Source organism: Rosa chinensis, chromosome 6 (assembly GCF_002994745.2).
Source record: "Rosa chinensis cultivar Old Blush chromosome 6, RchiOBHm-V2, whole genome shotgun sequence".
Lineage (NCBI taxonomy): Eukaryota > Viridiplantae > Streptophyta > Magnoliopsida > Rosales > Rosaceae > Rosa > Rosa chinensis.
The window spans coordinates 60,833,378-60,972,862 of NC_037093.1; the positions used below are offsets into that span (position 1 = coordinate 60,833,378).

The following is a 139,485-nucleotide window of genomic DNA, read 5'->3' on the forward strand; positions in this document are numbered from 1 at the left end:
AGTAAGGTCTTGCAATAGGCCCAAACAGCTGGGCTGGGCCTTTGAACCACCTTAGCATTTCAGTCGGTTTTGGGCTGCAGCACCCTTACCTATATTAAAGGGCCAAACCTTCTCCAAGAGCTAGTTGTTATTAGGGTTTCTGGCTTTCTGCCGTTCTCTCTCCTCTCAACCGTCGCCGCGGAGCAGCCAAGCCAAGGAAGAAGAAGATCAAGATGGTCTGTTCCTCTCTTACTCTTCTCTGTTCTCTCTCTCTCTCTTATTCATATATTTTGCTTCAATCTTAGTATAGAGTTAATTTGAGTGTGAATCCGAAATGGGTTTTACCTTATACGCAGCCTTCACACAAGTCCTTAATCATCAAGAAGAAGCTTGGCAAGAAGATGAGGCAGAACAGGCCCATCCCTCACTGGATCCGTCTCAGGACTGACAACAAAATCAGGTCCCAAATGCTCCTTCTTCTTGTTTTCAAGTAATTATGTTGTCAGCTTCTCAGATGCTTAAAAGTTGTTGTCCATTTTGGTTTTGTGTTTCAGGTACAATGCTAAGCGCAGGCACTGGCGCCGCACCAAGCTCGGGTTCTGAGGTTCTTCGCCCCAATTCTCAATGGCATCTTTCAATTTTGATAGGGGTTTTAGATTTGATGTTTATTGCTTAGTATATGTAAGAACTCTTAAGAGTCTATCTTTCTGTCTCCGGACGTGTGTTTTTTCACGAATCCTTTATTAACTTCTGGTGATGTTCAGAATTTTTATGTTTTCTGATTTGGTTCTTAACACTTATGATACCATGTTTGATGCTTTAATCCACATGGGTTTTGTTAAAGCTTGATTCTAGAAGCCATTAGCCTGAATTTGATCAGGTTGAGATGTCAAGTTGATGCAAATGCTCTTCAATTTCTGTCTTTCTCTTCTCTGTGCTCAATGTTCATATATTTGTTGTGTTGATCTTTGTACAAGTATGGAAATCTGAGATGGGTTTGGTATTCAGCTTAGGGGTGTGAAAACACCTGCGCATAAATGTGTGAGCTTTCCTGGCTCAACTGATTATGCAGAGTTATACCGAGCTTAGACTATGAGATTGCAACTTACACATAAGATGCACAGGATCAGCATTTGTTGTGGAAATACCACAATGGTATTATTCTCTAATTTTCTTTCTGAACAACTGCATCCTCTATATGTGGAGGGGATACTTTCCGCATTTTGATTCAGTCTTCTATGGAAGAAGTTGGCGATTGTGGAACCTGAATTTGAATCATTGAACAACTTTCTGAAAGGATAGTGGACTTGCGTAGAATCAATTGGATATGACTCCTGAGTTTGCAATGATATTAAATATGCCTCGATAGTGAGGTCCAAATCTGCCAAATTTTGGAATTTGGTCTTTCCGGGTACTCTAGATCTCCACATATATTGTTGTACATCACTAGGCATCCATGCCAAAAACGTATGTGCCGATAATCCATTACCGAGTTTTGACAACTAATAAACTTCATGCAAGGGAGGCTAATGATGCGGCCATGTAATGCGTACGCTGATATAGGTGAGGCTAATGGTGGATGTGTCTAATGAGGTAAGAGCATCTCCCGCAGATGTGTTAAAAATTTTGGGAAGTTTGACAGATGAGGTGGCATTTGACAATTTTACTATATTTACCCTCCAATCCATTAGTTAAAATAAATATATTTTTTTATTAACTTTATGAATATTTTATTAATCACAAAATGCACCATCTCCATCTCCTCCTTCTATTTCTCTTCTTCTCATCCTCCTTTTTCTCCTCCTGATCTCTATCTTTCTCGTGCTTCATCATCTCTATCCAAACCCCATGACTCATTCTTCTGCTCAAATCCAGCTGCTCAATACAATCACATAAACATCCAAATCTATGAAATCTGGCCCTTGAATTCTAAGATAGTGCAACAACCCCTTTCATCTTCTTCATCAGATCGATCACAGAGAGACTATTACAGAAAACCCAGAAGCCAAAAACGAAGAATTATAGGGAGATCGATCACATAAACATCCAAATCTATGAAATCTGGCCCTTGAATTCTAAGATAGAGCAACAACCCCTTTCATCTTCTTCATCAGATCGATCACAGAGGGACTATTACAGAAAACCCAGAAGCCAAAAACGAAGAATTATAGGGAGAGGAATGGGTGTGAGACATTTCTTGCTTTCTTATTTTATCTGTGAAACTTGGGCTAAGACTATAAGTTTTGCTTCATTTTGGGTACTGGATATGATGAAAGAGAGGGATGAGAAAGAATCAGAGAGGAGTGAAAAATAATTTTAAAAGAAGATCTGGGATTAATCTAGGATTTTGATGTTGTAGAGGTTGTTCCTTTCTCTCTTTACCTGTTTTGATTAATTTGGGATTTTGATGTTTTGTGAGATGTGGGAATTAGGAAGAGAGAGACCAGAAGGAAAGAGGGAGAAGAAGAGAGAGTTTTGCTTTGGTCGATCTGGGTAGGAAGAAGAATAGAAGAGAGAGACGCGAAAGAAAGAGAGAGAAGGATAAAGAAACAATAAAAAAAGAAAAGACAGTTTGGTTTTAATCTGTCATCCACGGTGGAAATGGCATATGGGTTGGAGAGTAATTTCTTTAGTCATTTATAGCTGTTGGGCTGCCATGTGGATTTTAACATATCCACTGGAGATGGTCGATGTATATGTTTAGTGAGGCTAGTGATCAGCATGTCCACTGCGGCTAACAAGGCGCGTTAAACAAACACACAGAAATATGTTATGTTTTGCCAAAATCGTGTATTTATTTTCACCAAAATGTACTAGTAAATATTGAATTTTAAACAATTCTAAAACAATCTAAAATTGTAAACATATAGAAATGAGTGGTAGACACGTCTGGTATTTTTTCTTTTCTTTTCACAATTTCACATGTTGCACAAGAGAAAAATGGTTAGGGACTCATGGGTACGAGTCGTATGACATACTGGTAAGTGGTAAGGTAATGAGAAACAAGTTTTGTTAGTGCGCACCGGTAAGGCAAAAACAATGGGCCTCCATCCAGTCAGCCCAAACAGATCTGCTTGCAAAGTTGGCTACACGGATATCACAACCACCTCCTTACCCGTAAAATATAAAGATATAAAGACTAGACGCTGATAGTGATACTGATAGGCTCTGCCATTTCGCAACAAAACCACTCTAGTTGAAATTGAAAACCACTAGCAGTAGCACATTCATTCACTCACTACATAAAAAAAAAGAAAAAGAAAACAGGAAGATCGCCTGAGCGTCAGCGTTGTGTTCATCGCCTTGTTTATCTCTCTCGCTTTCCCGGTGAGTTTCACTAAACATTCGCATTTTAACTTGATCGTTATCTCATTCCATATCCTCTCTGTTAATTTGGATCGCATGATTTTTAAAAACTCTTGGCTAGCTAGATCACGTAATTAACAGTTTCCATTAAATCAATTTTCGAGCACACAGAATTGAGATGGCTTCAACCATGCTGTCCCTGGCTTCTGTCTCTCCGTCATCTTCCATATCTATCCATGACACTCACAAGGTTATCTCTCATCTCATTTTCAATTCATAATTGTGATTTTTTGATCCTGTTGTTTCCATCTTTTTCGTTGTTTGTTTGCTGAGAAAACGCTCAATTGAGGACTGGTAATCTTCTGACAGAATAATCCTTTCAACATTTTATTCCCTTTCTCCCAAATCTAATCAATGCGTGTTTGTTATACTTATACTTGAACAGGGGAAGATCAAGCTTGGCAGTTTGGAGAGAAGCAATCTATTTCTAAAGACCGAGGTATGTCTTTGTTTTCCGCAACTTAACAATGTAATCAAGTTCTGAGCACTTACTAGATATTTGATCTTGTTTTCTGTACTGCTTTCTATTTCGATCTTCTTTATACTAGGCAGACGATTGATTTACATTAATGTTTTGTTTTTAAACCCGAGTTCTCTCTGTTGTTCCTTGTCTGTAGCCTGTTGGTCGGGTATCTATGGTTGCTGCTGTGAATACTTCTCGATTTGACGGTGTGACCATGGCCCCACCTGATCCTATTCTTGGAGTTTCTGAAGCATTCAAAGCTAGCACAAATGAGAAGAAGCTCAACCTTGGAGTTGGGGCATACCGCACAGAAGAACTCCAGCCATATGTGCTTACTGTTGTTAAGAAGGTCAGATTCTTATCCCTAATGAAATAAAGGAAAAGCCAGTAGATCTGCTTCTTCTTGTTCAATTTCAGGCATCTCTTCACCCTCATATATTGACCTACATTGAAACACCATTTTATTTTGTAGGCAGAGAATCTTATGCTTCAAAGGGGGGAAAACAAAGAGGTAAATATCCTTGATACTCTATAACTGACCTCAAGTTTTCTTACGTTTTACTAACTGTAATTCAATTGCAATATTTAGTACCTCCCGATTGAAGGTTTGGCAGCATTCAACCAAGCAACTGCAGAGTTATTATTTGGAGCAGACAACCCAGTAATAAAGGAGCAAAGGGTCCGTGAGATATGAAAAAATTGTGCATCTTGTGAGATAAATTGTGTTGTATTTTTTTGATTTTTTGACCTTATCTTCGTCGTTTAATGTCTGGTTTTCTTGAAGGTCGCAACTGTTCAAGGTCTCTCAGGAACTGGTTCTCTTCGTCTTGCTGCAGCTTTTATAGAACGATATTTTCCTGGAGCCAAAGCTTTAATATCATCTCCGACCTGGGGTGTGTGTTATCACTCCTATATCCTTATTTGACTTGTCTCAAAAATACTAATTTCTCCTAGCTAACAAAATTTTGCTGCAGGTAATCACAAGAATATTTTTAATGACGCTGGAGTTCCCTGGTCTGAGTACCGATACTATGATCCAAAAACGGTTGGTTTGGACTTTGAGGGGATGATAGCGGACATAAAGGTAAAGATATTGCCCAGGAATTTGTGTATGCATGATCATTACAGTGTAGCTTTAGATCCTAGGAATTGTTGTGCTCATTGATCACCATCCTTATCTTGAGAAGACATGTTTGCAACTTTGCAAGAACTCTATCATTATAAACTTATTTCGCTCACTACTGAATTGCTAATATGGAAATACTATTTAATTTGTACCACATTCTATCTTCCAGGCAGCACCTGAAGGATCCTTTGTGTTGCTTCATGGCTGTGCTCACAATCCTACTGGCATAGATCCAACCCCTGACCAGTGGGAAAAAATTGCTGATGTCATTCAAGAGAAAAACCATATCCCCTTTTTTGATGTTGCATACCAGGTAAACACTACTGGTTGAAGGCAAGCTATAAAGTTTTTGTTTCATAAGTGGGTTGGGTTATAAATATTTAATGATTCATTGAATTGAAAATGATTGTTATATATTGGTTATGAATTTCTTTGGTGCTAAATTAGTCATCTTGTCATTGTACAGTTTCATTTAAAGAGGCGTAACTTATCAGTAGTTACTTTAGATTTTAATATTTGAACTTTGTAAATTTACTTTAGGGATTTGCTAGTGGAAGCTTGGATGCTGATGCTGCATCTGTCAGATTGTTTGCCGCACGTGGTATGGAGCTCCTGGTTGCTCAGTCGTACAGTAAAAACCTTGGTCTCTATGCTGAAAGAATTGGAGCAATTAATGTTGTCTTGACCTCATCTGATACAGCAGTAAGGTCCGTAGAAAGTATACTACAGATGTTAATATTATCATATACGATTACCATCAATGGCATAAGAATTACTGCATGGGCCTTGGCTAAAGGTGCAAGGCTGGAGTAGATTTAGGTTCAAGTCCTTTGTAAAACAAACAGAAGTTTGGCTATTTGAGTCTCATCTTACATGGCAGATGGAATACCATATTCAACTTGACTCATACCCAAAGTAATTTAGGGTTTGCTAATAATTTAGCTTTATGTATTCAGGGTAAAGAGTCAACTGAAGAGGCTTGCTCGACCTATGTACTCAAACCCGCCTATTCACGGGGCTAAGATCGTGGCCAATATTGTTGGGGATCCGACACTTTTCAGTGAGTGGAAAGCAGAGATGGAAATGATGGCTGGAAGAATAAAGAATGTGAGACAAAAACTATTCGATAGCCTGTGCGCAAAAGATAAGAGTGGAAAGGATTGGTCATTTATACTCAAGCAGATTGGCATGTTTTCATTCACAGGCTTGAACAAAACTCAGGTAATGGCTTAGTTCTAGACTAAAAATCTAAGCTTACAGGCCTTAGGTCTTAATTATCTTGATATGATTTTCTTGGTTCTTGTCATTATAGCTGTTCTGCGTAGTTTATATATGTAGTCTTTAGTATTATAGTCAATAATCAACAGGGGCTGTCCTATTGTAGGCGAAACTGATTGTCGTAAAATTTCTTCTAGACTAATGCACCAAAGCTCTTCCCTTTTTCAATTCGTCTTGAACTTGATTTCCATATGAGCATCCTCCATGGTATCATGCAAGTACCAGTGTACTACATGAACTCATGTGACTCTAGTCTGCAAAAGTGTGTAGAGTTTTGAAAGTTACACTACTGCATGCAACAATTTTCTGCAGTGTTCCAAGATTAATATCTGATTTCCTTCTCCCTTTTGTCTGGTCAGACTGAGAATATGACAAACAAGTGGCATGTATTCATGACAAAGGACGGAAGAATATCCCTGGCTGGATTGAATTTGGCGAAATGTGAATACCTTTCAGATGCCATCATTGATTCGTACCACAATGTGAGTTGAAGTATATTGGTTAGCTGCTACACAAGTTTGAAGCAGACGCTCAGAAATTTTTGGTCTCATATATTTAGACAGTTACTATAACTTTGTTGCGATCTTACCTGTTTGTAAGATCTTTCATGTTTGTAGAGACTAGAGAAGCATCTCCCGAGACAGGGATCGTGTAATAATATGTTCACATGGGATTCATACGGTAAACACAACAATTTCTGTAATAAAAGAACATATTTGTGTACAAGGAACTGAATTCCTGTAAATGAAGAACAAACACAAAACTCTTATATTGCGTAAGAGAACTATAAGAAAAGGACAATCTCCAGAGTCATTTAGTAATGCATAGCACAATTCGTAGGCAAAAATAAAACGACGGAATTTCTTTAGTAAAAGTTATTATCTAAAATTTATTTTTAATAAATTTAATCGATGAATTTTCTTCGGCAAAAGTTAAATCTAAGAGAAACTGAAACGGACCATATTTCATCGATTTTAAAATGGCCAAATTCAACCGATAGTGAAAGTGATAGCTTAAAATTAAACCAGCCCATGACAATTTGCTGAGCCCAATACAACCCAAAGTCCCAAACCAAGCAGATACACGACCAAAGTAAAAGAAGCACCTCCGACGCATCAAGGGTAGTACACCTTCTCTCTCTCTCTCTCTCTCTCTCTCTCTCGCGGCAACACTTTGAGAATGTTGTGTCGTTCGCAGCCAAGCCATTGAGGTACTTTGACTCATAAACTTTCACAGTTCTCTGTTAACTGATTTCCCCAAGTTCTTATTTTAGGGGTTTTGCTTTCTATCATCAGCTAGATTATTAGATAAAAGCACCAGAAAAATCTTATCTAGTTTTGATTTAACTCGGATTATGAAGCCGGAATTGCAAAAACACATGGAACAAACTTAAATGCTTAACCTTGATTTCAAGTATTTTTTTTCACGAGTAAAACTGAAATTCATCAAGGGGTAGCAAACTGACCTGTGTTCCTCATATGTTCTATTCCATCCTGAACTGTAGCCTGTAGGGTTTGAAATTGGAGTGAACAAAACAGTGTACTTGGGTGGTTGCCTAATTCAAGAAACTGAAATTTAGAGAGCAAAAATGAGCTCTATACCCAAACAGCCTTTGTTCTGCCTAAAATGGCCATGGGACATGAACCAGACTCCTCAGACTAATACTCCTAGTGTTTGCTCCTTTGAGGGCCCTTGGATATTCAAATCTATGCAAAGTCTTGGGTCTGTTGCGTTCAATTTTGTCCAGTCAGTTTCCAAGTCACGGTCTTCGTTAGTCAATCATTTTAAGCCCTTGCAGTTTGATGCAAGAACCAACCAAAGTAAGAGTCTGAGTCCTGAAGAGCAGGCGGAGGCAGAGCATAGAGCATTCGCCTCCGCATTGGCAAGCAATAAAGAGGCTACAATGCTTGAGTTTTACTCGCCCAAATGCAGGCTGTGCAGTTCTTTACTTAATTCTGTGGTGGAGGTTGAGCGTAGGAACTCAGACTGGCTTAACATTGTTATGGCAGATGCAGAGAATGACAAATGGCTACCCGAGGTACTGTACATCCTTAAAATTTTGTATATCCAATTATGTGCATTTGCTTTTTTGAGGTTCTGATTAATTGATGTAATAGTAGCCTGATCTGGTAGAATTTGCTCAGTGTATTCTGGTCTTCTGGGGGAGTATTGCAATGCCTGTAATATGTTGTTGCTTGGAAGCTAGTATGTCTTGCCAAGGAATTGCTCTGCAAATTACATTAATCATGCTAGATTTCAAACGAAATATCTTCAAAGCTCATCTTGGCGTGGTGGTTCTGATTTCTCTAATTTCTTTTCAAATTACTATTATTATTAAATTTCTGTTTTTTAAGGTGGCTGGTAGATCACTGTAGGTTTGGGTTGAAAGCAGTTATGCTGCGAGTTCGGGTATTATATATTACCTTTTGCTGTTTTGGGGCCTTTCATAGATATTCATAGTCGTGTTAGCGGTCTAAGGTGTTGAACTAGAGCGTGAGAGCTGCTGATATTGAATCATCTGTTTGTAGTTAGTATAAACCGTTTTATGTTCGTGGTGCTGCTTCCTTTTTATATGGTGTCTTCCATTTTGTTTCTAAATTCTTGGAGTGAGTTGTTCTCTTTAACTCCAACCCTCCAAGTTCAGTCTACTTGAAGTAAACATAGTATAATTTTCTGTCTGATTAGTTTTCTCTTGTTGTCATTGCAGCTCCTTCATTACGACATTAGATATGTACCTTGCTTTGTATTACTGGACAAGAAGGGGAGGGCACTGGCAAAGACTGGTATTCCAAATAGTCGACTACATGTATTAGCAGGTCTCTCTCATCTTCTGAAGATGAAGTGTCCTAGCAAAAGAACAACCTAATCGACATTTGAAGCATTTTCTTCCAGTCTAAACCAGTCCTCAGGAGTAGATTTTGTTTTTCTGATTTGATTCCGAACTTGCAAGATAGATTCCTTTTGTTCATACTTTATAAGATAAAAGACTCCACTTAATTCTTTCATCAATATGCAACTATGGATTTGCAAAAGTAGATCCCCATTTCTGTACAGATATACAGTTGAGTTGGAGGGTAAATGCTTGATTATTATGGTATAATATACATTGCTACTTCCCTCGAGTATATGTGCAGGACTAACAGAACTGTCAAGTTTTAGATTAGAATTTTTTTTATGCCCATCTTGTATGTTAATTTGACTGCATCCGAGTATACCATATGATACAACCATCTCAAAAGGGAAGCTGTTTACTTCAGACACTGTACTTCATGAACTATGAAAGGAACAAAGATTATCATACTGTCATCAGTCTGTTCTACCTAAAAAAGCTTTTCCCGGTCTAGAAGCAACATTTTCAGAGCTTGGGAGAGTCCTTAAGTTTCCAGTATCTGACATGTAAAAGTGGTTGTAGTTGATCCTAGTAACCAAATCTGCTAAATGAGGGAAGTGTCCTACATTGAGTTTGAAGGAGAGAACCTGCATAATCAGAGGATGCAGCAAAACCACGTTAGATGCAAATTTTAACAGTTGAATCTCAAACAGAATCCTTGGAAGAGAAACTTACTCTGAGCAGAAAAGCGATGCAATCATCGAACTGTTTCTCAATACGTTCGACTTCCATTTCACATTTGGCCTTGATTGCAGAAACTGCTCCACCACTAAGTGTCAGCTGTATAGAGTAAAAGTCCAATGCTAATCCCAAAATGTTGTTTATCCTGGTTGCAATGAGAGCCCACTGATACAAGAGAGTAAATTACCACAATCAGTTTTGTCGCCGCCTAAAAGGATCTTATTCCAAGGTTTTGTTTTTTTGAACAATATTAAAAGGGATCATAAGCTCTCAAAGTAAGACAACACCCACCAGCTTATCTGGAACTACAAAGCACTGTCGCTGAATTGACAACAAGTACGACTCATGTACTTCAATGACTTCATCCAGAGAACGAGCGGCTGCCATACCTTCACAAAGTTCACGCCATGCATTGTGATACACCTGCTTACAAAGCACTAGTTAGTGATCTAACAACTCCATACTCTTGTTATTAGCCAATACACACCACACAATATATAAAAAGATAATAGAAAGGTTGTAGATAATGTTAAAAGGAGTATGATGCTTGAGTTATAAAACAAATTTCACATTATATGGTGGCAGTAAAGAATACGAGTCACAGACACTGGTAGAATTGGACTGACAAAAAAAAAATTATGGTACAACCAATTCACTATGAAAACAATTTTATAATAAATACAGAAGAAAAGGAAAACAACAGGGAAAAAAGGGAAGAAAAAAAAAACTTACTCTGTCCATCACATACTGGTGAAACGCATCCACAAAATGGAGAAGTTTCTGCTCCACTAACCAGTGATGCTTAAAGCTGTTCGCTGCCCTGCCTCTACCCTGCATGTATCGAAGTCATTAAGACAAGGAGATGATCACTGTTAGCCTTCAAATCAGACATGTTTGGTGGTTCAGGAACAAAACTAAATTGTACTTGTATGCTAGAAAAGCTAACCTTCCACATCCATCTTCGAGCTTTATCCAGTACAAACTTTGCTCGCTTGACCTTCAGCAAGAATCCCATGACCTGCATCAAATTTAGAAGAATCAGAGATTAACTTTAGTGGACAAGGCAGGACCCAGTTGTAGCCACAATGAAGAAGAGATCTTTAGTAGAAATCAAATCATGAGATGGAAAGCTTGATGAAAACCATGATATGAAATTACTTGGTTATATTTCTTGATCGCTTCTGCATTTGCAATAAGTTCGAGTGGCCAAGAGACCTGACAATCAAAACATACAAACATTTAGAGTGGTTGCAATGGGCTATATGATGAAAAACGAATATCATAACCATGAGTGTACCTTGTATGTAAACTGTAGTAGATCAAGTCCATCCATTCCAAAGCTGTTAGCACGACTTTTTCGAGGAGTTGAGGGAAGGGACGCCATACTAGGCTGCTCATTGCTATTCAAATCTTGATTTTTGGTGAGGGATACAATCAATGAATCAGGAACACTTAGTAGCACACCATCAGCAGAGTTTCTTATAGATTCCTGCGTGAATAACAGAGATACTGTGTCATGAATAGGAAGAGAAGGGAAGTAGGCCGCCCATAGCATAATCTAAAACATGAAGAGAAAACAAAAGCTAAAAGTATTTGGTGGCACAAAGTTTAGATAAAACCCAACTGAATTAGAATACTTTTTATAAAACCAGATTAAGATATGACCATCCACTTGTGATCAGAGGCCCAAAAGGTATGCACAATGCTACAGTGAATAAAGTAAACCATACCTGCAATATAGTGTTTAACTCGAAATCATCATCCCATGTTTCTCCTTTATCCAGCTTATTGAAAATTATGGTCAAGAAGTGCTGTAGTAGATCACCTAAAGATAGTGAGGACTAGCAAACATGTCAAGTATTCTGAGAGGCCTGTTGATAGACCAGGATATTAGAGATTCAACATATAAGATTGATACCTGACCCTAACAAGTAAATAGCACGCAACACTGCCAGTTCATCCATCAACTTCCAATCATTCATCAATTTCGACAATACATGCCTGCCAATACAATCCACCTACAATAGAAAATAATTTTCAAACTATCACATCACAAGGACTAACCACAACTAAAATTTCAAGTTCTGTCAATGGGCTTGTGCTTTTCACCTGCTTCTGAATGTAGGCAGTAAGACATTCCTGCACTATAACCACGGGAAGTGGAGTACTTCTCGGTTCAAAATACTGAATCCAAGTAAGAACTCTAGATGGAAGGGTGCTATTTTTCTGGAAAGGTAAGAGCTCTGACATGCGGAGATCATCCTGTTGTGAAGGAATAACAATCAATTACACACCTAAACAATGTTATATAATCACATTTGCTCATAGACTATCCATCAGCAATACCTCAAAAGAAGGAAGAAGAGTGGGAAAAGGAAACAACATTTGTAACATTTTTGAGTCGTCTTGTGAACGAATATGTTCGGATTCACCAAACTGAAAACCAAATGTATAGTTGGTTCCTTTGGCCGAAGAAGTTGATCCACTACCATTGCCAAATATAGCCGCTCGTAGAACTTCATCATTTAAAGGGGGCAGGCTAAAATTTCTAGATAAGTTCAAGGTTTTCCATGCATCCCCATTCTTAGAAAGGATTTTTTGGCAGACTGTTGTAACTGGATTTTCTTGACAGAAGGATCTTGAAAGGGGACATTTGTCTACCAAATCTGAAAACATACTCTCTTCTTTCGCACCAGGGAATGCTTTTCCATCCGCATGTGGAGAGTTGGTTTCAATCAATCTTTTTTCCAACAGCGTATCAACCAAGAACTTACACCAAGGTTTTTCTGAGCTTCTTACTGACTCAATCACACCATCATCACTTTCCGGTTTTTGTTTACTTGCAATAGACTGAAAGATATGATCGCCATGTCCTACAAGACCTGCTAATGACACGCAAAAAACTTCTGACAAAGTTAAACCTGCAATGCTCTCCCCACGGTGAACACCTTTATTCGAACTGCCAAAACCATCAATCGCACAGTAATTTCCTTCACCTAAAGAAGTCATAGGAATATGCCGGATCAGCTGTAATGATTTTCCAGCAGAAACGATCGACTTAGCTATGTCCTTAATAAACAACGGACATGAGATGGATTCCCTCTGACCCACTCCCCTTTTGTCATTTATTACAGATGCACGGTCACTGGCAAGAGATGGAGCAGCGCGCCCAACGTCTAAGATTTGACCCCGCACTTGCCTCAATAGATAGCTCTTCTCCCAGAAGTCAGCCTTATCAACTGAAACTGCTCTATTGGGATAGAAGAACATCTGCAAGGGCAGGAACGACCAGGAAAGTGTTCAGCGAGAATACACACACACACACACACACAGAGTATGCAAATATACTGCCTTTACAAACTGTATGAGAAACTATAACCACAACAACTGATTTGCAACATAGATATATGAAATTTTACCCAGCACATACTTGCAGGATACAAAAAAATCATAAACAGAACTGACATCCAAGATCTCTTATACTGCTTAAAGAGCTAGTACCTAAATAAACTGCTGCAAACTTGTGGCACATAGAGATTACCTCCTCATAGGGATCATCAAGTGTTCCTTCAAAAAGCCAAGAATCAAGACCCTCAATGTATGGCAATATACTTCCAATAAATAAATGAAGTAACATCTGGTAATCTTCGTCCTGAAATAGACACGAATTCCAAATTTGGATTGCATTAGCAGGTGAAAGATGATTAATAAACTAGAAAACATAACACTGTACAAAAGATGCTGTCACAACCTCACCACCTCGGACGAGGCATACTTCATCTAGTTTCTTGTAAAGAGAGTCAAGGACATGAAGAGTCAACTCAGCAGCAGAAAGAGAAGGATCGGACTCAAAATACACTTGGGGAATGGTGCAATGCACTATTTGCAACAGAGACTCCGCACCTGAGCACAGACTAAAATCAATAAATTGTCATCAGTGATATCCATTGCATGAAGATATCGACAGAAGTGTGTATCAAGCAGTTGATGGCATGTATGGCCAAGACAGTGACCTAAAAATGAAGAAAAAAAGAGAGGAAGAAGACAAAGAAAAAAACAATGAAACATAAAACTTTCCTAATCCTGGTAAGTTTTCAAGAGGAAAAATGTTGCCACAGAACGAGGAGCAAAACTGCAACAACCACTGACATTGCTAATTCTAATAAGGCTTTGAAGCTAACATCTTACAAACCTGGATAGGGAGCTGGCCAATCCCAACAATGTAGGAGTCGTTCCATTGTCATCTTTGCTTACCCGCACTTCCTCCTTTAAAGCAATATCACGCCACCTCTATCCAAGCAGAAACGGGACTCGTAAATAAGTAATAATGACAACCAGAAGTATGAATGGCAATGGCAACAAATACCTTAAGCCATGCAGAAACAGAACACACAAAAGCCCTCAAAGTAGGAGGAGGAGGTAATCTCGCAGATTTCTCGACTTTGTTGACCACAATTTCTATGAGTTGCAAGCAAGTTGCAGCATACATAAACTGACTGACAATGGCGTGAAGACTTGTATGGGAGAGGTGATTAACATATATCCCAGTTTTGGCTTGAAAAGAGTTTCCATTATGATCCCAATAAAATAGTGAACTGGAATATCCTTGTAACATTTGTAACACACTCCGAACCTTGAAAGAAAATAAACAAATCCAAAAAAAAAAAAAAAAAGAAATTAAATCTTTCGAACATTCATCGAGCAGTGAACTGACTCACTCAATCTCGTTAGCCAAAACAGTAAAATTGGAAAGGGTAAAACAACAAAAGGATGAGATTAATTACCAAATCGAGTTCATTGGTTCTCAGGGAGGAGACTGGTGTTGCGAAATGGAGGCCGTGGGAGAAAACGCCGTAGATCTTGTTGATTAGAGCTTGAGAAACTTCTGCATTCCCTGCATCTGCAGAATAAAGGATGATGATATCTAAAAATCATCATGGAAATTAGAAACTGATTCAAAGAAAGATGGAGGAGTACCGTAGCAGAGAGGCTTCCCCATCTCGAACAATTTGACCCTTGTTAGCGTGCCAGTAATACCACTTCTTCGGCCTACTGACCAGAAAATGGAGATGATGGCCGTCCAATTTCATTCACCAAAACATGGGGCTAAATACGTAATAATGTCTTCCCACAAAGATAAAACCAATATATACCAATTTTCAATTCTTTTGAATCGGAGAAAATAAAATAAATAGACTAATTTGAAAGGGAAGCGCGCAAATTTAAAGGCAAACACTGTCGTTTTCATTTTCTGGATTTTTTTTTTTTTTTTTGAAATAAAATCATGTGGATGTCTATAGCTCAGGCGCTAGGAGGTGGTTAGCCGTCTTGATTAATTTAGGTGGAGTCTAAGTTCGTCAGGTTTTTTAATTTAATATATTTTTTTTGTCATCAAATGCTTAAAGCTGACTTTTTATTTATATGTACTCAATATATACGGTTTCAATCAATTATACACTAATTTATATGTTGTATTGTAAAATTAAATAAAATAAACATCTACCTAGGCACCCGCTTAAATTTCACTTAAAAGCTAGGTCCCTCCCCACTGCTCGCATACTGTTTGTGAATTTTTAAAACGTTGATCAAGTATACATTTATTAATTGCCTCTCTTCACAGTTCATACTAAGAGTGAGGAAATTATATTTTTGTTTCATGTGCATTCATGCATAACCCTAACCACTGAATTCCATCAAGCTTTTTCTTCCATAAGCAAATTGCTTATACCTCGTGTGAAGGACATCAATTCTAGGATGTGAGCAAGTAGGAGATTGTTGAAATAGCAAATGGCAAGGTCTCCTTGAATAGACACATTCATCCATTCACACGAGGACCATTCACACTGGGGAAGCAAGTCTAGTTGGCAAATAACTAGACTGCAACATTAGCAATATGACTAACAATTAAGTTCAGCAACATACATATAATCAGTGGGAATTTTTATCATAAAAAGCACATAATAGAACTAGCTGAGAAGAGCCAGAACAATGAGTTGAGGGGTTTCATTGGAAGCTCCATTTAACGCTGAAGCAGAGCTCTGAAAGAATCCCACATCGAAAAATATAAGCTAACTCGGTATGCTTATATTGAGCTGACTTGGCTGGGAAGATCACCCTGGGGTGTGGGGCGAGAAATGACACGTGGAATGATACCCTAAACCCGCCACTCTGTCCTTGTTAAAGGGCAGAGCACCAAACCATTGGGGTCGTTTCCCGATGTTTCCCTCGTGTGGTTAAACAAAGAAACGTTGATGCCGCGCGTGTCATTTCCCACGTGGAAAACCCCTCGAGAGGTTTGCAGGTGGTGCTGCTCGCCGGTTCAGGCGGTACGCGGTTACTGGTTTCCTCGCCTCTCCTGCACCCCCACAACATTTTTTTCTTTTTCTTTTCTGCAATGGAAGGTCAGCAAGTATAAGCCTATATAACCTCAACCGCAAGCAGCTTCAAAGTTCAAACTAATCTGAACAATCTAGTTTCTACAGAGGTAAATAGAAGCTATAAAGCAGGATAAGCGTTGATCACGAGTTCAATTTGAAATAATGATTGGTCTGTAATCGAGATTAACATTTGCCAAAAAAGTTAAGTTTCTTTTGAGAGAGCCGATACAAATCAATATTTACAGATTAATATGATGACTACATCCGTCTATGTGCACATTTATCCGCTTTCTTCCTACAGAATACAGATCCTACTCGTCAAATCAGTTATCTTCTTGAGGATGATCTATGAACCCTGCCGTGTTAGTTGAAAATTCTCAACTTGATCATAGTCATGTAACCACCTGCTTCCAAATCTAAATCCTACTGCATGCTGATAAAATAGGCAATGGAAATCTCAAATCAGCTGCCCGATGCATTTCATCCAGAACCATCAACCATGATTGCTCTATAGCAAAGAGCAAAAGGATGGTGATTCAAAACACGCAGACGAGCAATGCAGGATGCTTTAATTTGAAGAAGGGCTGCAGTTATGGATATGGATGCATGATCTTCAAGGATCAGGTTCTTTGACCTCTCAATTAGAAGTGCGTGGATAGACCAGCATTCGACCAAGTTTTTGCTTAATATGGTCCGTCGGGCTATTCAATTTATCCTACAATAGTGCACCCAAGCAGCATATCAAAACCAGTATTGTAAATACTTTGTCACCACTTTCATGCTTTCCTTTTAAAATTTACTGTATAGACCATTAGGAAAATGTGTCAATTAATGTAGTTCAGTACTTATCATATTGTTTGCATTTATTGTAAATTGAAACAAAAGATAAATTAGTCCTTACCATTACCATAGAAAAAGCCCGAGTATAAGATGAGACATTTTGATCATTTGAATTTCGTACAAAAGGATGATCAAGTAGCTTCTTAGCTGATGGCCTCTCTGCGGGGTTCCTTTTGAAGCACAAACTGAGGAATTCCTTTCCTTCTGCAGATAATTTTTCTGGTATATCCGGGGTTCTGTGCAGAACCTTGAACATAGCTTGTGGCTGACACAAAGAACACAAGATGATGTTAATAAAACCACAAAGATAGTTGCTCAAAAACAGTAAGTTGTGCTACAAATTTGAAACTTACCCCTTCAAATTCACTCCAAGGCGGTTTTCCATTGAACATCTCGATGATGGTACAACCCAAGCTCCATATATCAACAGCCAAAGCAAGATTAGGATCACCATCATTCTGTATCACAGCCTTTATGACCTGCACAACAAACAAATAAGGCTTCTACTATGTACAGTGTGAACAGACCAAATACAGAAACGTAGAAGATAACAGTGATGAAATTACCTCAGGAGCCATCCAGTATGGGCTGCCCTTCAAAGAAAGATTGTATGAATGCGCACCAAGCTGAAACAAAAAGGTAAATTATATAAAAACACAGAAAAGTAATGCAAAAAAGGGAATGTAAATAGGAATAAAACAGAAAAGGACCTCAATATAACGTCACATTACAGGGAACCACACAAACATCAACTAAAATTATTCAACGATGAATTTCTCAAGATACTATGCCTCTCAGAAAATGCAACACAAGTTTAGTGGTAAAAAATATGCTTTATGGAATTAAGTACTCACATGTTTTGCCATCCCAAAATCGGCAAGTTTGACAACACCTGATGCATCAACGAGCAAATTTGCACCTTTAATATCCCTGGCACAGTCATCAGAACTTCAATCAATAAAGAAACAAGTTTAACAAAGAATGCAATATGATTCTGCAAACTTCCTGACTTCCCATTTTGACCACACACACAACTGAGAAGATATCAGAATTCTCTACATTTCACCTAGCATAACACTTTCCCAAAGGTTAAACTTATGTCATTATTTGTCATTTATTAACATGACTCTTTTTAGATTAGTGATATTAGAACATTGCTGGTATCCAAGCACTACCACTCAACCATTATTGTCACCTGTGAATTGTCTTCGTGTCATGCAAAAAAGCCAACCCACGGAGGATATGGCGGGTAAAATTGCGGATTACGGATTCAGTCATAGCTCCAATATGGTCTCGGACATATTTATTTATTGATCCGGGGTGAACATATTCTAAATATATGTAGAAATGATCATCAATCTGCAGAGCAGAAACGTTATTTCCAAACTCAGTCAACTTGTACAGATTAGTCTTCAATAATATGTAGAACATATAAGTATATAACTTGATACTCACCACTTCACTACCATAGTACTGCACAATATTTGGATGCTTTAGTGTACGGAGGACTTTAATTTCCTGCAAGAGATCACTCGTAAGCACAGTTTCATGTAGACTTGTAGAGCATATTAAAGACCAATGGAAGAGCTACGATCAATATGGAATTCCCAATGGGTTAGTTGAGCATAGCTGAAGTAAAGATTCAGCACATATCTCAATCTGTGTGCAATGATTAGTAGTGGCAAGATGGACTCAGGTTCCTACACAGTAATGCTGATCACGGTGCAAGAATGGTATGTATGGAACTTGAAAAAGAACCACATAACTAGTATGCTGGTTTTGAAATTGCGCTCACACACACACACTAATCACCATTCCTTTCCTATGATTGATTGCCTAATTGAAGATTCCCTAATTGAAAGAGAAAAGTGACCCGATCTGTATACATGACTAAACATCCCTAATTCAAGCAATTTAGGTGGTTTATATAAACCTAAGGGTAGATAACAATAAATAAATGCAACTGCCATGTGAATTAAAGAAGCAATAAAGGGATGCAGAAAAGGACCTGCTCCAATTGCTTTATACTTTCTGCAGATTTAGGATCATCAGGAATGAGATCAACTTCCTTCATTGCACACAAGGCCCCAGTTCCTCTGCAATATATTTAGAGGAAGTAATCAGCAGAAGAAAATAACGGTCATTGCAGAACAAAGTCCAGAAAACCCAGTACAAAACTTGTAGGACCAGCATACCGGTTGGTTGCAAGATAAACACTACCAAAGGTACCCCGTCCGATAAGTTTCCCCTTCTGCCATTGACCTTTCATTGATGATACGGTTCCTAAATTATTTTGATGCATAGTGATAGAGGGCGGCTGTGCTGGCACTGCGGCTCCAGGAGGCAGAGGCAACGGGTGAGCATTGGCAAGACTACTCTCATAGTTTGAAGCATTGGGGCTGAAGCGTGGACTTCGAGGCGTAGGGCTATGGAGTGGAGAATGAGTGGGACTGAGTGTAGGCTTGTTTGGTGACAAAAACGAGGGAAAGGTAGCACCATCCTGAAATTGATCTTGATGAGTCATGAAAAAAGGAAAAGGATCCCCAGTGGTTGATCGGCGCGGGCTAACCGCAGGACTTGAGAGAACACTGGTTGGAGCACTCCTGCTCAAGTTGTAAGTTTCACGTTCAAAGTTAGCCTCCGGTGACACTGCCATTCCCATTCCCCTGTTATAATAGTTGCCAGCGACATGTGACTGACAAGGCAAAAAATCCACTGTGTTTGATCTTTGTGGGCTAACAGGATGATGACTTGAGCTAAAAACAGTCTGTGGAGCACTCCTAGTAGTCCTAGATTGAACATTCAAACCCAAATGGAAATTAAAACCCCCACTCCCAACCCCACCCCCGCAGGAATTTTTTACATCTCGGCATCGGTTCTTGGAAGATTTCGCCGGTGATGATGAGCTTGTGGCAGCTTGATCGACGCTCTTCCTGATAGTTGGTTCAGTTCAAATCAAGCTTCTCAGTGTAACATTTTAACAACCGCCACGAAAAAAAAAACAACACAAAAAAGGAATGATTTCTGAAAATGGAAATAACAATAGGAAGATAAAGGGAAATTAGTTACCTGCCGACCACAGGGCTGAAGAAGTTGTTATCTTTAGAGACGCAGTCGGGTCTCCGGTTGTTCTCCGGAAGCGGCAAGGGTTGTGGGCCTTGAGGCCCAGCAACGAAAGAAGAGGAGCATGACTTTCGGGCCGAGTCACCGACCGAAGACCGAGAACATGGGGCCGACTCGCCACCGGGAGAGCGTGAATTTGGGTTTGACTCGCCACACGGAGAGCGTGATCTACGGGTCGAATATTCAGGCGAGGTGGGCGATGAGCGAGACTTCTCCGGGACCCCGTAAGAGTCGAGATCCTCGGGGCTCGTGAGGTAACGCAGCCTCCTCTGGCGCGTGAGCCGCCGTGGGCTGTTAACATCACTGCCGCTTCTGTTGATCCCGGGTCTCACAGCTGAGACAGAGGAGGAGGAGGAGGAAGCAGGAGTAGAAGGTGACGATGTAAAAAAGGTTCGTTTTTGATGAGATTGAGATGGAGCAGAAGAAGAAGAAGGCATTAGGTGATTGGGAAAGGTTGAAGAAGAAGGTTGTGGAAGTGGTAGGCGGTGGCAACTGGTGGTGCTGGTGCTGCTGTGGGTGTTGTTGAAGCCGTCGGTTGAAAATGTCAGAATGCCCCCTTCAAATATATCAAAATGAGTCATTGATGGGGAAAGAGCTACGCTGTTTCTTGCTTATTTAAAATGGTTTACTTTACTCGTAGTTTAATCAATAATAATTCAAACATGTTGAATTGTTTGCGGTCAATACTCTGTTGGGGGTAAGACCTGGGAATTGAAACCTCAGCGCAATGCTCATCATCTTCTTCCTTCCTAAACCTAAGCCTTGAGAGACTGACCTGAGTGATAAAACTTGTTACCTGTTTGAGATCTTGATGATGAAAGGAGATTGGAGAGGTCGAAGTCAGCCAGTGAGGAATGGGCGCGTGTCTCTCGTCCTTGTTGCTGTGTGTTTACAATGTCAATGCATGAGACGACCTTCTGGTTCTTCGTATTATTTTCTTGAAACCAAACATTAAAGAAAAAAGAGATAGTTTAAAGGCAGAAAAAAAAAATTAGTGTTGACGAAATCTATGCTGCGCCGTGTGCGTACTGCAAGGCGTTCGTGGGCTGGAGTGGAGACTTTGTCAATGGAGGGAGGGAGGGAGAGAGAGAGAGAGAGAGAGAGAGAGAGCAGCAACACTACCAGTCTTATTGATACCGTGTTAACTGTTGTATATCTCCTAAATTCCTAACACAGTTTTGGGGGTATAACATGGTGGAGATTTGGGGGTTGGGACACAATGTGCTACTGCACCTTAATCGATCTCATCAAGGTCGTCGTCAATCTCAACGCCCACCCAGCGAGCGAGGCGTGAATATTCTCAGTCAATTTTTTCTCTTTTTTTCTTTTCTCCACTACCATCCTTGTTTAAGAATTCTTAAACACTTTTTAACAAGGAATAGTTCGCTTTTAAGAATTCTTTAACAATATTGGTTATATTTAAGTTGTTGAAGGATATCGACATTATGTGTGCCTCTACAAACTAGAATTTAAAGTTGTAATAGGAGAAGATTCTAGGTATTCAATGTATTCGGATTCTTTTTTTCTTTTCTCCACTACCATCCTTGTTTAAGAATTCTTAAACACTTTTTAACAAGGAATAGTTCGCTTTTAAGAATTCTTTAACAGTACTGGTTATATTTAAGTTGTTGAAGGATATCGACATTATGTGTGCCTCTACAAACTAGGGTTTAAAGTTGTAATAGGAGAAGATTCTAGGTATTCAATGTATTCGGATTCTATTACATTTTATGTACGTTGTAACTCCCTATATAAGGGCTCCTATTATCAATAATAAACACACAATTCCAATTCTCCTACAACACGTTATCTGCACGAGTTCTAATCCTAGCTCAAAAGAAAAAAAACCTAAAAACTCTCTCTCACAAAAATCTGCCGCAGCCCTCCTTACCCACAAAAACCCTAGCTCAGCCTACCTCCTACCGCAAGCCTCCTGCAGCCCCTGCTGCCCCAGCCCCCTGCAGCTCGCCCTGCACACCTACTCACCCGCCTGCAGCCCTATCCGACTGCACACCCGTGCGCGCCACTGCAGCCCACGCTGCCACTTGCCTGTGCCACTGCAACCCACTGCCTCCCTGCAGCCTACCTCCCTTGCGTGCGCTGCTGCCCGGCCCGCCTACCCAGCTCGCCTACTCCTCACAAATCTGCAGCCCACTGCCGCAGCCCCTGCTGCTCCTGCCTTCTGCCGCAAGTCCCCGCAGCCTCCCTGCCACACGCCTGCGCACCTGCCTGCAACCTGCATTGCTTCCTACCGCACCTTTCAGCCCAGCAGCTTTGCAGCCTTGCATCCCTGCAGCAGCAACTCCTGTTGTCAAAAGAAAAAAAAACCCAGAAAACAGAAGGAAGAAGAAGAAGAAGACACGTAGAAGGAGGGAGAAGGAGTGGGCCCAGAAGAAGAAAAGAAGAAAAAAAACAAACTGCAGATATCAAAGACTGGGCCGAGAGAAAAAAAAAAAAGGGAAGCAGGCCTGGACAGCGAAAAAAAAAAGGAATGGAGAAGGGCAGCCCACCAACTGGCAATCCTAATTTAGCTACACGCCTGCATCAACACCCGCGTGTATAAAGAATCATGAAGCAAAGCTTCAAATTACCAAGTAAGTTTTTACGATTAAAGTTCATGCTTTCTTGTCTTTTAAATTCCTTTATTTTAATGCAGGATTTGTATAATATGAACATGGTTTCAAGTATTTAATAAGCAAAATTATGGGGATTCACGCTTAACGAACTAAGAGCGTTCATAACCAATGAACTAAGAGTGTTCATAATAAACGAACTAAGAGTGTTCGTAATCAATGAACTAAGAGTGTCCGCAATATTCAGACTAAGAGTGTCCGCAAGCCTCAAATTGTGACCATATTTAACATCACTGTTTGGTCTAATCCAATTATTCTTGGAAATTGATTTCTTGGTAGCATAGCTCGGAAATCTTATTATTATTAGTTTTCGTGGAAGTTTAGCTCCGAAACTAATTCGTTCTTGTTTCACCCTTTTTTCAGGATGTCAAACTCGAACATACTCGATTTTGTTCCATTGGATTATGCAGGCAAAAGATACATATTGTGGGTTCAGAACGTTGATCCCCATCTTATTTCCCGTGATCTATTGCACAGAATCCAAGAGCTTTGTTCTAAAGGAACTGCTCCAGACCCTCAAACTGAGATTGACAATTCCAGGGCACTAGCCCTAATGATGCGTCATATGGATAGAGACCTCCAGTTTGAGTTCATGAATGAGGATAGCGCCATAAAGCTTTGGCAAGCGCTTCGTGAACGTCATGGCAATGTTCGTGACTTAATCCTTCCAAATTTAGAAGCAGAATGGAATGATCTTCGCTTCTCTGACTTTGTTACAGTCATACAATTTTATTCGGAAGCTCTCCGCATCAAAGGAATGATGCTCTTCTGTGGCAAGACGATCACAGAAGAACAATTGATTGAGAAAACCCTCAATACCTTTCCTGTCTATGCTATGAGGTCCTGTGATTTATTTCGAACTCAAATAAATGCAAGACAGATCACAAGCTTTCAAAAGCTTATTGAAGCTATGGAAATTGTTGAAAGGCAAGACAACGAGCTTGTGAGAAGAGAAATTGATAGGCTACGAGATAGCTATCCAGAGCATCGTCCCATGGCGAGAGAAAGTCGCCACAAATGTCATGATCCATTTGATCGAAATGCTCATGAAGGTAGTCGCCAAAGGCGACAATCACGCCACCGTAGGAGCCGTGATTTTGAGGGACTAAGGGTTGGAAACCATAGAGCCAACGTTGGCCATGGTCATACTCTTCCAACACCTCAGGTCCTAGGGACCATGCACATTGAGCCAATGCGCCTCAATCAAGGGAGAATCCTCTTCATGGTATCTATTTCTGATATAGAACGTCTAATCAATGGGCCTAAGTTTGCAATGTACCTAAGAAGGTAGCTGCCTCACATTGATCAAGACATCGAGTTAAAAAAAGACTTTAAATCTAGCGATGAAGACAAAATGCCGTAGATTTTTATTTTGAATAGTCTTTTATTTTTCCAATAATTATGTAATGGCAGTTATGCCTTAAATCAATAAATGACATTTTGTTTTAACTCTTTCTCACTTGGCTCACCTAATTAAGTATGATGTCTAGGAAAGTAACTGAGATTAGTGGTACTTAAGAGAGCCTCGCTCCACCGACATCTCTTCCTACTTTCCTGGTCATATTTGATTGGAGTCACCGAACGGATTGAGTGACTACAATCTGTCTAAGTTTGACTTTTATTTTTGGATTAGACTTTAGTTAAGAAACTTTGATGTAATCATTGGCTATTAATAAAGTGTCGATTCTTTTACTTAATGTCTTGGACATACCTTAATTCGAACTTTATTGGAAAAATGTAAGACCCAATGGTTTTCATGTGGAAACACATTGTGAGAATGGACAAGAGTTCATTTGCATCACCTCTAATGACTACGGACATAAACGAGTATTAGAGAAACTTATGTGTCGCTCCAGTGGGTTGTATGCAACCACTATTCGAGTCATTGAATCCAACCATGTCATGAGAGATGATTTATAGGATTCTGACACATATAGGCTTTGGCATGACTGTTTGGGACACTCAGGTCATGACATGATGATCCGTGTATTAAAAACTTCACACAGACATCCATTCTTCAGAACGAAAAGAAGTAAGGACCAAGAATTGGTTCGAGGAGTTGCACATGCGCCTCATGGAGCCATGATTGTGCAAGACTGGCCACACATGGCTAGCACCGCCTACCCCCTGCGGCCAATACATGGCATTGACACCATGTATGGAGACTTGGCTCCTCTCTCTACTTCTCGAAGTAAATTGTGACATTCTGGCTCAACCAAAACCTTCATTGGTTGATTATACGGCCAATCTTTCGTTTTGTAAAGCCTGTTTTTTAAAGATCACGACCATCCTATGCAAAGGACACTAAAAGAATAATTTCATTCTTACAAAGAATCAAAGGGGATTCTGTGAATCGACTCAACCAACTTGCGGACTACTTAGATGTTTTATGTTTTTGGTTGATATGTGGACACACTGGTCACGTGTCGCACTATCGTCCACTCGTAATGCTGCTTAAGATGCGCTCCTAACCCAAATCATATGGCTACGAGCTCACTACCCGGATCATCCCATTCAGTCAATTCGACTTGGAAATGCTAGAGAGTTTACATCAAAAAAAATTTAAATGACTATTGCATATTGTTTATACCTACACTAGCAAGCTAGTTCTCTACATCACCAAGCATAAGTAACACCCACTTTGGGACATCCACGAGACATGGCAAGGCCCAACCGCGACATCCATCGTGTAGCCCTATGTTCAAGCTACGCCACGGTATCCGGAAGAGGCAAATCCGTCGCCGGGAAGCCACGTTCCCTCCCTTGCCAAGATGCCTCCACAACATGGCTTTCTACATGCTTCTTGGACTAGCTAGAATTGTGTGGTTGCTTGTCCCACATCGAAAACCATGTAAAGGAAGAGCATTCCTTCACCTATAAAAGGAACTCTCCTCCCACTTAAACACCATTCATTCCATCTCAAAGCCCATATTATCTCATGTAATCCGCTTGGGCCGCAAGGCTCAACGCACTAGTACAACTTTCAAGTGGACGTAGTTTCCCGCTAAGGCGGGAAACGAACCACTATACATCTCATGTCAATCTCTCTATCTCTTTCTTTATGTTAATTAGATCCCCAACGGATCCAACCGTTAACATTGGCGCCGTCTGTGGGAAGCTAACACAAAGGCTTCATCACTTCCCATTGAGTTAAGTCATCTTAACTAAGCTCAAAATAATTTCTTTCTTTGAGTTATATAATTGAAATTCTTAGCGGTAACTTGTGCCATCGGGGCCGGTCAACGTTTGGTCAACGCCGAACAAGGCTCGGTCAATGCTAGTCAACGCCGACAAGCTTGGTCAACGTTGATGAAGGCTCAGTCAACGCCCATGGTCAGAAAAGTCAACGCTGGCAACAACAAAAAATAAAAAAATAAAAAAAAAATTTGCCGCTCACTACTCTTGGCACCCACAAGTTTCCTTTGGGCACCCTGCTATCTTCTTTCAATCGATCATCAGCACCAACGTCAAAGCTTTGTCCGCTGGGCACCACCGCCGGCTACGATCATCCGCCAGCAGCGCTCCTCCGCCCAACTGTAGCCAGCGATCGCAGCTCCTCCACTACCGTTAGCCCAAAACTCCACCACCGCTGGCCAAAGCTCCAGAGCCGCCATCCGCCACGCATGGCACCGCCGAGCTTCCTCCGCTCAGCGATTAGCTCCATCAGCGGCAATTTCTTCCGCTGAGTTCCAAATCTCCGCCACACTTTGAGCATCCGCCGAACTCTTCAGCCACCGCCGGACTCTTCGGTCTCCGCCGGACTCTTCACTCTCCGCCAGACTCTTGAGCACCAGCGGTAAAACCTCCGCCCACCAAGACAATCTCCGCTTGGCAACCTCCGACCAAGCTCCTCCGCCGAGCTTCTCCTTTGAGTTTCACCGCCAGGCCTGGTAGCTCTGCCAAGTCCGACAACAGCTTCCGCCAGGAAATCCTCCGCTAAGCACATCCAGCGGCATATTCTTCCACTCCGCCAATATCCGTCAACGGACCTCCTCCGCTGCACTCAAATCCCCGCCGAGCTCCAAGCTTCGCTCCGCCGGACAACCCGCTAGCCTTCACCGGTAGGAGACACCGCTGGACAATACTCCGCTCCGCCGATCAAACACCCTGCTCCGCTGGCCTAACCTTTCTCCGCTTACTGGAGCTTCCTCCACTAGGTCAATCCTCCGCTGAGCTCCAGGTTTGTCGAGCTTCCTCCACTAAATCCGCCGCACTTCGCTCCTCCACTGAGCTCGCACTCCACCAAGCTCCAGGTAAGTGCCAAGCTCGTCACTACCAACGCACAACACCGAAGCATGGTGTGCCCTGGACGCTGCCCCTTCTCCTTGGCTCAGTACTCTGCCAGGATCCTCCGCCGAACTGGAAATCTACAGCGGAGGACTTCACTTCGTAGCGGAGCTTCAATCAACCCACGCACTTCTTCTCGGCATCTAGCGAACAAACTCACTACTGGAAATCTGCAGTAACGTTTCTGGTTCTAACAGCACACCATCCATGCAGAGAGCTAAGTTTCTCTCACCTTACTGATACGAAACCTCAGCTCTTGCAATTTATAGATAACATGCCTCTTAGTTTAAACGACACCTACCAGTGGCATATACACTCGTCAATACTATGCTGTTTGCATGTGTAATTCATATCATGCATGATCATCTTCATCCATCCAATCATATATACTTCTTGGGTATTCATATGTTAATGCCTCTTCAAAACCACATGCTTGTCCAATTATACAATTGCTCCATGACTTATCATGTGTTGATTATATGCATACCTGCTACGCTAAGAATATAGTGCCACACTTGGGCGGCATGTGCACTCTCTTAGGCATGTTTGGCCATGCTTATTGCCTGCATGCATCGTCCCACTTCATCTACTGACACACAAGCATGAGAGCTCATGCCATCAATCCTATTTGCATTTTTAGCTCGTAGCTTATGGGGCATATATATCATTTGATTTTGTTGTCACCAGTATGGGGCGCCACGCTTTTCACTTGCATAATTGTGGTGGCATCTAAATATTGTATCTCAATCCATGCAAAATGTACCTCTAGTGGGCAATTAAACCATAATACCATATTGCCTATATGATTGCTTATATCAAGTACATACCAAAGCATGATTATTCAAACATAACCACTATGTACCATTTTGGCTTATTAAACACGGCTTATCACTTGGCAGCATGCTACTTCACCTAGAAATGCATCTGTAATTTCATTGCCATTTGTTGTCAACCACTACATTTGCTTGTACACTTTGCTTAAAATTTTATCTAAGGTACATATGCAAATTATTTATGTTGATTTTACAAATCTACATATTAATCATCTATTTTGTTTCAAGGAAATTCAACTATTTCTATTGAGCATTCAACCCAACTACGAGTTGACGTACATTATCAAGGTACTTTATCCGCCACAAGCAAATGAACCTCAAATCAGCATAAGATAAGTGTCTTCCTCTTATCTTTACGCTCTTGCAATTTGAGCTACCGCTGATGCCATGACTATACATGTCTCTATAACCCTTAAGCATGCCTACAACATGTTATTAGCAACTTTCCTACAAGTACACGCTACACACATACATGCTTAAATTCACTTTCATGTGACATTCATCTAGAACCTTGTGACACTTATAGCTCAATTAAACATGCTCGGATAAACGCTTGCGAAACGGTTACGACTCGCTTGGGTATCAAAGCATGGCTGCGACTCGCTTGGGCTACGCCCCGCACGCTCATACAACGCCTACACCCAACTTGCTCGAACACCTAACTCGCTCCACTTATCCAACATGCTTTAGTTACGCTCTCGGTTCACAATGCTTCATACATATGGTCTAGCTAGCCTCCGGGCACCACACTTTTTCACGTTTTCTTACATATGGTCTAGCCTCCGGGCTCCACGAGTCTATGGTCTACGACCTACCACCATGCGGCAGGGCGACACCCCATTATCTCATGCACTTCATACATTAGTGCACCTTCGATGTAACTACATATACGAATTTTTGTCTTTTGTGATACAGGATAGTGAGTCCCTTCTTGCTTGCGGAGCTCGGGGACTTGTAGGGGCCGTGCGCCTCTCGGATATTACTTATGCTTGATGACTTCATGATTTGAACTCCCCAACCAAGAAGCTACTCTTACTCGGGGACTTCGGGGACTTGTTTATACCTACACTAGCAAGCTAGTTCTCTACATCACCAAGCATAAGTAACACCCACTTTGGGACATCCACGAGACATGGCAAGGCCCAACCGCGACATCCATCGTGTAGCCCTTTGTTCAAGCTACGCCACGGTATCCGGAAGAGGCAAATCAGTCGCCGGGAAGCCACGTTCCCGCCCTTGCCAAGATGCCTCCACAACATGGCTTTCTACATGCTTCTTGGACTAGCTAGAATTGTGTGGTTGCTTGTCCCACATCGAAAACCATGTAAAGGAAGAGCATTCCTTCACCTATAAAAGGAACTCTCCTCCCACTTAAACACCATTCATTCCATCTCAAAGCCCATATTATCTCATGTAATCTGCTTGGGCCGCAAGGCTAAACGCACTAGTACAACTTTCAAGTGGACGTAGTTTCCCGCTAAGGCGGGAAACGAACCACTATACATCTCGTGTCAATCTCTCTATCTCTTTCTTTATGTTAATTAGATCCCCAACGGATCCAACCGTTGACACATATAATTGGGTGTTGATATCAAGTATCATATTCCCATGTACATACCTAATTGGTCTCGCGGAAAAGCAACCATTAAATGACTACGATGGTAGCCCGGACATTGGTAATGCGCACCAATATTTCCGCTTGGGTTATGCAATATCGCATGCAGCTATGCTAATTCGTCTACGACTCATAGCAGCCACTCAACTTTTATTTGCGTTACAGCTAGTGACTGGGTTCGAGTCAAATATCTCGTACTTATGCATATTTGAGTGTGAGGTTCATGTGTCAATTGCATCGCCACAGCGCATCAACATGAGTCATTGCAACGAATGCATATATATATATATATATATATATATTTGTGTTGGACATGAGTCTCCAATTAGAAGTCCGCTATGTAGAATCCTTAACAGACGATCTCTTTTTTCGCTGGATTTGCGGATTGTCACTTTGATGAGACAGTTTTCCCGTCATTAGGGGGAGATTAGAACGTCAACGTTCAACAGAAACGATAGGAATTTTCGTGGTCTGTCCCCACTATGTCTCATCTTGATCTCCTAAAAAAGGACGAGATCACATATACTTGCTGCAAACATGCCTGCAAGGATTGATATCCCCACAAGAGGACATGGTGCCACCCAGAGAAGATGGGTACTGCACCACTACCATGGATGGTGGTATGGTGATGCCACAAAGTGGCATAATGGCGTCATAGGCCATGGGTTCCGCTAGAGAGCGTAGGAGACCCATAGGTTCGATGGATTCTTGCCCTAGGAAGAGAGCGAGTTTGGCATAACTTGATCCATTGATCATTGATACTCAAAATCCGTCTCATGAGAATATCCTGGATTGTGGTTATGTCCAAGAGACATCGTTGGGGGACGCCTCAATGTTAGAACCAATTCCTGAGAATATAGAAATCTCTACAAACTACACTAGTGTACATGAGGACGTGGAATTATTGAGACCAATGACATCGAACCTTACTCCGTTGAAGAATGCCAACGTAGAGAAAATTGGCCTAAATGGAAAGATGCGATCCAGGTTAAATTGGATTCACTAACAAAGAGGAAGGATTTAGGGCCTGAGATGCCAACACCTCTTAACATAAAACTTGTTGACATTAATATGTCTTCGTTAGATAGCGTGATGAGAAAAAGAGATGATAATCTTGCCTTATGGGGCAAGACTTCTTACAAAACGCCCTGGAATCGACTATGAGAAGACATATTTTCTTAATGGATATCATTGCACTCCACTACCTTGTCAGTTTGGTAGTTTCCAAATAACTGAACATGCAACTTACGAATGTGGTCACTACGTATCTCTATGGGGATCTAGATACGGAATATAATGAAGGTTCTTGTGGACTTCATTTACCCAAATCAAGTGGCTCTTGACCACGGATCGCGTTTGCAATAAGGGTGAAACGCTCACTAAAGTGACTACTTGATTGGGAAGGGATATGATGAACTATGCCGCTGCGTTTTCATTACAAGTTCTGGATTTGCAATTGTCATGGTTTATGTTGATAAACATAATTGGAACCCTTGAGAGTTAAGGGAAACCGCTGAACACCTGAAATCCGAGTTTGAGATGAAGGACCTTGGGAGAACACGGTGTTGTCTAGATTTAGAACTTGTAACCGTGTCAATAAATGCTTTGCATTTTGATAAAGTCAAAGGTGCACTAATTAGTGGTTGCAGACCGGTGGACAAGGATGGTCGCGGTGGTTCTACCGTCTTTGGGTCAGGTGGTCTGCGATGTCGATGTCTTCTGGCAATGGCGCAGGTTGCCAGTGGTGGTGGTCTAGAATTCCATGGAGAAAGCTATAAGGTGCCCTTAGCATATCTTGATTAGGTGCCCTTAGGGTTTCCACACCTCGGGCTATTTGGACCAGGCTTGCTTTGGATGGTGATGTGGACGTCGTGGGCTCGGGTAGAAATGGAAGGGGAGTCTGCTACTCCTCTTTCAAAAAGTATTTAAATATTTTAGGTCGCAAAGATCATAATCTCTGAGGGTTTTTTTATTCTTGTTTCGGAGGTTACTAATCTTTGTTTGGAATAATGGTGCGTGAATTGTCTAAAAGGCGAGTGTATTGGCGGTATATTGGGTTATTGTTCTTGTTTTAAAATAGGAGTCTCATGGTACTCTAATAAACGATTCTTTCTGTCGACCTCATAGGAGTGTTTCGTTATTGTACTGTTTGTTGAATCTATATGATGTGTTGACAGCTGAACTTTTTTGATAAAAAAATAATAATAAAAAATAAAAATAAAAAACCCACAATTTGAGGATCATCAAATCAAACTATCAAAACTAGTCTTTACCGTAAAATTCATTTTATGTTTCTTTTATGCATTAAAAGTAATTCTATGATGAAGATAAGGGATCTTCACCGCCAAACCATCATGTTTGCCCGACCGACAATTTTCATACCGCCATTAAGAGCAAGTTCACCATTTCACCCGTAATCAAGAAATGTCAAGGTCGAAAAGTCGCGGCATCGACCAGTAAAGTAACTGTTCACTGTCACTGGACATGGGTTTCCACCCGTTTTTTTTCTTGACTGATCAAGACTGTTCATGTATCACTGTTCATCAATTTTTAACTGTTCATTTTCATTGTTTATTGATTTTTTAACTGTTCATTTTACTGTTTTACAATAAATATTTAAAAATTAAAATATATTTGATGTAAATAGATGATAATAATGGATATTTATGGATAATTAATGTCATAATAGATGATAATAATGGATATTTGATGTAAAAAAAATTACTACAATTAAAACGATATTATAATTACTACATTATTTATCAAGACAGATTTTACTATAATGTATCAACAAATTAAATGATTTATCAACAAATATAAATGTCATAATTTTAATAAGAAAGTATCTCACCGTTTTACAATAAAAATTAATAAGTATAAATATAAACATCATTGTAATTACATCATTATTTATCAACTAATTATTTTAATTATAACGAAAAATAGTTACTACAATTAAAACGATATTATAATTACTACATTATTTATCAAGACATATTTTACTATAATGTATCAACAAATTAAATGATTTATCAACAAATACATACCTCATCAACCGCATTCGAACCACTCTTGTACCAATTTTTCGCTTGCCTTAATGCACAATGCCACTTATAGAGTTCAACCTTCAAAATTTTCTACCTTCCCTGCAAAGAGGAAGCTGATCGGCCCTTGGGCCAATTTGCGTCAAAGTGTCGCTTCACGCGCCTCCATAAGTCGTTTTTTTTTCTAATTTGTGCCCACAGCCGGATTTTGGCCTACAACTTTCCAAGACTTGCACAATTAAACATCTTCCTCATCCGTCCATCTCCTTTTCTCTTCGGTATTATCATCTGAACTTTGATCTTCCTCTTGTTTGGCCGCTGGACGTGTGTTTCTTATTTGTTCGGCCATATTGGATATAAACAAATTTGGATGATGAGAGCTATATGAAGAGGAGGAAGGTGTAACTATGAAATATAATTTTTTGGGTGTGATATATAAAATAAATGGTAGGTATTTATATAGAAATTTTTAGAATTTTTTATAATTTATTTTTGTTACCGTTTATTAACGTTACGTATATATACAGTACAAATATAATTGTTTGCCGTTGGATCCGGAAATTAATTGAAACCAAGGGCTAGGATTTCATGACCGTTGGGATCAGAATTCAAAGCCCTCCAATGGCTCTCTTCCACGTGCTCCTACTCCGGCCCATTCCATGTCGCTATGCGACAAGCAACTGAAGAAACGCGTGTGGGAGTTGCGGCGCCACGTGTCAAGCATCTGTCCTTCACTTCCGTTGCTGGCGCGTCTCCTTCTCCCCTCATTTGCTAACGTCTTCCACGTTTCTGGGTTGGGCCTTGCTGGCTGATTTCTTGCCTGGGTCATGGATTTAGTCATGGCCATGACTAAATTCTTGGCTTCGGTCAAGAAAGCCAAGTTTTTGGCTGGTCACAAACAAACAGCTGGAAACCAAATTTGCAAGTTCAAGGTCACCACCTCCGCAAGATCTAGCTCCTGACCGGTCAAAAACAAACAGGCGGACTTGCTCTTGGGTAAGGGATAGAAGATAATTCCCTATTTTCAGTGGACAAGACAGGAGTTGCGCATGCAAACAACCTTTCCATTTTCCTTTCCTTGATGTACAGCTGTACTCATACTCAGTTTAAATGGGTTGATTTAGAGGCCCAAATAAACACAATTGATGAAGAAGGCTCATTTTCCAAGCCCAACTATTTATTTTTTTATTTTTTAATTTTTTTCTGGAAGAGAAACTAGGCCGACGACACCAGAAAGCTACAAAATCAGAATGAGGGAAGTGCTCGGAAAACCCCGCCAAAACCCCGCCGCCTCCAAACTCCGGATCGCCATCATATGAAGGCATTTCGTCTCCTATTTCCGCCGTTCAACAAACCAAGTCCGAAATCGCCTTTATTTATTCAAAGGCGGCGGCTCGCCGCCTATTCGTCTTCAGCCGCTAGCCCTAGGTTTTCCGATTCTTTCTTCGAAGATGAAGAAGGCAGCGGAGTTTACCAGCACAAACTCAAGTTCCAGCGTCCCACCACAATCCAACGGCGACAGAATCCGGGTCCGGTCAACTCTGCTAGCTTCATTGGCTCCGTGATCCTCCCCCTCAGGGTCGCAAACACCTGCCACGGTGGTCGTTTTGGCGTTCACACTCTTCTCAGCGTCAGAAATTGCCCCCAGTCTGATTGCAGTTTCCGGTCAGTTATGGAAATTATTGATTTTTCAGTTATATTTACAGTAATTTTGGGTTGCATAAGACTATTTCTTAATCAATTGGTATGCAATAAGATGAGAAAACAGAAACTAAGAGAATTGTGTTGCAAGATTAGTGCTTTATCTGCCTTTAATCAAATGCCTATTCAAAATCTAGTTTCATGGATGAGCTTAATTTTTCGATTATAACTGTGAGTTGAACACTACTTCTATTTGAACAATTGGATAGCTGATTCAAATGCTTTTGGATGTGTATCAGTTTTGTATTAAATTCATAATAGTAAGTTTCGAAACTTAGCAAAATCTCGTGTCAAAATTCTTAACAGGATATTACTGAAGATGTGGGACGAGATGGCAGTATTGTCTTTCAAACATTTGAAACCAAATGATTTTATTTATGTCTCAGGTCATCTAGGTTCTTACACAAAGAATGATCCGGATGGGAGGATCACACTGTATCACGAGGTAGCAATGCTTAAGAATTTTAGTACTGCTCCCAACCCTGTCAAAGATGTTTAATTCTTGTTTCTTCCATTAATACCAGAGACTTACTTATGATCTTTGAAATTTGTCCGCAGTTGGTTGTGCAGGAGTTGAATTACGTGGCACAAAACAGACAAGGACCAAGATCTGAAAATCATGAGGAACCACAATCTGATGCAGGTACTGCCATAATTATGTAATGTTACAACCTCTTAAAACAAGAAAAGCTACAATGCTCTTTTACATAATTTGTTGCTTGTGATCGGTTTTCTTGTGCTTTGTGTGCTTTCATTTAATGAAAAATGTTTTATCCTTGTGACTTGCTTAGGTGAAACTGGTTTGGAGAAGTGTAGGGAACGCCTTCACTTATGGCAAGTATTTTTTGCCAATCCATATGATTGGTGGGATAACAGGAAGACAAAGTTGAATTCAAGACGACCAGATTTTAAGCACAAGTATATGGATGAAGCTCTCTGGCTGAGACCAGATGATCCTCCATGGATTAAAAAACAAATTCATCGGCTTGACTTGAGAATGGCAGAACAAGGCCATGGCAAACAAGTAGGTCAGCATCGTCGTATCTCCAAGTGGGAGTACGATGAGTAGGTGTAAGATGTAAAGCAACAGGTTGTGGTATTGGACTTCATATGCTTGTAACTCCTGAAAAAGAATTATACGGAGGTGGAAATTAGTCATAGAACAGGACAGTGATTAAGCATGGAAATATGAGAAATCGAATTACATCGAATTATGGCATGTACTATATTCGGGTATCTCTGCAGAAGGTTGCACTTCAGAGCTTTTGATGGGATTGTGTGGTGATTGATGAGAGGGGAGGCGAATGCGAAGGGCCATGCAGGTCTTTAAGAACCAGAGTTTATGCCTTTTGTTCTGTTTCCATTTGTGACTTGATAGGAATAATCTCAATCATCCAAGTCCTGAAAGCTTATATTCACAATCCACGTCTGTACCAGGAGATATTTGACTAAAATGTTAGAAGAGGGAAGTTGAGCCCCATATCAAAGCTTCGCATAAATTGTATTTGGTTGAATTGATAGTCTCCAACTATGAAACATTGATTCACATATATTACTTTAATGTATCAATCACTGAAAAGTAACAAATTATACTAACTACTAGGTAACTTCGCATAATTTTTTTATATTTTATTTTATTTTAATTTTATTTGTGTTAAGAATCTCGACAGCTTATCTAAATGTGGATGCTCATTTTCAAAAAAAAAAAAAAAAAAAAAAATCTTGATGTTGATGCTTTTGTAATATACAAGCATTTTCTTCTGTCAGGGACTCGATGTATGGAGGGGTTTAATAGATTGCAGTGTTGTTGCATGTTTGGTTGTTTTACCATCTTAGATATGGTTATGAATCTATGACGGAGTTTTTCACATCACCAGTGCTAGTTTAAGTTGTTCTTTATTTAAATCTGCAGTCCTGGTTTGTTGTGTTCTACACCTCACCACAATGCCAGAGTGATTTTATTCATTGGATAAAAGAAGTTACATAGATAGGGGATAAAAGGCTTTGCCCCTCACTAAAAAGAAAGCATGAAAAATACAAGAAAATAAAGAAAGCAATGAGCTACTCAGTAAAGAAAAAGCCACTGGTGTTTTTCAGTTGCCTACTAGGAGAAGGCTCTCCAATAATTTATAGCTTTCAGATATTGGAACCTCGTTTTGTTTGGCCAATTGTAACTTTGTTTCTGGGTCACAGGGTCAAACAAAAACAGGTCTACACTATCTTCTTCATTTTTCCTCGTCGAGAAAAGAATTTGATCCTTCCAAATACCTAACTTGTTTGGTTGCCGGGTTGACGGGTTCCATATGATTGTGTTTGCCATTGCGTTCCAATCAGACAATCTGAAGAGACACTAATCCATGACTAGCTACTTCCCACATTATCGATACTCAGGCCCTTGGAATCCAGGAGTTGATTTTTGGGTACTTCAGCAAATCTGTATCATTTGAGATTCAAAAAGCGAGAGGGAAGATCAAAATCAAAGAACCCGAATCACAAATCAAGAATCATACCAAAATCGATAGCATGAGATAATTTGTATTAAATCAGGACTAAAATTCTAAAACAGAGTCCATTATTATTTTTATTTTTTTGAAAGTAAACAGAGTCCATTATTACTTGTTCATGGACTTTAACATTTGGTATCAAAGCCAAGTCCGCGACGCAATTGGGTGGCACAAATGAACAAAATTGTAGCCTCGACTAAATAATCAACCCTACTGAAAGAGATAAGAATCAACAGGCAGAATTTAAGACCTCATTAAAACCTTAATGACTAGACTAGATTAGTATACGGTTCTAAGTGCAAATTTGCTCGTCTTGTCTGCATTCGAGTGACATTATAATGCAGATTGGCGATCTGGCTGGCCAGCTTTACGCCTTTTATGAAAGTTGCAACTTGCAAACAAAGACTTCCAAGTCAATAAGTCAATGGAGGTGGATATGTCACTAGAAATTGATATTTTGCTTTTTGACCAGCAAAGCTTGCTGTGCAATCAAACGTGCTATACTGTTGGAGTGTTTTGTTATTTCATGACCAAGCACATATATGTGCGACTTTGTAGGTTTAGTGTGATCTGATTCATTTTGGAATAGCTTAATTGGTTGTGAAATTCTATCAAGAGGTCCTGCTTCTGCTTCTGCTTCTTCTGCTTGTGATTCGAGAGATCGAAAACAGATCAATTGGTGAGCTTGATTCCTTGTGTTTGAGTAAGTCCAGTGATGTCCATATACCCTGGTACTCAAATCATCTCCCTCGTGAAGTTCTATTAATTGATTAGTGAGTGATGACTGATTCAAAGACTTGATATTATTTCAGTGATTCCAATTCACGCTCCAAAGTCTAAAAGATTGACTCTCTTGAGTTGATGATAAAGGACAAGACGGTCATTTCGTTGGTCAAAGAGAATCACCATTATAGGGTGCAAGAAAAGCCACTTCTGTCCACCATTAACAAGAAGTCGTTAACCACTTGGATGCCCTTTCAGAGCTATGAAAACCTAGTGTCTTATCTTTGACATCATGAATAACATGCTATAAGATCAAGATGAATTCATCAATTTACGACTTCAAACGAGATGAATGCTTCTACCAAATGTTGTTGCATACTTATGCATAGTATTTAGAGATCAAACCAAATGTCTTTCATCGGAATTAATAGCCATGGAGGTTAAAATATTAGTCATATATTATATAAAAAATATTATTATCTTTCATATTCAAAATTATCGCTAAGCGATTCACATGTATATCCAATGAGGGTAAAGAAAATTGTCAGTTTGCAGAGCTTTCATTTCAGATTTCAAGTGTAAATAGAACAAGATAGGTGATGTGTCGATTAAGATTGATTGGCTCCTGGTCCATGTACGTTCAATGTTACATTTGAGCTTATTATTGAGCATACATTTTTCTTTTCGACTAACTTTGTTACTTCATTGTTTAATAAGTGAACTTAATCGTTAGATTGACTTAAATTTATCTCACAAGAACAGTGATAAAATTTTATATAAAAGCACAATATAAGATTCATTTAGACCATCTCCAATGGAGAGGTCAAATGCCATGTGGAAGCCCAACGGAAATTTTTGACAGCCCAAACCCTCCTCCAACCGGCCTGTTTTTTCCACGTGGATTTGACCTAACTCTCTCCTCTGTCAAATTTGACAGCCTCTCCCCCTTCTGTCATTTATTTTTTTATTGTTTCTCGATCACTTTCTCTCGGTGCGTCTCTCTTTCCCCTTTCACCATCTTTCTTCCTTCATCTCACCCAGAAACTCAAACACTTTGCATGTCTTCAAATCTCACCTCTCTTCTTGAATAACCAGAACATGGATCAAAGATGCTCAGATTCATCTTCTGATGCTGCGAATGATGACTTTTGCTCGTAGATAAGAACAGAGTTGCTATAGCCTAAAGACTTGTATATCAGTAAGTATATGGAACATAGTGATCTTTATTTATGTTGTTGTTTAAGGCAATTAGCAGAACAAAACAAGGCTTGTGGTATCCAGTGGCATCTAGTTGCAGTTTGTCTCTATTTATTTGTTCAGTTTGTATCAATAGATCTGGTATTTATTTCTTCAATGGCATCTTGATTGGTTTTGACTTTTAATTGGCTCATGATCATAAATTAGTTGTTAGCATGTAGTAAGCACAAGATTGCAGATGACTCAGGTGATCATAAAGAAGGAGAGTTTCAATCAGACCCAATCACTATATAAACCCCCCACAATGGCTCTTTCCGATTCGTTTAATTCCACAAGAGAAGAATAAGAAGAAGAGCAACAAAGAGAAGAAGGGAAAGAGGAAAAAAGACTCATTCTTTCTAGGGGTTTTGGTTCCCTAGAAGCTTTCTTTTTTCCCCCGGAAATTTTTTTATCTCTCTTTTCTCCCTCATCGGAGTTTTGGTTTCTCTGCAGCAATTTTGGTTTGGTTTTCAACAATGGAGGACGACTATTATGTGAGCAGCGAGGACGAAGGCTATTACGATGACGAGGAGGATAATGATGATCCTGAGAATTTGGAGGAGGAGATGATGGCGTACGTTGAGAGTGAGGCTCCAAAGTGTGAGGTGTCATCGACCAAGGTAAACATTTCTGGCTGTTTTGATCGAATTCTGGTTCTCCATTTGTAACTTTACCTTTTGACTGTGCCATCATAGAGTTTTCCGATTTCTTTTTCAATCTAAAACTAAATTTCTGTTCTTCTTTCGTATCGCAGCGTCTTGTTTGGTTGTTGAGATTATTGTGTGGCTCTCCGTCTGCAATTCAGATTTTGGAGTTTTTATATTGTTGATCAATTAAAACCTTCAATGGTGTTTTGCAGGTAATCTCAAAAGAATCTCTCTTGGCTTTCAGAAGAAAAGTTTGCAAGGTGATATATGAAGTTTATGCTGCAATATTCCTCCGATTGTTTTTGAACACTAATTGGTCTTGTAATATGCAGCATTGCAGAATGGAGGTGGTCATGAAAGCCTTCTAGATTTTTTTGTTTGGATCAGTTTGTTGGTTTCCAGGGGTGCACTTGATGTTTATGTTTTCACAGAGTTTATGTTTCCTGCTATGTATTCCCATATCTCAAATGTCTCATAATCTCAATTGCATCTCTCAATTGCACCATTCATTGTATGATTTTTCATTTATAAGATTAAAAAATAAAAAAGGAAAAACAACATAAATAGAATTTTATATATTAAAGTAATATTCAAATTTGACATAGCCATTGGAGTTAAGAGATGTCAAAATATTGTTATATCAAATTTGCCATGTCATATGTCAAATTCAAATTTGACTCAAACCAAAAGAATAAGCCATTGGAGATGCTCTTAGACCATCTCCAATGAATTGGTTAAATCCACGTGGAGACCTCCAACGGATATAAATGACAATCTCAACCTCTCCAACCCATGCTTCAAATCCTACGTGGATTTGACATATCAAATAAATCTGTCAAATTTGACAGGTCTCTCAAATCTGTCTTTTCTTTTTTTTATTCTCTCCTCTCTCGTTCCTTCTTCTTCTTTGTACCCAGATCAAAGCAAAATAAAGAAAAAATCAGACCCATTCACCAATCTGTTTCACTTATCTGCGAAATTGAAAGGGTTAAAGGAAGAAGATGATGACGCAAGGCAAAGGCACGCCACCACAAACAGTTTTTGAAGGAGAGGAAGGAAGGGAACTCGGAAACAAAATTCACAGAGAGACATCTACTGCCAAAATAGTATTACTGGAACCACTTAATGCACTTCCATTTTCATGGCCTGGTTTCTCTGTGTCTTTGGCCTAAAATTGGTCTTCTTCTTCTTTTCTGCAGCAACCATCTGTGTGGGAAGAAGCCCCAGATGGAGCATGTTAGTGTTTAAGTCTAAAGGTGGACTTGGATTCCTGATAATCTAACCAATTTGTATTCGAGATCTGAGAGAGAAGGGAAGAAGATAAGAAAGAAACAAAAGAAGCAAAGATAGAAAGGGATGAGGATGCCCGATCTGTTTGCAATTTTATTTTTATAAAAAAATTAATTCTACAAACCAAAACAAAATAAGCAAAAATAAAAGAAATATTCTAAAATAACAAACAATTGTGACATATTAGTTGGAGTAAGATTAGCCAAAAAATAACGGTTGGCAAGAAAAATCCATCGGAGATGCTCTAAGTTGATGAACAGTGCGTTAGCTATGACATGTCACTCACTTATCACATGTTAAAAAAAAAGCTTTATTATAGATTGAGAACTGAAGAGAGAGACAAAAGAGAAGAAGAAGCAAGCAATCAATCTCTCTCCTCCAATAGGAAGAAGAAAAACAGAGCAAGCCAAACTTACAACAAGTCTCGCCCACCCCACCCATGGCAGTTGCAGACTTCTTCGCCGGAGAGATTATCACGGAGCTCCTGAAGAACCTGATAGCCATATCCAAAAAATCATGGCAGTTCAAAGACAGCGCCAACGGCCTCAAAGACTCCATAGAACAGCTCCTCCCCATAATCCAAGAAATCAAGTACTCCGGCGTCGAGTTGCCGGCCATCCGCCAGTTTCAGCTCGACCGTATCTCGGAGACTCTCCGGAAGGGACATGAGCTGGCCCACAAGGTCCTCCTCTCCTCTCGCTACAACATTTACAAGAACCTCCAATATGCCCGCAAGATGGAGACGATCGAAAAGACCGTCGCCAAGTTCATCCAGGGCCCATTGCAGGCCCATATCTTGGCCGACGTCCACCACATAAGGTTCCAGACCACCGAGCGCTTCGACCGCCTTGAAGGCTCCAGCTACCGCCTGGAGCAGACGCTCGGCGCTATGAAGATTGGAGCTTGCAGTGGCGGCGGAGGTGTGTCGTGGGTGGAAGAGGCTGTGAGGCGCGTGGAGGAGGAGGGTCGGATGCAATGGGAGAGCAGCAGTGAGTTGGTTTTGGGCTTGGGTTTCGGGTTGAAGAAAGTCAAGGAAATGGTTCTTGGTACAGATGACTTGTTCGTTGGGATTAGTGGGATTGGCGGCTCGGGAAAAACCACTCTCGTTAAGGAGTTGATTAAGGATGATCATGTTCGATGTAAGTAAAATCCGATTCCGTAGTTTGTAACTCTTCGGTTTTTGAACAATCAAGCACTGATTATGTTGTGTTTGTTTGCAGCTTACTTTGGCGAGAGAATCCTGTTCCTAACGGTGTCACAATCTCCGGATACAGAGGATTTGAAGGCCAAGATCTTAGGGTTCATTATGGGGAATCAAGTTTTGAGTCCCAGTTCTGTGCTTCCTCAAATGAACTTTCAGTTTGAATGGAGAAACCCAACAAAGACCCTGGTGGTTTTGGATGATGTTTGGTCACTTTCAACGCTTCAGCCACTGCTTTTCAACATTCCTGGTTGTAAAACCCTTGTGGTTTCACGTTTCAAATTCCAAACAGTAACAAAAACCACCTATGACGTGGAGTTGCTGGGTGAAGATGAAGCAGTCTCTCTGTTTTGCCATTCTGCTTTTGGCCAAAAGTTCATTCCTCCTGGTGCTGATAAGAAATTGGTCAAGCAGGTACCTTTTCCCATCAAAATAGGTTCTTTATATTTTTGCTTATGGAAAGTGTAGTGTAATATAATGTAGCTGATGGTTATCTTTTCTTCAACTTTTTATTAGATTGTTGATGAGTGTAAGAGGCTTCCTTTGGCTCTCAAAGTGATTGGGTCTTCTTTACGAGACCAGCCTGAAATGATTTGGGCAAATGCAAGCAAAAGGTTGTCACGAGGGGAAAGCATCGGCGAGTCGCATGAAAACAACCTACTTGATCGGATGGCAATCAGTGTGAAATGCTTAAGCCCCAGAGTCAGGGAATGTTTCCTGGATTTGGGTGCCTTTCCAGAAGACAAGAAGATCCCACTGGATGTTCTTATCAACATTTGGGTTGAAACCCATGATCACATTGATGAAGAACAAGCCTTTGCTATTCTTCACGAGCTTTCGGACAAGAATCTTGTCACCCTAGTAAAAGATGCAAGGTATGCCCCAAATACAAGAATCTTGCTTCTGCTGCTTTTAAGATTTAGATCAAACTAATTCAAGTCTTTTACTTAATTGATAGTATAATTAAGTTGTGTTTAATCTCTTTGTTTATACTAATCTGGCAGAGATGGAGACATATATAGCAGTTGCTATGACATCTCAGTTACACAACATGATGTCTTGCGAGACCTTGCTCTTCATTTGAGTAATAATGGCTCTGTAAATCAACGCAGCCGATTACTGATGCCAAGAAGAGAGATAGAACTTCCAAGAGAATGGGACAGGCATTCTGATGAACCATTTCAAGCTCGAATTGTGTCAATTCATACAGGTACTACAATGCGTTCATCTTGTTATAATGAGGTCAGATTATTCATTATGTCTGCACATTGTGCTTAATCACTTAACCAAACACTCAACACTGTATACATATCTAGGTGAAATGACAGAGATGGATTGGTTCGAGATGGAATTCCCCAAGGCTGAAGTGCTCATCTTGAATTTCGCCTCCAACGAGTACTTGTTACCTCCTTTTATTCGTAACATGCCAAAGTTGAAGGCATTGATCTTGATAAATTACAGTGCATTCAATGCAATTCTCCATGGTTTTTCTGTCTTGTCAAATTTGGGCAACTTGAGAAGCCTATGGCTTGAAAAAGTCTCAGTGCCTCCCTTATCCCCTGCTACCTTCCCTTCCAAAAAATTACGCAAGATTTCGTTAATCTTGTGTAAGATTAATAACAGCCTCGATCAATCAGTATTTCCTCGGCTCTTAGAACTCACAATTGATCATTGTGATGATTTGTTCGAGCTACCTGCAAGCATTTGTTGGATGCATATGCTTAACAATCTAAGCATAACCAACTGTCACCATCTATGGCAACTGCCAGTGGATTTAAGTAAGCTGAAATCTCTACAAATCCTAAGGCTATATGCGTGCCCATATCTGCAAAAACTTCCTCCTGACATTTGTGAGCTCTGTTGCTTGAAGTATCTAAACATTTCCCAATGCTGTAGTTTGAGGGGCCTTCCCTTAGACATTGGTAAGTTGGCAAGTTTGGAAAAGATTGACATGAGGGAATGCTCACAAATCAGGAACCTTCCAAATTCTACAGCAGCTTTACCATCTCTTGGTCGTGTAGTATGTGATGAAGAGATTTCTTGGTTCTGGAAGAAGGCATTGCCAGACCTTCATGTTCAGGTTGCAGAGAAACGTTTCGATCTTGACTGGCTTGATGAGTGAACAAAATTGTGAATTCTTTTGTCACTACAGGTTGATGTAAATAATTGGTCTGTATTAAAAGAAACAATCTTTTGCATATCTTATTTCTGTGATTCTGATATCTATCTAGCTTTCAAGACTAGTATCGTAAGTTTTTGTATTGATTCACCATGAAATTATTCCCAGGAGGCCTAAGATTCTGTCCCCGTCATACATTTAGAGGCGATTTAGTCCCTGATGTCAACACCAAACTTAAGCATGAAGCCAAAAGTTAGGACAAGAAATTTGGAATATGCATTTGAATTATTATCCAATGAGATTATTAAAAATAATTCATGCATTATAGGAAAATGATAAATTAGTCAAAGTCGTGTTGGTAATTTATTATAAAATTAACTAATGATTTCATCAAGTTCAGCGACAGTAAACAAACAACTGCACTTTACCATAAGTCGGCCAATGCGCGTTGAGTAGAAGAGAGAAAACGCGTGGGTTCCATCATCAGATATCAGATGTCGACAGCTTAATCTTTAGTCAATTCCAGCCTTGGTGGTTTTCAGTGACTCATTCTCCATAGTCGCCCAGAACCTGGAGCATTCACATTCTTGGTCTGCAGGTGCATGATTGAGATTGATTCATGCATTATACGTACTTGGACAGCTCAGTGAGATCAAACATTTTCACTCTTTCATATTCTCTTCTTTTAGTTCCATACAGAAATTCTTAGGCCCGGGATGTGATATGAAAGCATGACTCTGATTGGTAGTGACAGGGTTCCACCATCAATACTGCTTTACTCAAGTTCAGATTAAGACGTCTCTCTTTTTCTTTTCTTTTCTTTTTTTCATCACTTGCTTCTTCGATCAGTATCTAGGTAAAGTACAGATCGGTTTTCCATTTCTTCAGATCATCTTTCGAGTTCTACCACCAAGCAATTCTCAAGAGGCAAGTGGTTTCGATGTAGTAATCTATGAAATAGTTCTATACTTAATTTAACGTACAAGAAGCTTAAGCCTTTCATCATGCATACAAAAACAAAAAATCTGCTGATAAGCATATACATATAAGCAGGCTATGAGTGTTTGACATTCACTATTCAGAGATATCTACTGGGGAGATACTCCCGTATTCTAAGAGGAAGGCTATAAAATTCTTCATTTCTAACATCTCCATTCCTGTGCTGGAACGGCTTCCACCATCCAAGCCCTCTGTCATCAAATGCAGACTTGGCGTCGAGCGTGTTGTCAAGCAGCGTCCCGACGATGATTGCCACTGTCGGGCTCGAAGAGAAGACTGTGTTCAACCAATCGTCAAACTGCACCCAATAAAACGAAATGTGATTCATTCAGATTAAGGAAACCATCATTAAGAAGGGAGGGAGAGAGTTTCAGTCTTTTGCCTATGTGACTTACCCATATACCATCTGTTCTAACTGGTCCGACACCATCTGCAGTTGTGGTCGTGATAAAATATTGAGGTATTGATATCCCAAGAAACAGGGAAAGCCCCACAACGTACATGTTTCTTAAGGAATTATTATTCACAAACTGCATGAAAGTGATCCCAACAGCAGCTGCAGATATACAAGAAACAAAGGTTAATTTTTTTAATAAAAAATGAATGACCAAAACAATTTAGAAATGGTATTAGAATAGCTTACCAACAATCCCAAATAAAACACAGTATATAGCGGCGAAGATTGGTAAGGGAATAGATGCAAAGAAAGCACCAAACTTCCCTGAAAGACAAATTAACATGATCAAACACAATAGGATACAAACCAGGATTACTTTTAATAAAATCCAAAATGGAAAGACGTAACAAACCAAATATAGAGAAGAAGAACATGAAAGCAGTTGATATCTGCACTACTCTCCTGCTCCCTATGTGTGTCAATCCAAGCAGGCCCACATTTTCTCTGTTACATCATTTTGAGGAATATCAACACATTGTCAAGTAAATGAAAGGGCACATTTTCCGAAACAACCAAGAATAACAAAAATGTATGCATTTTAGTGTAGGTTTAGCAAACAAGGACGGTGACATATGGATTTAAAGTGATGTATTCAGAAAATACCAAATGTTAATAACATTGAAGACCTGTACGGATGCAAAAATTTTACATGGACATGTATTAGCACCTGATATATGATTGTGCTATCAAGTATGCATGATGCAACATAAAACCTGGAGACAACTCGACACAAGTTTATTTTCCCACCAATGAAAGGCTCCTAATTCCATACGGACTTCATAGACATTTACCAAATGTATGCTGGATTGTCTCTAAAATTGCTTAGAGAATAAAAAATAAAAAAAACACAAATGGCTTTCCCAACTATTTTGAGGAGGAGAAAAAAATTACTTACACTGATGCAGTGGTACCAACAGCAGCACCAAATATTCCTTCAAGCAGCATGCCAATACCCTGCATTTGGACATGCAGATATACATGTTATCCAATTGGTTAGCAATATGAGGCAGTTGTCTGAGCTCTTCTAAAGCATCAACAGATATATGGTAAGGTGTAAGAAGGAGCTGCATGACAATTTGCAACTAGACCTGTAGGCCAATGCTGCTGCTCAAGACGTGTGCTGGAGGGGGGGTAGCACCTGAAAGCCGTGCTGCTGCAAACAATGTTCCAGTTGTCTGCCACAGAAGATATTATTTTACTTCATCAGAATCTAAATTGCAAAATACAATACTCAAAGTGAGTATGAAAGGTGAAGCAAGTCAAAACTTAAAAGTCCATAAAAGAACAGAACACTCTATTTTCAGCATTTATAGCTTTGAAGTTTAAATTGTCAAGAATAGAGACTGACCTCTGCAGTTGTGACAATTGCTGCTCCCATCATCCCAAAGACATGGCTTGCTCTGAATATGGGTGCACCCCACTGAAATGGATATGAGATTCTAATCCTTCATTTGAAAAAGAAATATCATTTTGTCACGAATACTCTTCTAAAGAAAATTTATCAATTTTATTATGAAAGCAGAGATCCCCAACATCTGTACATACCAAGGAGCAGAGGTTATAAGGTAAGAGTGATCTGTACGGCAACTTTGTTTAGTCTGCTCTCCAACATTGTTATAAGTACCAGCCTCAGTGAGGATAGCAGCAAATGACCAGACAATCCCAACGCAGAGAAGCAAAGCATACCTCTCAAGCATGGCATGTGCTCTAGGAATAATGCGCCTCAGATACTGTCGAAACAATAATCTTGTTATATTTGCAAACAATATTCTAAGAACAAAGAGTGGCAGATTGGATAAAATTACTCACCTGTTGGGTAATGACCAGCAGTATCAGCATAGGCAGGCCAAGCTCCACACAATTAGCAAGCTGCATAGAACATAATAGTCTGAGAATGGTTTTGATAAGTCTAGGAATGCCATGAAAGCAATGGAGTGTTTGATCAGAGACGTTACAAGTGGAAAGCCCCTCGCGAAAAGACCAAGACCAACCACACAAACCACTGGCACGATAACAATGGGACTAAAGCGCCTGGTAGATGAGAACACAAAAATTTTAGTTAGAGAATTAGGATACCAAGAGTTGAAGACCTAATGGAACACATCAGGTCTGAACTCAAACCATCAGTCTTAAGATTATGATTATACTTTGTACAGCTTCCCCATGCTCTACTATAGCCAATGAAGATGTTGACGAAGGAAGATACAATAAGGGATCCTTGAATCGTTCTCATTGTGACCTCAAATCTCTGCAATCATTCAGGTAGTTTGTGTAGCTTCAAAATGACATTGTTATATGGAAATTTAAGAAGTAAACCAATGTAATGGAACATACCTCATGTTCACTTTTAAAAGTCCTATTAGAGTAATCATTAATGATCGACGACACTGGTAGCATATAAGCAAATGAGGGATTCATCACTGTTGGAAGCCTTGATCCAAAAAAAGTTTGAAGCAAGGTGTTTATTGCTGACATGAAAAGCAACGTCTGAATAACGCGAGCTTTATCACCCTGTTCAAAGGATAAATAAAGTGAGAACATTAACATCAAAGCCAAGTGTGTGATCCCTATTTTTAGGCTAGTATATTATAAGATTTATCAGATATATATATAGCGGACATTACTTACATGATCCCCACCCATCCGAGGCACAAGTGTACTGGCAATCAAAACTATAGATCCAAGCATGACAATATAGTGCTGAAAAGCCAGTAAGAATGTCTCCGCTGTAAAATTGAATCAATTATAAGCAATCTGTTGCAGTACCGTTAAAAAAAAACTTGTTTATACTTCCTAAATGATCTCAAGTCACATCATATTCAGCTAAGCTGGAAAACCAAATTAGTAATGAATTACTGATGCATAGGCTCATTATTTTTATTAACAACAAAAAGGGCAAGTTTTTTGAAGGATTTGAACATAAAAAATAGACAATCAGAATGAAAAATAGTAGAGGCGAGCTGCAAAATTGGGAAGAATCCGAAGAAAAGACCCCAGAAGAAATATCCTAAACAAAAAGATTCTCTAAAACCCTCACTCCACCTCATAAATTAAGGCATGCAGGTAATAAACTAAAAAGAGATGCCAAAAGCATCCACTTTAGAACTCTTAACACAAAAAAAAGCTGCAGAATATTCGACAAAAGCAAGAATTTAGAGGGGGGAGAGAGAGAGAGAGAGAGACTAACGCCAAGAGGGATTGGAGTGGATGCAATACTGAAGCTGGTGGAGTTGCTCTGTTGGAGTCCATAACGGGCCCCTTGCCGCTCCAAGCGGTAGACGAGCAGGCGGTGGAGCCGTCGGAGGTGGCGGATTGTGGTTGTGGTTGTGGCTGTGTCCTGTTTCCACCATCTTCTCCATCTTCTTGTTTTAACTAGTGATTTTTCTCAAGCTTCTTGTTCTTGTTGTTCAAGTACCAGTACTACTCCCTCGTAAATGACCGACTTAAAAGGACAAGAGATGACCGACTTGTTGGGAAAATGAAATGAAATGGAAAGTCTCTGTTTTTTCTTAGAAAAGTGGAGGTCTTTATTGGTATGTTTCTGAGCTAAGAAGGAAAGCGGGTAGAGAAAGTTAGATCATTTATATCTGTTTATGGGCAGAAATTAAGCTCCTTCTGAATTTCTGATCAGTATCAGTACATAGAATCCAGATAGAAACAATCAGATGGAAGAAGAAGAGACAGAACTCATTTCATGGGGCGGCGTTGGATTACGTTATGATTGTCGTCTACAGAGGAGCATAGCCATTAATACTTTATGGGCAAATACATCTTCCAGGAACTTCCACTTAGTCACCAAGTTTCCACTTCCCAAAACTGACATTCATATATCTGATAATAACGCTTATGCCATTCTCATCTTTTTAGCTGGGTCCTGGGGATTGTTCCGTGAACAAAACAAAAGCAAATAATCTATCTTCCATTATTCCTTTTCCTGTTTCACTTCCCTCCCTATCTGATCCTGTGGTACCATCATTATGGATGGTTTTTACGTCATTATCTGTTTCTGTACTGTAAACTATTAACATCAGGTAACTTATAAAAATGGGATCCGTCTTAATGTGACACTCGGAGAGTCATTTATAAAAATTAAACTCTGTTGTTGCTGTTACTTATTCCACTATAATCTTTATGATGATCATAAAAGTTAGAGAAAACATCATCATAAAAGTTAGAGAAAACAGAGGACCTTGTTCGTTGGGGGCGGTGAAACGTCTAATCATGTCCAACCTTATCCTAATCACTGTTAGAATGGAACTGGCAACATTCATGGTTTCATTCAAATCTTCCCAAGATTTGGTTTCGCTTGGCATGATCGTAATATTACAACAAAGAATGCCTAAATCCGACATTGCTGCTTTGCACAGGTTGAGGATATAAACAACTAACGTTAATAGTGATTTAAAATTTCGCGCCAGACACGTGAAATCACGCGGGCCGTCTGAAAGAGGTCAGCCGGTGCTCATCTTTGCTGAGATGAGTCTATAATATAATAACGTCGAATACTAAAACTCTATAAAAAAATAATATCAACCAAAAAGAAAAAATTGCTTTACCAAATTAACAGCGACACAGAAGCGAAGCACATCACCGCCGTGAAGTCCGGGTTCTATCGGAACTCCGTTGGGGAGCTATCTGCTAAAACAAGCACATTCACATTCTTAGCATTTCGATCCAGAATGCGATTTGGACAATAAAGTGATAAACAAAGCCCACAATCTCGGATCACAAACATGTGCCTGCAAATGAAAATAGTTGTACGTTTTCATAGTCAACATAGTACACATGTAGTTTATATAACTAGAAACTGATAGTGTAATCTCTCATTCAACTTCAAGCACTAGGGATCACAGATTCTACAATACATAAAAGCCATGGCAGAACGAACAACGTTCGGCACATGGGGAGCAAGACTGGAAGAACAGGTAGCGAAATACAGCATATCAACAACATACATTTTATAACACTACAGAGTCTGGTGGTGTTGATCTACATACATATTTTCTCCGGTTCAGTACAAGACTGGGATATAATCATTATCAGTCTGCAAGGGGATTGAGCACATGCCCGATGAACAGCACGGTTCCAGTCATTTCTTCTTTGATGAGGAAGAGGAATGGGTGGTCAGCCACAAAGTCTATGGTTTTAGGCATACCCCTCAGTTTTATAACACCAGCAGAGGCAGCTGCTGCTTCTGTACCTTCTTCATTTACTTCAATGAAGGATTTGTGGAATATGCTGGATACGTATAGGTTCTGACCCACAGGAGAGTCCACCATCTCTGTCAAACCTCCTTCACCACTGAAAGGCAAGACCAGTCCTAAACCCTTCAGTAAATTGGAAGCTTCAAAACCAAAAGATATCTTGAACTTTGGGAGTTTGAAGTCACTCACTGCAACTTGTTCATAGGGAAGATGTCGCTCTAAGAACCCTGATCCAGAACCAACTTTCTCAATCAATGCAGGCAGCCCATCTTTGGCATCTGGAAGAAAGATGTGCATGGAGAAGCGCCGCTTGTCTTCCCCTTGTTTGTATGGAAGCCCCAAGACTTTGAAATCGTTATAGGCGCTTAAAAACTGCTTCTTCTTGCTGGTCATAAACGGTGCCTGAACTTTGCTCCCATCAAGAAGGTGGAAGTCTGACTCTTTTGTGAATGATGCCTCAAACTTTTCATTCCAAGCTCCCTTGAAGTATAATGCATTTGCAAAGATGAGCCTGGTTGAGCTGTCAATCGACCCAACAGGAAGAACCTCTTTAATAAGGCCACTAGTCTCCTTCTCAGCCCACAAATTCACTCCAGCAGCCACTTCAGCAGCCTGGATCAACAAATTAGACAACACTGCTATCAGCATACTTACCATTAAAAGTAGCACCGACAAGCAAGCAAATCATTAATTTACTTCAATCACATAACTATTAGTAATCAGCCATCAACAAAATCTACCAGTAATCAAGAATTCCTAACATGCTGGGAATTGTATCAATCTATTATGTTTTAGCCACAAAAAGACGCGACATTTGTTCGTTATTTTGTGCAGTAATCAGTAGTGCTCATTGTCAACGCACCAATAAGGAAACAAGAAAACTTAACCATTTAGGAATTTCACTGAACAACACAGTATTAGAAGACAAATGATGTAAAAGTAAAACATGCCATGATATATATAGCCAGAAATAATGCGATGCCATGTTTGTCTTAATCAATTATGAGCTCAAGAGGCATGTGCGAAAATTCTAATGACGATGTAATGCAATACACAAACACAAAATGAAGTAATGGTATTGCAATGAAGACACAGAGAGCAATTAAGTACTAGTCTAAATACTGCAAGATTGAAACAACTAGACCAAATCAAAAGGGCAACTAAAGGAGCTTACTTTGGTCTGGAAATCGACTTGCTTCAGAGCGGCCTTGTAAGCAGTGTTCACCACCTCCTTGAACGGAGGCTTGAAAGGCAGAGGCTTGTCCACCCAAATGCCATTGGCAAACGACAACCGCGGACCGCCCGTGGGTGACCCGTCGGCGAAGATCACGGCGACGAGCTCGGAGGCGAAGGAGTTGAGGTCGCCGGCAACGGTGGACTTGAGGAAAGAGAGAAGCTGCTCCTGTGTGGGACCCTTGGAGCCAGCGGCGATCAGGCTCAGCACCACGTGGATGGACAGCGGCGAGTAGACCACGTTCTTGTCCTTGCCTTCGGTCTGAAGCAGCTTCTTCGTGATCCCCAAACCGACGTCGGTCTGGTTCGCGATCGATGCTCTAAGATCCATTTTATCGGAGAGTCTCGGATTAGTTCCGAATTTGGAAGACTTGAACCTGGTCAGTCTGGTCCGAAGTGAAACACTTGCCTTGTTTCCTATCAAATTCGAGACACGAGGACTGAGGATTGAGGATTGAGGATTGGGTAGGCGGTGGTCGGTGTCGGTCGTGGGTACTCGGATCCAAGTTCTAGAATAAAGGAAGAGCCATTGCAAGTGTACGAGTTCACCCTTTTCCCTTTCGACGAACCGCTGGCTCCTCTTTTGGGCTGAAAGGTGCGTAGTCACTAAGCTAATAGTGGGCCTTGTTCATTTCTTTGTTAGATTCTTCTTGGCTTCCTTTCTAGGTCGGTAAAAGAACCCTTCTTACGCATGGAATCTTGGGCTAAAGCCCAATGTTGTTTTTGTTTTTGCCAAAGCACTATTTTCTTTTTTAGTTGACCTATTTTGAAGAGCATTTGATTCGTTAATTCTACGTCTAATCGAGGAGAAACTCTTCCGTAAGGCTGCTGTGCAATGCTATTGCGCCGACTGATTATTGATGTGCTGAGTTTTTTCTATTTGCTTTCATAAGAAAGAGATTTTTTTTTTTTTTTTTTAAGTGATGTGAAGTTTTTAATTAGTGAGTCGAACGTACCACGTGACATGATCGTCCTGTTTTAATATATATATTTTTTTTCTTACTCATATACAGAGAATGAAACATATGACATGCGTGCAAGTGACGATGTCACCAGCTAACACACACCCTTTCTACAATAATGGTTAAATAGCTAATCAAGAAGTACCTTAGACTCGAATACTCGATTAGTCTTACCAGCTACATCTTTGTCCGATCTGTTTTCGAAAAATGTATAAAGTGAAGCCTCATTTTTTTGTATATATTAAGCGTAGGTTAGACCCAAAACCCTGCAGTGACGTACTGCCAATTTGCTTAGCGTTTAACTCACATTCTTGTCTTCATTTCCATGCCATTTTGTAAACTGTTGGACAGTTGGGTTTTTGCTATATATCAACATAGAGAAGAATATATACATGAATACATGCAAGGCCAGTCCTGAGCTTTTTGATGCCCAGGACGCGAAAATATTTTTGTGTGCCCAATTAGCCTAAATGGACATGTAGTGATTCTTACAAAATTCATATTCTAATTTCTTTTTTTATGGGTTTGGAACCCAGTCAAGTTGGGCGACTCATCACCATGCCGATTTCAGGGCCGGTCTTGAAATTCTAATGGCCTGAGGCGAAGAAATAAAATATGGCCTCTCATACACACACAAAAACACGCGTACACACATACAGTGCCAAAAAAGTACAAAATCCTGTGAAGAATTAATAACAAAACAAAATTATATGAATTTTTATTTGTAAATAAATTTCTGAAACATGAAAATAGTTAAACATAATTAATATATAGAATTTTTGGTCAAAATTTTTATATAGAAAAGGAATTAATTAGTCATTGATATGAAAAAGGAAAAGAATTAATTGTCTGTTTTTATATAGAAAAGGTAAAGGAAAATGAAAAAAAACTTAAAAGAAGCAAAAAAGGAGGAAAAAAAAAAAAAACTAAAACGAAGCAAAAATGGACCCAAGGTTCGAACCTTGGTTGGTTCAAACACAAACCAACTAAGTTACCGCTGTAGTAACAAGTTATTGTCGGCTTTTGATAGCAGACAAAATATATATACTCTATATAACATATATACAGAATTAAACCTCTGAGGCCCCCGGAAACCGGTGGCCTGAGACGGCTGCCTCAGGTGGCAGCCCTCAGGGCCGGCCCTGGCCGATTTTATTACATAAAGAAACATTATACAACGGACATAAAACCAAAACCCCGTATAAAAAAGAGTACAAATTTTTTCTTGCCACAGAAAACTCCTAGCTAATCCAAAAGATCACACATAATGTAGCACTTTGACACAATCACACAAACAACAGACATGGTAATGTGTGTCTTGGTAAAACTTACGAAGAATTCTTGAATAAAAAAAAAAAAAAACCTTATTCAAAAGTTGAACAAACAAATAGAAAATGACTTGGAAAAAAATTGAAATTATCGAATATGCACTTACTTATGGCCGTCTACTATGAAGTATATACTATCGAATAGTATGCTGCCTTTTCTAGAATCGAATGGATTACGCCAAAAGATCAGTAATGTGCATGAAATTTTATATTCAATAAAACCAATTGAAAAAGCACTAGTATTTTACCTTATCTTGAATATGGTGGCTAACCCCCAAATAAACAGGGTGCTTACAACATGAAAAGTAGCACAAAATAGCATTGTAGTCCCAAGCCAAATATGATATCTTGCTGAAGCTTCAAACTGAAAGTTGGCAAGCCAAAACACTAAACTTTGAATGATAAACACTTTAGCATAGAACAATAATACCTGCAAATCTAGAATCAGCTTTTTTCCTTCTTGTTTTTTCTTTTTTGATCGGGATTGACTGGCAAATCCAACTTCTAATGCACCTAATATTGAAAATTGAAAACTGATGAATGAGTAGGTTGTTAGAAATCACTTTGAATGACAATTGATAAACACTGGAGCATAGAATAATACCTAGAAATCTGGAATTTGCTTTATTCCTTCTTGTTCTTTCTTTTCTGATCGAGATTGACTTGCAACTCTAACTTCTAATTGCACCTAATATTGAAAATTGAAAACCAATGAATGAGCAAGTTGTTAGAAATCAACAGAACTCAAAAAACAAATAACAAGACTTTTGATATCCAAATTTTCAGGGGATATCAAAATTGAAGAATACCCAATACCTATTTTGATTTGCACTTCAGCCTACATCGATGGAGAGCAGAAAAATCCGTATGATCACCGTAGCATAACATAAACATGGAGAGGAGAAAGATTGGGTGAGGGATGAGAATGAACTGAAGAATTGAGTAACCATTGAAACCAATTTAAAGAAAAAATTTGTTTGATTTCAACGTTTGGGACTTGGGAGAGAGCAAGAGACGCTTGGATAATCAACATTGTGCATTGGAAGAAGAAGAAGAAGAAGTAAAGACGTGATCTGTGTCTAGAAATCTGAATTTTTTTTTTTTCACGTTCCACTCTATACATATATAATTATATATAATTAAATATATATGTTATATATATTAAATCTTATTAATAAAATATGATGCCCCCTCTATGTTGGACCCTGGGCTGTTGCCAACGATGCCCATAGACAAGGCTGACCCTGAATACATGTCTGTGTTATATAACTTATACGTAATATCAACTAGTTGCATGTATATTTTCATTACTGTACCACAGTTATGCAGGTCGACTAGCTCTATCAATACTAAGAAGACATGCACCGGCGATTAGAGGTCGGAAAAGGCAGTAGTACGAGCATAACGAGCTAGTTAAACCTTGCATAAGACGTATTACATGTAGCTTTCTTGTTCGTTTTGAATTGGGATCAGTAAATTTATAATTAACGATCTATAATATATATGCATGGTTGATGATTCCATGCAAGTTATAATTTTAATATTGTAAAAGTCATAAGTTCGATTCTTCCTGACATATATAAAGGGTTTTTTTTTAAAGAAAATAAAAAAGCAAGTTGCAAATGAACCGGTGAAGAAAGAACTAGGAAGAAGACGCCAAAAGTACTACTCTTCCAATTTAAGGAGAGAGAAAAACTAGTTAATTAAACAGCAACCGTCCTAATACATATAGCAAATTAAATTTGATACGTCACCTTCAACAAACCTGCATAATTTATTGACTCCTACAAGCTTTTGTCTTCATCGATCTGTGATGAACTGATCGAATCTTTTGACTAGCAAGAGAGCGATCTCATGCATCCCAACTATTTTTCAGCTTGCGTGCTTAATTAGTGAAATTAACTATCCACTTGGCCATTGCTTTTATTGTTTAAGAGAAGCTTTACGTGCTCACTTCAACTTATTTGACACTTCGCTATAGTTGCAAACTACGTAACCACTACCCAGTATGCCTTTCGCATTAATTTCTAGCTTAATAACCGGACTTTTGACCAAATTAATTAGGCCTGCAATTTATCTGCTCTGATCGATGACTATATTTTACAAGCAAGACTCAGCTAGAAAAGTTTATGCTTAATTATCATGAATTTTGATCATCTCTGTTATTTGTCGATAACTACCAAATACCAATTTTCATTCAAAAGTTTGAATAATAAAAGAATACCATTGAGTTGTGATGCAATGCATCCCATCAAATATACTCAAGGTCGTTAATAAAACCTACGGTCTCAACATGTAGAGCGGCCTGCTAGCTAATTTGCTCTTTAATTTTTCAACTTATTAGTCTTTAGCCAATAAACAATTCTTAAGAGGGTCCTATAAGAATGAAATTCAAGATTAATTGGTACACTGGTTAATTTGTACGTAGTTGGTATTAATTCATGGAATTAATGAACTTTGAGTCCTCGACCTATCACATTGTTTTCACCCTTACTCTTCACTTGACCTGATTTCAAAGCCGAGAAATTATTCAGAGCACCGCCGTGCACTTGCACCAACATAAATGAATGGTTAGATTGCATTAAATACACTTTTTGTTTATTAAAAATAAAGTTGATAATAAATATCAAGGGTTGAGATTATTTTATAAGGGTTGGGTCACTTACACCGTCGGTGCATAGAATAATTTCCATTCAAAGTCTTTGATGTATATTAATTATTGGGAACACAAAGCAGTTTCTCATGGGCTCATGGCCATGAAGACTAGAGAAGGCTAGGGGCAAGAACATTTGAACTACAAACCAGAACTCATGCATATTGGACGTAATGAGAAGCTAATATATGGGCATTCATGAAGACACTGTACAATTCTTCAGAATCCCTCCGATCAACCACAATTGTAATTGTGTGTTTGAAAGTTTCCAGCTCGATCTGATAGAGTGATATACAGTATTATTGCTCATTAGAATATCAGGGATGTTCCCCTGGTCAGTAGCTGACCAGGGATGATATGGTCAACTACCGTCCGATTTCAATCGGACGGTTGACAACTCTCTAGCTTTTTAAAAGATGAGATCTGTTAACCGTCCGATTGAAATCGAACGGTAGTTGACCATATCATCCCTAGTCAGTAGCTGACCAGGGGAACGGCACTCTTAGAATATACCAGAAGTGCCCGGCCTCTTTAGATTAGCTATTGCATAGTACTTGAATAATATTATCAAGAAAGCGAGAGGTGTTATAAGAAACAAAATGAAGCCAAGTAATTAAGTCTTTAATAAAATGTCAAGATACTACATGCATGATTCTCTGTTTGTTGGTATAACTGTGTACTTGTCTCTATGTAGAGCTAGTCATTGGGGTTCAATACGAAACGTACTATATATATAAACTTAGCTAGCTAGGAAGCTCATGATAGAGCAAAAGGTTCCCCTTCCTTCTGCATTTCAGTTATCCGTTCACAGAAGAAAGTAGTTCCTCTCTTTTCTCTTGGCAGTTAGCACTCAACAAAATGGTAAACCCTCCTAGTTAGTTCAACAAATTAAGCATTTAATTTTCTTAGAGCCACCATACCATTAGTATCATGTACTCGGTTTTGGATCAGTTTAAGGCTTTAAGCTATTCCATGTGTTGAATTGCTTAGTTTGTTACTTAATAACCACCTGATTATATGAAATTATGATCAAACAGGGTATCTTCCAAACCGAACCTAAGAAGCAAGCAAGCCGGGGAGGAAACCGTGCTGTACTATTTGTTTTTGGTGAGACTAGTACTAATTATTACTTGCTTGGTTCAATGATATTGATTATGGTTTATGAATCAATTCGATATTGATGTCATGCAGCAACTGAGGGACTCGAAAACATGGCGTTCATTGCGAATGCTATGAGCCTCGTAACTTACTTCTATGGATTCATGAACTTAAGCATAACGAAGTCTGCCACCACACTCACCAACTTCATGGGGACTGCATTCCTACTCCCCCTTGTCGGTGGATACATCTCCGATACCTACTGGTCACGATTCAAAACTTGTCTCATCTTCGCACTCATTGAATTGGTGGTACGTCCTAGTTTTGCTGACATGATCATGATCACAGAGAAAATTATTGTGTATATATATATATATACAGCCCTTCTTGGGTGTGGATGTCCGCACTTTTTGCTTCGGTGCGGATTTCCAGTTTTTCTCCACTGTCCGATCATATTTTCACATCTTAGCCGTTCAGTTTTTAGTTCCTAATGTATAGATCATCTCTGCAAAATTTCAGCCAATTTGGTGATCGTTAAGGCATCCAAAACTGCAATTTACCATTATAAATACGAACGGTTCCGGTTAGACAGATTCGGTCCGTTCGTGTAAATTGCAGTTTTGGATACCTTAACGATTACCAAATTGGCTGAAATTTTGTAGGGATGATCTATACATTAGGAACTAAAAATTGAACGGTTAAAATGTGAAAATATGATCGGAAAGTGGGAAAAAATGACAAATCCGTACCTTTTTGCTTCGGTGCGGACATCCGCACCTAAGCAAAGTTCTATATATATATATATAGACACACACACATGTTCTAATTACATAACTTGATTTGCAGGGATATGTCCTTTTAACCGTGCAAGCACACTATCCCCAACTGAGACCAACTCCGTGCAAATTAGATGTTGCAGAACCTCACTGCGAGGCAGCAGACAGAGGCCAACTTGCTCTCCTCTACACTGGACTCTATCTAATTGCATTCGGCACCAGCGGGGTTAAAGCTGCTTTACCGGCCTTGGGGGCTGATCAGTTCGATGACAAGGACCCTAAGCAGGCGGGCCAATTGTCAAGCTTCTTCAACTGGTTCTTTTTAAGCCTCACCATTGGTGCTATATTTGGCGTCACTTTCGTGGTCTGGATTAGTGCCAACCATGGCTGGGACTTGGCCTTTGGGGTCAGCACATTGGCAGTCCTTTTTGCAGTGCTCTCTCTATGTATGGGCAAATCACTCTACCGCAACAATAAAATTAATCCAAAGGGAAGCCCCATCCTTAGTATACTACAGGTACTAGTTCATTTATGTTTAATTTGACAAATAAAGAAAAGCCAATCGGGAAATTTGTGGGTAAGCATGTCACATTATTTTGTTATTTCATAGATAATTTAGACAATTTATCGAACATCTAGTTATAGTCAAATTAGAGTCAAAGTTGTATGCTTGTTAAGTGGTTATAGTTACGACCCTGTCCAATTGAGCTCATCATCACTCATTAATTGAGTATCAGACTGGTGGAATCCTACATATTTGATCCACAAAATTCGTAACATGTTAAAAAAAAAAACCTTCTTGTTTGATCCAGGTTCTTGTGGCCTCAATCCGAAACCGAAAACTTCCAATTCCAGAGAAAGCAGAGGACTTGCATGAGATCCATGACAAAGAAGCAGGGGAAGGACATGAATATCTTCAGAGAACAGAGCAATTCAAGTATACTACTTTGAGAGATATAAAAATTACTACTAATTCTAAATCTAATTAAGCTAACTAATTAACCACATTCATCCTTACTTCCCAGATTCTTGGACCGGGCAGCGGTCAATTATTGCCCTACTATAGAGGGTTCATCAAAATCTACAAACCCAGGAGGAGCCTGGAGCCTCTGCACAGTCACACAAGTTGAAGAAGTAAAGCTCCTAATCCGAATGCTCCCAATCATACTCAGCACTATCTTCATGAACACATGCTTGGCACAACTCCAAACTTTCTCCATCCAACAAAGCCTGACCTTGGACAGACATTTCATTGGCTTCGAAATCCCCGGCCCATCAATGCCAGTCATCCCTCTGCTCTGCATGTTTTTCCTCATCCCAATCTACGACCGAGTCTTCGTCCCACTCGTCCGAAAACTCACCGGAATTCCCACCGGCATTCGCCACCTACAGCGTATTGCAGTTGGGCTCTTGCTCTCCGTGATTTCAATGGCCATTTCCGGAATGGTAGAGACTCGCCGCAAATCAGTGGCCGCGAAACACAACATGGTCGACTCCAGTGAGCCTCTGCCAATGAGTGTGTTTTGGCTTGGTTTCCAATTTGCCATATTTGGAGCCGCAGACATGTTCACAGTAGTCGGTCTTTTGGAGTTCTTCTATGCTGAGAGCGCGGCAGGGATGAAGTCGCTGGGCACAGCCATCTCTTGGTGTTCGATAGCGTTTGGGTATTTCTTGAGCTCGGTGGTGGTGGAGACGGTGAACAAAGTGAGCGGAGGGTGGTTGGCAAGTAATAATCTCAATAGAGACAAGTTGAACTACTTCTATTGGTTGCTGTCAGGGATGAGTGTGATGAACTTTGGGGCATATTTGCTCTGTGCATACTGGTACAAGTACAAAAAGGTTGATGTAGTGGTGCTGGAGAAGCAAGGCGATTCCGATGGCGGTGTTGAAATGATCAAAGCCTAATCCTTTTTTCTTTTTCTTTTACTATACCTAATCCCTTCGTTTAGGAGGGTTTATTGTTGAATTGTAATTCAGATCCTATTAAGATAAGTAGATTGTGTTGAAATCCCTCAGCACAGCCATAACATGCTGTTCTATATCATTAGGTTTCTTTCTAAGCACGGTGATGGTGAAGGTCCTGAAGAAAGTGACTGGTAGCTAGTTGGCTCATGACAATCTGAACAGAGATACGTTGGATTACTTCTACTAGTTGTCAGCGTTCACTGTGGAAAATTTTGCAGTTTTTTTAGTCAGTGCACATTGTTATAGATACAAAGAGGTAGAAGAGCCGGTCAAAACGGGTAATAATGCTGCTTATGAGGGAGGGAAGGTTGAGAAGTATAATGGTAATTGGTAAAAGTTAGGTATTTAGGCATGAATATGTGGTGATTGTCTAGCGATATATAACCCTGACATTATATTCACGATTAAACAAAATAAGATGAAACCAACATCTAGTCACCAGATTCTATAAACTTTTGTTTCTCATTTACTTACAAGACCAATACAGAGTGTTATTGACATGTACTATTTCATCCATCATCAAGAAAAGAAAAAGGGAGACGGCAGAAACATCGCCTTTGCCACCTTAATCTGTAAAACAACCTCAAACAACGAATACTATGTTACAACAAGTTTACTCTACCATTTCACATCCAACGTAAGCGCTTCAGGAGCGACAAGGATAGATTGGGATTTGGTAAAGGAAATATTCGAAGGATTATCCCATTCAACTGAATCTGCTATAATGAATGGCCTTATCTTTTTAACCAAGATAGGCCTCAGCCTCAACCTCTCTAATTCAACTCCCGCCAAAACTTCAAACCAAACCCTTTCCACAGCTGACCTGGTCCTCCATCCCGCAATGTCCTGCTGGAGTATCCCCTTCCTCCTAAAATCCCTTTCCAGCTGAAGCTTGAACCAAACAATAGTTGAGGCTTTGATTTTTGCTTCAAGAAATCCGGACAATCCTTTTTGTCGAATCCTATCACCAAGAAAGCCTTTCCAAATTCTTTCCAGCATAGATATTTTCAAACTTAAAGAATCAATGGGGCAAGACTGCTTCTGCTTCTTGTATGTACGATGACTGCTGAAGCATTTCTCTGGCAACAACTCAATTATATCCTTGGACATAAATTTAGTTTCAATGTGAGCAGCAGGATTTCTAGTCCTGTATGCAACCAACGATGCAGGCCCTACAACGCGAATGGGAACTAATGGCGCGCAATATGAATGCCCAAATGGCCAAAACTCACTTTTCTCCTTGTCAATAGTATCACTTCCGTTCATCGCCACACCCAGATCAGATGCATGAAACACAGAAACTTCTGTTGCCCTCGTTACCTCAACAGTAATGCCTTCACCAACAAGCACCCTTTTCAACCCTCTACTATACGTAGTGTTCATCTACGCATAAACAAGCAAACAAATGCCCAACACATTTGAGGTTTAATGTGATCAAAGAAAATGTGTAATTCTTGAGCTACTATATGTATATGAAATGCAATCAAAACAATCACAAGTGAGCTTAAGTGGCAATCTCTCCCAATTAAAACCGACACAGTGCATTTAGAGGGACTGAAATTAATTAGACTGGCGTACCGGCAATGAAAGGGAGAGGTCATGGTCTGAACCGACTCGTAACTCAAACGGCCCCTCCACTTTGAAGGTGTCAACTGCAGCCATGGAACTGAGCTCCTTCACAAGAGAGGCAAAATGGGTTCTTGGTTTGCGGAACTTTCTCCAAGAAGCGACGTCGTCGGGGAACCAGACGACGACGTGGGACTTGCCGAATCCGATCCGGAATTCGTAGCGCTGGGCACTCCCGAAGCGTACTTTGCCGGTATCCAATCTGGAAATCCTAACGCTCTGCAAATCCCACCTCTGCTCGACCGTGATTTGCTTCAAGACGTCCTTGATTTCATGAAAACATGCAGGGCAAACAAGGAAGTGGTTAGAAATTAGTGAAAGGACGAATAAGAATATAAAGAAGAAGAGAGAGAGGTTGAAATGAATGAGGTACCTGCAAGATGTGGGAGGAATTAAAAGCTAGAATGAATTGGAGGGGAAATTGGAGGAGGTAAAGGAAGAGGAGGACGGAGATGGGGACACCGCCACTGCTTCTGCTCATTGTTTTGTACTATTTCTAAATTCTAATTGTTTGTGAGTAAAAGGAGGATCGATCTCTCTCATCCCACTCTGTCTTGAGTTAACCCACAACCACCATTATAGAATATTGGAAACCAGCTTGTTCATCGGACGGTTGAGTTTAATCAAGTGCTTGCGTCTTCCTTTTTCTTTATTTTTTGCACTCACGTCATTTTTTATCTTCTATTATTTGTGACCACTTTTTTTCCTTTTCTGTTTTTATCTGTTTTTTTTTTTTTTTTTTTTTTTTATTCTCGCCGAAGCATAGGGGTTCTTAGTTCTTACCAGAGTGGAGTGAGGGTTCCCCCGCTCCTGAGCGGGTACGGGTTCATACCAGAAGGGAAGATTTCTATAACTAACACAAGATTATAAGGTAATAAAAAAAAAAAAACACCCTCCCTTCCTGTTTCTGCTCACCACTTAGTAGCCCGATAAATTTAAACAAATACGATCTACTTAAAAACAAGGACCATAATCGATAATGAAAAGAAATAAAATTATTCTTATTTGAATAGTTTACATGCTTGGAAGGAAGCCTAGAGGCAACGCTAAGATGAGAAGCCAAACTAAATCATGGGGCCATCAGCAAAACTTCAAAGAACATCTGCGTCTGTTTTACAATCCATCAACCATCTCATGATTCTCTCTTCATTTCAATCCCTCTCCCACCATCAACAGACCACGAGACCTTCCATCGATTCTGCACCACAGTTGCTTCCCCCTTCGCCCCACTTCAGATATTTGGCCCCTCAAAGCTGCTGCTAATGTATGGCAGCATCTGAACCTCCCATAAGACAGGAACAAAAACAATTGATTGAATGATAATAGATGAACAATTAGCTTCATCTTTTTTGTTCTCACTCATTTGCTAAGACAGAAGTTTCATTGTCATACAGAGTGATGGGTGAAGACCCATCTTTGGTAGAGTCAAAGACATGCAGCCACATGAAGTAAACAGAATGGCTCGCATGTTCAAATTGCTCAGCAGTGAGCCAAATGAGTGGTAAAAATAGTCAATATTTTGACTGAACAAAAGATTTAAGATATCTCAGATCCTCTCCTCTGCAGTCAGAGGCCGAATTGTCAAGAAATTGCCACAGATTTTTCTACCTGTGGTTCATGCATAATGTCGGACACTTTGGAGGGAGGCCAGTAGCGAAAAACGGATCTTCCAAGAATGTTTTTTACAGGAAGGGGACCCCTGAACACAAATTAACAACATCAGCATGTCAGAGTTAATACACAGTTTGAATGGTGGGGATAATCGAAAATAATACTGAGAGTTCAAATTACCAGTTATGAGAGTCAAAACTGTTGTTGCGGTTGTCCCCCATCACAAAGACATAGCCTTCTGGAATGAGCTGCAAAATCAAGCAAAACAGACCTCGTAAGTAATTGAACCTGTTATTATATGCACACCAACTGAGTAAAAAGAGAAGCAAGAACAGGATCTTACAATTGGTTCCATTTCATAGGCAAGAGGCTCCAATATGTAATTTTCATTTTGAATTTCACTGTTCACCAACAATTTCCCATCATGCACCTATTGCACAGAACCACATGAACATTAGAAAATGTAGATTCTTTCACATGAATCCAGTTAATGCATGCAATAACCAAGGATATCAAGATCTTACCTCAACATAGTCTCCAGCCTTGGCCACAATTCTTTTTATGAATACATCGCCCGAGCTAAAGCCAATCTCCTACATATTGCACATAATACCCAAGGAGAAAGTGTCAACACCACATATGACAAAGTTGTTAAAAACAACAAACAGCAATTCACTATAATAATATATAAAATGTTATACACCTTACCTGCAAGATTGGAGGTGCCTTGAAAATGACTATATCTGAAACCTCAGGCTTTCTAAACAGATATGAAACCTGATCACCAAAACAGAAGCAGAGATTTCTCAGATAAACATACAAATCATATAATCTGGTTGAGCATATAAAATTGAATTTCAAACAGTAAGCAACATGCTCTATGAATCAACTACCAATAACTTATGAACATTAAGTTCACACCAATACAGATGAATTAAAAACCATTCCGCAAATTGGAGAACATTACTGACCTTCTCAGCTAGAACACGATCACCCACATCGAGAGTAGGGTACATAGAGGTGGAAGGAATGGACCTGGGCTCGGCCAAGGATGAGCGGAACAGAACGCTGACAGTCACAGCAGTGAAGACTGCCTTTGCGTCTTCGGAGCAAGAACTCAAGAGGCGCGATAACCAACCGCTCCTCTGCAATCCATTCTTACTCAACTCCGAGGCGGAGACCACCACCTCAGTATCATCATCCAAACGCAGTTTTCTGTCCATCTCGCTCACCAATTTCGCCGGAACAGATTCGTTGCAGGGAAGCCACTTGGAGGCCTGCAAGAACGGCATGATCGAACCGGGTTTGACCGGCGAGATTCCGAGGCCAAGAGACGGGGAAACCAGAGAAGGACCGGTGACGGCGGCTGTTGACTTCAAAACGGAGATCAAGGTGGACATAATCGGGGTCTTGGAGCTTTGGCAGAGGAATTCTTCGGCAAGGGCGCCGTAGAGGGAGTTCGGAGCCTTGGACCTGGCGGCGAATTTGGACCGGTAACCGGGGACGGTGCCGGAGGGGTCGAGATCGGCCTTCTGGTTGGTGCCGAACAGCAGAGACCTAACCCAGCATTCGTGGACGCCGCGGCAATTACTGGCGCGAATACTGGCGGAGGAGGCTAGGTTTTGGGCCACGTAGCCCGAAAACCCTAGGGTGACGCGGATCGCCATAAGAGCAAATTGGAATAGGAAGGTGAAGATTTGGTACAGTGCGGTCTCGGAGACGAAGAAAGACGACCTATAAAAGGCTAACAGCAGCCAGGATATGCCATTTTGGTTGCAAAAGACGTTGAACTGGAGATGGTAGAGTTGAATCGAAGGTTGTGATTCAAATTGGGGGAGCAATTGGAAGAGATGAAGAAGATTAGGGGATTTCGAATTTGAGGGAGAGCTCTGAGCGTTTGGCTCAGAGGGGGAGAGAGGGGTGACCAGTCACAGCTGGTAGGAGTTTGAGATGGCCAAGAATTCTAAAGGTCCGGCTTCGCTTCGGAAGAGTATAGGTTTTATAGAATGGCGGCTTATTTTTTCTGCTTCCACAGTGGGCTTGCTTCCTTTGTTATTTACCATTCTGCCTGCGTGGATAAATAAATTAGGATTTGACCAATATTTTCTTTTTCCTTTTTTTCATCTGTCACGGGCGCTAAATCCGTTCTCCTATTGCTCCTCCAGGTCCTGATTTTTTATATCCCAAATGAGTAATTATTATATGATTCTGGATTAAACGTGGCATTGTCATGTGGTAGTGTTTGAATTTGATGTAGGTCATTGTAGGGGTATCCTAGTAGAGTCAGATTAATCTTCCATCGCAGGTGCACAAATCTGAAGGCTCTTTAAATATGCTGACCACAAATTGGTGGGAGTTTGAACTCAAATGCTAGACATGTGAGTTTCATGCTAGGCTGCTCGACCAATATCACTATACCAATTCATACTTTTTAGAAATTTTTTTTAAAAGTATCAAATTTATTGATAATTTTACTTAGAAAACTTGAATCACTATTATTTTATTTTAATTTTTCAGAATTTTGATTTACTTTTCTGCTAGGTTAAACATCAGGACGTCAAACTATTCTACTTATAAGTGATTCAAAATCGATAGATGATAATTGATTGTTGCTCTCAAGATAATTTGTTCATTGAACTTGATGGGGGATGGTATGAAAGTGTGTGAAAAGCTGAGGGTAGTTGTGGCTATTGGTCTCCATCCATTTTTAGTTGACTTTGACTACAACTTTGGCTCTAATCTTTATTTGACCTTCCTCTCACCTTCTGCTATTTTTTTTTTCTTTTTTGGGTAAATAAAAAATCTGACACCTTCCTGCTACTTTCCTATAACTGTTTGTGTGTCATTCATGCGTAATCTGATTCTTACGTTATTAAACACAGTCCGGATAGATTCTGACGACGGCGGCCTCGATCTGCACTTCTGCAATCTGCAGTAATCGATGCTTTCCCAATAATCAAAATCGTCTATATTTTAGGTTCTTGTTCAGGGATAATTTTGACATAAGATTATTGGAATTCAACAATATTTAGCCATTAAATTACCAAATTCATTGTTTTAGTGTTATCTGATGAATTGTACACAAATCATACAACAAGTAAAAAATAAAAAAAACTTCAATCAAGCTAACTTTTAATAAAAATAATTTGTAAAATGAAATCTAAATGATTAGCATTGTCAATTGATTGAGATAAAAAAGATCATTTTTTATTAGAAAATTATGTCCTCTCTCTAGCAAGATTGTGTGTGTGTGGCATGATAAAAATCCGTTTGCTACAACATCGGATATGATGGTATATATCTACAAAAATTCAAGGCTCAACTTCTCCAAGCACCCACTCTACATTTGAGAGTGATGAAAGGTAAGTATATAAAAAAAAAATGGTCAACTCTATATTTCATTCATTGTTATTTTAGACAATATATATAAAAGAATGTTAATATACATATATAAGAATGCGAATCCTGGCTTGACATAATTCTAATTTAGTTTTTCATTTATTTTCACTATATTTAAAAGTTTTTTTTTTTGTTTTTAGCCCTTAGAAACCTAGAGAAGAAATCAACGTAACTTACTGGTTAAGAATCTTGCTTGTCGTAAATTATGAGAAGAAAGAATTTACCAATGCATTCAAAGAGAACAAGCTCCGGAATATTGGAAGGTATGCAGTTATGCCCCGCATTAAAAGCTATACAGAAACGGAAAAAAGGCTAAACAGGAAATATTATATATGGAAAGGAAAGGGCTTTAATTTGTTGACCATGTGCTGTTGACTCTATCAACCGCTGAGTGATTCATTTGATATTGTGGAGCCTCCATGTCATGATGAGGGGTCTGGTAGTGAGGCAGGCAGTCGATGACGGAAGCGCATACGTTACCAACATTGTTAGTTGATTGGATTAAGGAATGTGAATGACTAATGATGCATATATAATCCTCGTCTTGACATTTAGTTATTAAATAATAAGAAAATCATTAATCATGAACACCAAATTATGTATCCGGTTTACTTCTATAGCTAAATCGTTCTATTGAATCTTTAATTGAACTTAAAATTTTTAATTCAATTTTTAATTTTGCAGTCTGAAAAGCTTCATACATCGTTTTCTAAAGACAGAGAATGAAAATGACAATTTCTTATGCCTAATGACTATTGTTTAAACAAACCATAATAATTCATTGCTCAAGATCAAGTATTAATGTTTGACATAGTCCATATCCAAAACGTGTGTAAAGATATTGGAAATTGACATTAAATTTCGTTATCTCACAATCTGAGTAGGTTAGTTACAAATTAAGAGGAAGAATGCGATTTTATGACAGTCAATCGTTTCAATTATATTAACAAAGAAGATAAACTTATAATTAGTTTCACTTTCAGCTCCAGTCCCAGTCAACACCCACTAACTGTCTAATGTGAACCAGACAGCGTGAAGCCGTGAACTATTTGTCTATTTTCCAACTTAATTTCAAATCCCCCATCTGATTCGAGGACTTTAGACCACCTACAAAGGCAACCCTCCATTTTTCCTCTTTCGGCTGTGCTACTTTTATGTCTATTATGGGCCTGTTAGCTTAGTGGGCCATTTATAATTATGTCAATTCGTCTTGGCAGGCCTGTTAGGTTAATGTTTTAGCGACTCGATCACTAAATTTTCACTCTTCCCGTAAATGAGTACCTGATACTGATTTCCTTGCCTTATCGTTAATTATGTAACAGAATCGTCTCTATCAACAAGGTTACTGAAGAACACCTGCCCCAACTACGTAGAGATTTCGGCAAGCAAAGTATGATCCAATTGATTCGTTTAAGACGATGGTGTTCAGAGGCTCGGAGCTGGAGAGAGGGCATGTGCACGGCAATCAAGGCCGGGCGCCTATCCATATATTCCGACATTTTTAATAGCATGCACCCACATAGCTAGCCATTGATAGATTGGTGAAGGAGTTCGTGGACTCTGAAAGATGTAGAGGAAGAAACTGTAGAGGTGTACATGTATTGAATATTTTATTATCTGAAGATATCTTAATTTATATCATGTGGTCAGTTTGAAACAGATTGCATACAATACGAAACTGATCCTGGCACCTCAAACTGAACTTTTAATTATTAAGAGATCGATGTTGAAGCTGAGCTTAGTGAAACACTGTAACTGGACATTTTCCATGTCCGTTACGTACATGACATCACAATGCCTGCCTCTTGTGTCTCTATAGAGTCTATACTGATCTGCACGCGGTGAAGCGCTTACCAGAAAAGGCAAAACGGCATCAATCTGTTTCTTGTTACTATATGACACAAAAGGTCTAAACCAATGAGGGAATAAGATTCCAGAGGCCAATAGTCCATTACGTACAAACCGTCACATTTAAAATCCTATACTCAATAAGGAAAGACGATCTCCGGAACACCAATGAGCATAAAACACATGCTTATCTATTAGATTCCATATTTCCATATTTATCATCTAGCTGATGCCATTACGTCTACGGGTTCTGGATCGCCTCCTAGAGTTTGGTTGCAGTGTCTCCCTGCTTCGGCTCTCCCTGCTCTTTATTGGGACAAGTTTAGGTTTGGTTGCCCGAGGGGCTTTTCTTTGTAATTTTTTCTTTTCTCCTCAAAAAAAAAAATCTAGCTAAACAATATATCAAATTATTGATTTTGTTTGTTTCTTGAGCATATTTAATTAAAAAATGAACGGTTTCAATCATTAATTTGCATGGTTAGTGAAAATTTGCTAAACTACTCTGTTACTCTAGGGCCATGTTTGGTTGACTGGAAAGGAAAGGAATCACTTTCCTTTCCTTTGGGAAAGTGTTTCCGGAGGGGGGAGGGAACCAAATTCCTCCACTTTTTCCTTTCATTTGGGAAAGTGTTTCCCTTCCTTGGCTGTCCCCAAACGCAGGAAAGGAAAGTATTTCCTTTCCCAATGCCCACTTTCCGGGTACATATATCTCCATCTTGTTAGTCTCATTTCATAAACTGTTATGTGTTGAAATCCATTCTAAACGCGTAAACTAGCTTCTCTATCAGGAAATAGATCGATCAATAACAATGACGAATAATATCGTTGAAGATTTTCCAGCAACGTCGTTTTCGATCCTTGTTGCACTCGCTGCTCTTTCGATTCTTTTCTGTTGCTATATGTCAAATTCACCAAGAATTATAAGGGATCATATGCCAAACGCCATACTGTGCCAGGTAAGTAGCTAGCTAGGTACTTCAATTCTGCCTTCATTTTCATGTCGTGCATCATTTTTATTACTAATTAGCCGTGTATATATCCAGCGGTACCTGGGCTGATATGATTGGAAATTTGCTGCAACTGAAGGAGAAAAAACACTACAAGACATTTACAAAGTGGGCTGAGGAGTGTGGACTAACCTATTCTATCAGGTTGGGTGCTTCATCTAGAGACTAGAATAGTTCTCAATTCCAACGTTGTTGCCAGGGAGGTGCGTGCCCTTTTTCATTAAATTTACTGATGTACTAATATTTTTCTGCTCGATCATCGATCTCTGGCTGGCTTTGAATATAATAACGGTACCGGAAGGCGACATGCATGCATAACCTAGCTTGCTTGCTTTTGAATTTTGATTAATGGTTGTTTCAGGGCTCGGTGACAAGACGTTCCTCCATCTCCATGAGAAAGCTATCGACGGCGCTAAAGGTTCTCACTTCCAATAAATGTTTGATTGCAGCAAGTGACTACGATGATTTTCACAAGATGACCAAACGATGCGTATTCCAAAATGTTCTTGGACCAAATGCTCAGGTATATACCTACATATTGACAATTATTTGCGTACATAAAGTCTAATTTATCGATTATAATACGTGTATGTAGATATTATAGTAGTTACATCTTACTATAAGTTTATAACTATGACAATTGCATAATATACACAGAAGCGACACCGAAGCCACGTACAGAGACACCATGAGAGAAAATATTTCAAGCCGATTGCAGTCTCAAGTTTGCACCTCTCTTTTTTTTTATTAAGATTGAAGATAGAAGAGCAACAATGCTCTCCATCTCCCCTTTATTTCAAAAGAAAGAAAAAGAAACACATAAGAGGGGGACGTAAAGCTTACCCTACAGAAGTAAACGGAAAATGAAGCTAACTCTAACCCCAACTAACAATAACGAAAATTAGAAATACCCAAATAATCTCTATTACATAATGATGAAACAAAATTTGGAGGGAAATCCCACCAAATCAAGCCTGCCGAAGAAAGGCCAAAATTTGCAAAAGCATCTGCAACCTGGTTTCCTTCCCGAAAAATGTGCGAGGAGTGGAAATGCATTTGAGAGATACAGTGCAAACAATTACCCCACTCAACTCGCCATTGCCAAGGCACCAGCTGAGGAGATTTGAGTAAATTAAGAATCAAAGAAGAATCTACTTTTAACCACATATGTTTCCAATCACGTACCCAAGCTAAATCAATTGCTTTAATCACCGCCATTACTTCTGCTGCCACTAAACTTGGAATATCAAAACTAGAGGAAAAAGCACAAAGAAAAGTACCGTGATAATCCCGAAATACGCCACCAAAACCAGCTTGACCGGATGCACTTCTCCAGTCTCCATCAGTGTTAATTTTAACCCAGCCAATTAAAGGAGGAAACCAATTCACCTCAACAATTCGTGGAGCACGTCTAGGCTTGTGAGAGACCTGTAAACTCTTCAAAATAGTAAGCTCATGCACACTATTAGGGTTTAGGTAAATTTCAAGAAAATATTTGAGTCTGAACTCTGCAGACTTGCGTTGAATAAGTATACAAGCTAGATAGACTCTTCCATATTGTTTGCTCAACAAGTATTTTAATTTTTCCATAATAAGCGTACAAAATTAAGATATAAGCTAGAACATGCACATTATTATATGTTCATGTGCAGGCATTAGGAAAGAACATAGGAGAATAGGGCATTTACGTAGACGAGCTAGGGAAACGACTTTCGAGACATTAGCGGCTGGAGGGTGCGGTTGAGGTTGATTGGAGAGATTAAAGATGGATACCCAATAAGAGCTTGGAAACTAAAATTCAGGGAATCTATTCCCGAAGGAAAGCAGTGATGAAAACCCTGATTAATGAACAAAAGAAGCGAATTGATTCAGGCGAGGAAGTAAATTGTTTTGTCGACTTCTTGCTCTCTGAAGCAAAAACATTGTCGTCGACGCTTACAATGGAACAAATAACTATGTTGGTTTGGGAGATAATTCTTGAGACAGCCGATACTAAATTGGTGACAACAGAATGGGCTATGTATCAACTCGGTAAAGAACTAAAGATCCTATCCGCCAGGAACGTCTTTATGAAGAAATTCGAGTTGTTTGTGGATCGGAAAAGATTAGTGAGGAACACTTGCCCCAACTACCATACCTGAGTGCTGTTTTCCATGAAACTTTAAGGAACCACAGTCCATCTGCAATAGCTCTTTTAAGATATGCGTCTCAAGACAATCATTTGGGTGGTTACTATATTATTCCTGCTGGAACTGAGGTACATATATCACATACTATATATTTATATAAGGTCATATAAGGTTAAAGCTAGCTGATCCTCTTAGAAAGTGGATTATTAATTGTCTAATTGAAAATATATACATCTGCAGATTGCTATTAACACATACGGATGCAACATGGACAAGAATGTCTGGGAAAGCCCTGAAGAATAAATGGAAGCCAGAGAGATTTATGGACAAGAAGAAATACGATCCAATGGATTTGCACAAGACAATGGCTTTTGGAACTGGAAAGGGAGCATGCGCTGGTTCTCTTCAGGCACTGTTAATACTTAATAGCATGCACCGGTATTGGTATGTTGGTACAGGAGTTTTGTTGAGAGTTAATACTCTTAAGTCAGCAAGGTTCATTTACCAAGTTTTCTCATCAGATTGCAATGCCACGTGTCACAAATCTGGAGGTTCAGTTAGCAAGGTTGTTAGAAGAAATGTGTAGCTGAGCTGGGTAGAGAGAGATATATAAGGCTTTGTGCATTTTCTTCTTTTTAGGATTTATTTTTTTCACTCTCTCTGATGGTATCTTTGACTTATGTAATTTTTCAATTCTGTTAATGGATTCAACTTCAAGCTTTCTTATCATGGTATCTAGAGCCAGTACGCTCGCGCAATTGTTTCGATTATGAGGTTCTGTGGCTCATTTCGATTTGGTGGCTCGCTCAAATTAGGGTTCGTTCGATTTGGGGCTTTTTCTTCTTCTCGCTTCGTGCTTCCGCTTCATCTTGATCTGCGCTTTCCTCATGGTTATGGTAATTTCGTTCTACCAATGCTTGTAGTTGTTTGGTTCTTATGAATCTTGATCTGTTATTGTACGCTTCTACTGCGTTTGATATATTGCTTGACTGGTAAATCCCCCAAAAGGGTAGCCCAGCTTTATCTGCTTGACTGGTAAATCCCCAAAAGGGTAGCCCAGCTCTCCATTTCTTGGTGAATCTCTGTTATTGTTCCTACTTGATTGGTAAATCCCTCAAAAGGGTAGCCCAACTTTATCTGCTTGACTGGTAAATCCCCCAAAAGGGTAGTCCAACTTTATCTGCTTGATTGGTAAATCCCTCAAAAGGGTAACCCAGCTTTATCTGCTTGACTGGTAAATCCCCCAAAAGGGTAGCCCAGCTCTCCATTTCTTGGTGAATCTCTGTTATTGTTCCTACCAGTGCTCTATTGTTTTTTTTCGATCTGCGCAAGATTCATTATTTTCTAGTCAATTCATCATGGCTGTGGTTCAATCTCCTATTCACTCCTTATTGAGTATGATAACTGTTCGTCTTGAAGATGGTAATTACATTACTTGGAGTTTTCAGCTTCAATCATTGCTTGAGGGCAATGACTTGTTTGGATTTCTTGACGGGACTAATGTTTGTCCTCCTCAATTTGTCTTCACTGAGAAAGATGGAGTAACTACTACTCTGACTCCAGCTTTTAGAGACTGGAAAAAGACTGATAGAGCCTTAATCAGTTTGATCATTGCTACACTTTCTCCAGAAGCAATGGAGTATGTTGTGGGTTGTAAGTCATCACATGAGGCTTGGGATAAACTTCACATGCGTTATTCTACTGTTTCTATGTCTAGTGTGATGCAATTAAAGACCTCTTTTCAAACTCTACAAAAGGGTTCTGACACCATTGAGCGTTTTCTCTTGCGAATTAGCAAGGCTAGAGATGAATTACTCAGTTTAGGAGTTAAAGTTCCAGAGGAAGATATGGTTGTTGTTGCTCTTAATGGCCTTCCTGTAGCGTATGATATGATTATGACTGTGTTGAAAGCAAGGGAAACTCGTATTACCCCTCAAGACTTGCTCAATCAACTTCTTGGTGCCGAGAGAGATATTGAAAATAGGTCGTTATCTTTGACCTCTCTTACTGCTATGGTTGCTAATACTTCACTTGCTGCAAATTCTGGGAGCAATTTTCTCATCAACAATGCAGGAGCTAGTTCTAGTACTCAAAACTCTCAGAGTTACAATGGCAATGTTGGTTTTGCAGACAATGGTGGCCATGGTCAGTCTTCTAATGGACATGATACTAATCAGATCAACAATGGTAATGCAAATGGTTATCATGGAAATGGAAATGGGCAGACGTATAATGCCAACAGAAATAGTTACAGTGGAAATGGCAATGGAAATTCTAGATCTAACTACAACTACAACCACAACAATGGTAACGGAAATGGGTACAACAAGATTTGGAACAACAATGGTGGAGGCAGGTACACTTGGAACAATAACAATGGTGGTGGAAGCAACTGGGTTAATTTCAGCAATAACGATGGTGACAGGGACAATAATGGTACAAGAAATCAGGGTGCCTCACCAGAATGCCAAATCTGCAAGAAGAGAGGTCACATTGCTACTACCTGTAATTGGAGAAATACAGAAAATTCATCTTCATCTACTGATTTTGCATATCATGGACAACCACCACCAGATTCCATTATTGCCATGCCTGGAAACTGATTATCACTTTGTTCAACTCAGACTGCAGGTATTATGACAAAGGGACTTCATGGCCCTCAGTTCAACTCTCACTCTGGCAAACTCAGACTGGGAAGACCCAGCTGCGTTTGAGGGGAGATGTTGAGAGTTAATACTCTTAAGTCAGCAAGGTTCATTTACCAAGTTTTCTCATCAGATTGCAATGCCACGTGTCACAAATCTGGAGGTTCAGTTAGCAAGGTTGTTAGAAGAAATGTGTAGCTGAGCTGGGTAGAGAGAGATATATAAGGCTTTGTGCATTTTCTTCTTTTTAGGATTTATTTTTTTCACTCTCTCTGATGGTATCTTTGACTTCTGTAATTTTTCAATTCTGTTAATGGATTCAACTTCAAGCTTTCTTATCAAGTTTGAGTGGAAGCTGAGTCCTGGCGAAGAAGCAAATGTAGATACTACGACCTTCACAACTCATTAAGTCAAAGAAATGATTAGCTACTTATAATATGTACCTTTTGTTTTGGTCATATACTTACAAATGCACTTAACCATAGCTACTACGTACGTACTCTATGTATGATACTGTAAGAGGAACCAGTCGTCCCCATAGATCAACCCGGCCATCTTGACAAATTTTTACGGTCATTTGGAAAAATAAATGTAATATAACTTGCAAGTTGACGACTTGAACATGGTTCGCTCATAAACTGTGAAATGCTTATGATCTTGTTATGTTGTTGTCAATGATCTACAGTGAAATTTGCCCTAAAAGACATTCAAAATGCATAGTTTTGTCTCCTAGGGCAGAGACGCATAGTAGATAATATGAGAACTCAGTGCAAAATGAAGAACAATTATCGGATTATCAATAAAATATTAGAGTGGTGCTATTCACACATCCCATTTCTCTATTCACACACTCTCTATTTTTCTATTATTTTAATTCAATTCATTTTTACAAATTACCCTAACTACCATCCCTTGTAATTAATTTTTTTTCTTTCTATTTGGCAAGTCAATCATGAAAAACATCATTATGCAATAAATCAATTTTCTTTTACCTATAAATGAAGGAAAAATAATACGTTCATTAAGTGGAATGATCTGTATTATTAGACGAGAAATATGCTTCCTAGGTAATTAATTACATTCATCCAACTGAATCTAAATTGCAAAGTTTGTCCTCATACAAAGTAGGAGGGGTAAGATGTATACTTCACTCCCTTGTTGTCTCGGATTCTGTGAGCCCCTGAAAATTTTAGTTAATTTCCGAAAGTAATTTATTGCCAATAAGATTTTTCCACAAGGTGATTTAAGTGGAGGAAATGACTTTGGAGATTGTTTTAGTGTCGAGACCATCTATTGGGCCTTATGATATAAGTTTGGGCCGAGATTTTTTCATTTAGCCTAGAAGGTTACAAAAGTTTAGTGAGGTGATCGTTTGTTGAAGTTTCAGAGACGATAAATTGAGTTGTAACAAAGTTTTGGATTTTAACTTTTACGAAATCTAGTTTTGGGCCTAGGACGAAGTTGAGAAATAATTTAACCGAAAACAACTAGTTAGAAGAGATTCGTAATTTGTCGCAAGGGCAAAATGGATATTTCACGGACACAAGTATAAATAGGAACTTAAGAACCCACAAAAACCTAAACTCTCTCCTTCCTCCCTTGGAGCCACGTCCTCCCTGATGATAGGAGCATTTTAATGCGACGTTTTAACTGTTATTTCCCTATATTTTCTGCGTTATTTCCTTAATAAAACTCTGTTTAGGAAAGTTTCCATTCTTCGAATGGGAAAGTTCCTAATTGTAGAAAGTTTCCGTTTTGTAGTTTCTATTTTCTATTTTTAGAAAGTTTCCATTTTAGTTTAAGAAAGTTTCCATTTCTTATTTTAGAAAGCTTCTATTTTCAGGTTTTTGGAATAAATAAGCTGAATTGAGTTCATAAATGGAACGAGAAGCTTCATGAAGATGACATGGAAAAACAAGGTGACAATGTGGGAATTAAAGATGATTGATTGAGGATTTCAAGGAGAGATTTTCTTGGGAGACTTTTATGGAAAGAAATATTGTTGGAGGAATAATTTGGTGTGATTGCCAACATGAAAATCAGAAATAATCAAGGAGATGACGCCAAGAGAGATTCAAGGGAGATATTTATGGAAGGAAAATATGTGTGCACCAAGGAAAAGCTAAAAAGGCGTCTAGATTCATCCCTAAATTCCCTAAAGGAATGTTAGCAGAAATTCATGAAGAAAATCAGAATAATTTCAAGGAAATTAGGCAATTAAATATTAGGGAGTTATTTTAGAGAATTTTGATTGGTTGGAACACATCACAAGGCTTACTTGGCATTCTATGATTGGTTGGACCACATCACAAGCTTACTTGGCGAATTATCATTGGTTGAAGTTATGTGGAAAATTCTGATTGCTTTGTGAACCCTAACCGTGCTCCTATATATACCCACCTCTTTGACGTTGAGAAGGGTTCCTCTCCCCCATACAATTTACACTTTAGAAAAAAATCAGAAAATCTTCTTAGCATAGCCGTGAGTTTCTCCATCCTCTAGTCATCTCCACGAGTTCAAGCAAGGCCAAGGGAGAAGAAGCACAGCCGTGAGCATCCATCATCCATCTCCAACCTTGAAGCTTGCTTTCGAGATTCAAGAGACCACCACATCAATCGTTCATCACCATCCCCATCTCACGGTGTAATCCGATTCTCCTTTGTAACCTTTGCTTTGAATTTCGTTGGTTATGAACTAGTTGACATATGTGTTTGAACAAATATTAATTTCTGGAATTTTTATGATTAATTGAGAATTTTCAGATTCATATTATTGTGATTCGAGAGTTGCTTATGTGGGTTTGTTTAATTAAATTTGCGTTATAGATAACTTTTGTATTTTAATCTTATGTGGTTGCAAACACTTAGGGTTTCGATATAATTGGTGCTAGGTTTAAGAACATGAAATCGACTTTTCGTTTTGTGTAAACTTGAATCAAAGTAGTAAAGGTTTTGTACAAAGATCGAATTTAATTAACGAGGATTGCAATTAGGTGGACTTTTCCATACTAAGTTGTACACTTGAGTTGATAGCCTTTCTCTATGTGTAATGCGTTAAACATGACATGATTGACTAGCTTTCTAGGGTTTGATTGCATGTTTGATAGGATTAATCTAGGTGCTTTCGCTTAGGTTAATTAGCATTGAAAAGTAAAAAATGGGAATTCATTTGCTTTCGAATGTTTCACATGATCAACTCCTTTCTCATGACTTAGATGAACAATATTAGGGTTTGAGTCAATTTTAATCATATGTTTCGATTTTGATCTTTGTTCTCTCATTCCATTCGTATTTTTATGTTTTTGCATTTTAATTGTTTTGTTAACTTAGTTTTATTTTCGAAAAACCAAAAACAAAATCCCCCTTTTCGTGTACAATGTTTATAGTTGTGAATATCTTTGTGAATATTATACTTTGTTTTAATTTTAATTGTTTAATTGTTTGACAATGACAGGTGTACCCTCAATCCCCGGAATAGAACGATCCCTATTTGCTTATACTACTAATGATATTTTTAGGGTTAAATTATGCGCTTGTTCTTTAGCTGCATCACCTGACCTCTCTCTTGTCCTCCCACTGCCAGCGCCGGAGAACACCATTTTCGACCACCACCTAGCAAAACCATCACCAGCAATCGAACCAGCACCAAATTCCGATCTAAACCCAGCAAGAATCACCGGCATGCACCGCCTCCAACCACTGCATGCAACCACCATGGTCTTCGCCGCCATCCCTAGCTGGAAAGGCTGCTTTCGATCACTTTCTCCACTCATCACCATCACCAATTGATTCGGAACAAGCCACTCACCCAAACCCCAAAGCCTTTGCAACGTCTGACGCTGGAAGACCACTGTAAGCGCCATTGTCGGAGACGAGGATCTGCGGTTCTTCGTTCTTTAATTCCTGGCCTGAATCGAGCTATAACACCCACATGAATACAATCCTGGCTTCACGACCTCCCAAAACCCCCAAAATTTGGACCTCCGACTCCGATCAGAGCCACCGCACGCGCTATAAGTGCTGTCATTGGCGCGTCGACCACCGTAGCTCTGCCGCTTATAATCACCAGATCTTCAGGCCTTCCGATTAGGTAATTATCGTACCCTCCATCAATTGACACATCCAATTTCTATTTGGATTAGAAACCCTAATCCACTGCCATTAAATTTGAAATTGAGGATTGAATGGATTTTTGCATTCTGGGAAGTTTTGGAGAGGAGAGAAACTGTTGGGTCAGTCCGGTTGATATCGAGAAAAGGGTATGAACCTTGAAATATGTTTTGGATTTGGAATTGGTTGCGGGAATTAAGAATTGATACTGTTTTGTTTGCTAGGGATTCAAATTGGCTGATGGTTGTGGAATACAGTCAAGACGAAATTGGTTTCCAAGTTGGAAGTGGAGAAATGGTAAGGTGTTGGTCTCTGCCAAACCACCGGTTTTGGTGTGGTGGTTGTATTTTAGAAATACATTTTGGACTGTATTTTCCTAGTGGATTGTTACTAAATGAAATACATTTTTGGAAGGTCACTTGATTGATTAATGCTTGATTGAGTTGTCAAGTTTGATGAGAACTTGACTATACTGTGGATAAGAGTGAACTGGAAATTTGTATGGACAGAATAGGTTTTGTTAGTTAAAATGGTGAATCTGTTATCAATATTGGAATGTTGTATTGCAAGGTAAACTCTTTAAAGGAATTTGATGAATAACCATGTCACATGGAATTGATGGTGTGATTAAGCCAAACTTGTATGGTTAAGAAATTCAGTCACTAGCGAAGTACTTTAAAGCTATCATATCCCAGAATGGTAATTGTGATCATTCGGGAATGGTAATTGATATTTATCTTTTTGCTTAAGGTTTAAAGACTAAGTAAAAATGTCAACTCGGTTTACTCGAATTACACTAAGGAAAGAACTACGATCGCCATATCCCGAATGTGCTTATTACGTTAAGTGAATTGTTCGGGAATGGTTACCGATAATTATTGGTTAGAGATAAATTGGTAATTTATAAAGGAATTGAACAATTTGAAATTATGAGTTTATTTCTTATCGGAAATAGTTTTTATTAAAGGACTTGAGCGTGTGCACATGGAATTGGACGAAGTATTGGCAGTCAGAAACGAAGCTAAGTTTGGGCGAGCACTCCATATCCAGGTAGGGTGTGCTGTCCATTCCTTATTAGAGACTTTTCTATACGTGGAATGCTCTAGTAAAATAATATGTTGCCTGCAAGTACGTTTTTGGTTGATCATTAGTCGATGCCTCGTGATATCTATGTTTGCATAACTGATATTTGCCGTTTGCGAAAATCGAGGCTAGACTTGTATGTTGTGATACTGTACACATTGTATGTCTGTACTTGTGACCTGAAAGTGAATGGGACCTAGAAGCGTAAATTCCTAGGGATCCCACGGTGTCGATAACCGTGAACCTCCGGAGGGGGCTGTGCTCCTATGTTTGTCGAGGAAGGGTGAGTACCGACAGTGAACCAGCCATAGGAGACTCAAGGCCAGGAAATGAACATTTTCGCTACTTGTAGTCACAAGGACTACATAGTAGTTGGCCGGTTCTCGAATGATGACGAACCGGGTTAGTCACCGATTTGTTTGAGTTTAGCCGGCAGGTAAGTATCTCGAAGCACCAAGTTGTGTGAAGAATACTGCATATGTTTTATAAAAGAAAACAAATGTTTGTGGTTGCCTATTTTCTTAAAGCATTTTTCGATAAACGTGCACAATATTATGTAGTAAATGTTTTCAAGTATATTATCTTTCAAACCTAGCATGGTTGGGTCGGCCCCTACTAGGCATGCGAGGACGAAAGCTCACCCCTACAATAGTATGCAGGTTTTGAGCATGTGGTCTGGAAGCGTACAGGGGAGGCACATGGCCCGGTTTGGCGCATTTCTCTTTAGCTTTATCAAAAGAAGGTTTTGGTCCTTAATCGGACTTTGAAGTCACTTATTTATTTGCTTTTTAATTGTTTCCTATTCACTTATTTACAAAATTTCGAGAGTCCCACAACCCTGAGGCGCATCTCTCATACTTATATTTACTTAGTGATTTGTTATTTCCCAAATTAGGCTCCTATTGTAAGTCCAAATCCTTTAGCCCACTTTAAATTCCGCTATTGAAAATATACTGTTCGGTTGCTAGAATAATTTGTCGAAGAAAGTGTTTTGTAAACCAACAATCTGAACCCAAAAGGCCTTGCGATTTCGGGTTGATAAGTTATCGGGATGTCATTCTTGACATGTCGGTTTCTCATTGGCTAGAGGTCACGGCGTTGTGGGACCCCTCTCTCGGGTCACCACAGGTTCCAATATTGCACCTAGCTTACTAGAGTTTCTTGTCTCTTATAAATTGGCAATAAGCCATTTTCAAATGTAGTCTGCATTTTCAAACGTAGTCTGCAAATTTGAGAAATTTGCAGGTAAAAAAAAAAAAAAAGGTTCAAAATTAATTGTTTAAATAAGACTGACCTGAGGGACTAGACAAATGTAGACACACGCATAATCAATGGTATGAACTCTTAATATAACGTATTTTAGATAACTGTATTGAAAGAACACTCACCCATAAATAATAAGAATGTATTATGCAAGGCTCATGACAAACTTTGCAATTTAGATTTAGTTAGATAAACGTAATTGTTTGGCTCCAATTTTGTTGCAGCTGGTCAACAGTCTCTTTTCTGCGCGGGCGTGCCAGCACCGTTCGGGTGCGGTAGTCGGGGGTGTCCCTTGACATGACTTATTTCAAGCGATTGTGGACGAGGAGAGCACCAACCTCGTCGTGGGATTCTTTGTGCCTCGTGGCGAGGACTTTTGCTGAGCTTCTTGAAAATCACAATCGATACTCGATGTTGTAGATCGAGCAGAGCGAGAACCACTGGGAAGTGAGGAGAACTTGCTAAAGCGTGATTTTAGCTTGGCTGGGTTGCTAGGGCGTTACCCTTGCTTGGCTGGTTCTGTAACCGTTGTGGTCGCGGCACTACCGTCGGCTCCTGAGGAGACTAGGACTGAAGTATGTTGACAGAGGATTTGGTGGTACTGAAAGTCGGCTTCTGGGAAGACTAGGACTAGGAGTGTGATCACCGGTAAGAGAAAGAGAAGGAGAGGAGTTGCTCTTAGAGAGGTTGCTCTAGAGAGAACTTAGATCATCTTAGAGATGTTGTTGTTGTGAATGTGTGTTTTGTGATGAATTTGTAACCTCTATTTATAGGCTACCATGCCAACTACTTTGGTATTAAACAAATGAAAGTGGAGCACTAATTGGAGATAAGGGAGGTGGAGATGGAGCATTAATGGAGATAGAAATGATGAATTTTGGAGATAAGGAAGCACTTTCGGCTCCTTTATTTCTTCATGTATATCTCCATCAGGAATTCATATTTTGGCCGTGACGTCTTCATAACAAATGTTCCACTATGAGTGTAGATCATGCTGGTAAAATTTCAGAGCTTTTAGTATAGTGGTTGGGCCGAAAATACTGTTGGACCCCTTACAGGTCCAGTTTTCCAATTTTGCTTCTGCAGAACAATGGACTGATCTTTTGAAGGCCTTCCACTTCTATCTGGATCTTGCACTCTTCATAAGAAATGTTTCTTAGGATGTCTAGAATGGTTCTACAGAGTTTCAGCCCATTTGGAGTTCATTTGGTCAGGCGACCGCTCCTTCTGTTTAGCTCGGTTTCTCCTAGCCGAAGTAGGAAAATGTGCTAGAGTTGACTTTCCATTTCCATGCTTCCACAGTAGGCTTTATTTAGCCTCGAAATATATATTTCGAACTTGTCGACGATATATAGCTTGAGCCACTGACATTGGCTCAATTTCTCCAAAACGTGCCTTGTCAGGCCAAACAGGCCAAAATGCTCATTTTGGGTCCAAACAGTAATTACCTAGGAAACATATTCCTTATCTAATAATATATGTCATTCCACTTAATGAATGTATTATTTTTCCTTCATTTATAGGTAAAAAAAATTGATTTATTGTATAATGATGTATTGATGTTTGATTCATGATTGACTTGCCAAATAGAAAAAAGAAAAAGAACTAGAATTGCAAGAAAGGTAGTTAGGGTAATTTGTAAAAAAGAATTGAATTAAGGTAATAAAAAATAGAAGGGGTGTGTGAATAGAGAAATGAGTGTGTGAATAACACCACCCAAATGGAGGAAGCAGAGGGACAGAGGGTTCTCATCACTTTGTCGGACGCTACTGACCGGGATCGGATCTGGAAGGGATCTCCATGGGGATATAATCACGCTCCGATTGCCCTAGCTTACTATGATGGAGTGGCGGCCATGGACTTGGTCCCTTTCACCGTATCCTCATACTGGATTACACTGCAAGGCATCCCTCCTGCGTTCCGCTCGGAGAGGGTGATGACTATGATTGGGTTTACCCTTGGTGATTTCAAGGAGATTGATAAACAGGCCAAGAAGGTTGGAAAACTCCGAATCAGGGTGGAGATCCCTTTCAACCGGCCTCTGTCCTTCCAACGTTGGTATTGGGTAGAGGATGAGGTCGAGTTCCTCTGCAAGTTTCAGTTTGATAAACTCTTTGGTCGATGCTCGATTTGTGGCTATGTTACTCACGTAGGTCTACCTTGCTCGGGACCTCCATTGGAGGAGAATGATGAGGCAGAACGCATGGTTCTGGGTGCGTCACAGATGGGGCACCCTAACTCGACCTCTGGTTCGGCATCATCTAGCACAGTGTGTGCAGGAACTTGGACTAGGGCTTGCATGGGAGGTCCGGATCTGGTCTTCCGTACTGTGCTTCCCAACCAACTGCCGGAGCGATTGCTTCACAATCCAGCAGTGCTGCTACGACGGCCCCGGCGTCCAGCTCATATCAGGGAGCTGCTTGAGATGATGACTGTCCCAGAAAGTGTTATAGGGCAGAGGAGACAAAGGGAGGAGGATACTATTATGATCTCTCCAAAGAGCTTAAGTTGAGCCTAGCTGTTGGAAAAAGAAACCTGAATCTGGAACCAGAACATCTAGGTTTGGTACCGGTGATGCACAATGAGGAACAACCTATTCAGGTAAAAAGGAAAAGGGGGAGACCTGTAGGTAGTCGGAACAAGCAACCTTATGGTGAAAAGATGAAAGTAAAGCAGGGGGACGAGAATAGGGCAGTAAAGAAAAAGCTTCTCCCAAAGCTAGACAAGGCAGGTGGTGGTACAGGCTCCAACCCGAAAGGGAAGGAGCTGGTTCTTTACTAGTTACAATTGCTTTTATTTCCTTCAAGTCTATGTGAAGGTGGTGAAGCTTCTATAGGTCTTCTATGACGTTTCTAATCAGTGTTTGTACCACAATTGCTTGCCTGGCAAGCAAGGATTAGTTGAATATTTCTTCCGTAGGAGACGAGGTTAATCACTTTTGTATAGGCTTGCAAAATTTGCGAGCGCATCAGAGACTCTAATAGTTTGCTATAGCTTGAGTAGGGTAGTCTTTTATTTTGGCTTTCTTATGTAAGCTTTGTAGACTTAGCCATTTTTTTCTGGCTGTTGATCTATTGATTTCAACTTCTATTCAAAAAAAAAAAAACACCACCCAAATATTATTGTATATGTTAGGGCTTTTGCAAAATATGCTAGTAATTGATCCAGGATGTGATTGAGTTGATTGGAGAGAATCAGGGACTTGTTTCCAAACTATTCTAGTGGTGGGCGAGACTCTAATGAGGACTTTGTGAGGACTTTTAAATCAACGGCCGGATAATATATATGTTGCAGAATTAATATATCAATAAAAATTGAGACCACTCATTCAACCGTAGGTTGATTTTGAAAATGTTCATTGAGTCCTCAATAGAGCCTCTCCCATTAATTACGTTAATCACTAGGTACTTGTCAGCTGTGGTGTCACTTAATCTGCATGCCCTTAATTAATTACTCTAATTTAATCAAGTCTTAATTACTTTCTATAGATCTAGCAGATAGGGCAGGATTGATGGTCATGATCGATGATGGCACTTTCTAATTTAGCTATAAGAAGAACAATGGCCAATTGCTACTTATAGAGTAAGGCTATATATCCCGCCTTAGATGACGATGAAATAAGTTAGCAAGAGACAAGGGTCCGTAATTATAGTACAATATGCAACCAGCCCAGTCACGGATGTAGGGGTGGGCTGAGGTGTGCTACACATTTTGGGGGAAAAAATTATTATATATATGTATGATTAAGATATGTTGTAGTCTGTAAATAACAAGTAGACAATTAGATAAATAAAACTTTTCTTCTCTTTCTCTCATCTTTTTCAGTTTTCTGTATCCTCTTCACTCTACCCGGTTTTGCATTTCTCATACTCAACTCTCACTTCTCTAATTCTCTTTGCACATCATTATTATAGGGGTCTCTCTTCTTTCCTGCACTCATTCTCATTCTCTCAACCTTGCGAATGTATTACACTTTAACTTCTCTTCTATAATGAAATTTTTGACAAAATTAGAATGTAATTTATGTTAGAATTTGAGTATTTATCTATTTCTTGATGTAAGTAATTAAATCTATTGATCCCTATTAATTTAGCTCACCTCAAATTTAATTCATGATTCCGTGCCTGAACTGCCCAATAAATAATGTTCAACTCGGTCATCAGACAGCAAATGCATGCATGCCATAATGGAATTTTGGGTGCACACACTCGCACAGCCTATAGATTCCTGTAATGCTCTGGAGCAACTGGCCTATACTTATTTTATGTTTGCCATTGTGAGCTTGCCGGGAAAGTTAAGAGTTTTAACTAGGGGCGGCCCTAATCTCATAAAAATGTCAAATGTTTTCTTTAGTGCAAACTACGAAGTTGCGTCGTTGGTTATTAAGATGTGTTTTTTTTAATTGCAAAGACCCGGATTCGAACCTCAAGGACTCTCTTTTTTTGTTTTGTTCATTTTTATCATTTTTTTTTAATCAATTTTTTTTAATATATTTTTAAAATCCTGTAGTTAATAGATTTCATTTAGATTTTCGGTCTCTGAAAATTCAAGACGGGCCCTGATTTTTAACTTGGTAAAGTATAAGCCTTCTAGTTGACAAAAAAAAAGAGAGTATAAGCCTTCTCTTGGGCCACACTCGTTGCCCATTGTCCACCATGGGTCTGATGCCCTCAAGTGGACGAGAATACGTATTGATCTTATTAGGCCCATGTCTTGATCCACCCGCCCCAACCGCTTTAGCAGCCATTTTTGGCCCAAGACATGATCTTCTTGATCTGCGGCAACTTGCTAGGTATTCCCGTTAAGACAATCTCGTAGCACTCAATTTGTTCATCAAGGATCAAGTTGTTTATATAATTGGTTTCTTCGTTTCTTTTCCCCCTATATTAATCCTCGATTATTCTCCATAAAGCATAATTTAAGTAGTTTAGAGCCAAAGGAAAAAGTTGACGGCGAGGCAAACACTATGCTTTCGGCTGGAGATAACGGACTCGATCGAGATCTCTGGCCCATTGCCGCTTCTATGGCTGGGACTAGCTAATTCACAGTGAATATATTAAGAATCATTGCGAATAATTAGAACTTAGAAGCATGCATTTGCTGGATTAATGCTCGAGCCGTTTTGAATGCCATGCGTTTCTACAGAAGTAAATATACACGGCAATGCGTGACAGTGAATGTATTGAGTCAACTTTCCAAGCAAACCATGGAGCACTTTTACGACTTACCATACTATAGAGTATAAACAAATAATAGTTGAAAAATAATCAGAGCAGGTCGCACTAGCCAGCAGCGAACGCGAGACGGAAGCACGTGATTCTGTTTCTCTCTTTGTTTTTTCACCACTTTTTTCAAAGTTACCAGTTACCACCACCACTACCCGGCCCTACCAACCGCCAATGGTCCTCCGCCGGGACCAGGCACCCCACCCCCACCCCCACCCCCACCCCCACGCGCGCGCTTGCTACTCCAAATTTGATATATATTAGGGGATCCAAGGTCGCCTTCAGCGCCCATACGTCGCCATTTCCACCGCTCAAAATTTATGTAACTTGCTACGATCAACTTAGTACTATCCAGGACATTGTAAGTTTGACTCTTTGATGGTAGCGGTAGATTTTCATTTTCTTTTTGAAAACAAAGTATATTTCGTAACTGTCACCATGCTTCCTTGTTTAGGGCCTGGTAACTTGTGGAGAGTAGACTCGGAAAGCTTGTCCACACGCCAACACAATGAGCTACAATAATGTCTCATCATTTCCCATCTCCACGCTCTTCACGTCGCGTGCCTCAAGAACCGAAAATTCCGGGAGTCCCAGGGTGTGTAGGACCCCATCTCCACTTCACCAAGCTTGACTGTTTGACCTAACGGAAGTTTTGCCCTCTCAATCGCCATCGGTTATCTGATCGTCAATAGTTTTGTTGATATAAATGCATATCGTCGATTTTTGTTAACGTATACATATAAGTGTAGGCATATATCGGTGTTTTGAATTTTTTCCCAATACACGTTATATAGTGAGCCAGCGACTGAGGCTGTGAGGATAGGAGGGTACGTTGGTCCACCATAAGGTACGTTACACGGGAGCATAAGAAACTATTCAGACTTTTATGCTCAAACTCACATCCTTGTTCATATTCGATCGTCTCATCAATCTCACTCACTCATTTGCACTCACTCACCCAAAGGCCCCATTGCCAGGGCTATGATTACTCACTGACCCTAGCTAGCTATCTGCTCCGACACACTCGCTCCTGAAACCAAAAACCAGAGAGAAACAAATAGCTACCTCCAAGTTCCAACTCCATCACCATTTATACACCATTATATAAGATTATATATATATATATATATATATATTTATATACACCACAGTCACCACTCCGCCCTTCCCATACTTCGATCTTCACTCACCTCTATTATTTATAAAGCTACACACAAACACACAACACAACTTGTGTGTGTGTGTGAGTGTGAGTGACACAACTAGTGACAGAAGTCTCTCTGTAGTTAAGCTCTGGCTAGCTAGCTAGTTAGAGGAGAAGAACATACAGCAAAATGGACGAGAGGCCGGAGACAGAGCTCATCTCGATTCCGGCGACGCCACGTGGAGTGTCCACGCCGGAGATACAGACACCCTCCGGACAGAGGTCGCCTAGGCCGCCGTCCAAGGAGGCTAAGTCGTCGGCGTGGACTCCGACGTCGTTCATATCTCCTAGGTTCTTGAGCCCCATTGGGACTCCAATGAAGAGGGTTCTCATCAACATGAAGGGTTATTTGGAGGAGATGGGCCACCTGACCAAGCTCAACCCTCAGGACGCTTGGCTTCCCATCACCGAGTCTCGCAATGGAAACGCTCACTACGCTGCGTTTCACAACCTCAATGCCGGTGTTGGATTCCAGGCCTTGGTTCTTCCCGTTGCCTTCTCTTTTCTTGGCTGGTAATTTCAATTAATCTCTTTACCCTGTTCTGATTTTCATTTTTTACATTGAGCAAATTATGCAGTTTTCAAATTAATGCTACCCAATTGTTGGCGTTTTGTGCTTGATTATGATTGAATGCTAATGACTGTGATGGGGTCGTTACTCTTTCAACGTCTTCATCTTTGTATGATCTGTCCGTCCCTCACATGCTGCTGGTGAGAGGATTATGACTAAAGTTTATGGATTGTGGGTCTAAAGGGATAAAGTGGTAGCATTTGTTAAATATGATTATACATTCCTAATAATTATGAATAGGTTTCATGTTTTAAATGACATACAGAACATCCTTGAGGAAAGTCATTTCGTCACTTTATCTTTTGCTTTTCCAGAAGTTCAATACAGATTGTGGAAATATCTCTTACTGGGGCCATTCATAATTCTTCACCTTCTTTAACACAGAGGACACCTTTATACCTTTGATACAGTATTCCCTGTGTTTTTTAAACAGTGGCTCCAAATTGTATCCTATTAATTATAAAGAAAGTGATTTATATAGGCTTTTCTAGCTCACTTTTAATTTTTGTTTTATGTAAAAACTTATGATAGTCAATTCAGTTCAATTATGTTCCACAATTTCTGGTCAACATTATAACGTAAAAGGTTGAATCCAGTTAAATATTCAAAGTTTTGAAGTAACTGAAATTAGGATAAATCAAAACCACTGGGTAAAGATTTGAAGTGGTTAAAATGAATTGACTTGGTTGTTCTTGTCTTGGATTATTGTTTTACAGGAGTTGGGGAACGCTTTCCTTAACCATAGCCTACTTTTGGCAACTGTACACATTGTGGATTTTAGTTCAGCTACATGAAGCTGTTCCCGGAAAGAGGTACAACAGATATGTGGAGCTTGCTCAAGCAGCCTTTGGTAAGTACTTAAATTCAATGGTTGCAATGCTTGATCTTAACTAATGAACAAGTGCTTAATTCCATGGCATATTGGCATATATATGTATTTCCTGTTTTGCAGGGGAAAGATTGGGTGTTTGGCTTGCTCTGTTCCCAACGGTTTACCTATCAGCAGGAACTGCAACAGCTTTGATTCTCATAGGAGGAGAGACCATGAAACTATTTTTCCAGATTGTTTGCGGGCCTCTCTGTTCATCAAATCCCCTAACAACAGTGGAGTGGTACCTAGTATTCACTTCCTTGTGTATCGTTCTGTCTCAGCTTCCAAACCTCAATTCAATAGCTGGACTTTCATTAGTAGGAGCTGTCACAGCCATCACTTATGCCACAATGGTTTGGGTCCTCTCTGTAAGCCAACCAAGGCCACCCACAATTTCTTATGAACCGCTTCCATTGCCATCTTTCTCTGCTTCCCTCTTTGCAGCCTTGAACGCACTTGGTATCATAGCCTTTGCATTCAGAGGCCACAATTTAGTTCTAGAGATTCAGGTATATATACACCCATTTACTGTCTTGTTAAATTCTACATGTAACTAGTAGTTTGCACGTTTTCTTATCTAAAAGGATTTCATTTACTTTGTTTAATTGTTTAGGCAACAATGCCATCAACCTTTAAGCACCCAGCTCATGTACCCATGTGGAAAGGTGCAAAGGTTGCCTATTTCTTCATTGCCATGTGTGTGTTCCCTGTTGCGATTGGAGGCTTCTGGGCTTATGGAAACCTTGTAAGTTTTCTGGCTACCCTTGAAATACCCAGGCTGTTTGATTATGTAAATTTGAATGACAACATTGTACATACAAAAATGTGATACCTACAATATGTGCCCAACTATATGTTACACATAATAGTGTACTTCCTGAACCTTTGTAGTCTTGTAGATTTTTTATCTTTACAGATTTATTGATTAGTGTTTTGTATTGCTGCAGATGCCTTCTGGAGGGATACTGAATGCATTATACGCGTTCCACAGTCATGACATCCCCAGAGGGCTACTTGCAATGAGTTTCCTACTAGTTGTGTTCAATTGTTTGAGCAGTTTTCAGATATACTCTATGCCCGTATTCGACAGTTTTGAAGCTGGTTACACTAGTCGTACCAACCGCCCCTGTTCAATCTGGGTACGGTCTGGTTTTCGAGTTTTCTATGGCTTCATCTCCTTCTTCATAGGTGTGGCACTACCATTCTTGTCTAGCCTTGCTGGACTATTGGGAGGACTGACCCTTCCAGTCACCTTCGCTTACCCTTGCTTCATGTGGGTTCTCATAAAAAAGCCCACAAAGTACAGCTTTAATTGGTATTTCAATTGGATCTTGGGCTGGTTGGGGATTGCCTTTAGTTTGGCTTTTTCAATTGGAGGCATCTGGAGTATGGTCAACAGTGGACTTAAATTGAAGTTCTTCAAGCCGCCTAGCTGAGCTTAGTTGACAGACGTTTCAGTTCTCCCTGTTCAAGAATTCTGCAATATTTGTTACAATATTTACTATATGTGTTTCTTCAAACTTAAATGTCTTAGTTGTACGTGCATATAGCCATATATGTTGTTTATGGTCAAAACTGTAATAGAGGCTTGCATGAGGTTCTATCTGGGATATTCGGATCACCTATAATTTGATTTTGATAATGACCTCTATAATTAAACATGGTATATCTTTGTACAAAGCCAACAAAAAATTACGCATCATGAGAATCATCGGCATCACTATTACTAATCGGGAGAGATACCTCACGGAAACGCTTCAGCTATTCTCTTTGAACTCTTGAAGCATCCTACAGATACCGAATTACATCCTCTTGCTACGTTGATATCTAATTGCCAACTACGCTTCATACATTATTGAGTTTTACGTACTCTATTCAACATATTCATCGAGCACAAATCATGGTGACTGACAGGCTTGCCAAAAGCAGTACTGATCAGGAGTTAGGGCTGTGTAGGTGCATGTCCTTCAGCTCCTACGTAACCTTATCCTTTAAGCCATGCTCGATGACATTCATGGCATTCCTAGCCGCTTAAAGGTTTTTACGCAGCTGAGGCAGTGGCGGAGCCAGAAATTTTAGTTTGTTGGGGCACAAAAAAAAAAAATTAATCATAGCAAAACATTAAAAAAAAACTGTATATGTAATCTATATATTACAACGATACGTAATTTTCTTTAACGAGATTTCATTGGTGTGAAAACCACATGAAAATTATAGAAAAGAGAGCTAGAAGAAGTCTATAGTACGTACATTAGTATTGTACTGTATGCCGGAGATTTAGTATTCTATTGTATGGAGATTTGTATATTGTCCCCTTAGGTCGAACCAGGGATCTAGTGTCCACAACAAAAACTGCTGGCCACTCTGCCAAATTGGGATCTGATGATTTATGTAATCTAAGTTGTATTTGTATCAATCTCAGTGGGGCACGGGATCCACTAGGCCCCTATGTGGCTCCGCCTTTGCTGAGGCTGACTAGAGTTTTGTTTTGGGCCTTGTTGCCCCCATTGTACAAAAGAAAAGAAAAAGAAAAAATCCTGCCTGTATCCAAAAAAAAGAAGAAGATCATGGCATTTCAAAGTTAAACCGCATTCATATGCAGATAGTTTGTTACATGTTCTTAATTCCAACCCTAGATGGGTTGTCTTCGATCTGTATCAGTTTTTCTTTCGTTGTGTTTACTGGATTACTGTTTCGGCTGATTTTGATATTGTGCATGGGCTTGCTACTACAGATGTTGAAAGGCCCATATGAAACAGAAAGAAGCAATTATGATATATAGGACCATGGTATATGTGTTGGTCCGGATTGATGTCATTGACTTATATATATATATATATATATATTTTTTTTTTTTGAAGAGAAAGGAATTTTATTAATGAGTACGAGAGAGGTCGTACATGAGGGCATCCATAATTAAGTCTGGAGCATTAACAAACCATTCATGATGAACATTAGAATCAAAACTATGACTGGCAAGCCTATGAGCTACTGTATTAGCCTGACGAGAGGCATACCTAATACAAACATTGTTACTAGAACAAACCAGATCTTTAACCTCTGCAATTAAAGCACTAAGCGAAGATAGGTCCTCCACCTCATTGTTTATAACCCCCACTGCTATTAGACAGTCGCTTTCAACTACAGCTTCTGTTACTTGCAGGTCTAGCAGAAATAACAAACCATATTTTAAGACCAGTAGCTCAGAGTGTAATGGAGAACTAACAAAGTTCACCCTATGAGAGAAAGTAGCAATAAACAGCCCTTGAGAATTCTTGAGAACACCACCAATACCTCCATATGGAACATGAGGCAAAAATGCACCATCTACATTCAGTTTCAGAGAGACTCCAACAGGAGGGATCCATTTTTTAGCTAGCCTCCGTCTACCCCGAGGTGAACTCCCAGACAAGTTAGCTTGCAAATATTCCTCATACCAAGCCAGCTAGGAGGCTACCAGACTAGAGCTAGCAGCAACGAAGTTGCTAGGTTCGAGGATTTAGGTGTATCTAGCTGGGACCTGAGCTGCTTGTCCCCAACGCAGTCGTTGACTGCCCAGGTAGAAACCTTCAACCTAACCCTGCTATATTTAATGTGTTATGTTTAATGAATGTGGTGTGGAAGCATATGCATATATGGAAATAAATGATATTGTATTAACATGCTTCAAATGGGGTTGGCGCTGAACTTAGGTTGTCAACATATCAGCTGCGTACTTGTGCCACAGCGGATCTCAGAACTCGTTCTCGCCAGCTACAGTGTCGGTATGTTATGTAGCCATTCAGACTACTTTGAATATGTAATGATTTTGGAATAAGTAGTGATTGCAATGTAGTACGGATTGAATCTATTTAATCAATTTTATTTAACCACGAGCCTCTTATGAAATATTGCAGGAGCGTGCTAAGGAGATTTTGGCGGGTATGCAAGTGGGATCTATTGTGCCTTCGACCATTACACTCTGCAAATTGGGAAGATTCATTGGCCGATTATCATCATGCAATAAGGTAATGACCTTTGATTTTACAATACCTTATGTAATGAAGCGTCTTCAAAATGGTTTGTGTGTGATTGTTAAAACTTGAAATATCTGTGCAGATGTTCCTCCCCATCCACGACGGGGTAGTGAAGCATTGGTTTTTGGTTGTGGTGAACATACCGGACGCCGAGTGTGAAATATGGGATAGCAACCCTGTTGATTCTGCTAAGACACGCAGGAAGGAATATGCCATTGCATCGGTAAGTGAATCCTCCATCAATACTTTGCAGTTTGTATGTTTTGCTTAACCTTGATAGTTCAACATCTGTCTGTCCAATCGTTTTATTTGATGACAGATGTCTTTGCTTGAAAAAGTATTTGGCAATGAACTGCGAACGGCACCCGACCTGTACGCACGGTTTGGATCATTCTCCATTAGTTATCCAGAGACTTGCGCTTTGCATCCCAGATCTGAAGACTCCGGAATATTTGTGATAAGAAACATGCAGTTTTACCGACAGTAGTGGTACCTAGGTGTTAATGTTTAAGATTGAGAGGTGGCCCAATTCTTTGTTAACGCTAGTCTGATGGGCGGACCGCTACTTGCAGTGTTCTCAGAGCTTCCGCTACCTGTCAAGTGAAATACAAAGTGGCTTCAGAAGGAGACCGCGCTGGGCCGTCTTCTCTTCTCCAACGCCTAAGTTAGTGAATGTATTTATGTTGACAGAATAACAGTAGGTAAGTAGTGAATGCGTAAGTAATGAGGAGAGAGGAGATAACCTTTTATAGGTGGGGAAGAGGCCGAGCTCTTCCATGTTTTCGATGTGGGACTGATGTGCTTTATTTCCCAGCTTTTGGAGCTTTTGATGCTGTCTTGGCGCGGCGCGTGGCGGCCCGTCAACGGTGATCTGGGAGTGAGCCGGGGCTCAGGCGGTAGCCTGCTTGGCTGTGTTTCCGTAGGTCACACAATTGGCAGTAGTTGGTATCACTGGCGGTATCATGAGCGTGGCTCATTATAGCTAATTATGCTTGCAAATGCTTATGTAAGTACAAGTCCCCATTGAAGGAGGGCAATCTTAGTTGGGGAGTTGCCTAGCAATTCGAAGCGTTACTTCCGCTAGACTTACAAAAACATAATTAGCGTCAGTGCGTTGTCAACCATGGACTTACTAAGCGAACGCTTTGTACCCTTTCGGGTGGGCCCCTGCTAAGCCCCCCAGGGAGCCCCCCACTCCCCGGCTAAGATAGACCTCCGTTTGGTCGGTATATTATTTATTGAGGGGAGCTGCACTGAGCAAAGGGTGTTAGGTAGCGAGCCCAAACTTTGGTACCTGAGTGGCGGGGGTCAACGTGCCTGCTTAAGGCTGTCGTAGACTATTGACGTGTCCCCTTGTCCGGGAGGGACGTAGCCTGACTGTAACGCCGCGTAGCGGTAGTCTTCAAGACGAGGCGTTGCCTAGGGAATCGTCGTTGGCAGCAGTCCCTCTGCTGATAGTAAGCGGCAAGCATTGTCGCTGGGACCAACTTGGTGGTGGTCCAGTGAGCGGAGTTGCGCTCCGTTGCAAGATGAAAAAGGAGAAGTTCCGCTAGCGGAGACAGCCTCACTTGCAAGACGAAAAAGGAGCAGTTCCGCTAGCGGAGACTTCGTCACTTGCAAGATGAAAAGGGAGAAGTTCCACTAGCGGAGTTGCGCTCCATTGCAAGATGAAAAGGGAGAAGTTCCGCTAGCGGAGTTGCGCTTAGCGGAGACTGTGTCACTTGCAAGATGAAAAGGGAGAAGTTCCGCTAGCGGAGTTGCGCTTAACGGAGACTGCCTCACTTGCAAGACGACAAAGGAGCAGTTCCGCTAGCGGAGACTGCGTCACTTGCAAGATGAAAAGGGAGAAGTTCCGCTAGCGGAGTTGCACTTAGAGGAGACTGCCTCTCTTGCAAGATGAAAAGGGAACAGTTCCGCTAGCGGAGTTGCGCTTAGTGGAGACTGCTTCGCTTGCAAGATGAAAAAGGGCAAAGTTTCGCTAGCGGAGTTACGATTAGGGGAGACTGCACGATGATTTGTGACCTGCCTCTTTGATGATTGCTTCCGCTGGACGCTTTGTCTGATGGCTTTCGACACGTGGTCGACATGTAGTGGGTTAGCGTGTGGAATAACGTCTCTGCAGCACTCCCGTCTCCTCGCCATTAATGCGAGTAATCATGGATTTTGTAACTGAGGTGACGCCTCGGTTAATCAGGAGAGTAAGTGAGATCGTGGGGCACGTGTACGGTGGTCGTATGATGTCGTTTATAAGCGGACGGCTTAGATTGTTTTGATGTTGACATAAAAGAGAGAGAAACATAGTGTGTTAACACTTTGCACTTCGGACTGAAACCATCGTCTTCAAGCTTCGCTTTGATATTCGAGAAGAAAATTATGCAATTCTGTGAGGGTATCGATCATTGGAGAATGAAGATCTCTTGAATCGAAGACGAGCATCTTCAAGTGCATCAGAGTTTCCGTCTTTGAGGTTGGTAATCTGAATCTCGTCCCTGTTTTATTGGGTTTTTTGTTTGCTTATGCTAGTTTCGCGTTTTGGTATTTGGAGTGATTTCTGCCATTCCCCGGTGTAAGTAAGGGTCTAGAATTGTGTTTGGGGTGGATTTTAGGTGTTTGACAGAAGGTTGAGGTTTCTTGCCCTACTAGGTGGTCGAATCTGGGTTTGAGTGTGGATGTGTTTTGTTCTTGTTTTGGCATTTTCTAGGTTTTCTGGGAATGGGTGTTCTTGACATTGTTGGCTATAATCTCACATAGGGATAGCTTAGATCTTGTGTAAACTGACTGGTTTTGGGTTTTAGGGTTTTTGATGGCTAGCGTCGTAGAGATCTCGAGCAGTGAGGATTCCGAGTCTGACGTGTCGCTCAGCGTGGCAGATAGGATATTTTTTGACTCGTTGCGTCCGTCTGCCCATGCAGGAACCTCACTGTCCGAACCGCTAGAGATCGAGCCGCTACAGACCATACCTTGGGAAGTAGCAATGGGTCGCGCCGGATGTCCGAAGAGTTCTAGGGCAGGAGAGGATGCTGCCATCCGGAATAGGCGTGAGGAGAGGTTAGGGAGTAACAGCTCCGCTGATGGGGGAGAGACCGGGAGGAGATTGAGTCGGCGTGGGTTCTCCGCGACGGTACTTCTGTTGACGAGGTGGGAGGACCGATAACTATTGCCGCCGTGAACCGATTGAAGTGGGTGTTTCGGCTGCCAGGCGTAGTGAAGCTGCGTCCGCCGCTGAAGGATGAGAGAGCGTTGATGCTGCCAGCGGGGCATGCCGCCGTGTACGAGGCTATCTTCTGCCAGGGAGTGACATTCCCGCTACTGCCAAATCTCTAAATTTTGGTTTGCTAGTTTGGCCTCGCCTTTGGGCAGATTTGCCCTAATATGTGGCGGTTGCTGATGGCACTCAACTCGCTATGGAGCCTTTCTAGTTGCGAGGGTCCAACCGTGGCGGAGGTGCTGCACTTCTACGAATTGGTATACGTGAAGCGCCAAGGTTGCAGTGGGCAGGTGAACTTGAGTCTCATCCAGGGGCCGCCCAAGTTAATCGAGAATTTGAAGGATTCCATGTCTCCTTGGCGGGAGACTTCCTGTGTTGCCACAGCGGGATAAGAATATCAAGCGGGGTCGAACGAAGGGAGCCGACCTTCAGGATTAAGTCAGAGTTCCAGCCTATCTAAGGTTGTCGTTAGCGTCTGCCGCTGATCCGAGTTGCTAGCTTTGGTTGTGACAACTCCTATTTTGTTCTAATCATTTCTTCATTTTTTTTTTTTAGCGGGCTTACGTTATAACCTGACGTGCGAGGAAGAGTGCCGCGTGGCAAGGATTAGAGGTTGTTGGCAGAATCGCAACCTGCTTGACCTTCGTCTTCTCACTAGTTGGGAGCTGTTGGTCGATCAACAATTGAAGCGCACTCTTGGTAACTAACTTCCGCTGATCTGTGCCTTAGCCTAGTTTGCATCAAGTTGACCCGTTGTTCTTGTGCAGATTCTCCGCCGGGTAACAAAGCGAGTCTTGATGCTTTTACCAAATCCATGGACCGTGCAGAGATCAACAACTTTTTGGAGAGTATGTACGCCCCTGGGCTGGTGGCTCAGCAGACGACGGTCGATCCGCAAACATTGGCGGTAAGCCAGTCCGAAGCCCCAGTGGTGCTGTCGATGCCGCACCACTTGCATCTCGGCACCGACCGTTTACCCGTTGTTTAGGCGGGAGCTGGTGCCGCCCAAGGGGTAGTCGACGGGAGCAAGGCCCCTGCTGCGCCTGTGCAGCCGAGGGAGAGAGCGCCCGCCACCCTGCATGGACCCTAGAAGGAGAGGGTTGTGCCCTCCAAGGAACCAGTGACTATTGCGGGGCTGGAGCTGCAGATGCAATTGAGGCCTGTCGCTGCTGGTACCACTCGGGCGGTTCTTCAGAAGAAGCGGTGACAAAACGACGGCAATGAAGAAGAAGAGGAAGACGAGGCAGAGACATCGGGGCCCGCCAGCAGAAGAGGGCAAAGCAGGCCCCGTTGATGGTGACTGTGGCTGCTGTAGGAGAGCGGTCTGGACTCCTTTGACGCGTATACTGAATTCCTGACTGACCCCGAGCGGGAGTTTCTCTTCCATCTCTGTGAGCGGCTAGGATTTGGCGGGTTGGATGGGACCGTCCGCCAGACGGCCGTGTAACAGTCGCCGTTCAGCTTGGAGTTTGGACAGCTGTCGGTCGAGCTGCATGAGCTGTTTCTTGCCTCGTCAAACCAACCTCGGGTTGAGCTGCAGCTGAGGGAGGAGATCCAAGGTCTCCAAAGGGAGCTGAGGGAGGCCAAAGATAAGGTGGAGGATGTCGAGCAGCGTCTAACCAAGTCGGAATGTGATGCTATGGATGCCTGCGGCAAGCTTGCTGTTGCTGTTGAGCGGGACCTCGAGCGGAATGACCATGTCTCCAAGCTGGAGCAAGACACATCCCTGTTGAAGGATCAAGTGGCGGCTAAGGCTAAGAAAGTTGAGATCTTTCAGCGGGATGTTGCCGCTAAATCTGTGGGTGTGAAGAAGCTGGAGGACAAGGTTGCCCGACTGGAAGCTAAGAGGAGTCGTGCGGAGGTAGCCGCCGTGGAGGCATTTAAGTAATCTGCGGAGTACAAGCGAGCATTAAAGGAATTAAAATTGTTCCAAGTGCACGATGTAGAGGACGTGGTCTGCCGAATATTGTTGGCGTTGCCAGTTAACTCTTGTGCTTGGACTTGGAGACAATGATTTGAATAATTCCTCATTTCATTGATAGCTGATAGGTCAGCGTTTACAAAAGCGGGGTTGTTCCCGTTGGGTAGCTTCCCTTAGCTATATATTGAACAAAAATTTAGCTAAGTCAAGATGCTCTTGGGTAGCGGCATAACTATTTGTAGTAATACCGAAGGTGCTCGGTATTCCAAGGGTAGGTCGTTGTGACGCCATCCTTGTCCATTAAGTAGAAGGTGCCGAGGCTAACAACTTCTACTATTTTGTACGGTCCTTCCCAAGTTGGGCGGAGTGCCGTTGACAGTGGAATGACTTCCTTCATTACCCAGTCCCCCAGTTGGAGGTTGCGGGCTTTGACTCTGGCGTTGTAGAAACGTGATACCCGTTGCTTGTTTTGCAAGTTGTGCAAAAGGGCCTTGTGGCGTCCCTCTTCGAGGAGGTCCTTATCGAGGTTGACGCCTTCGCTATTGGTCTCGGAGCAGTAGCCCTCGACCCTAGCGGTAGGTTGGGTAACCTCAACTGGTAGGACGGCTTCAGTGCCGAACATCATGCAGAATGGTGTTTCACCGGTGGCGGAAGTGGGGGTAGTCCTGATGGCCCAAAGTACTTCCGGGAGTTTCTTCGCCCATAATCCCTTGGAGTCGTCAAGCTTCTCTTTTAGCAGATTTTTGATTATCTTGTTTGCTGCTTCGACTTGGCCTTTGGTTTGGGGGTGAGCGACATATGCAAAACTCAACTTGGTGCCCAGGTTGGCGGTGAAAGATATGAGTTCCTTGTTGTTGAACTGTGTGCCGTTGTCTATGATGATTGTGTGGGGGACGCCGTAGCGGCAGTAGATGTTCTTCCAGAGGAAGTGGGTTACCTTGGGGTAGTTATGGCCGTTAGCGGCTCCGCCTCTATCCACTTACTTTTGTAGTCGATGGCGATGATGATGTACTTGAATTGGCCCTTGGCGGTTGGGAGTTTCCCAAGCAAGTCCAGGCCCCACATGGAGTGGATCCATGGGCCAATTATGATCGACAGGGGCTCCGCCGGGGCATGGGGAAGGTCAGCGTATTGTTGGCACTTGTGGCAGGACCTGGAGACCTTCCTGGCGACGTCGTCGAGAGTGGGCCAAAAGTAACCTTGTCGCATTGTGCTTGTATCATTGCCAGAACTGCCTTTCCCTTTTCTGGGGTCAGACACCGGAGGTTGGGATGGGTGAACCCTTGGCGGTAAAGGTTGCCATTCTGTGGATGTTATAGCGAGTTGCCCTCCGCTTAAGCTGCCTTGCTTCGACCTTGTCGGTGGGTAGTGTTCCATTGCGCTTGTACTCTATGATTTCATCCATCCAGCTGGGATTGACCTCAATGTTGAAGATTTCCGCCAGGGTTTTGGTGATGCTTGGCTTGTCAAGGCACTCCACCCTTGTGTCCGCTGGACTTTGGTGTGGTTGAGCAGTTGCTAGTCTTGCCAGTGAATCAGCCTTGGCATTCTTTTCCCTGGGAATCTGTGTGATGGTGTGAAAATTGAATTTTTTGAGTAGTGTCTTGACGTACCCCAAGTATGCCGCTAATTGCTGGTCTTTGGCTTGGAAGCTGTCGTTGACCTAGTTAACAACTAGTTGAGAGTTGCTGAATATGTTGATACTGTCAGCTCTTGAATCGATTGCGAGAAGTAAGCCGGCAATGAGCGCTTCATACTCCGTCATGTTGTTTGAGGCTTCGAAATTGAATTTTAACGCGCATTCCAAGTTTAGTCCCCCTGGTCTTGTCAAGATGACTACGGCGCCGCAGGCCTTGGCGCAGGCAGAACTGTCTATGTGGAGGTTCCAGTCTGACTGCTGCTAGGGGGCTGGTTCCCCAGCGGTTACCATTTCTGTGTTGGCTTCTTGTGCCCATAGGTTGAGTTCAGCGATGAAATCTGCCACTGCCTGGCCTTTCATGGCTGTCCTTGGCTTGTAGTCAATGTCGAACTCGCTGAGATCGATGGCCCACTTATTGAGGCGCCCGGAGTGCTAAGGGTTCTGCATTATTTGCCTCAGCGGTTAGTTTGTTAGGACATGAATTGTGTGAGCCTGAAAGTATTGGCGGAGGCGCCTAGCAGCGACAATGAGTGCGAGAGTTAGCTTCTCCAAAGGGGGATATCTCGTCTCCGTCCCATTCATGCCTTTGCTAGCGTAGAATACTGGGAGCTCCTCCGGGCCCTCTCGTCGCACGATGGCGCAGCTTACCACTGATAGGGATACCGCTAGGTAGATGTATAGTGTCTCACCCTGTACCGGAATGGAAAGAAGTGGGACTGTTGCCAAGTATTCCTTCAAGCTCTGGAATGCTGCCTCACACTCTAGGGTCCAGTCAATTACTTTCTTGTGTGTGTTTTTCAGCACTTTGAAAAATAGGAGACATTTGTCAGTGAGTCTGGAGATAAACCGAGAGAGAGCGGTTAGCTTTCCCTGGAGGCTCTGAACATGTACCTTCCACTCTGGGGCCTTCATGTTGAGGATGGCTTGCACCTTGTTAGGATTGGCCTCTATGCCCCGTTCACTGACTATGTAGCCCAGAAATTTGCTGGCGGTGACTCCAAAGAACATTTTTCTGGGTTGAGGCGCATACCATAAGCCAAGAGAATGGAGAATATGATTCTAAGGTTTGCCACATGTCCGCTGGCCTTGATGCTTTTTACCAACATGTCGTCCACGTAGACCTCTATTATCTTACCGAGGTGCTCAGCAAACATGGCATTCATCAACCGCTGATAGGTTGCACCGGCGTTCTTCAAACTAAAGGGCATGACATTGTAACAGTATAGGCCCTTGTCGGTGGTGAAGGTGGTGCACTCTTGGTCCCCAGGGTGCATTTTGATATGATTGTAGCCGGAGAAGGCGTCCATCATGCTGAGTAGCTCGTGTCCAGCAGTTGCATCGACCAACTGATCTATGCAGGGTAGCAGGAAGCTGTCCTTGGGGCATGCCTTGTTGAGGCCCTTGAAGTCGACACACATCCGCCACCTTCTGCTAGGTTTCTTAACCATGACCAGGTTGGAAATCTACTGAGGGTAATTGACTTGGCAGATGAACCCGATGTTCTGGAGTTTGGCGACTTCCTCTTCTATTGCCTGATACCATTCTTCATCAAAGGCCCTTCGCCGCTGCTTGACAGGATAGAAGGATGGTTTGATGCTCAACTTGTGTGTGATGATCTTAGGGGAGATCCCTAGCATGTCAGTGTAGGACCACGCAAAGACGGCGGCATTGTCACGTAGAAACTGGGTGAGTTCAGCCGCTACCTCTGGGTCTAGCTGGGCGCCGAAGCGGACTTTCTACTCAGGGTGTTAGTCGGAGTTGCTGACAACTCTCAAGGATGTTTCTGGGTTGACAGGTTCCTTTTTGACATATTTCTTCTCGTCATCCCTAGGGTCTTCAAAGATATTGGCCGCTGGTATATGGTTTCCTACAGTTAGGATCTCATGGCGGCGTGCTGATCATGCGACCGTTGTTGAGTAACATTCTCGTGCCAGCTGTTGGCTTCCTTTCACACATCCTGTCCCGTTGGGTGTGGGTAACTTCATGAGAAGCATGTACCCGGCTATGATTCACTTGAGCTTGTTAGGTGCCGGTCGACCGATGATGGCATTATATGAACTGAAGCAATCGACCACGATGAACTCCGTATGTATCTATGCCGTACATGGACTAGCGCCGATAACTAGTCGCATGTAGTCAGAACCCAACGGTTGTGTGACGTCACCAGAGAAGCTGAGTAGCGGCTCGTAGTCCTGAAGCAATTTTCTGTTCCGATGGAGTTGGTTGTAGCAGCCATTGAAGATGACATTGACAGCGGATCCACTGTCAACAAGGACTCTTCCTACTAACCATTTGTCAAGTATAGCGTCGATCAAGAATGGATCGTAGTGGGGCAGATGTACTCAGCGCTCTTCCTCCTCCGAGAAGGTGATGGGTTCCCAGCCAGATCTTGGGAGTTTAGCAGATCTCTCATAGTGATTGTTGCAAACTTCTTTGGGGTGGTTAGCGCGTGCATAATGCTTTCTTGCCCTATAAGATATGTTGGTGATTGGAGCTCCGCCGTCGAGGGTGTTGATTCAGCTCATGGGTTCGATGTTGGCAACCACAGGTGGCGGTTGGCGCACTTTGAATTCTTCCAGCTTACCATCACGGTACAGAGTCTCAATAGCTGTTTTGAGAGCATTGCAATTGTTGGTGTCGTGACAGCTGTCCTCGTGGTATTTGCACCACTTACCGGTGTTCTTGGGCTTCCCCACCCTTGGGTATTTTCTTGGTGGTGGTGGCGGAATCTGGTCCTTGCACTGGTTGTATATCTCTTCATATGAGGCTGTGAGGACTGTAAACCCTGCGTACCGCTGAGAGGACTCTGTCGGTTTTTTATGATTATCCCCATGGGATGAGCGGTTGCCCTTGTTGTAATGTAGGTCCTTCTGCCGCTTGCTTTGGTAGTTGCCCTGTTGCCACTCTCTCTTCTTATCAGTTGGCGGCGTAACAGAGGTTTTGTTAGTGGTTTCCTGCTGGCTCGAGGAGGGCTGAGCAGACTTTTCCAGTGTTGGAGGTGATGGTGGGGTTTCTCCATATGTGATGAATTTTGCCTGTGCATGGATGACTGCCTCGCCCATGACATGGTCATACGTGGCATTTGGGTGATTGTAATTGAGGTGGTAGAGAAATGGCCCCCTGAGGAGTCCTTGCTTGAAGGCTGCCAACACCATTGTTTTGTCAAGATTGCGGCACTGAGATGCTGCCACCCGCCACCTGGTGACAAATGCCTTCAACGCCTCCTTAGCGCACTGTTTGACATTGAACAACTGAGCTGTGTTGTGATGTCCAGCGGCTAGGAGGATGAACTGAGAGAGGAAAGCATTTGTTAGTGCCTAGAATGAGTCGATGGATCCCGGTGGGCACTCAAAGAACCAACTCATCGCCTCACTATCCAATGTTTCGCTAAACAAGTGGTAGAGGGTGGCGTCATCAAATCCCTTGTTGTTAGTGACCTTCTTGAAGGTGTCCAAGTGAACAAAAGGGTCGGTCATGCCGTTGTAATGTGACATCTTTGGTGTCTTTGCATATGCTGGTCTGACTGCTTGCAAGATCCTAGCGGTGAATGGTCCTGGTCTAGACGTAAAGAGCGGATTTGGGATTGGCGCTGGGGCGCCTGCCTCTGCCCGGATTAGCCTTTGCTCTAATTGCTGCATTCTCTCTAGGATTAAGGCGGTTGTGTCTCCAGCGGGCCCTGCCTGGAGATTCCGCTGAACCACCTCCCGCCTGGGGACAGGTGGATTGCCCTCGGTCCTGGCCTTAGCTGCTGAGCGGTTGGTGTGAGGCTGTGACTCCGCTTCTTGTTGCATCATTAGGCGGGGCAGGGGAGGAGGGCCCATTCCCAATAGTTCTGGTGGGTTTGGCGGTACCTGCATTTGTATGATTGGTACGGGTACCAATCCGCGGGTATTGGGTTGACTACGTCTAGTGCTCCGCGATTGCTTGCTCTGCGCTGGGTTAGCGTTTGCCTCCAGCGCCCTTTTCAGCTAGTCGAATTTTGACATCAGTGTGGCCACCTGCTTTTGGGCCTCGACCTTCTCTCTGCGCTCTTGTTCGCGCTCTCTATTCGCCTTGTGGAGGTCCACCAATGCAAGCTCATACATAGCGGCGAGATCCCGGCCTGGTGGGCGATTGTTGCTTGGTCGTGTCTCCGCTGCAGTCTGGGTCAGCGAGACCTGGGATGAGCCTTGGGATTCCACGCTAGGGTTGACCGGAGTGTTGAATAGTGCTCAGTTAACTTTAACCGCTGGGTTAACGTTAGCCGCGGGGTTGGTGGGATTGGGGTTGGTAGATTGATCCGCTTGCTCCTCAGCGTTTCCCCCGCTACCGTTAGTCATGGTGATCGTTGTGGTGGGATGGCCTTTTATTCAAGGGTTTCTACAGACGGCTCCAATGTTAATGTTTAAGATTGAGCGGTGGCCCAAGTCTTTGTTAACGCTGGTTCGATGGGCGGACCGCTACTTGCAGTGTTCTCAGAGCTTCCGCTACCTGTCAAGTGAATACAAAGTGGCGTCAGAGGGAGACCGCGCTGGGCGGTCTTCTCTTCTCCGATGCCTAAGTTAGTCAATGTATTTATATTGACAGAATAACAGTAGGTAAGTAGTGAATGCGTAATTAATGAGGAGAGAAGAGAGAACCTTTTAGAGGTGGGGAAGAGGTCGAGCTCTTCCATGTTTTCGATGTGGGACTGATGTGCTTCAGTTCCCAGCTTCTAGATCTTCTGATGCTATCTTGGTGCGGCGCGTCAGGGATGATCTGGGGGTGAGCCGGGGCTCAGGCGGTAGCCTACTTGGCTGTGTTTCCGTATGTCACACAGTTGGCGGTAGTTGGTACCGCTGGAGGTATCATGAGCGTGGCTCATTATAGCTAATTATGCTTGCAAATGCTTATGTAAGTACACTAGGGGTGAGTACTAGCTATGAACAGCAACCCAAATATATGGCTAGTTTAATGTGTCAATACCATAAGGTGCGTGACTGTCCAATTATCATTTTTTTGTTTGAATTAGTTTAACTCTAGCGACCAGAGGGTTCGTATGGCACTTGAGATTGTCAATCACCCTAGGAATGAAATTTCGTGAATGGGTGTGGAGTGTCGCCGCTGAGGAAGTTCCATATGATATACCTACCACGGGCGTGCCACCGTTATCTCTGAAGGAGGATGCAGTTCTCCCAACTTCGAGCATGAAGTTCAATCCACGCCGGTCCAGGCGCGGATAGATTTTCAATGCATGTTCTATTAGTAACCCCCCCTAATCACCATATTCGGAACTTATGTGTTAAAGGACTATGAAATGTAATTTTACGGTATACTTTGGTTAATTTTTTTTATTTTTTATTTTAATTTGTGGACAATGAACAAGTTGCCACTAGGCTTGTGTAGCAGATTGTGCTGTATGTTATGTTTGAACTTCATCAGAGGAGCAATTATCAGGGTTTCTAATTCGCTATGTATTGTTCTGTATTTGGAATATATAGGAATGTTAATAGCAAACATATATAGCACCACACTGAATACAGTAGCTTCAATATTAATCGAGTTGATTAATGTTAATCTCAAAAATCAACTTCAATCAATACATGTATTAAGCAACACTGAATCAAGTCGAAGAAGATTTTGCTGACTGGAATTTACCCGTTATGTAACATTGCACTACTAGAATTATGTTATTAGAAATCGCATGTTTTAAATCGGTCAGACTTGCCCACGATGTTAAAAAGTAATCTAACATCGTTTTACAAAAATACCGATTTAAATGTGTATCATTAACATCGGTTCTTAAAATGACCGGTGTAAAAAGTTTTGTTTGAAAATTTGCGGGAACCTATTTTTGCAAAAAGCGGTAAGTCTTTTAAGTGAAATGAAGAATCGGGTACTCAAACTCAAAACTTTCACACTTAGAAAAAAATTTGCGCCAACCCCAAAAATGAAATAGAAAACCCTAGCGAGACTCCTTCATTCTGAACTCACCGCAAACTGGATCTCCTCCCAAACTCAACCTCCATTCTGGACCCTAAGCTCACTCGAACTCGCCGCCATTCTAGAGCTCCTCATTGCTTCCTTCTATGTACTCCTCGGCTTCTTCCGCATCGACTCTGTCCAGTCCGTCATCTTACGCGCCTCCCACTACAACGGTGACAACGTCCTCATCAACTCCTGCTGCTGCCCTCCCCCTGCCAAACCCAAATTCAATTTCTTCTTCTTGAGGGATTCGAGTTGATTTTTCTTCCTCCAAAACCCTTTTCAACTCTTCATAGTTCGCCCTCCAAAGCGTTTCTGTCCGAGCTCGTTGAAGGACAAGGTTTATAGGATCTTCTGCAAGGAAAAGCGTAAGCTTGCCGGTAGAAAGGGTAAGCTTCGTGATCCTTCGATTTTCTTTTAAGCTTTATCGTGAACTGGATTTTTCGATTTCCAATTTCGGATTTGTTTGGAATCATTCGGTTGTACAAAAATTGTATTATTAGAACTATGTCTCCACTGGTCAGTCGCCGCTCTCTCTCTCATCAAAACCCTAACTTTTTCTGCTTGAAATTTTCTAAAATTCGTCGCCATTGTTGTTTGATTTATAATTATGTATACTTGTTTATGTTGTTTATAGGTGTCTATGTTGCGAATCTGTGCTCGGATAAAATCACTCAACTCACGGATAATGTCTATGTCTGTCGCTCTGGATCGGTACGATTCTCATCTTCGTTACTGCCTAGACCTTATTTAATTTGTTGTCTTTGATTGAATTTTTGAGCATGTGGAGTTTTCGCAATTTGCAGGCTGCAGATTCTCAGGTTGTTTCCTACTATGTGAGGCACTTTCTTCATCAGCACATGGGAGTCTTTTTCAGCCTCTGTGCCTTTTATTTCACTGATTCGTATCAATTTGTATTGCGGTTTTGGGTTAATGGTTTACTAGATTTAATTGTGTTTTTGTGTTTGTACAGCATTCAACTATGGCAGCCTGCTACTGGGCTACTATCATATGGCAACAAGGTTAGGTTTGGTGAATTTCTCGCTTATTGATACTATTGTGTGAGCTTATTTGTAGTTCAATTAGTTGTGTCGGGTTTAAACTGTTGTTTATTAGGCTTGGCATAATATGTTGCAAACTGGGTTGATTGTTGGAGGCTGGGACAAGTATGAGAAGGAAAGATGTCAAAATATTCAACTACTCTTCCTCTGCACTCGATTAAGATGTCAGGTATGGTTTCTGGTTCAACAGATGTATTTTTTTTGGAGAAAAGTTTATGATATTCGGGGCTTTACCTGTTAGAAAAGTCGTGCAGAAGTTTCAGATAATTATGCATTTTGTGGTATTGAGGCTAGCTTATGTTACCCATAATCCGAAAGTTGATTTCAGTATCTGTGTTTGTGTTTGTGTGTTGTGTGTGTGTGTGGAGACTGATTGTTTTAGATAGATCGTTTGGTGTGTATGTTTAACATGAGCTGTAGTATTACAGCGGTGGGCACTTGAGCGGCTCAACTGACAGTGACATTAATGACGCAAAGAAAATTGATGCTGAAGAAGATTTTGAGAATTTTCTTGGTTGCTTCAAAGATACGAATATGCAAGCCCAAGGTCTGGATCCCAAGAGGGGTTGGGGATTTCGTGGTGTGCACAAGGTATTTTTACTCAGTTGAATGTTATAGTTTCCATGTGTATGTGGACGCATATGTTTGCAAATACATCTGCATTGTGTCATAACGTGTGATGATTATTAGGGTAATCTGACCAGAGCTTCCAAACCATGTTTACTCAACTGAATGTTATAGTTTCCATGTGTAAGTGGATGTGTCATATCTCAGTGAGGTTTCTTGACACTAAAATTGAAAAAAAAAAACATCTAATTATAGTTTATTTTAATATGGTTCTGCTTAAGCAAACTCAAATTGATCTAAAACTCTTGCTATGATGTGATGGATTTTAGCTCAAATTGGGGTTTTGATTTTTTTGGGGCTTTCTTTGTGTTGGAGTTTGAAATCTCAATAAGTGATTGGACTGGTTTGAGGTGAGAAACAATTAAACGATACAAGAAGGCATTTGCAGATTCTTCAAATAATGGATCTGTCTCTGAAGCTCCTACTCAGGTATGTACACTTCACAATAGTAGATTTTACATGAAAATGTCATGAAATTGAAGCGTAATACTTTTGCGAGTAATGAAACTGCTTTGTATAAGCAAAGATATTTTTCTGGGTAGTGTGAAGTAGCAATAATTGAAAATGTGTGCAGGTTTCCTTTTCAGAACTTATTACTCATAAAGTTTATTATAATGTGATCTATATTATCTGCATTTATACTTTGTAAAAATATAAAGCATCTCTGTGATCAACTCTAATATACATGCATCAACTGTAACTCAAAATTATATGAATCTTCATTTTTGGCTCTCAATGAGATGCTTCTAAACCTATTAGTTTGTGTATGTTCATAAATCTCAATACTATCAGCAAGAAGTTGCCAAACTGCTTGCCCAGATAACCACTTTGCAGAACAGTAACATGTAACCTCAGAGAGACTAGGTCAACCCTATATATATAACAAAATAATTTCACCTTGGCAGATATTGACATGCTGTTGATATCCAGGGGTTATATGGCTGAGGGTTTGAGCAATATGTCTATCAAGGAGCTCAAGGGCGTGGAGACCAAACTTGAGAAAGCAATTAGCAGAATTAGATCCAAGAAGGTATCTCTTCCGTCTGAGTATTTGATATTCTTTGTGGTATCTCTCTCTTTCTCTGACTTTTTTCTTTGATTTGTTGTAACTTTGTTTCGTCTTCTCTTTTCTCAGGATTGGAAGATATGTTCTCTTAAAGAAAAGCAGGTAAACTGCTTGTTTTGCAATAAATAGAGAAGCCATAACTAATTGATAAGAAGTTGTAGGATTTATATTTTATGATGCTTATGTTTAAAATTTAGTTTTGTCCACTCTGCAAGATTAAAATTGACTGCTTTGTATGTAAAATTCATCTTTGCTTTGTAAGTAACATTGAAATTCATTGTTTCAGTTACTTAAAGCTTAGTTGTGCATAAAAATGGCAAAGGAGGCATGGTGAAAAAGAAGAGGAGAGGAGAGAGGACAAAGAAAGACGGGACAACAGGGATTTTATCCATGATGGCAGTAGGGACTTCAACATACAGCGTTTTCCACACAAACGGAAATCCACTCGTAGGAGTGAAGACTTAGCTACTGACCAATTGCATCAAGGTGGGGAAGATGATGAAAGCCTGGGAGAACATATCATTTCATCTTCTCATGACGATAAAAAAATTCTGCAAAAAGTGAGAATTGTGATGTTTTTGTGCAAAGGAGCAATTTTATGAAAAATTAATTTGTTTTCTGGACGTGTTAGTGTGCACAACCAAGTAGCTAAAACTTTAAACTTGCAGCTTCATGATCTCAGTAAAAAGTTTCTTGTCATTAGAAATCAGTATCAAAATAAAAATCGATGTCTCATGATTATCAACATATCGAAATATGACCCCAAAATCGATGTACACAAAACCAATGCACATCGATATGTAAACAAAAAAATTTTTGGAGACTGATGTCTACGAGAGTACTAGACATCATTTCTGAAATTGTAATCGATTTAAATGTTCATTGAGGTATTGTTCGAGATATACTTTATTAAGCATAAAATATGAAAATATGAAGAATTAAATATAGTTAACATATAAGATTATAATGATTATACATCGATTTGTGTTTTAGAATCGATGTTGGTCGCTGTCTGGGACATCGGTTAAAAACGCGCTTATACTGATGTCTGGATCTTTTACATCAGCCACTAAGAGGTCGGTCGAAATTTAGTTTTACATTGGTTCTGAACTGTTGTCTTGTTAGGTGGATTGCAGCAACACATTAACTGCATGGATGCATGGCATAGCTAAGTGGGTTGGTGTGGTTCACTTCCCTTCCATATTTCAGGTCTCCATCACTAAGGAAGTGGCAAACATGGACTTAATTGGGGGCGGGGATTGTCGCATTCAAACTGTTACAAGGCCCATTATGCAGTAGGCACCATTGAGGTAGGAATTATGGATGTGGACAAGTACACTAGTTACGAGGCCCATTATGCATTAGGCACCATTGAGGTAGGAATTATGAATGTGGATTGTCATATTTTTCTTTTTGATAAGGGGTTTGTGGATTGTTATATTTAATTTGTTACGATTGCAGTTTATGCTTTAGCCACCAATGATGTATGGTTTAGAATACAATTTAATTTAATGGTGGTTGAACTCAGTTTGTGCAGAATCATATCTGTATTCAAATTTGTGGACCCTTCCGCCAAAACGTTGATGAAACTGGACCAGCCAATATATCCGAATCATACGAACATCAAATCTCGTATGGACCATAACTTGTAAAAAATTGTAGGATACAAGATATCATAAACGAATAGAATAGCAGTTATGGCATTGCAGTCATGCAAGTAGTCCAAAAACTTGCGGCATTTTAATGTACGATTAGCGTTCCAACTTAACCCTATACTAGTATCAAACAAGGGCAGTTTGACAAAAATAGTCTTTGTTACCTAAGTCAATGTCCCACGAATGAAACAAGTGGATTTGCATGGCAGTCAACTATGGTGATTGTAAATAGCCACACGACGCGTCAGCAGGCCCATTATGCACCTTCCTATGGTGATTGTGCCGGAACTTCATAGTCAGTGAACGAATCAAATCCTGCAAAATGTATTTTGCACTCATCTCCCCATATGAATTGTGGCCTGTGGATCGGACCTGCATTTTACCGATAAACATTCAAGTTAGTTATACAATTCCCTCATAAAGATACATAATGAGGAGTTAATTGATTTGAATAGTTTTTGAAAGTAAAGTGGATATACTGATAGGGTAACCATAGCAGAACCAATAAGGCATGCCTGGATTCAATTCAGATCGTGAAATAAACGACATCATGAAGCCATCACACACTTCACAATTAGGACCGTACATTGTGAGGTTCGGATAGTTATGCAAGGTAGGTGTAGGAATGTCCTGCAACCACAACATCAAAACAGAGAAGTCGTATCTACTTTGTGGTATGGCATATGAATATGTCAGCCCTGCATTTTCAATTAAGACTAGTTATAGCAAAGCACTACATTATATCTCACCCCTGCATTATGCTTGGTGCATCCCACAGTCATCTCGTCCACCCATCTATACCCACTGCAATATGGGAACCCCTGCAAGATCAACCGCCAACTAAGTAGGAAATGGATTACGGATTTTACATAGCTTATCTATATATGCGGTACAAAAATGAAAGGCTATAAAAATCGAAGTCTAGGGCATCTCACGTTGGTATTGGCATACCTCCAGTACGGCCTCAGCTGCTTGATTTTAGGCACCCAATGCTGCATCACTGTCATGTTCCCTTCAGAGAGAGGGCATCGGGGTCTTTCGTCCGGCCCTTCCTTGGGAGAGTGCTTGCCGTCAACAGGTGGGCATTCTTCAGAGCGTGGTCCTTTAACTACCTGCTGGACCTGGCCGCGTAGGTGACACCACCTTTGAATAGGACAGTTGACATCCTCACCGCATGCTCCCGCAGTATTGAACCTGTTTATGTGAATAGCACAGAATGTTAGGTATCCATCATGACGACGACCCATACTCTAAATGGTTGGCCGGACTTTGCCAACTCAAGGAGTAGTAGCCTAGCTTCATAGACAGATTTAGAATTTAAAAACCAGTTTGACTGGAACTTAAGACTGCTAATGTAATTTGAACCATAGTTGTTTCAGTTAGAGATCACAATCTTCATTGATGACTATATTATACAAAGATTAGAGATGGGAAATCTGTTGTAGATACCTCTACTAGTGACACTAGTTTTCTATCTCACCAAGCATAAGTAACACCCTCTTTGAGACACCCACAAGCCATGGTGAGGCCCAACCGCTACTTGCATCTTGTAGCCCTATGTTCAAGCTACGCTACGGTATCCGGAAGTGGCAAAACCGTCGCAGGGAAGCCACCTTCTCGGCCTTGCCAAGTTGCCTCCACAATATGCTTCTCTAGACTAGAATAGTAACTTTGAGTCCCACATCTAAGAAAATGTAAATGAGGGAGCCTCCTTCCCCTATAAAAGGAATGCCTCCTCCCACTTAAACACCATCCCATTACATCTTTTGTAATCCCCTTGGGCAACAAGGCTCAACACACTAGTGTAACATTCAAGTGGATGTAGTTTCCCGCTTAGGTGGGAGATGAACCACTATACATCTCGTGTCACTCTCTCTCTCTAAAGCTAACTAGAGATCCCACGGATCACTAACGTTAACATTGGTGCCGTCTGTGGGAAGCCAACACAAACGCTTCGTCACCTATCACGAGCTTTGGCCTGTCAGCGTCCGGTCAACGCCCAACAGGGCCGGTCAACGCTTGGTCAACGCCGACCAACTCTGGTCAACTTCGATCAAATGCTAGTCAACAAGTTATAGGGCAAGTCAACGCCCAACTCAAAGGTCAACGCTGACCTACACAAAAAAAAAAAAAAAAAATTGTGCCAATTTGCTATGGACACCCAGAAAACTTCTCTGGGCACCCATGTTCATTCTTTGAATCATGCATCAGCGGTACATTTCCCGCCAGCTACTCCCAGCAGAAGCAACCTCCACAGCTTCTCCGCTGACCGAGTCGTCCTCCGCCGGAAAGACATCCGCCAACTCCACCAGTACACTCTGCTGGCACCATCTCAGCTCCGTTAGCGACAACCCGGTCCGCCGGGGGACCCCCGCCGGCATCCTCTTCCGCTGAACTCAAAGCGTTGACCATAACGCCGCCAAGCTTCATTGCTCAGCTCGTTACTCCACCCCGAGTTTACCGCTAGCAAGCTCTACCGCTGAGCACCACAACTTATGACCATTCTTCAATGGTCATCAGCGGCACACCTCCGCCGGACAAGGCACCGCTGAACTCCATCTCCCTCTAAGCAAGACACTACCGCCAGGCAAGCCTCCCCCAGCAACGCTCCGGCCGCCGCTGACCAAAGCTCCGTCCTCTCACTTGACCCACAAGCTCCAACGCTACACACCGCTAGCCGTCAACGACAACGAGCTCTGCTGACCATCCTCATTTCACCGCCAAACTTCTGCCAGCGGCACCGCCACTCAGCGGCACTTTTTCCGCTCATATACGTCAGCGGAAAAGCCAAACTTCAGTCAACTTCTGATCTTCAGTCGGCGTCAGCGGAAAAGCTCCATTCAGCGGCACTTTTCTGCTCATCTCCGTCGGCGGAGAAGCTAAGTTCCAGTCAGCGGCAAAGCAGGCTTCTGAGTTTCAAGCCTCCGCTGAGCTCCAGGTCCAAGTCACCACTGAGCACCAGAACATCACCGCTAGCAAGCATTCTCCGCTAGTAAGCTCCGTTGCTCCGCTGAACAACTCCCCCGCCGAGTATCACCACTCTCCACCACTAGCCACCACCGCTAGACAAGCCTACCGCTGACCTAAAAAAAAAAAAAAAAAAATTCCGCTAGCACACCAAAGCGCCAGCAGCACCAGCGGCCTCCGTTCCGCCACCCTTCGCTGGAAAGTCATTCTGCCAGCAATCATCCGCTAGGCACCACCGCCATGGCTAGCTTTGGACCAACTCCGCCAACCAATTGCGAACAGTCGGCTTTGCAGACGCAGTCGAACAATTTACTCAATACACCCAACTCTCTTTCTGGCCACAAGATCATGTGCTAGTTGCCATCTTCCTACCACATGGACGCCTCCGCTCACTCTGATGTCCTTATCCAAGCATCCCGCTCTCACCCACTGCAATTCACCGAAGAATTCAAATCTGGATCCAAGATCCTCAGCTCGGACCTGAGAACCCTGCTGACCAGTGAGCTAAGTTTTTTTAAAACCAATCATGGCTACTCGTGGTTTCTCTATTTTTGACCTGATAGAATCATAATAAAAGTCGATCAAACAATATATGCCTACGTGTGCTGACTATGTGAAGCCACACATACACGTAATCTGCTATGCTCTAGATTAATGACACATAAAGTATGACTACTTCTAAGCACCTGTAGCAGACATGTAGTTGATGTGTTCTATATGCATGACCTACAACACACTATATATTTAACTACTTTAAATATATTCTCTGTACATGACACAGCTAAGACATGTGGCCACTATTAATTGTCGTGAGTCCAAAGTATGTTTAGCTTCTGTGTGCATGCCATGTTTTTGAAAATATGTACCTCTTGGGCTGGAGCTTATCATTTGTCAGCATACCATCTTGTTGCAAAGTACAAGGTACACTACGAAATGTCATGGTCAATTGGAAATTCAAGACAGACATATGCATGAACATTTAAATTAATTACTTGTTGCCTTGCAATACTTGTAATTATCTTTATCTCATGCATCTATGCCATGACAAATTCATCTTAAATAGCATGAAACACTTTAATACTCTCTGTGCACATGCTACACATATGTGTCGATGCCCTGTCCATGCTCTTTCATGGTTGATTTGCTAGCTACACATAAGAAGATTCATACATGACCACAAACTTCTATCGGCTGCTTGCATTTATAATCACAAAATATAGCGCAAGCCTATCACTTGTCAAAGCATGCTAGCTCACTAAAAAGCCTATGTTCCTGTGACAAGTTGAGGACACATCATTAATATACTTCCTTCACTTAAATCTTCTTCTTATTTGGAATTTGCACAAAAACAAAATCTTTTTATTTAGTCAACTAAATCATATGGATAAATAGCTAATCACCTATTTTTGTTTTGACTTCGGAGGAAATCGATGAAAAACATTCATATGTAAACAAGGCCAAAACAAACTATAAACTATTTGCGATCATTCGCCGATCACATGGAGTGTCATGCTTGGACAAACTTCAACATGATTTGGGTACCTATGCCAATTTCAACTCCAACTCGCTCCAAATCGGCATAAGATAAGTAACTATGTTTTATCTTTTACGCTCTTACAATTAGAGCCATTGCCATGCTTTTCCTACTTTAAGCATGCCTACAAATATATCACACTTGATATGTCTATACATGTCTCTATGACCCTTAAGCATGCCTACAAAATGTTATTAGCAACTTTACTACAAGTACATACTATACACATATGCCATGCTCCTATTTAATTGCAACCCAATTAATTCAATATGGGACACTCGAACAAAATTTTATTACTTGCTCTATTTGTTTGTCATGTTTCATACAAGTACAAACTTTACGAGTCTGTGGTCACCGCCAAGCGATAAGGCAACGACTCATAATGACAATGACCGCTACGCGGCATTGCAGTCAAGTTTCTCCTCCGAGAAATAGTAAAGGGACTAGTTAACACAGCCTACGGAAGCCATTGATCCGGCAGTTAACCTCGACGCTTGGGTACCAAAGATTGGGCTCGCTACCCAACACCCTCTGCTCCGTGCAGCTCCCCCTCAACAAACAATTTACAGACCATCCGGAGGTCCGTCGTGGCTGGGGAGTGGGGGACTCCCTGGCGGGCCTAGCAGGGGCCCACCAGAAAGGGCAAAAGCGTTCGCTCCAACCAATTCTAGATGGACGACGCACTCGCACTAATTATGCTTGATATACAGCACAAAGCTACGCTTTGGTATCAACCCGCAATAACACCCTCCTTGACTGGGGACTTCGAGGACTTGTACATACAGCCCAGCATAATTAGCAACGGTCACGCTCATGCCTCAGGGCACCACCTTAGAGCTACCCGTTAAAGCCTCAGCGGCATCCTCCAGCTCTCACGCTCTTGCCGCAGCGGTACCGCCGAGCTGTCGTACTCTCGGCTCAGCAGCATCCTCGAGCTCTCACGCTCTCTCCGCAGTGGTACCGCCGAGCTGTCGTACTCTAGGCTCAGCGGCATCCACGAGCTCTCACGCTCTCGCCACAGCGGTATTGCCGAGCTGTTGTACTCTCGGCTCAACGGCACCCACGAGCTTACCGCTCACGCCTTTGCGGCACCCACGAGCTTCTGCTCACGAGCTTACCACTCATGAGCTTCCGCTCATGCCTTCGCGGCACCCTTGAGCTTCCGCTCACGAGCTTACCACTCACGAGCTTACCGCTCATGCCTTCCCAGCACCCACGAGCTTCCGCTCACGAGCTTACCGCTCACGCCTTTGCAGTACCCACGAGCTTCCGCTCACGAGCTTACCACTCATGAGCTTTTGCTCACGCCTTCGCGGCACCCCCGAGCTTCCTCTCACGCCTTCGCGGCACCCTTGAGCTTCCTCTCACGAGCTTACTACCCACGAGCTTTCCGCTCACCCCTTCACGGCACCCACGAGCTTCCGCTCACGAGTTTACCACTCATGAGCTTTCCGCTCATGCCTTCCCTGCACGCACGAGCTTCCGCTCACGAGCTTACCGCTCACGCCTTTGCGGCACCCACGAGCTTCCGCTCACGAGCTTACCACTCATGAGCTTCCGCTCAAGCCTTCGCGGCACCCCCGAGCTTCCGCTCACGAGCTTACCGCTCACACCTTCGCGGCACCTTGGAGCTTCCGCTCACGAGCTTACCACTCATGAGCTTTCCGCTCACGAGCTTACCGCTCATGCCTTCCCGGCACCCCCGAGCTTCCGCTCATGCCTTCCCGGCACCCACGAGCTTCCGCTCATGCCTTCCCGACACCCCCGAGCTTCCCGCTCATGCCTTTCCCGCACCCACGAGCTTCCGCTCATGCCTTCCCGGCAACCCACGAGCTTCCGCTCATGCCTTCCCGGCAACCCCGAGCTTCCGCTCATGCCTTCCCGACACCCCCGAGCTTACCGCTCATGCCTTCCCGGCAACCCATGAGCTTCCGCTCATGCCTTCCCAGCACCCCCGAGCTTACCGCTCATGCCTTCCCGGCAACCCCGAGCTTCCGCTCATGCCTTCCTGGCACCCCCAAGCTTACCGCTCATGCCTTCCCGGCAATCCTCGCGCTTTACACTCATGTCTACTCGACACACCACACGTTAATGGAACATTGAATTCTTCTACCATTTGTCGCTTGAGACAAATTGAATTCTTTTCGCGTTCCATTAATACGAGTGACAACCAAACAAACACAAGCGTTCACGTATTCATCATTCACGAATTACAAACGCTTACCTTCGCAGCGCTCATACAGCTTACATTTATCATATGCAATCCATATGCTCACATGACCATACGCGCTCTCAAATTTGTACGTCATAAGCGATCGTACTCGGCGCCATTCGCGTGTATACATCAACATGTATCACGCACCCCGTACGTTCATATATGCCAACGCATATAAGTGCAACTCACATTTGTTGCCCAATGCAACGAGCATCCTACATATGCCTGTTTTTTGTCTTTGTTTTGCAGGTTAACTAGTCCCTTCTTGCTTACGGAGTTCGGGGACTTGTAGGGGCTCCGTGCCGCCCGGTCACTTATGCTTGATGACTTCATGATTATAACTCCCCAACCAAGAAGCTCCTCTTACTTGGGGACTTCGGGGACTTGTAGATACCTCTACAAGTGACACTAGTTTGCTATCTCACCAAGCATAAGTAACACCCTCTTTGGGACACCCACAAGCCATGGTGAGGCCCAACCGCTACTTGCATCTTTTAGCCCTATGTTCAAGTTACGCTACGGTATCCGGAAGTGGCAAAACCGTCGCAGGGAAGCCACCTTCCCGGCCTTGCCAAGTTGTCTCCACAATATGCTTCTCTAGACTAGAATAGTAACTTTGAGTCCCACATCTATGAAAATGTAAATGAGGGAGCCTCCTTCCCCTATAAAAGGAATGCCTCCTCCCACTTAAACACCATCCTATTACATCTTTTGTAATCCCCTTGGGCCGCAAAGCTCAACACACTAATGTAACATTCAAGTGGACGTAGTTTCCCGCTAAGGTGGGAGATGAACCACTATACATCTCGTGTCACTCTCTCTCTCTCTCTCTAAATCTAACTAGAGATCCCACGGATCACTAACGTTAACATCTGTCGAGGCTAAAATAATGGGATGGAATCAGATTATTGATGCTACATTCGTGTGGCCTATTAGTTATCGACGAAGTGACATTCAAACATGTCTACATACCCGCTAGTTCTGATGTTCCCAGCTGAGTCCATCTCGAGGAGGTGGTTGGATTTGCAATTCGAACCCTCTGGTCGGCAAGTCGCTCAGACGTCTGTTTGGTTGTTTTCTGTGGCTGAAAAGAGGAGAGTTACGGGAACGAGAGACATTTATAGTAGGGTTTTGTTCCGGTGTCTGGGCCGTAGTTGGAATAGGCTTTATTATGGTGTATAGCCCACTGAACGGTGGTCCAACATACCACCTGTACATACTGGGGAGTCTCAACTAGGTTTAGCACTAGCCTCTGAGCCCCATCGGTACTCCCTGGTACTACGCCATGGGCCGGGTTCACGACCCACCATGGCAGGCCTCACATGGGATGCCACCCTGGGCGCCCAAGGCCCGGGGCAAGGCCAGCACAGCCCATCTATTTACACAACAAGAGGGCTGATATGGCATCAGAAGAACAACCTGTGTCCCACATCGAGGATAGGGGAGACTCCCTTCCCATGCTTGAGTATAAAGACATTAGCACAACCACCTTTCACGGGTAATAACTCCTTTGCCCACTATTTACTTGATACACATCTATTAGTTTCTCACTCAGGCATCGGAGAGGTGTAAACCGTCCGGTACGGTTTACCCCTCTAACGTTGTGTTCTTGATACAGGATTTAGGAGTTGGATCGGTACCCCAGACGGTATAGCATTCTGTGTGAGGTACCCGGAGAAAGCCACCAGAAACACCACCTGAGTTTAGTTTTTTTTTTTTTTTTTAAATATCAAGACAGCAAACTGGATCGACATTTCGCACCTAGTTGACAGTATATAAAAGTCAACATACACCTTGCCAGTGGGACCTAATGTAGAGAAAATGGTGAGGCGGTAGGCATACACTTGAATGGACACTAGTTCGATTTTCCCCATCTACCATGTGCCCCAACTTTTTATTTATTTTTCATTCTGGTTGATATATTTAGGATTAATTTCAGTTTACCCCCCTGAGGTTTGGGAGTGTCATCATTTCACCCCCTCTACTTTCAATTTTGAATTTTTACCCCCTAAACTTTTCAATTTCAATCAGTCTTGTCCAATTTTTACTGTTCCGTCCAAATTGGAAGTTAAGTTTGACTTTTGAGGGCTAAAATGGTCATTTCAACATAAAAAATTTTTAAAAAAAAATTCTGTTTTTTTTTTTTTTTTTTGTCTTCAACCTATACACCACAAATTATAATAGGTTTATAAAAACAAAAAAATATTCTAGGTGGTTGAAAGCCGCTAACTGGTCTACGATATTTGTAATATATCTCCGATAAAGTGAAGAATTTTAGAATATATCCCCAATAAAGTGAAGAAATATCTGTAAAAAATAATTTTACACTTTATCTGTAAATAAATATCTGTATATCCCCAATAAAGTGAAGAAATATCTGTGTAAAATCATTTTTGGTCTTCGATATTTGTGATATATATCAAATATTTATCTGTAAATAAATATCTGTAAAAAATGATTTTACACAGATATTTCTTCACTTTATTGGGGATATACAGATATTTACAGATAAAGTGTAAAATTATTTTTTACAGATATTTCTTCACTTTATTGGGGATATATCCTAAAATTCTTCAATTTATTGGATATATATCACAAATAGCGTAGACCAAAAATGATTTTACACAGATATTTCTTCACTTTATTGAGAATATACAGATATTTATTTACAGATAAAGTGTAAAATTAATTTTTACAAATATTTCTTCACTTTATCGGAGATATGTCACAAATATCGTAGACCAGCGAGCGGCTTTCAACTACCTAGAGTATTTTTTGTTTTTATAAACCTATTATAACTTGTGGTGTATAGGTTGGAGACAAAAAAAAAAAACAAAGAAACAGAAAAAAAACTAAAAAAAAAAACTAAAAAGCAGAAAAAAAATAAAAAACGGAATTTTTTTTTTATTTTTTTATTTTTTTTATGTTGAAATGACCATTTTAACCCTCAAAAGTCAAACTTAACGTCCAATTTGGACGGAACAGTAAAAATTGGACACGGCTGATTGAAATTGAAAAGTTTAGGGGGTAAAAATTCAAAATTGAAAGTCGACCCCCAAACCTCAGGGGGGTAAACTGAAATTAATCCATATATTTATTTTATTCGATTAATTTCTTTCTTGGATCATATTTTTTTTATTTGTCATAATTCAATTTCTTAATTTGTCATAATTATCATATCTATGAAGACAAATTCATCTAGTCAAATAGGCATATAAAATGTAAAGAAGAAGAAAAAGTTACAAAACTAACACATACTAAAACATATTAGTCTTAAAATTGTCTATAAATTGTTCAACAATTTTCTGTACCAAGTATTTGCACAAAAACATTGGGATGTTTTAAAGACTGCCTTCCTAAATTACCTTAACTGCGCCATCGTGGTTATAAGCAATTGACAAATGAGTCGTTGGAATGACCGTGATTTGTAATTGTAACGAGAATCCAAATTAGTTGTAGTGAGTTCAACATGAACACTATTCAGAAACACTTAAACCGGGGTCGGTTATCATAATACTTCTCGTAAAGTATTTTCGATACTAATTCATCATAACATAAACGTGTATTCACATGAGGGGGTGTTTCAATTCTTCTACAGTTGCCTTTGCTTTTTAATTTCAGCATTCACATATTTTCTTAGCATTAAATTCTGTTACTTTTGACAATGTTTTCTACTATTTTATGTATGCTTCAATTAGTTGTTTGTTTCTTGATCTATATTGTTTTCTTCCTTTAGTCAATGTGTTTAGTGAATCACTCAAGTTGTGTAATTTGTTTCTCCACATAATCAGTTATTAGAGAGAAAATAATTATCAATCAATTTAGAAGAGTGCAAATTCAGTTCTAATTTTCTTTTACAAAATATATTTACTGGGCGAGATGGAAATATTATATACTATTAGATATTTTTATTTTACCGGCTCCCTCCTCTTCTTCTTCTTAATTTTTTCTTTTATATAATTTCTCTTTACAAGAATTTCAATAATCATTGTTGTCCTTGCATTCCACCGTTTTATGGACTTGATATTAGGAAGGTGAAGATGAAGGCACGGGATCAGACATAGGTGACAACCCCTAGCATGCATATAGTTACAATTCTCCCATCAAATATAAGCTGATGCATAAATTAAGTGACATGTAGGACATGATTTGGGTACTGCCTGAAATCTAAATATCTAGCTACAACCTCTGTATTTTAGTTTGGCCCTTCATTTTTTTGTTTAGGAATTGAGAATCCATTTCCAGTTGCTAAACAATTAATCAATTTGTCATGCATAATATGGAGAATTTGATAGTTAGAATTGTGGTTGAGATTGATCAATTATGGTTTAAACAAAACGTGGACATGAAAGATGATGAGGTCGAAAGAAGCATGTTTGAACAGTATGTTATAATTATGACTTTCAACCAAACCTCGTATATGATTATTGGTAGTAACAATGTAAGGGAAAAAAAAAAAAGATTTATCAAATTTATAATCTTCTAATTCTCAGTTAACTGTTCATCGGCTTAGTAACAGTGCCGGCTTGAGCCGAGCCGTTAATGTGAAAAGACCATTTTGCCCTTCATCTGTTGGACTAATTACGGTTTTTTGTTTGACCTACCTATAAAATGTGTTGAACTGAGAGATGCGATCTTTTCCCTCTCTCTTCGTTTTTCAGCTGAGTTTTGCATTCTATTCTTGACAGAGAGTGAGAGAGAGGGAGGGTTGGTAACAGTGGGTAGGTTCTGCATGTTGTCATTTACTGCATTTTTGTTCGATTTAGGACTTATTTGTTGGGTTTTTGTGAAAGAAATTAGTTTCTAATCTTTGTATGTGATTGATTTGTGTTTATATGTGATTGATTTGGGGTTTTGCTAATGCAGGGGTTTCGGATTCTCGGTTTCAATTGAGCTTTACACGTGCATGCATGTGAAGGTATGTGGGTTTATCTAGCTATGTTTGGTCTGGCATTTGAATTTGGTTTTGTGGGTGATTTAGCATTTTTTTAAATCTGGGTTTTGTGTGGGTTTGCATTAGAGCTGTGTTATGTGGAATTACATATGGGAAGTAGTTAGATTTAGCAAATTGTGTCATGCATGTGTTAGTATTTATCATTTTTTGCTTTGTTGTTATTTCTGCGAGCAATTTTTCATTTGGTGTCTTTATGAACACTTCTTTTTTCTTCTCCTTTTCGTTCCAGGTGTAGCACCTTTCTTATTCGTACTGTATTGGATTATTGTATGGAATTGATCAGTGTTTCTATCTTATTTCGATGAGGTCAGGTTAGATATTCCATTTGTTTCCATTTCTTATTTCAATGATTGATAAGGTTGGTAATTAAATTTCATTTGTTTTCCATAATTGGAAGAGCTGGAGTCATCTGATTGGTAATATTTGAAATTAACAGGTGAAGAAGGTAGGTAATTCAGAGAAAAGGAAGAGGGGGACGGGAACAATCGGTACCTTTTTATTTTGTTTTTTTCTTCATCGAGGTTTTGGGTTTGCTGTGTTTGCATGGTTTCTGGGATCATTGTGTACATACATGTGCATTTGCAAGCATAATTAGCTATAATGAGCCACGCTCATTGTACCGCCAGGGGTACCAACGCCCACCATATGAGTGACCGGCGTAAAGACAGCTAGCCCGGTTACCGCCTGAGCCCCGGATAAACCCCAAAGCACCGCCGACGCGCCGCCACGCGCCGTGTCAAGTTAGCATCAGAAGCTACTGAAACTGGGAACTGAAGCACATCAGTCCCACATCGAAAACAGGGAGAAGATCATCCCCTTCCTCACCTATAAAAGGTCCTCTCCTCTCTCCTCATCATTGACGCATTTTTACTACTCATTATTGTTATGCTGCCTATATGCATTGACTGACTTAGGCATCGGAGAGTTGAAGACCGCCCAACGCGGTCTCCCTCTAACGCCCTGTCTTGTGTTGGGCAGCTAGTGGTAATCCTCAGATCAGCAGAGTAGCGGTCCGCCTGCCGGACCAGCATTAGACCAAGGTTTGGCTACCGCCAGACTTTTGAGCATCAACATTGGCGCCGTCTGTGGGAAACCTTGAACAAAAAGTCATCCCATCACAATTACCATGACTAACGGTAGCGGGGGAAATGTCGAGGAGCAGGCAGACCAGTCCGCCGTTCCCCAACCTGCCCACCCAGCGGTAAGCATCAACCGCGCACTATTCAGCACCCCGGTCAACCCTGGCGGTGAAACAAACCCAAGCGGCAGCCGCCCCCCAGGTCAGGACCTCACCGCCTTGTATGAGCTGGCGCTGGCGGACCTCCACAAAGCAAACAGAGAGCGCGAGCAGGAACGCAAGGAAAAGGTTGAGGCCCAAGAGCAGGTGGCCACGCTGATGACACGTTTCGACGAGCTAAAGCGGGCGCTGGGCGCAAACGCCAACCCAGCACGAAGTGAGCAGTCACACAGCACCAGACACAGCCGGCCTACAGCTGGTATAGGACCCATTGTGCAAATGCAGGTACCGCTAAAACCACCTGAGCTGGCAGGAATGGGACCACCCCCTGCCCCCCAACTTTTGGAGCAGGAGGCGGAGTCATCGCTGCACACCCACCGCTCGAGGACTAGAGCAAGGACTGAGGGCAATCTACCCATTCCAGGGCGAGGGTCAGTTCCGCGGAGCGCCCGAGCGGGCCCCGCTGGCGACGCAACCGCCCAAATTTTGGAGAGGATGCAGCAGTTAGAACAGAGGCTAATCCTGGCGGAGGCAGGCACCCCGGCGCCAGCCCCAAACCCACTCTTCGGGTCCAGGCCAGGACCATTCACCGCTACAATTTTGCAAGCCGTCAGACCAGCTTTTGCAAAGACCCCAAAAATGTCACATTATAGCGGTAAGACCGATCCCTTCGTCCACATGGACACGTTCAAGAAGGTCACCAACAACAAGGGATTTGATGACGCCACCCTGTGCCACTTGTTCAGCGAAACGCTGGATAGTGAGGCAATGAGTTGGTTTTTCGAGTGTCCGCCAGGGTCCATCGACTCATTCCAGGCGTTATCTCATGCTTTCCTCTCTCGATTCATCTTGTTGTCCGCCGGTCATCACAACACGACCCAGTTGTTTGGCGTCAAGCAGGGAGAGGACGAATCATTGAAGGCATTCGTCACAAGGTGGCGGGCGGCAGCATCTCAGTGCCGCGATCTCGACAAAACAATGGCTTCGGCAGCTTTCAGGCAGGGACTCCTCAAGGGACCATTCCTCTATCACCTCAACTACAATCATCCAAATGCGGCGTATGACCACCTTATGAGCGAGGCGGTCATTCATGCCCAGGCAGAGTTTATCACATATGGAGAAACCCCACCGCCACCAGCAACACCAACAAAGTCATCTCAACCCTCCTCCAGCCATCAGGAGACCGCCAGCAAAGCCCCCACTGCACCGCCAGCTGATAAGAAGAGGGAGTGGCAACAGGGCGGTTATCAAAGCAAGAGGCAGAAAGACAACCACTACAAGGGCAACCGCCCATCCCATGGGGACAATCGCAACAAGCAGACGGAGTCCTCTCAGCGGTATGCAGTATTCACGGTCCTCACAGCCTCATACGAGGAAATTTACAATCAGTGCAAGGATCAGATACCACCGCCACCCTCACCAAAATTCCCCAAAAAGGGCAAGCCAAGAAACACCGGCATGTGGTGCAAATACCACGAGGACAGCGGTCACAATACCAACAGTTGCAACGCTCTCAAAACGGCCATTGAGACCCTGTACCGTGACGGCAAGATGGATCAGTTCAAGGTGCGCCAACCGCCACCTGTGATTGCCAACATTGAGCCACTGGGCCGCATCAACACCATCGATGGCGGGGCTCCAATCACCAACATGTCTCACAGGGCAAGAAAGCGTTACGCACGCGCCAATCACCCAAAGGAAGTCTGTAACATCCGCTACGAGAGATCCGCCAAACTCCCAAAGTCTGGTTGGGAGCCCATCACCTTCTCAGAGGAGGAGGAGCGCGGAGTACATCTACCCCATGACGACCCATTTCTGATCGATGCCATTCTCGACAGATGGTCAGTGGGAAGAATCCTGGTGGATAGCGGATCTGCTGTCAATGTCATATTCAGCGGTTGTTACAACAACCTTAAGCGGAACAAGAAACTACTACAAGACCATGAGCCATTGCTTAGCTTCTCCGGCGATATCACTCAACCGCTGGGTTCCGACTACATGCGGTTAACCATCGGCCCCAGTCCATGTATGGCGGAGGTACATACTGAATTTATAATTGTGGATTGTTTCAGTTCGTATAACGCCATCATAGGACGGCCGGCACTCAACAAGCTCAAATGCATCATCGCCGGATACATGCTTCTCATGAAGTTCCCCACACCCAACGGCACGGGCTGTGTCAAGGGAAGTCAGCAATTGGCACGTGAGTGCTACTCAACCACCATTGCGCGGTCAACCCGCCGCCACGAAATCCTAACGGTAGGAAATCAGGCATCGCCACCAGATATCTTCGAGGATCCTAGGGATGAGGAGAAGAAATATGTGAAGAAGGAACCGGTCAATCCGGAAACATCGTTGAAGGTCATCAGCATCTCTGACGAGCACCCAGAGCGGACAGTCCGCATAAGATCTCAGCTAGACCCAGGGGTGGCGGCAGAACTCACTCAATTCCTACGTGACAACGCCGCCGTCTTCGCATGGTCATATGCAGACATGCCAGGTATATCTCCTGAAATCATCACACACAAGCTAACCATCAAGCCATCCTTCTATCCTATCAAGCAGAAGCGAAGGGCCTTTGACAAGGAGAAATACCGCGCCATAAGAGAGGAGGTCGCCAAGCTCCAGGGCATTGGATTCATCCGCCAGGTAGTCTATCCCCAGTGGATCTCCAACCTGGTCATGGTCAAGAAGCCTAGCGGCAAGTGGCGGATATGTGTCGACTTCAAAAATCTCAACAAGGCATGCCCAAAGGACAGTTTTCCTCTGCCACGCATTGATCAGCTGGTTGACGCAACCGCCGGGCATGAACTCCTCAGCATGATGGACGCTTTCTCCGGCTACAATCAGATCAAGATGCATCCCAGCGATCAGGAGTGTACCACCTTCACCACCGACAAAGGCCTGTACTGCTACAATGTTATGCCTTTCGGTCTGAAGAACGCCGGTGCAACTTATCAGCGGTTGATGAATGCTATGTTCGCTGAACATTTGAGCAAGATAATCGAAGTCTACGTGGACGACATGTTGGTCAAGAGTATAAAGGCCAGCGGACATGTGGCAAACCTCAAGATCATAGTTACCATCCTCCTAGCCTATGGCATGCGCCTCAACCCAGAAAAATGCTTCTTTGGCGTCACCGCCAGCAAATTTCTGGGTTATATCGTCAGTGAACGAGGAATCGAGGCTAACCCGGACAAGGTACAGGCCATACTCGACCTGGCGGAACCTGAGTATAAGGTACACGTCCAGTGCCTCCAAGGCAAGTTAACCGCCCTTTCTCGATTCATCTCCAGGCTCACTGACAGGTGTGCCCCATTTTTCAAACTCCTCAAAACAACTCACAAGAAAGTCATCAACTGGAGCCCAGAATGTCAGACGGCGTTTCAGGGCTTGAAGGATTACCTAGCGGCAGTCCCACTACTCTCTATCCCTGTGCAGGGAGAGACACTGTTCATATACCTAGCGGTATCGGTATCAGCGGTGAGTTGCGCCATTGTCTGGCGGGAGGGACAGGACGAGCTCCCAGTTTTCTACGCCGGCAGAGGCATGAACGGGGCAGAAACAAGATATCCACCCTTGGAGCAGCTAGCTCTCGCACTCATCGTTGCCGCCAGGCGCCTCCGCCAGTATTTTCAAGCACACACAATCCATGTGCTAACCAATCAACCGCTGAGACAGGTGATGCAGAATCCTGAACATTCAGGGCGCCTCAGCAAGTGGGCCATCGAGCTCAGTGAATTTGACATAGATTACAAGCCAAGAACCGCCATGAAGGGCCAGGCAGTAGCGGACTTCATCGCTGAGCTCACCGAGAGTCAGCCCAATCCCGGCACAGAGGCTGGGCCCGGGACGGAAATGGTAACCGCTGAAGAGCCAGCTCCCCTACAGTCAGATTGGAACCTGCATGTGGACGGCTCCGCCAGCGCCAAGGCCAGCGGCGCCGGAGTCATCCTGACAGGACCAGGGGGGCTGAACGTGGAGTACGCATTGAAATTCAGCTTCAAGGCCTCCAACAATATGGCGGAGTACGAAGCACTCATTGCCGGCTTACTCCTCGCCATCGATTCAGGGGCTGACAGTGTCAACATCTTCAGTGATTCCCAGTTGGTCGTTAACCAGGTCAATGACAGCTTCCAGGCCAAGGACCAACAGTTAACGGCATACTTGGGGTACGTTAAGACACTCCTCAAGAAATTCAAATTTCATAACATCACACAAATCCCTCGAGAAAAGAACGCCAAGGTTGATTCACTGGCAAGACTGGCAACCGCCCAGCCACATCAGTGTCCAGCGGACACAAGAGTGGAGTGTCTGGACAAGCCAAGTATCACAAAAACCCTGGCGGAAATCTTCAACATTGAGGTCAATACCAGCTGGATGGACAAAGTCATTGAGTACAAGCGCAACGGCACATTGCCGGAAGACAAAGTTAAGATGCGACAACTCAAGCGGAGGGCAACCCGCTACAACATCCAGAACGGCAAGCTGTACCGCCAGGGATTCACCCATCCCAACCTCCGCTGCCTAACCCGAGAGGAGGGAAAGGTCGTTCTGGCGGCAGTTCATAGCGGAGAATGCGGAAACCACTCAGGCCCCAGATCCTTAGCCAATCGCACAATGCGACAAGGCTATTTTTGGCCTACTCTCGGCGATGATGCCCGCCAGATATCGAGATCATGCCACAAATGCCAACAATTTGCTGATCTCCCACATGCACCGGCGGAACCACTATCGGTCATCATCGCTCCATGGATTCACTCAACTTGGGGCATGGATCTGATGGGAAAATTTCGAACCGCCAAGGGCCAGTTCAAGTACATCATAGTAGCTATCGACTACAACAGCAAGTGGATAGAGGCGGAGCCACTAACGGCAATAACTACCTCCAAGGTAATTCACTTCCTCTGGAAGAACATCTACTGCCGTTACGGTGTCCCACACACAATAATCACAGACAACGGCACACAGTTCAACAACAAGGAGCTCATCTCTTTCACCGCCAACTTGGGTACCAAGATGAGTTTTGCATCTGTCGCCCACCCCCAGACCAACGGTCAGGTCGAAGCAGCAAACAAGATAATCAAAAAGCTGCTGAAGAAAAAACTCGACAAAGCAAAGGGTCTATGGGCGGAGAAACTCCCGGAAGTTCTATGGGCCATCAGAACAACCCCAACTTCCGCAACTGGTGAAACTCCTTTTTGCATGATGTTCGGAACGGAGGCTGTCCTGCCTATTGAGGTTACTCAACCTACCGCCAGAGTCGAGGGCTACCGCCCAGAAACCAACACTGACGGCATCAACCTGGACAAGGACCTCCTGGAGGAAAAGCGACACAAGGCCCACTTATGCAACCTGCAAAACAAGCAGCGGGTATCGCGTTTCTACAACGCCAGAGTCAAAGCCCGGAACCTCCAATTGGGGGACTGGGTAATGAAGGAAGTCATTCCACCGCCAACAAAGCTTCGCCCAACTTGGGAGGGCCCATACAAAATTGTGGAAGTCGTTAGCCCAGGCACCTTCTACTTAATGGACAAGGATGGCGTCACAACGACCCACCCTTGGAATACCGAACACCTTCGGTATTATTACAAATAGTCATGCCACTACCCAAGAGCATCTTCACTTAGCTAAATTTTTGTTCAATATTTAGCTAAGGGAAGCTACCCAACGGGTACTACCCCTCTTTTGTAAACGCTGATCAGTCAGCTATCAATGAAACGAGGAATTATTCAAACCATTGTTACCAAGTCTAGCACTAAGGGCAACTGGCAACGCCAGGAATCGTCAGCGGACAACGTCCGCTACGTTGTGCACTTGGACCAATTTTAATTCCTTTAATGTTTCATTGCTTGGCAAAAGAAAAATCTCTAAGTCAAAACCCTAGCGGTACAAACATATCATGACAAACATCCAACTTTGAAATTTCATTTCAGGGCTGGGACTCCCCACCCAAAGTTGTCCATTACTTCAAAATGTCAAAACTCAGCCAACAAAAACAAAAACAACAACACATGTAGGAAGCTCAGCTCTTCGGGTTGGCTTCAACATCTCCACCTTCCGCAGGCGGCCGTGGTTGTGCGCGGCTTGACTGGTCAGACCCTCTGGCGGTAGGACTTGGAGTCTCCATGGTGCCATCCGGCCGAACGTGTGCCGCCAGGAAACCAGCACGGGACACCTCCGATTGGGTAGGCAGAGGAGTCTGCTGAGAACCATCCGCTGGCTGTGCACCACTTTCCCCGCTTCCCGAGCGAACACCTTCAGGCTGGACAGGAACCGCAGCTTGCACCGGCGGGGTATTTTGGACTGGCAGAACAGGTGGCTGGGACGCCTTCGCAAAGTCAATGGCGCCCCTCTGCTTCAGCATCTCCACGTTGGCTAGGGCGCCGGCCTTCGCCGATTCAGTCATTGCCTTTTTGTACTCCGCCGACTGTTTGAATTTCTCCACAGCGGCGGCAGCGGCACGGGTCCCTTCGTCCCGCAGGCGAGCTACCTCAGCCTCCAGTTCCGTCACCGCTGCTTGCCTGGCGGCAGACTCCCGCTGCAGGATGTCAATTTTTTTCTCCTTAGCGGCCACCCGCTCCTGCAGCAGAGACATGTCTTGCTCCATCCTGGAGATGTCGTTGTTCCGTTCCACGTCCCGCCGGATTGCCACTTCCAACTTGCCGCGAGCATCCGCAGCGTCGCAATCCGCCTTCGTCAGGCGCCGCTCCACATCCGCCAGCCTGTCCTTGGCATCCCCCAGCTCCCTCTCGAGACCGCTGATCTCGTCCCTGAGCTGCCGCTCAACCCCGGGCTGTTTTTGCGCCGCCATGAACATCTCATGCAGCCCAACCGACAGGTGACCAAAAGCTGAACTGAAGGGTGACCCGTCAATCGCCGTTGGGCGGGAAATCCCCGCCAGACCACCAAACCCCAGTATCTCGCAGAGGTGGTAGAGAAATCCCCGTTCATTGTCAGTCATGAACTCGGCATAGGCGGCAAACGAGTCCAGGTCACTCGCAGGCGCCTCTTCTGCAGCGGCCACTGGCGCCTTCAGAGGAGCTTGGCGGGCCTTCTTTTGCTGGCGGACCCCAATAACCTCAGCATCATCATCATCCTCCTCGTCGGAGTCGTTCTGCCGACGCTTCCGCAACAACCGCGTCTGTCCAGCGGCCGCAGGCCTTGGCCCCCGTTGCTGTTGCCCCACCGTAGCGGCAGCCCCCGCCTGCCGCACCACCTTCTGTGGCCCACGTCGCACGCTGGGCACTCTCTCTGTCTGCGGCGCGGCAACAGACCCCTTCCTTCCACCCCCCACATTGGCACCCGTCTGAACAACGGGTAGGCCGTCGGCGCCAAGGTGGGAGTGCAGCGGCATTGGCAGCACCACCGGAACCTCGGATGGGCTCACCGCCAGCGTCACCGGGTCTATCACTGTCTTCTGAGCCGCATCCCCTGAGGCATACATGGCCTCCAAAAAGTTGTCAATCTCCGCGCGGTCCATGGCTTTGGCAAAGGCGTCACGGCTCCTAGAGTTACCTGGCGGCGTCTCTAAACAAACAGAAAGCAACTCAATCAACCACAAGGCCAAATTAACTAAGTGTGCAAGGTAGCGGAGAGTTCTTACCAACGGCGCGAGTCAATCGTTGATCGACCAACAACTCCCAACCGGTAAGCAGGCGAAAGTCCAACAAATTGCGATTCCGCCAGCAACCTTTGATGCGCGCCACACGGCACTCTTCTTCACGAGTCAGGTTGTAGCGCAAGCCCACTGCAAAACAAGGATAAACGTTAGCAAGGTTCAAGACTAAGCACAACGTAAACCGCCAGTAATATTCAGCGTAGACCGACAAACCACCTCGGATAGGTTGGAACTCTGACTTAATCCTAAACGCCGGTTCCCCGTCATTGGATTCCGCCTGATATTCCCACCCCGTCGTGGCAACGCAAAAGGTGTCCCGCCAATACGACATAGAATCCCTCAGGTTCTCTATCAACTTGGGGGCTCCCTGGCGGCGACTTAGGTTCACTTGGCCTCCGCAGCCCTGACGCTTCACGTACGTCAGCTCATAGAAATGCAGCACCTCCGCCACGGTTGGTCCCTCACAGCCGGACAACCGCCACAGCGAGGTCATCGCCAACATCAATCGCCACATGTTGGGGCAGACTTGCCCAAAGGCTATGCCGAACTCGCACACCAAGATCTGAAGACTGGGCACGAGCGGTAGTGTCACTCCCTGGCGGAATATTGCCTCATGCACAGCGGCAAACCCCGGCAGAAGAATTGAAGCCTTTTCATCCACCGTCGGTGGACGCAGTTTAACCGCGCCAGGCAACCGAAACATCCGCTTTATCCGGTTGACATTGGCAACGGTCATCCGCCCTCCCGCCTCGTCAACAGGAATCCCATCCGCAAGAACCCAGGCCGATTCGGTATCCTCCCCTGTTGCGTCTCCCCCGTCAGCGGAGCCACTGGCAGCGCTGTTACTTGCCAGCCGCTCCTCACGCCTATTCTGAGCAGCGGCGGCCTCCCCGGCCCTAGAACTCTCGGGGCGCGAAGCACAACCCATTACTACTTCCCAGGGTATGGTTTGTAGCGGCTCGATGTCTAGCGGTTCTGGCAGTGAGGTTCCTGCACGGGCAGACGGACGCAACGAGTCAATAAAATTCCTATCCGCAGCGCTGAACGACACATCAGACCCGGAATCCTCACTGCTCGAAATCTCTATGACGCTAGCCATCCCAAACCCTAAAACCCAAACCGGTCAGTTTACACAAGATCTAGCCTTTACCTATATTCGTTTAGTGCAAGAACATCAAGAACAATTACCCAGAAAAATACCAAAACAAGAACAAACGCACACTCAACCCAGATTCGACCATCTAGCAAAACCCAAAACCCCAACTCTGTCAAACACCATTACCTCCCTCAAATCTCTCTCTACACCCTCAGACAACACCAAAGAAGCAAGATCACACCATTAACAGAAGTAACAAAACCCAGAAACCACCATTGCAGATTCAATGAAACAGGAAAAGGATTCGAAATACCAACCTCACGTCGAAACTGTGGCGTGCAACTCGTCTTCACTAACAGATATTTCGTCCTCTCGAGTCCGACAGCTCCACGCAAACCTGGGGATCCTCTTCGCAATTCACAGACGAACAAGGCTCGAAAGAGGCGACTCAGATTTGAAGATTTTCCAGAAGTGTCGAAACTCGCTCAGTTCCCCCCTTTTATGTCAACATCAAGCAATCCTGAGCCGTCCGCTAGAAAACGACATCACGTAACAACCGTACACGTGTCCCACGTCTTCACTAACTCCCCGGCTTAACCGAGGCGTCGCCTCGGTTACGAAATCCATCATTACTCGCATTAATGACGAGAAGACGGCTAGGCCTAGGAGACAAGCCTCCAGACGCTAACCCTCTAGGAGTTGGCCACGTGTCAACCGTCGTCTCCTTTAGCTTCCAAGGGAAGTAACCACTTGAGAAGAAAACCCCAACCATTGGAAGTCTCCGCTGTGACGGAGTCTCCGCTGAGCGAAACCCCGCCAGCGGATCTTCACTTGTCAGTCTCCACTGTGACGGAGTCTCCGCTGAGCGAAACCCCGCCAGCGGATCTTCACTTGTCATCTTCCAAGTGACGGAGTCTCCGCTGAGCGAAACCCCGCCAGCGGATCTTCACTTGTCATCCTCCAAGTGACGGAGTCTCCGCTGAGCGAAACCCCGCTAGCGGATTTTCTCACTTGTCATCTCCCTGGTGACAGTCCACTGAGCGAAACCTCGCCAGCGGAACTTCTCTTGTCACCATCGAAGTCTCCAACGGAACTTCTCTCGTCATTCGGTAAACGGGGCATCCTCCGCTACACATCACACCGCTAGCGGACCCCCCTTTCTCATCTGACAAGCTGCGTACTTTATTCAGCGCAATGCCGCTCAATAAAATACCACCAAGCACGTCTACTTGACGCTGCTTCCTGCTACATCTAGCGGGGGGACTTCCGCTAGCGGCGGATCCCGAGGCCACGCCTCTCTGACAACGCCGCCACGCGGAGTTACGGTCAGAATGTCCCTACGGGACACGGGGACTAGTCAACAGTCTACGACAACCCTGATCAGGTACGTTGACCCCCGTCACTTGGGTGCTAAAATTGGGCTCGCAACCCAACACCCTCTGCTCCGTGCAGCGCTGCTCCGTGCAGCTCCCCCTCAACAAACAATAATGGCGACCATCCGGAGGTCGATCTTAGCCGGGGAGTGGGGGACTCCCTGGGGGCCTAGCAGGGGCCCACCCGAAAGGGCACAAAGCGTTTGCTCAGTAAATCCATGGTTGACGACGCACTGACGCTAATTATGCTTCTGCAAAGTCTAGCGGGAGAAACGCTTCAAACCGCCGATCAACTCCCCAACCAAGATTGCCCTCCTTGACTGGGGATTTGGGGGACTTGTACATACATGTGCATTTGCAAGCATAATTAGCTATAATGAGCCACGCTCATTGTACCACCAGGGGTACCAACGCCCACCATATGAGTGACCGGCGTAAAGACAGCTAGCCCGGTTACCGCCTGAGCCCCGGATAAACCCCAAAGCACCGCCGACGCGCCGCCACGCGCCGTGTCAAGTTAGCATCAGAAGCTACTGAAACTGGGAACTGAAGCACATCAGTCCCACATCGAAAACAGGGAGAAGATCATCCCCTTCCTCACCTATAAAAGGTCCTCTCCTCTCTCCTCATCATTGACGCATTTTTACTACTCATTATTGTTATGCTGCCTATATGCATTGACTGACTTAGGCATCGGAGAGTTGAAGACCGCCCAACGCGGTCTCCCTCTAACGCCCTGTCTTGTGTTGGGCAGCTAGCGGTAATCCTCAGATCAGCAGAGTAGCGGTCCGCCTGCCGGACCAGCGTTAGACCAAGGTTTGGCTACCGCCAGACTTTTGAGCATCAACACATTGATTGTATGATCTTAATGTTTGTGATCAAGGTGTGGGTGGCTGTGATACTTAATTTTAGAGCCAATTTGGATTCTGGAGCCTGGAATATCATATGGGTTTTATCTGTTTAAGGTGTTTGGGGGTTTAATTTTAAGATAGGTTCATGATCTTCATAGTCTCTACAAGCCAGATCACTAGGACAGTTAGCAATGAATTTCTTGACTTCTCTGTTGTGTGCAATATTGGGAGCATATTTTCATTATTTGTTGACTGATTTTGTTCCCATGTTTTTTTATTTTTTATTCTGTTCAATCTTCTTTTCTTTATAACATACTCAACATACTAAACAAACTAATAGCCGAGCTGACAGATGATGCGCCCTGCTTCTGGAGTCTTCTTATACTGCCTTTGATATCAATAATTCAGATTCTAAAGTGTTTAATCCCAGATACTTAAAGACCCAAAAAAGAATTGCCGATACTTCTAATGTTTACAGAACATTTACATTGACTTTGTAGTCACTTTGGCCTTGGCTTATCAACATCTAAATTTGTTTTGTTGATGCAGCTTTGGCATCGTTTATATATGTTTGAAGTTTGATCATGTGTAGCTCATAATTGTTGAATGGAATCATATATCCCAGTTTCAATTGTACCAATGATAGCACAGTGAAACGAATGTTCAATTGATAGGTCATGCATCGATCTTGGGGCAATTGATGTGGAAAAAAATTTGTGTTTCTTCCTAATATTTCTACTAAAATATGCTTTTGGATACATGTTCAGGTGTATCAATACGTAATGGAAGAGAAATCCTTTTAAAGGTAAATTTGAAAGACATACCATACTAAGATCTTTAACTTTTATAAAATTCAGTTATAATACCTTTGGTATTTTTTTGTACATGAAATGGGCGTGTTTTAATTCATGCAGTCCTCATTGTCTTGCATTTGTTTTTCAGGACGATTGGAGAAGGTTAGAGGAGCCATATGTAAGTATATTCATAAGTATTCCAATTGTTCTTGATTCATCGTTGGCTCTAGAAGGGCAACATATTCTTCGAATTTACGACCTCTTATTGAAGACTAGGAGGTAAATATATGTTATCAAAATATAAATAAATGGTTGACCATTATTGTTCCTTTCCCCACCCTCTTCCCTAACCCCTCCTAGAATCAGTGTTTGTAAAATTTGAATTGCTAATGAGGTGGTAATTTCTATATTAGGGACTTCTCTCGAAAGGACTATGAATCAAAGAAGGAGCTTATGACAGATGTCATCATTAACAGATTAGAGAAGATACTATTTCCAAGGCTTAAGTCATCCATCGTTTTTAAGGAGGTAATGCTTACAGTATTGATTCCAATCATTGCGAGCTATGAGTGTTGATTCGTATTGAATAAAGGGTTGGCTGAAACTTGAACTTATTGTGGTTAAAGTAAACTTACAATTCCAGTATCCAACTTCCTTTTGGCACATTGCAGTACTAAACATGTCCATTGCTTCTGGCTATTGCTATTTGGGATAAAAAAAAAAATTCTTTCCTTTTTTCATTATGAAGTTTGCCTCTGTTATAATTTCTGACTTTTACTGTCTCTCTTACAATTTCTTACTTTCACAATGACAGGGAGACCAGCATTGAATTAGCAACATCATCGACGAAAACCATCAACAAAGAAAAAATGGACTGAAATGTCATGACACTTTTGGTGTAAATAGAACTGGAGGAAGCAACTTTTTGGACAACCTCCACCACTATCACTAGCTAACAACTTCTCAGCACACATATGATAATGGAGACCATCACTTATTTTTGGCAAGCAGATTAGGCATTCATTGTAATTAAGTTAGCCTACAAGTAGAACAACCTATTTTTGGCAAGCTGTTCCAACAGCAACTGTAACCAGTTTTTGAACACTAAATTTTAGTAAAACAAGTTCTTAACGAGATGCTCTATCCTTCTAAACTTTCAGATTTTGTTCTAAAACCCGCAGCAACGTGCGGGCACGAATGCTAGTCTCAAAACAAAGGTGTTATTATCCAATGTCAACTTGACCAATAGTCTGGTGTGGATTATATAAAAACAACCGAAAAAGATATTGCACCCAATGAAACTAGACATCGATACATAAATAGCCACCTATTAATAACTGAACTTAATCAGCGCACGCGCGAGCGCAGCCCGATAGGTAGTTCATGATAACCACAATCAAGCAAAACCTACTACCCAACAAGCCATAAACCATGTTCCGGTTTTAATGAGCAAACTTGTTCATGAACTAATATCAATACCCAAAGCAGCAATTAAAACCAAAACTGGTCTAAAATGTACTAATATCATAGTCCGTAATATCAATATCCAAAGCAAATTAAAACCAACTTAACTAAAATGTACTAATATTAATTGTCCGTTGAAATAAAAACCGACATAACTAGAATTCCAAAAACATGCAGAAACAGATGGATGAGCATAAACATTAACACCAAAGATATGAAAATTAGTTTTCGCCAATGGTTGCACCGAGCCAAAAAAACATAGCAGCCATACCATATCCACTTCACTCGAAAACCAATCTGTTGCGGTCAACCACATGGATCTCAATTGCAGACCCTAGAGGCAAACTGAGGTCCTCCCTGAATTTGGTGTACCTAGCACTTAAGTAGTGAGTGGTATTGGATGGGACGGCTTTCATTCTCCACACACGTCCGTCTAATTTCTGCACCTTTATCTGAACTGGTGTTCCTCTGGGAAATGTGGCCTGAGCAAACTTGGCTGGTAGATACTACAAGAACAGCACAGTCCTTGGTTAGTTACCTCATTGATAAAAGATTTCATCATACATGCATAGTTTATGAAAATTTAACAAACCATATTCGACTTTTTAATGGAATCAAATGGCGCATACTATCGGGGCAGTTTGGAAAGTAAATTCAGTAACCCTAAACCCTAAAGGTTTTAACAAAATACTTACACCGTGACATCTTTAGATTGTGCATTGGCAGGATCTCCCTCTACGCCATCTTGCTGGCACCCTTTCCTCCTGAGGTTCGTCGTCGCCTTCTTCAACTTCATCTTCATTAATTCCTTGCTCCATATCTTCCACCTGTGCCCCATCCGCATCCATATGGTCATCCTCAGGGTCCAAATTCCCCTCTTCTTGGTCAATACCATTGGTATGTGGAGGCGCGTCTGGAGCTTGGGTGAATTGCAGCGGCGTCGTGCAAAGGGTTCCTCGAACAGTGTCGAACATAAGAACCGAGAACCGCAGATTTCCCAAGTAGGTGAACACACAGCACCGACGTTTTCCCAACCGATTCTCCAAGTGAAAGCGTTCCCATTCATGTACGAATCTTAGCTTCCTACGTCCTCCCATGAGCTCCACATGCTGGAATACTGGAGGATCCGTCTCCCATCGGAAGTCACAAACAGCAGGGGATCAGTCCGCAATCAGCCTATCATGGACGACACCTCTTGGTACGACAGGTTGACATTGTCAAATGCACCCAAAACAATTACAGTCGGTAATAGGTTATGGACGTATACCACATAGACCATATCAGTGATGGCAAATTGTTACTTACCACATTGACCGTCTCATCCCAAATGTCAGATACGAAGTCGTCGAATATACCCCTAATAGTCGGTGATGTGGGAGGCAGGCGACCGAATCTGGGTCGAGGAGAAGCATACATCAACGCCCGGTTGACATCATAACGGCACACGACGAACTTCATTCCGCCTTTGTACTGAAGTAGCAGCACCATTCGACCCTGATCGTCTCAGACATTGTCCCCCAACCAGAACCCAGCCAATGGTCCCGCCCTTGTGGGGTAACCTTCACATAATATGAACACTTCCTGCATCCATCCAAGACTAGTTGAGCGACGTCAATGTCATCGTCCCTCAAGTGCTCCCTACTAAAGAGCGGTGGAATTTTCTGCAAAATAAACCATAAAAATTATACCACCACCACCGAAATAACCATAAATTACATAGCCACCATCCCAATGGAAACCATAACTGCTGAATTGAAAACCAAAACACTCTCTTAATTGCACTATTATTATACCCAATCCCTGAAAAACTAACAGTCCTCCAACCCCAACCAAGAACTCACCATCTTTTCGACGTTCTGTCCCGGGTACTGAACAATGAAGATGAAGGTTGGGTGAAACATTCTACTAAAATCGGCCATATCTGCATCAAATTCTGAAAATGGAATTGAAATTTAAGTACATGATCAGTACCGGTACCCAAAATCTACTTACAAAATGAAAAACACAATAGCTACTTAACACACCTTGGGATTGCTCTCTGCAATACTGTCAGCCGCACAGGAATGATAATATGGATGGATCGATTAGGAGTTCAATCTGGGTAATAAGATGTGCTTGCGACTGTTGCCTCTCGTTTTAGGCAATAACCTTTCCGATTCTTCATTCGGTTTGACGGGCGGCTTGACTTAATTGATTAAGTTAATCGATCGTGGTCGTGAATTTACCATATTAGGTCTTACATTTACCATACTATCCCTCCAACGTTATCTAGATTATCATTGTGTAGACTAAGGGATTGAACTGGAATTTTCGACGTCAAGACATTAATGATTACCGTTCTTGGGAAGACATGGTCTCGCACGGTCGCACCGGTTTAAGAGTCAAGCAGTCATTGAGGCCAACCTATTGTATCCCCCTCTCCTTAATTATCTCCATTTATCCCCTTACCTCCCCAATGTAGCATAATTTCATAGATACATTGTTCATCATTATGTAAAATGTTACATGTATAGTCTTCATTCCTAATTACATCTTGGAGGGTACAGACCACCGAGACAACCGATTGAAGAAATTCACTATAGTCGTTGTCGTCATGAATACTTTTTTTGCATTGAACAAATTTTTAACATATAAGATCAATCTCAGATTACGACCGTTTAATGAAAAAGTCGAAATGCAAAATACAATTCAAATGATCTCAGCTAATAATGTTCGCAAACCTTTGTGCTTCCTACCATAGTTAACAATACTTATTAAGATAATTAGGTTTTCGTTTTAAGTTAACAAAGTTAACATTTGCATTCCTGTTAATGTATTTATCTAACCATGGATTAGTGCAACGTCTGCATTCTTGTGTAATATGTTAATATACTGAAACCGATATCACCAAAATCTCACCTTCTAATCAGTGTTTGGTGTTCACGTGCTTTCGGTGAGGCTTATTAAGAATGGCATGTTCGAGTAACTGAGATATGATATTAATGTAGCGAAAGTGGTAAATCAAAATGTGTACACAAAGTT

The 139,485-nt window shown here is 42.0% G+C and overlaps 13 protein-coding genes, 2 long non-coding RNA genes and 1 pseudogene across 23 annotated transcripts; 9 read left to right on the forward strand and 7 right to left on the reverse strand.

The window, feature by feature from the left end:
- Positions 1–106: 106 nt before the first annotated feature.
- LOC112173326 (60S ribosomal protein L39-1) lies at positions 107–872 on the forward strand. The gene is made up of 3 exons (XM_024310940.2): positions 107–215; positions 336–439; positions 534–872. Exons 1-3 carry the CDS (start codon positions 213–215, stop codon positions 580–582), a joined length of 156 nt encoding a protein of 51 aa, XP_024166708.1. The 5' UTR covers positions 107–212; the 3' UTR covers positions 583–872.
- A 2,266-nt stretch (positions 873–3,138) lies between these two features.
- On the forward strand, positions 3,139–6,964 carry LOC112173781 (aspartate aminotransferase, chloroplastic). 2 transcript variants are annotated; one of them, XM_024311461.2, is made up of 12 exons: positions 3,139–3,306; positions 3,457–3,535; positions 3,731–3,784; positions 3,963–4,157; positions 4,281–4,319; positions 4,398–4,487; positions 4,593–4,701; positions 4,783–4,892; positions 5,104–5,247; positions 5,475–5,641; positions 5,891–6,155; positions 6,572–6,964. In XM_024311461.2, the coding sequence occupies exons 2-12, from the start codon at positions 3,464–3,466 to the stop codon at positions 6,701–6,703; spliced, it is 1,377 nt and encodes a 458-aa protein (XP_024167229.1). In that variant the 5' UTR covers positions 3,139–3,306; positions 3,457–3,463; the 3' UTR covers positions 6,704–6,964. The 2 variants fall into 2 exon arrangements, with proteins under 2 accessions (XP_024167229.1, XP_040364877.1); XM_040508943.1 differs by lacking the exons at positions 3,139–3,306; positions 3,457–3,535 and adding an exon at positions 3,571–3,639.
- Positions 6,965–7,275: 311 nt separating this feature from the next.
- On the forward strand, positions 7,276–9,324 carry LOC112174214. 2 transcript variants are annotated; one of them, XM_024311959.2, is made up of 3 exons: positions 7,276–7,422; positions 7,717–8,250; positions 8,920–9,324. In XM_024311959.2, the coding sequence occupies exons 2-3, from the start codon at positions 7,801–7,803 to the stop codon at positions 9,076–9,078; spliced, it is 609 nt and encodes a 202-aa protein (XP_024167727.1). In that variant the 5' UTR covers positions 7,276–7,422; positions 7,717–7,800; the 3' UTR covers positions 9,079–9,324. The 2 variants fall into 2 exon arrangements, with proteins under 2 accessions (XP_024167727.1, XP_024167726.1); XM_024311958.2 differs by lacking the exon at positions 7,276–7,422 and having other exon boundaries at positions 7,429–8,250.
- A 41-nt stretch (positions 9,325–9,365) lies between these two features.
- On the reverse strand, positions 9,366–14,923 carry LOC112174212 (gamma-tubulin complex component 5). 4 transcript variants are annotated; one of them, XM_024311951.2, is made up of 17 exons: positions 14,761–14,923; positions 14,568–14,668; positions 14,150–14,416; positions 13,976–14,073; positions 13,535–13,697; positions 13,325–13,435; positions 12,130–13,053; positions 11,893–12,045; positions 11,702–11,801; positions 11,514–11,608; positions 11,081–11,272; positions 10,942–10,998; positions 10,730–10,801; positions 10,516–10,614; positions 10,075–10,206; positions 9,778–9,948; positions 9,366–9,689 (listed from the first exon to the last, which is right to left on the reverse strand). In XM_024311951.2, exons 1-17 carry the CDS (start codon positions 14,780–14,782, stop codon positions 9,519–9,521), a joined length of 2,928 nt encoding a protein of 975 aa, XP_024167719.1. In that variant the 5' UTR covers positions 14,783–14,923; the 3' UTR covers positions 9,366–9,518. The 4 variants fall into 4 exon arrangements, with proteins under 4 accessions (XP_024167719.1, XP_024167717.1, XP_024167716.1 ...); XM_024311949.2 differs by having other exon boundaries at positions 14,568–14,677; XM_024311948.2 differs by having other exon boundaries at positions 14,568–14,683; positions 14,761–14,922.
- Positions 14,924–16,308: 1,385 nt separating this feature from the next.
- On the reverse strand, positions 16,309–21,209 carry LOC112174213 (mitogen-activated protein kinase kinase kinase 5). 3 transcript variants are annotated; one of them, XM_024311957.2, is made up of 11 exons: positions 20,920–21,204; positions 20,070–20,679; positions 19,196–19,933; positions 19,009–19,096; positions 18,456–18,518; positions 18,196–18,359; positions 17,855–17,930; positions 17,567–17,626; positions 17,354–17,479; positions 17,062–17,265; positions 16,309–16,875 (listed from the first exon to the last, which is right to left on the reverse strand). In XM_024311957.2, exons 2-11 carry the CDS (start codon positions 20,558–20,560, stop codon positions 16,798–16,800), a joined length of 2,088 nt encoding a protein of 695 aa, XP_024167725.1. In that variant the 5' UTR covers positions 20,561–20,679; positions 20,920–21,204; the 3' UTR covers positions 16,309–16,797. The 3 variants fall into 3 exon arrangements, with proteins under 3 accessions (XP_024167725.1, XP_024167721.1, XP_024167723.1); XM_024311953.2 differs by having other exon boundaries at positions 20,070–21,206; XM_024311955.2 differs by having other exon boundaries at positions 16,818–16,959; positions 20,070–21,209.
- A 12,503-nt stretch (positions 21,210–33,712) lies between these two features.
- LOC112172578 (protein OSB1, mitochondrial) lies at positions 33,713–35,786 on the forward strand. Its single transcript, XM_024309980.2, has 4 exons — positions 33,713–34,200; positions 34,543–34,681; positions 34,795–34,879; positions 35,028–35,786. The coding sequence occupies exons 1-4, from the start codon at positions 33,851–33,853 to the stop codon at positions 35,303–35,305; spliced, it is 852 nt and encodes a 283-aa protein (XP_024165748.1). The 5' UTR covers positions 33,713–33,850; the 3' UTR covers positions 35,306–35,786.
- Positions 35,787–37,241: 1,455 nt separating this feature from the next.
- On the forward strand, positions 37,242–38,031 carry LOC121049711. The gene is made up of 2 exons (XR_005801131.1): positions 37,242–37,419; positions 37,553–38,031. It is a non-coding gene; the product is annotated as an uncharacterized LOC121049711 (long non-coding RNA).
- A 2,863-nt stretch (positions 38,032–40,894) lies between these two features.
- On the forward strand, positions 40,895–44,106 carry LOC112172114 (probable disease resistance protein At4g33300). Of its 2 annotated transcripts, none has more exons than XM_024309304.2 (5): positions 40,895–41,775; positions 41,857–42,251; positions 42,354–42,712; positions 42,842–43,047; positions 43,154–44,106. In XM_024309304.2, exons 1-5 carry the CDS (start codon positions 41,076–41,078, stop codon positions 43,957–43,959), a joined length of 2,466 nt encoding a protein of 821 aa, XP_024165072.1. In that variant the 5' UTR covers positions 40,895–41,075; the 3' UTR covers positions 43,960–44,106. The 2 variants fall into 2 exon arrangements, with proteins under 2 accessions (XP_024165072.1, XP_024165073.1); XM_024309305.2 differs by having other exon boundaries at positions 42,863–43,047.
- Positions 44,107–44,873: 767 nt separating this feature from the next.
- Positions 44,874–49,146, reverse strand: LOC112172115 (nucleobase-ascorbate transporter 3). The gene is made up of 14 exons (XM_024309306.2): positions 48,600–49,146; positions 48,041–48,138; positions 47,747–47,923; positions 47,560–47,660; positions 47,368–47,443; positions 47,222–47,281; positions 46,958–47,142; positions 46,761–46,857; positions 46,501–46,587; positions 46,308–46,366; positions 45,765–45,856; positions 45,599–45,676; positions 45,351–45,511; positions 44,874–45,253 (listed from the first exon to the last, which is right to left on the reverse strand). Exons 1-14 carry the CDS (start codon positions 48,769–48,771, stop codon positions 45,035–45,037), a joined length of 1,662 nt encoding a protein of 553 aa, XP_024165074.1. The 5' UTR covers positions 48,772–49,146; the 3' UTR covers positions 44,874–45,034.
- Positions 49,147–50,189: 1,043 nt separating this feature from the next.
- On the reverse strand, positions 50,190–52,411 carry LOC112172116 (serpin-ZX). The gene is made up of 2 exons (XM_024309307.2): positions 51,791–52,411; positions 50,190–51,228 (listed from the first exon to the last, which is right to left on the reverse strand). Exons 1-2 carry the CDS (start codon positions 52,178–52,180, stop codon positions 50,452–50,454), a joined length of 1,167 nt encoding a protein of 388 aa, XP_024165075.1. The 5' UTR covers positions 52,181–52,411; the 3' UTR covers positions 50,190–50,451.
- Positions 52,412–57,566: 5,155 nt separating this feature from the next.
- LOC112169165 (protein NRT1/ PTR FAMILY 4.5) lies at positions 57,567–60,883 on the forward strand. Its single transcript, XM_024306148.2, has 6 exons — positions 57,567–57,653; positions 57,830–57,899; positions 57,984–58,201; positions 58,737–59,183; positions 59,479–59,603; positions 59,692–60,883. The coding sequence occupies exons 1-6, from the start codon at positions 57,651–57,653 to the stop codon at positions 60,569–60,571; spliced, it is 1,743 nt and encodes a 580-aa protein (XP_024161916.1). The 5' UTR covers positions 57,567–57,650; the 3' UTR covers positions 60,572–60,883.
- A 167-nt stretch (positions 60,884–61,050) lies between these two features.
- LOC112169166 lies at positions 61,051–62,954 on the reverse strand. The gene is made up of 3 exons (XM_024306149.2): positions 62,631–62,954; positions 62,210–62,521; positions 61,051–62,014 (listed from the first exon to the last, which is right to left on the reverse strand). The coding sequence occupies exons 1-3, from the start codon at positions 62,736–62,738 to the stop codon at positions 61,250–61,252; spliced, it is 1,185 nt and encodes a 394-aa protein (XP_024161917.1). The 5' UTR covers positions 62,739–62,954; the 3' UTR covers positions 61,051–61,249.
- Positions 62,955–63,208: 254 nt separating this feature from the next.
- On the reverse strand, positions 63,209–65,851 carry LOC112169167 (probable thylakoidal processing peptidase 2, chloroplastic). Its single transcript, XM_024306150.2, has 6 exons — positions 64,840–65,851; positions 64,577–64,645; positions 64,393–64,461; positions 64,212–64,298; positions 64,049–64,116; positions 63,209–63,956 (listed from the first exon to the last, which is right to left on the reverse strand). Exons 1-6 carry the CDS (start codon positions 65,533–65,535, stop codon positions 63,839–63,841), a joined length of 1,107 nt encoding a protein of 368 aa, XP_024161918.1. The 5' UTR covers positions 65,536–65,851; the 3' UTR covers positions 63,209–63,838.
- A 4,323-nt stretch (positions 65,852–70,174) lies between these two features.
- Positions 70,175–75,305, forward strand: LOC112171712 (annotated as a pseudogene).
- A 12,064-nt stretch (positions 75,306–87,369) lies between these two features.
- On the forward strand, positions 87,370–90,883 carry LOC112172604 (lysine histidine transporter-like 8). Its single transcript, XM_024310005.2, has 5 exons — positions 87,370–88,293; positions 89,068–89,201; positions 89,304–89,731; positions 89,836–89,967; positions 90,170–90,883. The coding sequence occupies exons 1-5, from the start codon at positions 87,911–87,913 to the stop codon at positions 90,656–90,658; spliced, it is 1,566 nt and encodes a 521-aa protein (XP_024165773.1). The 5' UTR covers positions 87,370–87,910; the 3' UTR covers positions 90,659–90,883.
- Positions 90,884–136,577: 45,694 nt separating this feature from the next.
- LOC121050260 lies at positions 136,578–138,623 on the reverse strand. Its single transcript, XR_005802498.1, has 4 exons — positions 138,489–138,623; positions 138,306–138,397; positions 137,160–138,125; positions 136,578–136,970 (listed from the first exon to the last, which is right to left on the reverse strand). It is a non-coding gene; the product is annotated as an uncharacterized LOC121050260 (long non-coding RNA).
- Between the last annotated feature and the right edge of the window lie 862 nt (positions 138,624–139,485).

Excerpts from the sequence above, each read along its gene's own strand:
- LOC112173326 (XM_024310940.2), top strand. Across the intron at positions 440-533 it reads AGGACTGACAACAAAATCAG|GTACAATGCTAAGCGCAGGC; the intron begins GTCCCAAATGCT and ends TTTGTGTTTCAG.
- LOC112173781 (XM_024311461.2), top strand. The coding sequence starts at position 3,464 with ATGGCTTCAACCATGCTGTCCCTGGCTTCTGTCTCTCCGTCATCTTCC. Across the intron at positions 3,536-3,730 it reads CTATCCATGACACTCACAAG|GGGAAGATCAAGCTTGGCAG; the intron begins GTTATCTCTCAT and ends ATACTTGAACAG. Across the intron at positions 4,488-4,592 it reads CAGTAATAAAGGAGCAAAGG|GTCGCAACTGTTCAAGGTCT; the intron begins GTCCGTGAGATA and ends GTTTTCTTGAAG.
- LOC112174214 (XM_024311959.2), top strand. The coding sequence starts at position 7,801 with ATGAGCTCTATACCCAAACAGCCTTTGTTCTGCCTAAAATGGCCATGG. Across the intron at positions 8,251-8,919 it reads ATGACAAATGGCTACCCGAG|CTCCTTCATTACGACATTAG; the intron begins GTACTGTACATC and ends TTGTCATTGCAG.
- LOC112174212 (XM_024311948.2), bottom strand. The coding sequence starts at position 14,782 with ATGGGGAAGCCTCTCTGCTACG. Across the intron at positions 14,417-14,567 it reads GAACCAATGAACTCGATTTG|GTTCGGAGTGTGTTACAAAT; the intron begins GTAATTAATCTC and ends TTTTCTTTCAAG. Across the intron at positions 13,698-13,975 it reads TTGGCCAGCTCCCTATCCAG|TCTGTGCTCAGGTGCGGAGT; the intron begins GTTTGTAAGATG and ends TATTGATTTTAG.
- LOC112174213 (XM_024311953.2), bottom strand. The coding sequence starts at position 20,704 with ATGACTCATTTTGATATATTTGAAGGGGGCATTCTGACATTTTCAACC. Across the intron at positions 17,931-18,195 it reads GACACGAAGACAATTCACAG|GGATATTAAAGGTGCAAATT; the intron begins GTGACAATAATG and ends TGACTGTGCCAG. Across the intron at positions 17,266-17,353 it reads CTTGGAGTGAATTTGAAGGG|CCACAAGCTATGTTCAAGGT; the intron begins GTAAGTTTCAAA and ends TCTTTGTGTCAG.
- LOC112172578 (XM_024309980.2), top strand. The coding sequence starts at position 33,851 with ATGAAGGCATTTCGTCTCCTATTTCCGCCGTTCAACAAACCAAGTCCG. Across the intron at positions 34,201-34,542 it reads CAGTCTGATTGCAGTTTCCG|GATATTACTGAAGATGTGGG; the intron begins GTCAGTTATGGA and ends AATTCTTAACAG. Across the intron at positions 34,880-35,027 it reads GGAACCACAATCTGATGCAG|GTGAAACTGGTTTGGAGAAG; the intron begins GTACTGCCATAA and ends TGACTTGCTTAG.
- LOC112172114 (XM_024309304.2), top strand. The coding sequence starts at position 41,076 with ATGGCAGTTGCAGACTTCTTCGCCGGAGAGATTATCACGGAGCTCCTG. Across the intron at positions 41,776-41,856 it reads TAAGGATGATCATGTTCGAT|CTTACTTTGGCGAGAGAATC; the intron begins GTAAGTAAAATC and ends GTTTGTTTGCAG. Across the intron at positions 43,048-43,153 it reads AATTGTGTCAATTCATACAG|GTGAAATGACAGAGATGGAT; the intron begins GTACTACAATGC and ends ATACATATCTAG.
- LOC112172115 (XM_024309306.2), bottom strand. The coding sequence starts at position 48,771 with ATGGAGAAGATGGTGGAAACAGGACACAGCCACAACCACAACCACAAT. Across the intron at positions 47,924-48,040 it reads CTCGGATGGGTGGGGATCAT|GGTGATAAAGCTCGCGTTAT; the intron begins GTAAGTAATGTC and ends TCCTTTGAACAG. Across the intron at positions 45,254-45,350 it reads TTAGAACAGATGGTATATGG|TTTGACGATTGGTTGAACAC; the intron begins GTAAGTCACATA and ends TATTGGGTGCAG.
- LOC112172116 (XM_024309307.2), bottom strand. The coding sequence starts at position 52,180 with ATGGATCTTAGAGCATCGATCGCGAACCAGACCGACGTCGGTTTGGGG. Across the intron at positions 51,229-51,790 it reads AAGTCGATTTCCAGACCAAA|GCTGCTGAAGTGGCTGCTGG; the intron begins GTAAGCTCCTTT and ends TTGTTGATCCAG.
- LOC112169165 (XM_024306148.2), top strand. Across the intron at positions 57,900-57,983 it reads TGCTGTACTATTTGTTTTTG|CAACTGAGGGACTCGAAAAC; the intron begins GTGAGACTAGTA and ends GATGTCATGCAG. Across the intron at positions 59,184-59,478 it reads CCATCCTTAGTATACTACAG|GTTCTTGTGGCCTCAATCCG; the intron begins GTACTAGTTCAT and ends TGTTTGATCCAG.
- LOC112169166 (XM_024306149.2), bottom strand. The coding sequence starts at position 62,738 with ATGAGCAGAAGCAGTGGCGGTGTCCCCATCTCCGTCCTCCTCTTCCTT. Across the intron at positions 62,522-62,630 it reads ATTCCTCCCACATCTTGCAG|GACGTCTTGAAGCAAATCAC; the intron begins GTACCTCATTCA and ends CATGAAATCAAG. Across the intron at positions 62,015-62,209 it reads ACCTCTCCCTTTCATTGCCG|ATGAACACTACGTATAGTAG; the intron begins GTACGCCAGTCT and ends GTTTATGCGTAG.
- LOC112169167 (XM_024306150.2), bottom strand. The coding sequence starts at position 65,535 with ATGGCGATCCGCGTCACCCTAGGGTTTTCGGGCTACGTGGCCCAAAAC. Across the intron at positions 64,299-64,392 it reads AGGCTGGAGACTATGTTGAG|GTGCATGATGGGAAATTGTT; the intron begins GTAAGATCTTGA and ends TCTGTGCAATAG. Across the intron at positions 63,957-64,048 it reads AGTTTTGACTCTCATAACTG|GGGTCCCCTTCCTGTAAAAA; the intron begins GTAATTTGAACT and ends ATTTGTGTTCAG.
- LOC112172604 (XM_024310005.2), top strand. The coding sequence starts at position 87,911 with ATGGACGAGAGGCCGGAGACAGAGCTCATCTCGATTCCGGCGACGCCA. Across the intron at positions 88,294-89,067 it reads GCCTTCTCTTTTCTTGGCTG|GAGTTGGGGAACGCTTTCCT; the intron begins GTAATTTCAATT and ends ATTGTTTTACAG. Across the intron at positions 89,968-90,169 it reads TCTGGGCTTATGGAAACCTT|ATGCCTTCTGGAGGGATACT; the intron begins GTAAGTTTTCTG and ends GTATTGCTGCAG.